We start from the raw sequence: 142,924 nt of genomic DNA, 5'->3' as shown, positions 1-142,924 counted from the left end.
ACCCCCCTGACGGGTTCGGCTCGGAGGAAGAGATACTTGGACCCCCCTGACGGGTTCTGCTCGGAAGAAGAGATACTTGGACCCCCCTGACGGGTTCTGCTCGGAGGAAGAGATACTTGGACCCCCCTGGCGGGTTCTGCTCGGAAGAAGAGATACTTGGACCCCCCTGGCGGGTTCTGCTCGGAGGAAGTTACATTGACCCCCCTGACGGGTTCTGCTCGGAGGAAGAGATACTTGGACCCTCCTGACGGGTTCTGCTCGGAAGAAGAGATACTTGGACCCTCCTGGCGGGTTCTGCTCGGAGGAAGTTACATTGACCCCCCTGACGGGTTCTGCTCGGAGGAAGAGATACTTGGACCCTCCTGACGGGTTCTGCTCGGAAGAAGAGATACTTGGACCCTCCTGACGGGTTCTGCTCGGAAGAAGAGATACTTGGACCCCCCTGACGGGTTCTGCTCGGAAGAAGAGATACTTGGACCCCCCTGACGGGTTCTGCTCGGAGGAAGAGATACTTGGACCCCCCTGACGGGTTCTGCTCGGAAGAAGAGATACTTGGACCCCCCTGACGGGTTCTGCTCGGAAGAAGAGATACTTGGACCCCCCTGACGGGTTCTGCTCGGAGGAAGAGATACTTGGACCCTCCTGACGGGTTCTGCTCGGAGGAAGAGATACTTGGACCCTCCTGACGGGTTCTGCTCGGAGGAAGAGATACTTGGACCCCCCTGAAGGGTTCTGCTCGGAAGAAGAGATACTTGGACCCCCCTGACGGGTTCTGCTCGGAGGAAGAGATACTTGGACCCCCCTGGCGGGTTCTGCTCGGAAGAAGAGATACTTGGACCCTCCTGGGTGGTTCTGCTCGGAGGAAGAGATACTTGGACCCCCCTGACGGGTTCTGCTCGGAGGAAGAGATACTTGGACCCTCCTGAGTGGTTGCAGAACTCTGACCTAGTGGACCTTCTATGAGGAGGAAGTCCCTCCATACTCTTCAGGTGAGGTTCCTGGTTCTCCTGTCCTGGAGACAATACTGCTCTGTCTTGTAGTATTCCCATCACTAATCCAATTATTTTTCCTTAGTCGGGTCTCCTCGTCCTCCATGGAAGATGCTCCTCCTGCTCCTGGCTCTTGTCCTCTATGTGAGGGGTGAGGGCTCCCCCCCAGGTGTGTACAAGTAAAGGGTTAAGTTGTTTTCTTGCTCTCTGTAGACACAAGTTGATCCCAAGTCTTGTCCCTCCATCACATTCCTGCCCGGGGCCCCCGGCGTGTTGGGGCGGCTCCCGGGTCCCCTTTGAAGTGGGATTGATAGAAGGATGTTGTGGGTCTCGGTGGGGGGAGGGGCGGGCCTTTGAAGTTAAAGCTTAGAAGAGTTATTAGAAGCCTGGCCCGGGGAGCTGACAATCTAATCTCTGATGTCACATTAGAACGTTCCGAATGTTTCACGGTGAACGGGAAGGATTATCGGGGTTCCGTGAACCGCGCCGGAGCAGAAGACATCCAGTGTCTCTACTGGAACCAAACCATCCAGCACCGCTTCAACGCCCATTCCGACCCGTCTGGGGAACTGGGACTCGGGGACCACAACTACTGCAGGTAAGTCCACCTGGGGGGGGGGGGGCTCCAAAACCTTCTAAACAAAGGGCCAGTTTACTTCAGGGGGGCTGGACTGTGACTGCCCCAGAATAGTGTCCCATCATTGGTGTCAGTGGCAGGAATAGTGTCCCATCATTGGTATCAGTGGCAGGAATAGTGTCCCATCATTGGTTTCAGTGGGAGGAATAGTGTCCCATCATTGGTTTCAGTGGGAGGAATAGTGTCCCATCATTGGTGTCAGTGGGAGGAATAGTGTCCCATCATTGGTGTCAGTGGGAGGAATAGTGTCCCATCATTGGTATCAGTGGGAGGAATAGTGTCCCATCATTGGTATCAGTGGGAGGAATAGTGTCCCATCATTGGTGTCAGTGGGAGGAATAGTGTCCCATCATTGGTGTCAGTGGGAGAAATAGTGTCCCATCATTGGTGTCAGTGGGAGGAATAGTGTCCCATCATTGGTGTCAGTGGGAGGAATAGTGTCCCATCATTGGTGTCAGTGGGGGGAATAGTGTCCCATCATTGGTGTCAGTGGGAGGAATAGTGTCCCATCATTGGTGTCAGTGGGAGAAATAGTGTCCCATCATTGGTGTCAGTGGGGGGAATAGTGTCCCATCATTGGTGTCAGTGGGGGGAATAGTGTCCCATCATTGGTGTCAGTGGGAGGAATAGTGTCCCATCATTGGTGTCAGTGGGAGGAATTGTGTCCCATCATTGGTGTCAGTGGGAGGAATAGTGTCCCATCATTGGTGTCAGTGGGAGGAATAGTGTCCCATCATTGGTGTCAGTGGGGGGAATAGTGTCCCATCATTGGTGTCAGTGGGGGGGATAGTGTCCCATCATTGGTGTCAGTGGGAGGAATAGTGTCCCATCATTGGTGTCAGTGGGAGGAATAGTGTCCCATCATTGGTGTCAGTGGGGGGAATAGTGTCCCATCATTGGTGTCAGTGGGAGGAATAGTGTCCCATCATTGGTGTCAGTGGGAGGAATAGTGTCCCATCATTGGTGTCAGTGGGGGGAATAGTGCCCCATCATTGGTGTCAGTGGGAGGAATAGTGTCCCATCATTGGTGTCAGTGGGAGGAATAGTGTCCCATCATTGGTGTCAGTGGGGGAATAGTGTCCCATCATTGGTGTCAGTGGGAGGAATAGTGTCCCATCATTGGTGTCAGTGGAAGGAATAGTGCCCCATCATTGGTGTCAGTGGGAGGAGTAGTGTCCCATATTAGTGGGAGGAGTCCGGCCCGTGGGTTGGGTGGGTTTCTCCTGTACCCACTTCCATATATAGAGATACTGAGATGGGTTTTCCTGCAGGAACCCGGACTCTGACGTCCAGCCGTGGTGTTACGTATCGGAGACGGAGGATGGGCAGTACTGGAAGTTCTGCGATATCCCGACATGCCACAGTGAGTAGCCCACGCCCGGCTCCATCGCCCTTCTCTGGTGGGGTGTAGAATGTTCCGGTCATTAGTCGCCCAGGCGGGATTGGTACCGGGCGCACGACCGCCATGAATGGTCACCCCGAGTTCATGTACTTATCAATCGTGTGACCACTTACCTGTACATACCTATTCATTACCAGACCAGCCTGTCATAGTTTGACTGACAATTACTCACTCATAAGACACTATGGGCCAGATTCCTCTTCCACCCTTCATATGAGGAAAGATAAACAAAGGGAAGGGTTCTAATAAGTGGAGGAGATCTTCAGAAATGTCCTGGTGAGGGTCCGCCTTCCACGTCCTCGTTCCGTGTGATCCGTGTGTTCCGTGTGTTCCGTGTGATCCGTGTGTTCCGTGTGTTCCGTGTGTTCCGTGTGTTCCGTGTGATCCGTGTGATCCGTGTGTTCCGTGTGATCCGTGTGTTCCGTGTGTTCCGTGTGTTCCGTGTGTTCCGTGTGATCCGTGTGTTCCGTGTGATCCGTGTGTTCCGTGTGTTCCGTGTGATCCGTGTGTTCCGTGTGATCCGTGTGTTCCGTGTGTTCCGTGTGATCCGTGTGTTCCGTGTGATCCGTGTGTTCCGTGTGATCCGTGTGTTCCGTGTGATCCGTGTGTTCCCTGTGTTCTGCGTGATCCGTGTGTTCCGTGTGATCCGTGTGTTCCGTGTGATCTGTATGTTCCGTGTGTTCTGTGTGATCCGCGTGTTCCGCATGGTCTGTGTGTTCCGTGTCTGTATAATATAAAATGTTCTTTGGATAAAGGGATGGTGACGGTGAATTGTGTCCCCGCAGTGCCCGGGTACATTGGATGCTTTGTAGACTACGGGACTCCTCCGGCTCTTTCCGGGAGCAGCGGAACCTCCGGAAAACTGACCATCCACACCTGCATCCAGTTCTGCCGAATACGGGGGTATCAGGTACTCACTACAGCCAGATCTTCCCGAAACACTACTCAGTCCCACCCCCCTACTATACAGTCCCACCCCCTCCGATACACTCCACAGTCCCACCCCCCTCCTATACACTCCACAGTCCCACCCCCCTCCCATACACTCCACAGTCCCACCCCCTCCCATACACTCCACAGTCCCACCCCCCTCCTATACACTCCACAGTCCCACCCCCCTCCCATACACTCCACAGTCCCACCCCCCCCCCTCCGATACACTCCTCAGTCCCACCCCCCCTCAGTCCCACCCCCCTCCTATACAGTCCCACCCCCCTCCTATACCCTCCTCAGTCCCACCCCCCTCCTATACACTCCACAGTCCCACCCCCCCCCCCCCTCCGATACACTCCACAGTCCCACCCCCCCTCCTATACACTCCACAGTCCCACCCCCCCTCCTATACACTCCACAGTCCCACCCCCCTCCCATACACTCCACAGTCCCACCCCCCTCCCATACACTCCACAGTCCCACCCCCCTCATATACACTCCACAGTCCCACCCCCCCTCCTATACACTCCACAGTCCCACCCCCCCTCCTATACACTCCACAGTCCCACCCCCCTCCCATACACTCCACAGTCCCACCCCCTTCGATTACACTCCACAGTCCCATGACCTTTGTGAATGGATCCCTATGCCCTTTGTGAATGGAGCCCTATGCCCTTTGTGAATGGAGCCCTATGCCCTTTGTGAATGGAGCCCTATGCCCTTTGTGAATGGAGCCCTATGCCCTTTGTGAATGGAGCCCTATGCCCTTTGTGAATGGGGCCCTATGCCCTTTGTGAATGGAGCCCTATGCCCTATGTGAATGGAGCCCTATGCCCTATGTGAATGGAGACCTATGCCCTTTGTAAATGGAGCCCTATGCTCTTTGTGAATGGAGCCCTATGCTTTTTGTGAATGGAGCCCTATGCCCTTTGTGAATGGAGCCCTATGCCCTTTGTGAATGGAGCCCTATGCTTTTTGTGAATGGAGCCCTATGCTCTTTGTGAACGGAGCCCTATGCTTTTTGTGAATGGAGCCCTATGCCCTTTGTGAATGGAGCCCTATGCTCTTTGTGAATGGAACCCTATGCCCTTTGTGAATTGAGCCCTATGCCCCTTGTGAACGGAGCCCTATGCCCTTTGTGAATGGAGCCCTATGCTCTTTGTGAACGGAGCCCTATGCTCTTTGTGAATGGAGCCCTATGCTCTTTGTGAATGGAGACCTATGCTTTTTGTGAATGGAGCCCTATGCCCTTTGTGAATGGAGCCCTATGCCCTTTGTGAATGGGGCCCTATGCCCTTTGTGAATGGAGCCCTATGCCCTTTTTGAATGGAACCCTATGCCCTTTGTGAATGGATCCCTATGCTCTTTGTGAATGGAGCCCTATGCCCTTTGTGAATGGAGCCCTATGCCCTTTTTGAATGGAACCCTATGCCCTTTGTGAATGGAGCCCAATGCTCTTTGTGAATGGAGCCCTATGCTCTTTGTGAATGGAGACCTATGCTCTTTGTGAATGGAGCCCTATGCTCTTTGTGAATGGAGCCCTATGTGAATTGAGCCCTATGCTCTTTGTGAATGGAGCCCTATGCTTTTTGTGAATGGAGCCCTATGCCCTTTGTGAATAAAGCCCTATGTCCTTTGTGAATGGAGCCCTATGCCCTTTGTGAATGGACCCCTACGCTCTTTGTGAATGGAGACCTATGCTCTTTGTGAATGGAGCCCTACGCCCTTTGTGAATGGAGCCCAATGCCCTTTGCGAATGGAGCCCTATGCCCTATGTGAATGGAGCTTTATGCTCTTTGTGAATGGAGGTGCCCGTCTGTGCACGGTTCCTGACTTTGGCGCTTGGTTCTTGTGTCCAGTATGCAGGTCTGGAGGCCGGCTACGCCTGTTTCTGCGGCAGTCCTTCCGATGTGGCCTTGTTGCAGAGGGTTAGCAGCTCCCAGTGTGACCATACGTGCTTCGGGAAGGCCAGCGAGGTGTGCGGTGGAGACGGGAATCTCAGCGTGTATAGCAGTAAGTATGGTGATGCTCGGGACAATCTCTTCATGTTCCCATTGAGGTGAAGATAATCCGCAGATTACAGAGAGATCTATAAATCTGTGTCCACAGATAATGTGGCCGATCGTTTCAGAGGTCCATCGACTTGTCATTATTTCCCTCACTCCTCGGAGGGGGTGAGAGTTGGCCCCCGATATGCAGGAGATCCTCTCTGTAGGCCTCCATGGTGTAATGTTGGTGTTGTGTTCTCTCTGCAGCGTGGATCGGGGCCTGCAGCGGGAACTTCTCTTCTCTATCCGGAGTCCTCTACTCTCCGGATTATCCCGATGAATACGGTCCGGGCAGCTCCTGTTCTTGGGATATTCACACCCCGGGAGCCGCCACCATGGAGATCACCTTTCATATCTTCCACGTTGAAGACCCAAACGACGTTCTGGAGGTGCGAGATAAAGAAACGGGAAGTCTTCTCACCCAAATAAAAGGAGGCCAGGATCCTCCCAACACTGTGACCTATCCAACCGGATCTCTCCGCCTCACCTTCACGTCTGATGGCGCACGCAGCGGCCAGGGATTCGCCCTGACCTACAGAGGTAAGACAAGGTGGGTGGGATCTCCATTACAGGGGGCTCAGGAGATTGGTGTGGGGGGTGGTGGGGTTTAGAGAGGTGCACCATGGAAAAAATTTGCCTAATTTCGGAAAGGTTACGTTAATAATTTTGTTTCGCCATATTTGTTATGTTAGAATGATTCGTTTTCGGAATTTGTTTCTTATATTCGTTTTTTTCAACGAACCCAGGACTATGTCCGCCATCAATGCTTCCTCTGTCCAGAACCAGCCCCGTCCAAGACTCTTTAGCCCCCCCAGTCACCAGACAACACCAGTCTTGGAGTACATCAGGAATCGCCTCATTATTTGAGATCTCACACAAATATATACACAAGAATGACAATACAAACTGTAACCAGAAACCTAATAAACATGAGCTAATTATCGAATCCTTCAGACAGCCTAGGTGACTCAGAGGCATGACCTTTAGGACAGACTTGCCGTCTTCTAGCTCAGAAGACACAATCAACATTATCATAAATAGAAACACAGAAAACCTTCTCACAATAGCAGACATAATTAACACAAACAACAATGGGTGAGAGACTCTTAGAGCCCACACTAGACTTATTTACAATAAACACATTCTAGCCGACAACAGGATAGAAGAATACGCTGGCCAACCCATTCTTCAGAACATATTTACTGAGCTGACTAACCTCCAATGAAGTGAACGATCTTCCAGGCAGAGTTTTTTTTTACCACCACCATAAATCGTTGTCATGGTGGGCCAGGACCTTCTTCCTGGTGGTGGACTTTCTGCAGATGACACTGAGTTTCTTGAATTTTTTTGTCTATGTAGCTGATTAGGGATGAGGAGCAGAGATGGACCTAACAAAGTTATGTGATCACCAGATTGGCACTGACATAATGATCACATGGTATTGTTATTAAATAAAGGTCAGGTGAGGATGCAGAGAAGGTGCAATACAAGGAGTAACTGGCTTCTCACCCTGTGTTTTAGGTAATTCTACCACTCCAGTTGAAGGAAAGACCAATAACAGTGAGTTTTATTGTCAATAACCCACAATGCCTGGTGCTGTCCAATGAGGGCCAACGGCTGCAGAAAGCTGGGTCTGGCATGCTTGTGGGTTGGGGGGGGTTTTGTTGGATCTGGGTCTGGCATGCTTGTGGGTTGGGTTGTGGTTTTACTTGGTCTGGCATGCTCGTGGGTTGGGGTTTGGTTGGATCTGGGTCTGGCAGGCTTGTGGGTTGAGGTTTTGTTGGATCTGGGTCTGGCATGCTTGTGGGTTGGGTTGGGGTTTTGTTGGAGCTAGAATTGGCATTCTTGTGGGTTAGGTTGGGGTTTTACTTGGTCTGGCATTCTCGTGGGTTGGGGTTTTGTTGGAGCTGGGTCTGGCAGGCTTGTGGTTTGAGGTTTTGTTGGATCTGGGTCTGGCAAGCTTGTGGGTTGGGTTTTTGTTGGATCTGGGTCTGGCATGCTTGTGGGTTGTTTTTTTTTTTTTGATCTGGGTCTGGCATGCTTGTGGGTTGGGTTGAGGTATTGTTGGATCTGGGTCTGGCATGCTTGTGGGTTGGGTTGGGGTTTTGTTGGATCTGGGTCTGGCATGCTTGTTGGTTGGGTTGGGGTTTTGTTGGAGCTGGAATTGGCATTCTTGTGGGTTGGGTTGTGGTTTTACTTGGTCTGGCATGCTCGTGGGTTGGGGTTTTGTTGGAGCTGGGTCTTGCATGCTTGTGGGTTAGGTTGTGGTTTTGTTGGATCTGGGTCTGGTATGCTTGTGGGTTGGGTTGGGGTTTTGTTGGAGCTGGGTCTGGCATGCTTGTAGGTTGGGTTGGGGTTTTGTTGAAGCTGGGTTTGGCATGCTTTTGGGTTGGGGTTTTGTTGGATCTGGGTCTGGCATGCTTGTGGGTTAGGTTGTGGTTTTGTTGGAGCTGGGTCTGGCATGCTTGTGGGTTGGATTGGGGTTTTATTGATGCTGGGTCTGGCATGCTTGTGGGTTAGGTTGTGGTTTTGTTGGAGCTGGGTCTGGCATGCTTGTGGGTTAGGTTGTGGTTTTGTTGGAGCTGGGTCTGGCATGCTTGTGGGTTGGGTTGAGGTTTTGTTGGAGTGGCTGTAGATCTGAAATGGTCTTAGAACTACGTGACCTCATACCCAGTCATAATCTCTCTGTTTTACAGCCTGGTTCCTCCTGGCGGCTGGATTGACCCTCCTGGCTCTCGGGATCGGCTACTTCATATGGCAGTAAGTACTTCTGCAAAACACATCTTTTGTGTGCAATGGGTGAAGCTGTTTGTTGGGGTTGTGTTGTCAAAGAATGCTAGGACCGTTCATCTCAGGACAAGGTTGGTGAAGCCAAACCATCCCACAGGAAATATACTCAACTTTGCAGAATGAAGAGGATTCTGAAGGTGGTGGTAGGTTGGCAGTAACATCCATCACACGCTTCACTTGGAAGTGTTTAATGAGGGTTCGTATCAGTGGGAGGAATAGTGTCCCATCACTGGTGTCAGTGGGAGGAATGGTTCCTCATCATTGGTGTCAGTGGGAGGAATGGTTCCTCATCGTTGGTGTCAGTGGGAGGAATAGTACCTTGTATCAGTGGAAGAAACATTGCCCCAAGGTCTGGATAAAGGCAAGCAAAGAGCAGCAGTTTGGAGACCACTGCTGTAGACACGGGTAGTAATTTAAGAGGATATCCCACCAAAGTGAGGTAGATGGCTGTCACCAGAATAAGTGTCCTCATTGGAAGATTTCCCTTCCTCCTGTTTGAATTTCCCATCACTTTCTGTCCAATTTAAATGCTCCCCAGGATTGAGGGCTACTATAAATAATATGGAGAGAAGGTAAGTGTCACTTTCCAGCCGGCACAGACCACATGACAGGTCACATGACCAGGAGTGGCATGGGACCCTATAGCAGGCAGGTACATTGATGCCATTTGCAGTACCTCAACCCTTACCCTTCTTAATTGCTAAACTTTGAATATTGCACTGGTACCCCGCAGGTGGATTGGTCATCCTCTGAGGAACAATGTGCGGTGCTGAATGTCCGTTCTAATCGCGCCGATAAGGTTCGGTATCAAACATGACTCTTATTCATAAGGTTTTTCTTTTTCTCAGGTATGCCCCCCGTGGACGGCGGGTTCTGGTCCAGGGAACAGACGATGAGCGTCCATGCAGCTTCATGCTATGCCGACAAACAAAGGGGCCGACTGGGGATCTGGCCAGCGTCAATCAGTCTTCAATGAAATCTCTGATCTGACGGTCCGAAATGGAGCAGTCTGAACTTTGTAATTACAGGCAATGGGTCATTGTGGCCCCCTGCAGACCAGCGGTGAATGAAGCGCACATGGTGGTCACTGAGCCAATGTGGTGGGACATTTATAGACACTCATACAGTGCTGGACACTGAGAGGATGGAACAGACTTCTCTGCTATCAGACCATGATGGGTCACCGCATGAGATCTGAAACAAGGCCAGAGCATCTGGGAAGAACAAGGACTGCAAAATCCTCCCGAAGATTGTCCAATAAGGTCCAGGACTTCAAAATCGACCCATGGATTGTCCAAGGCATTCCAGGACTTCAAAATCCTCCCATGGATTGTCCAAGGCGTCCAGGACTTCAAAATCCTCCCATGGATTGTCCAAGGCGTCCAGGACTTCAAAATCCTCCCATGGATTGTCCAAGGCGTCCAGGACTTCAAAATCCTCCCATGGATTGTCCAAGGCGTCCAGGACTTCAAAATCCACCCATGGATTGTCCAAGGCATTCCAGGACTTCAAAATCCTCCCATGGATTGTCCAAGGCGTCCAGGACTTCAAAATCCTCCCATGGATTGTCCAAGGCGTCCAGGACTTCAAAATCCTCCCATGGATTGTCCAAGGCGTCCAGGACTTCAAAATCCACCCATGGATTGTCCAAGAAGGTCCATGACTGCAAAATCCACCCATGGATTGTCCAAGAAGGTCCATGACTGCAAAATCCACCCATGGATTGTCCAAGAAGGTCCATGACTGCAAAATCCACCCATGGATTGTCCAAGAAGGTCCATGACTGCAAAATTCACCCATGGATTGTCCAAGGCGTCCAGGATTTCAAAATCCTCCCATGGATTGTCCAAGGCGTCCAGGACTTCAAAATCCTCCCATGGATTGTCCAATAAGGTGTCCAGGACTTCAAAATCCTCCCATGGATTGTCCAAGGCGTCCAGGACTTCAAAATCCACCCATGGATTGTCCAAGAAGGTCCATGACTGCAAAATCCACCCATGGATTGTCCAAGAAGGTCCATGACTGCAAAATCCACCCATGGATTGTCCAAGAAGGCCCAGGACTTCAAAATCCTCCCATGGATTGTCCAAGAAGGTCCAGAACTGCAAAATCCATCCATGGATTGTCCAATAAGGTCCAGGACTTCAAAATCCACCCATGGATTGTCCAAGGCATTCCAGGACTTCAAAATCCTCCCATGGATTGTCCATCCATGGACCATGACTGAGGAATCCACCCGAGGAGAGTCCAGTAAGGTCCATGACTGAGGAATCCACCCATGGAGAGTCCAGGAAGGTCCATGACTGAGGAATCCACCCAAGGAGAGTCCAGGAAGGTCCAGGACTGTTAATCCATCCCTTCCCTCCTTCTCTGGAATTGGCGCTGTTGGCAGCGGGTTTTGCTGGGAATTAACTCTTGGCAGCCCAGGACTCTTCTGGAATAAACCTCATCAATGGTTAATAAAAAGAAATCTGAACTCACACAAACCAATCAGATCTTGTCCGATTGAAGCTCAGGTGTAGCGTGGGCTTCCCTTCTGCTCCCCAGTTTTGACGTTGAACCCAAACAGAAAACTCTCCACCAATGTCCAGACTTTCCGCCATGTTTTGGATTCCTGGACTTTCCTCTGAGTTTCCACCTTGCTAAATTTGGCGTATTTCAGCCGCACTCAGCTTTTTTTTGCTGAACAACACCAAGCTTTATTGACACCAGAGTAGGTCAGACAGACCTTTTCTCCCTCGTTAGATGTGACTCTGAAACTGACGCACTTCACCTGTAATATGTGCTTAATCTGCTATGATCAAGCCTTTATTACGGGCGAAATGCGTTTTGGCAGGGTGACCTCTCACAGGGGAGAGAATGTCTGTTTGTCCTACTCTGGTCTCAATAAAGCTTGTTACAAAAAGCAGTGTTTACACTTCACAGAGAGAACACTCAAGAGGACCTGTCATGAAGGACCAATGGATGTGCAGCATGGTGTCCTTGTATCAATCAGAGACATAAGAGGACCTGTCATGAAGGACCAATGGATGTGCAGCATGGTGTCCTTGTATCAGTCAGAGACATAAGAGGACCTGTCATGAAGGACCAATGGATGTGAAGCATGGTGTCCTTGTATCAATCAGAGACATAAGAGGACCTGTCATGAAGGACCAATGGATGTGCAGCATGGTGTCCTTGTATCAGTCAGAGACATAAGAGGACCTGTCATGAAGGACCAATGGATGTGAAGCATGGTGTCCTTGTATCAGTCAGAGACATAAGAGGACCTGTCATGAAGGACCAATGGATGTGCAGCATGGTGTCCGTGTATCAATCAGAGACATAAGAGGACCTGTCATGAAGGACCAATGGATGTGCAGCATGGTGTCCTTGTATCAGTCAGAGACATAAGAGGACCTGTCATGAAGGACCAATGGATGTGAAGCATGGTGTCCTTGTATCAGTCAGAGACATAAGAGGACCTGTCATGAAGGACCAATGGATGTGAAGCATGGTGTCCTTGTATCAGTCAGAGACACAAGAGGACCTGTCATGAAGGACCAATGGATGTGCAGCATGGTGTCCTTGTATCAATCAGAGACATAAGAGGACCTGTCATGAAGGACCAATGGATGTGCAGCATGGTGTCCTTGTATCAGAGACATAAGAGGACCTCAGGGGACGGCACAGCTAACCTTGGGAGAGGAGGACCAGACTCCATGTGGGCCGTACAATGTGAATAATGTATATAAAGGATCTCCATACATAGAGCCCTTCTGGTGTCTTCTGTATTGCTCTGGATATACAAGTATCCGTCTGACTGTCCAATCATTGCCCAGCCCGGAACCATGTCATATAAGGGGAAACCAATCAATGTTAGATTAGGGAGGGCGGGGGAGGAGATGGCATGGGATAGGAGGGTACAGGGCCAGGGGTGACTTGGAGGTACATGGTCAAAGACGGCGGGAAGGGGGGTAGAGTGTACGTCACCACTGTCCCGGCTCCACCCACACCTTATCTCCCCACCACCCCTTCTCCCTCCTGACTCCCCCAGTACTGTGCCCTCCTGACTCCCCCAGTACTGTGCCCTCCTGATCCCAGTACTGTACCCTCCTGACTCCCAGTACTGTGCCCTCCTGACTCCCCCAGTACTGTGCCCTCCTGACTCCCCCAGTACTGTGCCCTCCTGACTCCCCCAGTACTGTGCCCTCCTGACTCCCCCTGTACTGTGCCCTCCTGACTCCCTGAGTACTGTGCCCTCCTGATCCAAGTACTGTGCCCTCCTGACTCCCCCAGTACTGTGCCCTCCTGACTCCCCCAGTACTGTGCCCTCCTGACTCCCCCAGTACTGTGCCCTCCTGACTCCCCCAGTGCTGTGCCCTCCTGACTCCCCCAGTACTGTGCCCTCCTGACTCCCCCAGTACTGTGCCCTCCTGACTCCCCCAGTACTGTGCCCTCCTGACTCCCCCTGTACTGTGCCCTCCTGACTCCCTGAGTACTGTGCCCTCCTGATCCAAGTACTGTGCCCTCCTGACTCCCCCAGTACTGTGCCCTCCTGACTCCCCCAGTACTGTGCCCTCCTGATCCAAGTACCGTGCCCTCCTGACTCCCAGTACTGTGCCCTCCTGATCCTAGTACTGTGCCCTCCTGACTCCCAGTACTGTGCCCTCCTGATCCCAGTACTGTGCCCTCCTGATCCCAGTACTGTGCCCTCCTGATCCTAGTACTGTGCCCTCCTGACTCCCAGTACTGTGCCCTCCTGACTCCCCTTGTACTGTGCCCTCCTGACTCCCCCTGTACTGTGCCCTCCTGACTCCCCCAGTACTGTGCCCTCCTGACTCCCCCAGTACTGTGCCCTCCTGACTCCCCCAGTACTGTGCCCTCCTGACTCCCCAGTACTGTGCCCTCCTGACTCCCCCAGTACTGTGCCCTCCTGACTCCCCTTGTACTGTGCCCTCCTGACTCCCCCAGTACTGTGCCCTCCTGATCCCAGTACTGTGCCCTCCTGACTCCCCCTGTACTGTGCCCTCCTGACTCCCCCTGTACTGTGCCCTCCTGACTCCCCCAGTACTGTGCCCTCCTGACTCCTCCAGTACTGTGCCCTCCTGACTCCCCTTGTACTGTGCCCTCTTGACTCCCCCAGTACTGTGCCCTCCTGACTCCCCCAGTACTGTGCCCTCCTGACTCCCCCAGTACTGTGCCCTCCTGACTCCCCCAGTAATGTGCCCTCCTGACTCCCCCAGTACTGTGCCCTCCTGACTCCCCCTGTACTGTGCCCTCCTGACTCCCCCAGTACTGTGCCCTCCTGACTCCCCCTGTACTGTGCCCTCCTGACTCCCCCAGTACTGTGCCCTCCTGACTCCCAGTACTGTGCCCTCCTGACTCCCCCTGTACTGTGCCCTCCTGACTCCCCCAGTACTGTGCCCTCCTGATCCCAGTACTGTGCCCTCCTGACTCCCCCAGTAATGTGCCCTCCTGACTCCCCCAGTACTGTGCCCTCCTGACTCCCCCTGTACTGTGCCCTCCTGACTCCCCCAGTACTGTGCCCTCCTGACTCCCCCAGTACTGTGCCCTCCTGACTCCCCCAGTACTGTGCCCTCCTGACTCCCCCTGTACTGTGCCCTCCTGACTCCCCTGTACTGTGCCCTCCTGACTCCCCCTGTACTGTGCCCTCCTGACTCCCCCAGTACTGTGCCCTCCTGACTCCCAGTACTGTGCCCTCCTGATCCTAGTACTGTGCCCTCCTGACTCCCCCAGTACTGTGCCCTCCTGACTCCCCCAGTACTGTGCCCTCCTGACTCCCCCAGTACTGTGCCCCCCCCCCTACACTTTGTGTTGATTAGTCTTTGATTTGTGTCTTTCTTATTGTTTGAAATAAATGTCATTGAAAGTACAAATAAATATACAATGTTTCATTCTATCGACTATTTATACTTTCATTCTTGAGAGTAGATGTGTGAACTGGGCAGGCTGGTACGGGGCCCCAGTGCATTACTTTGCCCAGGGGCCTAAGATGCCATGAAGACGGCCCTGGTGGCATTCCACCACCTAGCACGTGTTAGCAGAGGAGGAACGGAACGCTGGTTGTAATGTATTCTTATTGCATGTGGGTCCAGCGCCCCCTCATGGCCAGAGGCCAAACTACTTCAGCACCACACACACTATATCACCAAAAGTATTGGGACGCCGGCCTTTACACTCACATTATATATATATATATACACCCCCCCCCCCCCTCCTCTATAGACACTATATCACCAAAAGTATTGGGACGCCCGCCTTTACACTCACATTATATATATATATATACACCCCCCCCCCCCCCTCCTCTATAGACACTATATCACCAAAAGTATTGGGACGCCGGCCTTTATACACACATGAACTTTAATGACCCCCAGTCTTAGTCCGGAGGGTTCAATATTGAGTTGGCTCCGCCCTTTGCACCTTCACCTCTTCTGGGAAGGCTGTCCACAAGGTTTAGGGGTGTGTCTATGGGAAGGCCGTCCACAAGGTTTAGGGGTGTGTCTATGGGAAGGCTGTCCACAAGGTTTAGGGGTGTGTCTACGGGAAGGCCGTCCACAAGGTTTAGGGGTGTGTCTATGGGAAGGCCGCCCACAAGGTTTAGGGGCGTGTCTACGGGAAGGCCGTCCACAAGGTTTAGGGGTGTGTCTATGGGAAGGCCGTCCACAAGGTTTAGGAGTGTGTCTATGGGAAGGCTGTCCACAAGGTTTAGGGGTGTGTCTATGGGAAGGCTGTCCACAAGGTTTAGGGGTGTGTCTACGGGAAGGCCGTCCACAAGGTTTAGGGGTGTGTCTATGGGAAGGCCGTCCACAAGGTTTAGGGGTGTGTCTACGGGAAGGCTGTCCACAAGGTTTAGGGGTGTGTCTACGGGAAGGCCGTCCACAAGGTTTAGGGGTGTGTCTATGGGAAGGCCGTCCACAAGGTTTAGGGGTGTGTCTACGGGAAGGCTGTCCACAAGGTTTAGGGGTGTGTCTACGGGAAGGCCGTCCACAAGGTTTAGGGGTGTGTCTACGGGAAGGCCGTCCACAAGGTTTAGGGGTGTGTCTACGGGAAGGCCGTCCACAAGGTTTAGGGGTGTGTCTACGGGAAGGCCGTCCACAAGGTTTAGGGGTGTGTCTATGGGAAGGCGGTCCACAAGGTTTAGGGGTGTGTCTACGGGAAGGCCGTCCACAAGGTTTAGGGGTGTGTCTATGGGAAGGCCGTCCACAAGGTTTAGGGGTGTGTCTATGGGAAGGCCGTCCACAAGGTTTAGGGGTGTGTCTATGGGAAGGCCGTCCACAAGGTTTAGGAGGGTGTCTATGGGAAGGCCGTCCACAAGGTTTAGGGGTGTGTCTATGGGAAGGCCGTCCACAAGGTTTAGGGGTGTGTCTATGGGAAGGCTGTCCACAAGGTTTAGGGGTGTGTCTACGGGAAGGCCGTCCACAAGGTTTAGGGGTGTGTCTATGGGAAGGCCGTCCACAAGGTTTAGGAGTGTGTCTATGGGAAGGCTGTCCACAAGGTTTAGGGGTGTGTCTATGGGAAGGCTGTCCACAAGGTTTAGGGGTGTGTCTACGGGAAGGCCGTCCACAAGGTTTAGGGGTGTGTCTATGGGAAGGCCGTCCACAAGGTTTAGGGGTGTGTCTACGGGAAGGCTGTCCACAAGGTTTAGGGGTGTGTCTACGGGAAGGCCGTCCACAAGGTTTAGGGGTGTGTCTATGGGAAGGCCGTCCACAAGGTTTAGGGGTGTGTCTACGGGAAGGCTGTCCACAAGGTTTAGGGGTGTGTCTACGGGAAGGCCGTCCACAAGGTTTAGGGGTGTGTCTACGGGAAGGCCGTCCACAAGGTTTAGGGGTGTGTCTACGGGAAGGCCGTCCACAAGGTTTAGGGGTGTGTCTACGGGAAGGCCGTCCACAAGGTTTAGGGGTGTGTCTATGGGAAGGCGGTCCACAAGGTTTAGGGGTGTGTCTACGGGAAGGCCGTCCACAAGGTTTAGGGGTGTGTCTATGGGAAGGCCGTCCACAAGGTTTAGGGGTGTGTCTATGGGAAGGCCGTCCACAAGGTTTAGGGGTGTGTCTATGGGAAGGCCGTCCACAAGGTTTAGGAGGGTGTCTATGGGAAGGCCGTCCACAAGGTTTAGGGGTGTGTCTATGGGAAGGCCGTCCACAAGGTTTAGGGGTGTGTCTATGGGAAGGCCGTCCACAAGGTTTAGGGGAGTGTCTATGGGAAGGCTGTCCACAAGGTTTAGGGGTGTGTCTAGGGGAAGGCCGTCCACAAGGTTTAGGGGCGTGTCTACGGGAAGGCCGTCCACAAGGTTTAGGGGTGTGTCTATGGGAAGGCCATCCACAAGGTTTAGGGGTGTGTCTATGGGAAGGCCGTCCACAAGGTTTAGGGGTGTGTCTACGGGAAGGCCGTCCGCAAGGTTTAGGGGTGTGTCTATGGGAAGGCCGTCCACAAGGTTTAGGGGTGTGTCTATGGGAAGGCCGTCCACAAGGTTTAGGGGTGTGTCTACGGGAAGGCCGTCCACAAGGTTTAGGGGTGTGTCTATGGGAAGGCCGTCCACAAGGTTTAGGGGTGTGTCTATGGGAAGGCCGTCCACAAGGTTTAGAGGCGTGTCTATGGGAAGGCCGTCCACAAGGTTTAGGGGTGTGTCTATGGGAAGGCCGTCCACAAGGTTTAGGGGTGTGTCTATGGGAAGGCTGTCCACAAGGTTTAGGGGTGTGTCTATGGGAAGGCCGTCCACAAGGTTTAGGGGTGTGTCTATGGGAAGGCCGTCCACAAGGTTTAGGGGTGTGTCTATGGGAAGGCCGTCCACAAGGTTTAGGGGTGTGTCTATGGGAAGGCCGTACACAAGGTTTAGGGGTGTGTCTATGGGAAGGCCGTCCACAAGGTTTAGGGGTGTGTCTATGGGAAGGCCGTCCACAAGGTTTAGGGGTGTGTCTATGGGAAGGCCGTCCACAAGGTTTAGGAGGGTGTCTATGGGAAGGCCGTCCACAAGGTTTAGGGGTGTGTCTATGGGAAGGCCGTCCACAAGGTTTAGGGGTGTGTCTATGGGAAGGCCGTCCACAAGGTTTAGGGGTGTGTCTATGGGAAGGCTGTCCACAAGGTTTAGGGGTGTGTCTACGGGAAGGCCGTCCACAAGGTTTAGGGGTGTGTCTATGGGAAGGCCGTCCACAAGGTTTAGGGGTGTGTCTATGGGAAGGCCGTCCACAAGGTTTAGGGGTGTGTCTATGGGAAGGCCGTCCACAAGGTTTAGGGGTGTGTCTATGGGAAGGCCGTCCACAAGGTTTAGGGGTGTGTCTATGGGAAGGCCGTCCACAAGGTTTAGGGGTGTGTCTATGGGAAGGCCGTCCACAAGGTTTAGAGGTGTGTCTATGGGAAGGCCGCCCACAAGGTTTAGGGGTGTGTCTATGGGGATGTGTGACCGTTCTTCCAGAAGAGCATTTGTGAGGTCAGGCACTGATGTTGGATGAGAAGGCCTGGCTCGCAGTTTCCACTCTAATTCAACCCAAAGGTGTTCTGTCAGGTTGAGGTCAGGAGTCTGTCGCTCCCTCTGCATGAGCGAGTGACAGCGGCTCATGCAACAGCGGCTCATGCAGAGGGAGTGACAGTGGCTCATGCAGAGGGAGCGACAGTGGCTCATGCAGAGGGAGCGACAGTGGCTCATGCAGAGGGAGCGACAGCGGCTCATGCAGAGGGAGCGACAGCGGCTCATGCAGAGGGAGCGACAGCGGCTCATGCAGAGGGAGTGACAGCGGCTCATGCAGAGGGAGTGACAGCGGCTCATGCAGAGGGAGTGACAGTGGCTCATGCAGAGGGAGCGACAGCGGCTCATGCAGAGGGAGTGACAGTGGCTCATGCAGAGGGAGCGACAGCGGCTCATGCAGAGGGAGTGACAGTGGCTCATGCAGAGGGAGCGACAGCGGCTCATGCAGAGGGAGCGACAGCGGCTCATGCAGAGGGAGTGACAGCGGCTCATGCAGAGGGAGCGACAGCGGCTCATGCAGAGGGAGCGACAGCGGCTCATGCAGAGAGAGCGACAGCGGCTCATGCAGAGGGAGTGACAGTGGCTCATGCAGAGGGAGCGACAGCGGCTCATGCAGAGGGAGCGACAGCGGCTCATGCAGAGGGAGTGACAGCGGCTCATGCAGAGGGAGTGACAGCGGCTCATGCAGAGGGAGTGACAGTGGCTCATGCAGAGGGAGCGACAGCGGCTCATGCAGAGGGAGTGACAGCGGCTCATGCAGAGGGAGTGACAGCGGCTCATGCAGAGGGAGTGACAGTGGCTCATGCAGAGGGAGCGACAGCGGCTCATGCAGAGGGAGTGACAGCGGCTCATGCAGAGGGAGCGACAGACTCCTGACCTCAACCTACATCCCCCCCCCCTTATCTTATTATGGAGAAGGTAAAAAAGAGGGGGAGGGGGGATGTCCCTGAATGGCAGTTTGGAAATGTGGTCACCTTAATCCCCACCCAGGAGTAGTTGGGGGGTGCGGAGAGGCGGTGACGGGCAGAGAGTCGCTGATTGCCGCCATTACTAGTAAAAGAAAAAGATGTCCCCGGATTAAATCCGGTCACCTTTAGTATAGTTGGGCCTTTGATAAATCCCACAGGGAGCAATGGATTGTTGGAGGAGAGCGCCCTCTAGGTGGAAAGGTCGGGAAAGGGAAGATTTTTGGGACTCTGAGGCCCGGATTCACAAACGACGTATAACAAGTTACGCTGACGTAAGTGCAAATGTGTGCGCCGGACCCACAAACAGATATCCGCCTAAAGCCAGGCTACACCCCGCCGACGTAGCTTGCTTACGCCGGCGTAGGGTGGGCGCACATTTGGGCTGGGCGCATGGTGGCGCTCCCATTGATTAGCCATTCAAATATGCAAATGAGGGAAATACGGCGATTCACAAACCTGCGTGCGTCCGGCGCAGGCTACGCGAGGTACGTGTAAGTTGTACGTCCGGCGTAAAGTTATTCCCCATAAAGGAGGTGTAACCCGACAACAGACATGCTCAGGTCTGCACCAGGGAACTCAAGCCGGCGTATTGTGCGTTGGACGTGTGTCTGGCTGGGCGTAGGTTACGTTCATGGCGTACGCAGTGATCCGGCGTATCTTAGGCAGTTGTTCCGGCGTGATTGTGAGCATGCGCAGGGGGATGCGTCCACGTCACGGCGCATGAGCAGTTCGTTATAAGTACAAGTCTGGCGCTCGGCCCATCATTTGCATGCGTCACGCCCACTTCCACTTACGCCGGCCTGCCCCTTTGATACCCACGCCACGCTGGCACAGTGTTGGGAGCACTGGCTTTCTGAATGCATTGCTTGCCTCTCTGCGTTGGTGTACACGGGTTACTCTACGGCGGCGTAATGTGCGCCCGCTCTCTGTGAATCCCGACCGGTATCTGTACAATGCACAGTGATATCCTCGTGTTATATATTATATTCATAGGCGTGTGCACAGGGTGTGCCGGGTGTGTCTGGGCACCGCCCCCTAATCACAGATTTCCTCTGCTGCCGGGGATCTCCCCCCCTGATATCTCCCCCCCCCCCGGGGATCTCCCCCCCCCGATATCTCCCCCCCTGATATCTCCCCCCCCTGATATCTCCAAACCCCCCCCCCCCCCCCAATGGGGCTCCTAAAAAATAAATATTTTTTTTAAAAAAGTGATAAGAAATAAAGGCTGACACGTCACTGCTCTGTATATATATAATATACACGGGATCGGGGCGCGCACCTGTCCTCTGATCTGTCGGATGGCGGGACTCCTCCTCCCCTCACCCTCCCTCTGATTGGATCCCCCGTTGTCCTTTCTCTGGATTGGTCAGCCCCAGAGATAGGGCGTTTTCTGCGGTTGCTAGGAGACTGCATCATGCTCTGGGCGGGATGCTGCGATGTGGTGGGCGGGGATAGCGGCCTGGGGAGGGGCGGGGGCGGGGCCCGGCCGTGTCCGGTGATGATCCGCCTCCTCCGTCTGGAAAGGTCCGGAGATCCGTCCTTGTCACGTGACCCTCCCGGCCTCCATCCCCCCTCCTCCTCACCTACCGGGAGAGAGACCTACCTACCACCGGGGGAGAGAACACCGGGGAGCCAATACCATTCATACCTCCTCCTCCTCCATCATCTGAGGAAACACTACTACCATCATTATCTTAGGAGACCCAGATTACTACTACCACCATCATCATCTGAGGAGAGAGAGAGAGACTACTACTACCTCCATCATCTGTGGAGAGAGAGACTACTACCTCCATCATCTGTGGAGAGAGAGAGAGACTACTACTACCTCCATCATCTGTGGAGAGAGAGACTACTACTCCATCATCTGAGGAGAGAGACTACCACCTCCATCATCTGAGGAAACACTACTACCACCATTATCTTAGGAGACCCAGACTACTACTATCATCTCCATCATCTGAGGAGAGAGAGAGAGAGACTACTACTACCTCCATCATCTGTGGAGAGAGAGACTACTACTCCATCATCTGAGGAAACACTACTACCACCATCATCACCTGAGGAGAGAGAGAGAGAGACTACTACCATCACCCTAAAGACACAGACTACTACTATCCCCATCATCTGAGGAGAAACCACTACCACCATTATTATCATTACCTGAGAAGAGAGACTACTACCACCATCATCCGAGGAGAGAGAGAGAGAGAGACTACTACCTCCATCATCTGAGGAGAGTCTACCACCTCTATAATCTGAGGAGACACTACTACCACCATTATCTTAGGAGACGCAGACTACTACTACCACCATCATTATCTAAGGAGAGAGACTACCACCTCCTTCATCTTCTCCATCACCTGAGTAGAGAGACTACTACCATCATCTCCATCATCTGAGGAGAAACCACTACCACCACCATCATCTCCTCCATCATCTGAAAATACTGAGAGATCTCCGAGAAGAGACAACATCATACCAGACTCCTATCCATCCACAGATAGAGACCCCCCAGAGACATCTCCATCCAGAGGAGAGACCTGACCCAGACTCCCACCCAGAGACATCTCCATCCAAAGTAGAGACCTGACCCAGACTCCCGTCCTCCATCCAGAGACATCTCTATCCAGAGGAGAAACCTGACCCAGACTCCCGTCCTCAGCCCAGAGACATCTCCTCCATCCAAAGTAGAGACCAGACCCAGACTCCCGTCCTCAGCCCAGAGACATCTCCATCCAGAGAAGAGACCTGACCCAGACTCCCGTCCTCAGCCCAGAGACATCTCCATCCAGAGAAGAGACCTGACCCAGACTCCCATCCCCCACCCAGAGACATCTCCATCCAGAGGAGAGACCTGACCCAGACTCCCATCCTCCACCCAGAGACATCTCCATCCAGAGAAGAGACCTGACCCAGACTCCCGTCCTCCACCCAGAGACATCTCTATCCATAGGAGAGACCTGACCCAGACTCCCGTCCTCCACCCAGAGACATCTCCATCCAAAGTAGAGACCTGACCCAGACTCCCGTCCTCCATCCAGAGACATCTCCATCCAGAGAAGAGACCTGACCCAGACTCCCGTCCTCCACCCAGAGACATCTCTATCCATAGGAGAGACCTGACCCAGACTCCCGTCCTCCACCCAGAGACATCTCCATCCAAAGTAGAGACCTGACCCAGACTCCCGTCCTCCACCCAGAGACATCTCCATCCAGAGGAGAGACCTGACCCAGACTCCCATCCTCAGCCCAGAGACATCTCCATCCAGAGAAGAGACCTGACCCAGACTCCCGTCCCTCACCCAGAGACATCTCCATCCAAAGTAGAGACCTGACCCAGACTCCCGTCCTCCACCCAGAGACATCTCTATCCAGAGGAGAAACCAGACCCAGACTCCCGTCCCCCACCCAGAGACATCTCCATCCAGAGAAGAGACCTGACCCAGACTCCCATCCTCCATCCAGAGACATCTCCATCCAGAGGAGAGACCTGACCCAGACTCCCGTCCCCCACCCAGAGACATCTCCATCCAGAGGAGAGACCTGACCCAGACTCCCGTCCTCCATCCAGAGACATCTCTATCCATAGGAGAGACCTGACCCAGACTCCCGTCCTCCACCCAGAGACATCTCCATCCAAAGTAGAGACCTGACCCAGACTCCCGTCCTCCACCCAGAGACATCTCCATCCAGAGAAGAGACCTGACCCAGACTCCCGTCCTCCATCCAGAGACATCTCTATCCATAGGAGAGACCTGACCCAGACTCCCGTCCTCAGCTCAGAGACATCTCCATTCAAAGTAGAGACCTGACCCAGACTCCCGTCCTCAGCCCAGAGACATCTCCATCCAAAGTAGAGACCTGACCCAGACTCCCGTCCCCCACCCAGAGACATCTCCATCCAAAGTAGAGACCTGACCCAGACTCCCGTCCCCCACCCAGAGACATCTCCATCCAAAGTAGAGACCTGACCCAGACTCCCGTCCTCCACCCAGAGACATCTCTATCCAAAGTAGAGACCTGACCCAGACTCCCGTCCTCCACCCAGAGACATCTCTATCCAAAGTAGAGACCTGACCCAGACTCCCGTCCTCAGCCCAGAGACATCTCCATCCAAAGTAGAGACCTGACCCAGACTCCCGTCCTCCACCCAGAGACATCTCTATTCAGAGGAGAGACCTGACCCAGACTCCCGTCCCCCACACAGAGACATCTCCATCCAAAGTAGAGACCTGACCCAGACTCCCGTCCTCAGCCCAGAGACATCTCCATCCAAAGTAGAGACCTGACCCAGACTCCCGTCCTCAGCCCAGAGACATCTCCATCCAAAGTAGAGACCTGACCCAGACTCCCATCCTCAGCCCAGAGACATCTCCATCCAGAGAAGAGACCTGACCCAGACTCCCATCCTCCATCCAGAGACATCTCCATCCAGAGGAGAGACCTGACCCAGACTCCCGTCCCCCACCCAGAGACATCTCCATCCAGAGGAGAGACCTGACCCAGACTCCCGTCCTCCATCCAGAGACATCTCTATCCATAGGAGAGACCTGACCCAGACTCCCGTCCTCCACCCAGAGACATCTCCATCCAAAGTAGAGACCTGACCCAGACTCCCGTCCTCCACCCAGAGACATCTCCATCCAGAGAAGAGACCTGACCCAGACTCCCGTCCTCCATCCAGAGACATCTCTATCCATAGGAGAGACCTGACCCAGACTCCCGTCCTCAGCCCAGAGACATCTCCATCCAAAGTAGAGACCTGACCCAGACTCCCGTCCTCAGCCCAGAGACATCTCCATCCAAAGTAGAGACCTGACCCAGACTCCCGTCCCCCACCCAGAGACATCTCCATCCAAAGTAGAGACCTGACCCAGACTCCCGTCCCCCACCCAGAGACATCTCCATCCAAAGTAGAGACCTGACCCAGACTCCCGTCCTCCACCCAGAGACATCTCTATCCAAAGTAGAGACCTGACCCAGACTCCCGTCCTCCACCCAGAGACATCTCTATCCAAAGTAGAGACCTGACCCAGACTCCCGTCCTCAGCCCAGAGACATCTCCATCCAAAGTAGAGACCTGACCCAGACTCCCGTCCTCCACCCAGAGACATCTCTATTCAGAGGAGAGACCTGACCCAGACTCCCGTCCCCCACACAGAGACATCTCCATCCAAAGTAGAGACCTGACCCAGACTCCCGTCCTCAGCCCAGAGACATCTCCATCCAAAGTAGAGACCTGACCCAGACTCCCGTCCTCAGCCCAGAGACATCTCCATCCAAAGTAGAGACCTGACCCAGACTCCCGTCCTCAGCCCAGAGACATCTCCATCCAAAGTAGAGACCTGACCCAGACTCCCGTCCTCCACCCAGAGACATCTCTATCCAGAGGAGAGACCTGACCCAGACTCCCGTCCTCAGCCCAGAGACATCTCCATCCAAAGTAGAGACCTGACCCAGACTCCCGTCCTCAGCCCAGAGACATCTCCATCCAAAGTAGAGACCTGACCCAGACTCCCGTCCTCAGCCCAGAGACATCTCCATCCAAAGTAGAGACCTGACCCAGACTCCCATCCTCAGCCCAGAGACATCTCCATCCAAAGTAGAGACCTGACCCAGACTCCCGTCCTCCACCCAGAGACATCTCTATTCAGAGGAGAGACCTGACCCAGACTCCCGTCCCCCACCCAGAGACATCTCCATCCAAAGTAGAGACCTGACCCAGACTCCCGTCCTCAGCCCAGAGACATCTCCATCCAAAGTAGAGACCTGACCCAGACTCCCGTCCTCAGCCCAGAGACATCTCCATCCAAAGTAGAGACCTGACCCAGACTCCCGTCCTCCACCCAGAGACATCTCTATCCAGAGGAGAGACCTGACCCAGACTCCCGTCCTCAGCCCAGAGACATCTCCATCCAGAGGAGAGACCTGACCCAGACTCCCGTCCTCCACCCAGAGACATCTCTATCCAGAGGAGAGACCTGACCCAGACTCCCATCCTCAGCCCAGAGACATCTCCATTTAAAGGAGAAACCTGACCCAGAATTTCGTCCTCCACCCAGAGACATCCCCAGCCAGAGAAGAGACCTGACCCCAAATCCCATCCTCCTGCGACAGTCTTCGGCTCAGAGACATCTCCATCTAGAGGAGTGACTTGACCCTGAATCCTGTCGTGAGACTGTCCTGTGCCTAAAGACACCCAGAGTAGAGACCTGGATGAGAATTGTATCTTCTTGAGACAATCCTCTGCCTAGAGACATTGTGGTAGGATCCACATACCTCCTAGGGACATTCCTCTTTGTAAAATAACATTTGCAGAGAGCTCGAGATTAATCAGGAGTCCTTCCCTAGGAGACATCGGAGGCCACCTCACATAGAGTGTCCTGCATTCAGACCCTTCTTCCTTCTCTTCCACTAGACCGTCTTATCTTGAGATTATTTCCCACGTTAACCCCCCTAGAAATATACAGATTGTCCCATAATAAGAGACATACTCATATTGCCCAAGTAGACATAGCTACATTTTAGAGACTGTCATATTGTGAAGGTCATCCCCACAATCTCCAAGTGTACAGAGACTGTCCTATGGGAAGAGGCTTTCACATACTCTCCAGTTATATATATATATAGGTACCTACTGCAGACCATCCTATGATAAGAGACATCTCCACATTCTCCGACTGGACTTTACTTACCAGAGACAGTGAGAAACCTCTCGACATTCTTCAACTAGACCTTACTTGAGACAATCCTATGGTAAGAGACATCCCCACATTTTCCAATTAGAGATCGCTACATACCAAAGACCATCCTATGGTGATATACAGCCCAACATTCTCCAACAAGCTACATAACACGGACTATTCTTTGGTCAGAGACATCATCACATTCTAGAACTAGGAATAACTATGTAATAGAGACTGTCTCATGGTAAGACACATCCCATCATTCTCCAGTTGTCCATTGCTACTTACTAGAGACTGTCCCATTGTGAGAGGCATTCCCACATTACCCACCTAGATATACCGTAGCTACATACTAGAGGCCATCTGTTGGTGAGAGACATTCTCCATCTAGACATATCTACATACAAGAGACCGTCCCATGGTGAGAGACACCCCCAGATTCTCAATCTAGACATTCCCATGGTGATAGACTATTCCAACATTCTCCAACTAGACATAGCCATGTTCCAGAGACTGTCCTATGGTGTGAGACATCCCTACATTCTCCAACTAGACATCTTTACATCCTAGAGACCATCCCATGGGGAGAGACATCCTCACATTCTCCAAACAGCCATAGTTTTATGCCAGAGACCATATTCAATGTTTACCCAGAAGACCTTGACCTTCACATTGCCTAAAGATAGCTATATGTTGGGGCCTTTGCCTCCTATGGTGAGGGTCATTTCCATCCTCTCCTGACAAATAGCTTCAGATGACCTCAGGTGTCACATATAAGACTTTGGAAGATGTCTCACAGAGACTGCTGCTGATGAACTTGTTTTTTCATATAGGGACTGATCATGTCCTGTACTGGGAGACCTCTTCATGTACCAAGATGGGGCCTTGTCATAGAAAAGCATACCTATGTGGTGGATCTAAGGTGACTCCTTCCTCGGATATTATAATCAAGGGTATTCTTACAGTAAGTGAACTCTTACCTTTGAACACACAGCTGGTCATAGGGTGACCAAGAAGACACCTTCCTTCTCTTCAGATGTTATTATAAAGTGTGATCCTACAATCGGAGGACTCTCATAGCTCTTGATATAGGGTAACTGTGAAGACCAGAAGACATCTTCCCTTCTGTCTCCATACTATAAAGTGTATTCTTACAATTGGAGATTTTTTTTAACCCCTGAATACACAGCTGGTCATAGGGTGACCCTAAAGACCAGGAAACGCCTCTACTATAAATTGTATTCCTACAATCTGAGGACTCCTTCCACCCGTGGCCACACAGCTGGTCATAGGGTGACCATAAAGACCAGGAGACACCTTCCCCAAAGTCTGAGTATTGTTATAAAGTGTATTTTTACAATTTAAACCCCCTGAACACAGAGCTGGACATGGGGTGACCGTGAAGACCAGGAGACACCTTCCTCTTGTCTGGATGTTATAAATTGTATTCCTACAGTTGGAGAAGTCTTTCCACCCATGGCCGGTGGACATGGGGTGAACGCGAAGACCCGAAAACACCTTCCCCCATCTGGATAGTATTTTTTCAGTTGGAGGACTCTTTCCACCCCTGAACACACAGGTGGACATGGGGTGACTGTGAAGACCAGGAGACACCTTCTCCTTGTCTGGATATTATTATAACGTGTATTCTTACAATTGGAAAATTCTTTTGATCCCAGAGCATAGAAATTGATATAGGGTGACCATAAAGACCAGGAGGCACTTTGCCCTTTGTCTGGATTTTATAAAGTTTATTCTTTCAGTTGGAGGACTCTTTCTACCCCTGGAGATAGGGTGACCATGAAGATGAGAAGACACCTTCCTCCTGTCTGGATAGTATTATAAAGGTGTATTCTTTCAGAACTTTGACCTCACAGCAGGACATCGGGTGACCATGAAGACCAGAAGACACCTAACTCTTATCTGGATATTTTTATAAAGTGTATTCTTTCAGTTTGAGGACTCTTTTCAGCCCTGAACACACAGTCGGACCAGGAGACACCTTCCTACTCTCTGGATATTATAAATTGCATGCCTTCAGTTGGAGGACTCTTTCTACTCCCTGGACTTAGGGTGACCATGAAGATGAGAAGACACCTTCCTCATGTCTGGATAGTATTATAAAGGGAGTTTTTTCAACCAGAGAACTTTCTCCACCTCTGACTACATAGCAGGACCAGAAGATCCCTAACTCTTATCTGGATATTATTATAAAGTGTATTCTTTCAGTTGAAGGACTCTTTAGACCCCTGAACACACAGCCAGACCAGGAGACACCTTCCTACTCTCTGGATACTATATATATTGAATTCCTTCAGTTGGAGGACTTTTTTTAACCTTGAACACACAGCCGGACCAGGAGACACCTTCCTACTCTCTGGATACTATATATATTGAATTCCTTCAGTTGGAGGACTTTTTCGACCCCTGAACACCCAGCCGGTCCAGGAGACACCTTCCTACTCTCTGGATATTATAAATGGAATGCCTTCAGTTGGAGGAATTTTTTGACCCCCGAACACCCAGCCGGACCAGGAGACACTTTCCTACTCTCTGGATTTTATAAATTGAATGCCTTCATTTGGAGGACTTTTTCAACCCCCTGAACACCCAGCCGGACCAGGAGACACCTTCCTACTCTCTGGATTTTATAAATTGAATGCCTTCAGTTGGAGGACTTTTTCGACCCCTGAACACCCAGCCGGACCAGGAGACACCTTCCTACTCTCTGGATTTTATAAATTGAATGCCTTCAGTTGGAGGACTTTTTCGACCACTAAATACACAGCTGGACCAGGAGACACCTTCCTACTCTCTGGATTTTATAAATTGAATGCCTTCAGTTGGAGGACTTTTTCGACCACTAAATACACAGCTGGGCCAGGAGACACCTTCCTACTCTCTGGATACTATATATATTGAATTCCTTCAGTTGGAGGACTTTTTTGAACCTTGAACACACAGCCGGACCAGGAGACACCTTCCTACTCTCTGGATTTTATATATTGAATTCCTTCAGTTGAAGGACTTTTTCGACCCCTGAACACCCAGCCGGATTAGGAGACACTTTCCTACTCTCTGGATATTATAAATGGAATGCCTTCAGTTGGAGGACTCTTTGTACTCTATGGACTTAGGGTGATCATGAAGATATCAAGACCCCTTCCTCCTGTGCGGATATTATTATAAAGTGTCTTCTTGCTGGAAGTTTTGTGGAGCTGCCCTCCTGTAAGACGGATAGAGGGTGGGCTCCATTATTTAGGTCAGGACACCCTTCTGGTATTGTATCTGATGGAAGATGGTGTGTGTAGATATCAGGTGGAAGTATCTGTGGTGGAGAAGGACACGTTACACCTTACAATCACTCGGAGGAGGCAGCAGAAACTTGAATGACAAATTCTCTTAATCTCCAGGAAACGGATCGCCGTCTGTCATTGTGTGAAGTTGCTGAGCTGCTGGCCGGCCGGAGACTTCCTGGTCCTCCTTCGTTTTTCTACAGGTTATAAAGCGAGGAATTGTCCTTTATATGTGTGTGTGTGTGTGTTGAGCCCCGCTCATTGATTGGATGCTCGGTGACTAAGGCTTTTCAGGAATTAGTCCCCTCGTGTGACAAGTTTGTTAAGTTAAGAAGCCGGCTGGTGGCCAGCAGCAACGGGAACGATCTTCTCCGTTAAAGAAAAGTTAATCGTGATGTCACTGGATGGAATGTACTCGTGAATGAAGAGGCATGAGAAATATTTGTGTGTGCGGAAGAATAGACAAGATCGCGGCATTCCTGATGACCTCCTCACGGCTTAGTCTCAACTTGCAGCTTGCTAATACCAGCAAACAGACTGCATAGCCTTTTGGGAACGAGCCACCTGCCAGAAGTGTCCCCCGCACGATACGACCCCCGGTATGGACTACTTCACAATGAAACTCCATAGATTCTGCAATGTCACAGCTAGGACATGAATATCTTTACAGGTGGGGAAAGAACTGCTGACATATCTCAAATACTGTTGCATGTGGAGCAGCTGCTGCTCGGACGTTGCTCGATAAGCCTGCACTTGTCTGGAAATCCTTTCTGCACGGAGGACGGGCCTATCCCTGCGGAGACCCATGGCGTTCCTGAGTGGCCCCCGGCTCCTGGACTGGGCCAGCTCCCCCCCCCACCTCCAGTTCAATAAGTTTGTGCTGACAGGGTACCGTCCTGTGGCCAACGGAGGAGAATGTATGAGGAGCTTGTTCTACCTGCACAATGAGCTGGGCAACATCTACACACATGGTAAGAGCTGCCCGAGGGCCGTGTCCACTCTCCGTCTACATCATTTGTGTCCGTGTGCCGTCTACATCATTTATGTCCATTGTCCGTGTGCCGTGTACATCATTTATGTCCATTGTTTGCGTGTTGCTGGGTTGACGGGCTGTGTGCAGTCCGTCGTCAGCATGCTGTGTGTTATGTGGGTTGCCTGGCTGCCGCCGCCGCCTCCTCCCCCTCCTCCTCCTCTGCTGTGTGCCGCACTGACAGCTCTTCCCTTGAGGTTATCCTTTTCCTGTTTCTGGTAAAGCCGGGTAACGCCGTCATGTAGAAAGACGACTGGTGATGTAAATGTTGCAGCTCCTGTCACTCAGCTTCCCCTTTTCAGCGTCGGTGCAGATTGCACGTCCTTCCACCTTGTCAGAGCTCTCCATCATCTGGTGGGATCTCACAAAAGTCATTTCATTCTTTCTTATTGGTCAGAAGTCTCCGGCGTCCCGTTTGCTACTGTGAGCTCGTCATCCTCTCTAATCTCATCCTACCGTCCCAATCATTGCTGCCGAGTTCGTCATCCTCGTCCTCCCGACATTTGTCTCCTTTCAACTAGTTCTACCGTCCCGTCATTGCTGCAAGCTCGTCATCCTCATCCCCCGTTATCTTCCCCTCTAATCTCATTCCTCCATCCCGTCATTGCTGCAAGCTCGTCATCCTCATCCCCCGTTATCTTCCCCTCTAATCTCATTCCTCCATCCCGTCATTGCTGCAAGCTCGTCATCCTCATCCCCCGTTATCTTCCCCTCTAATCTCATTCCTCCATCCCGTCATTGCTGCAAGCTCGTCATCCTCATCCCCGTTATCTTCCCCTCTAATCTCATTCCTCCATCCCATCATTGCTGCAAGCTCGTCATCCTCATCCCCGTTATCTTCCCCTCTAATCTCATTCCTCCATCCCGTCATTGCTGCAAGCTCGTCATCCTCATCCCCCGTTATCTTCCCCTCTAATCTCATTCCTCCATCCCGTCATTGCTGCAAGCTCGTCATCCTCATCCCCGTTATCTTCCCCTCTAATCTCATTCCTCCATCCCATCATTGCTGCAAGCTCGTCATCCTCATCCCCCCTGTTATCTTCCCCTCTAATCTCATTCCTCCATCCCGTCATTGCTGCAATCTCGTCATCCTCATCCCCCCGTTATCTTCCCCTCTAATCTCATTCCTCCATCCCGTCATTGCTGCAATCTCGTCATCCTCATCCCCGTTATCTTCCCCTCTAATCTCATTCCTCCATCCCGTCATTGCTGCAATCTCGTCATCCTCATCCCCCCGTTATCTTCCCCTCTAATCTCATTCCTCCATCCCGTCATTGCTGCAATCTCGTCATCCTCATCCCCCCGTTATCTTCCCCTCTAATCTCATTCCTCCATCCTGTCATTGCTGCAAACACGTCATCCTCATCCCTCATTATCATCCCCTCTAATCTCATCCTACCATCCCGTAATTCCTGCAAGCTCGCCATCCTCATCCCCCTCTGATCCCATCATTGCTGCAAGCGTGTCATCCTCATCCTCCCCACATTATCATCCCTTCTAATCTCATCCTATTATCCCGTCATTGCTGCAAGCTCGTCATCCTCGTCCTCCCGAAATTGTCTCCTTTCAACTAGTTCTATTGTTCCTTCATTGCTGCAAGCGTGTCATCCTCATCCCCTCTAATCTCATTCCTCCATCCCATCATTGCTGCAAGCTCGTCATCCCCCATCCCCCCATTATCATCCCCTCTCATCTCATTCTACCATCCTGTCATTGCTGCAAGCTCGTCATCCTCATCCCTATTATAATCCCCTCTAATCTCATCCTATCATTCATGCAAACTCGTCATCCTCATCCCCTCATTATCATCCCCTATAATCTCATTCCTCCATCCCGTCATTGCTACAATCTCATCATCCTCATCCCCTCTAATATCATTCCTCCATCATATCATTGCTATAAACTCGTAATCCTGATAGTCCCATCGTTGTCCACCGTCCTATCGTTACTACAAGATCGTTCTCCTTGTCCTCCCATTATCTTTCCCGATAATCTCATTCTACCATCCCATCATTTCTGCAAGCGTGTCATCCTCATCCTCCCATTATCATCCCCTCTAATCCCATTCTGCCATCCCGTAATCCTCATTCACCCATTATCATCCCCTCTAATCTCATCCCGTCATCCTCATCCTCCCATTATCCTTCCCGATAATCTCATTCTACCGTCCCGTCATCCTCATCCTCCCATTATACCTCCCGATAATCTCATTCTACCGCCCCGTCATCCTCATCCCCCCATTATCCTTCCCGATAATCTCATTCTACCGTCCCGTCAACCTCGTCCTCCCATTATCCTTCCCGATAATCTCATTCTACTGTCCCGTCATCCTCATCCTCCCATTATCCTTCCCGATAATCTCATTCTACTGTCCCGTCATCCTCATCCTCCCATTATCCTTCCCGATAATCTCATTCTACTGTCCCGTCATCCTCATTCTCCCATTATCCGTCTACTGTCCCATCATTACTGTGAAATTGTCATCCTCGTCCTCCATTATACTCTCATTCCACCGTCCTATCGTTACTACAAGGTCGTTCTCCTTGTCCTTCCATTATTCTCCCCTATAATCTCATCCTATCATCCCGTCCTCCTCATCCTCCCATTATCCTTCCCGATAATCTCATTCTACCATCCCATCATCCTCTTCCTCCCATTATCCTTCCCGATAATCTCATTCTACCGTCCCGCCATCCTCATCCTCCCATTATCCTTCCCGATAATCTCATTCTACCATCCCATCATCCTCTTCCTCCCATTATCCTTCCCGATAATCTCATTCTACCGTCCCGCCATCCTCCCATTATCCTTCCCGATAATCTCATTCTACTTCCCCATCATTTCTGGGAGCTTGACATCCTTATAAACTCATTCTACTGTTCTATCGTTACCATTACCCGTCATGCTCGTCCTTCCCCATAATCTCATTCTACCGTCCCGTCAACCTCATCCTCCCATTATCCTTCCCGATAATCGCATTGTACCATCCCATCATCCTCATCCTCCCATTATCCTTCCCGATAATCTCATTGTACCATCCCATCATCCTCATCCTCCCATTATCCTTCCCGATAATCTCATTCTACCGTCCTGTCAACCTCATCCTCCCATTATCCTTCCCGATAATCTCATTCTACCGTCCCGTCATCCTCATCCTCCCATTATCCTTCCCGATAATCTCATTCTACCGTCCCGTCATCCTCATCCTCCCGTTATCCTTCCCCATAATCTCATTCTACCATCCCGTCATCCTCATCCTCTCATTATCCTTCCCGATAATCTCATTCTACTGTCCCGTCATCCTCATCCTCCCATTATCCTTCCCGATAATTTCATTCTACCGTCCCGCCATCCTCATCCTCCCATTATCCTTCCCCATAATCTCATTCTACTGTCCCGCCATCCTCATCCTCCCATTATCCTTCCCCATAATCTCATTCTACCGTCCCGTTATCCTCATCCTCCCATTATCCTTCCCGATAATCTCATTCTACTTCCCCATCATTTCTGGGAGCTTGACATCCTTATAAACTCATTCTACTGTTTTATCGTTACCATTACCCGTCATGCTCATCCTTCCCCATAATCGAACCCTACCATGAGCACGTGTTTTTTTTATTGAACACGTCGGTGACTTTGTATCAGTTGGCGGACATTCTGTACACTTCCCGAATTCTGAACACCAACCTGAAATATCCTTCTGGGAATATCAACTGAAAATGATTTACATGAACAGAATTTTGGTAGTCCATGGAGGAGATTTGATAGTCCTTGGAGTAGATTGTTATGACTGTCTGTTGTAGATCTTGTAGACGGCATATGGATGTTCAGGTACAACTAGATTGTCTTAAGGTTCAACTCATCAATACACATACCAGTCAACCCGGGATCTCTGGATATATATGATGGTGGACTTCTCTACCACCGTCCATAAAAATACCAGTCACCCCGGGATCTCTGGGTATGTGTGGAGGAGAACTTCTCTACCACCATCTATAAACCTACCGGTCACCCTGGGATCTTTGGTTATATATGATGGTGGACTTCTCTACCACCGTCTATAAGCATACCGGTAAACGCGGGACGACTAGTTATGTGTAGAGGGTGACTGTGGTAGAGAAGTCTATAAACATACTGGTCACCCCGGGATCTCTGGTTATGTATGATGGTGGACCTCTCTACCACCATCTATAAACATACTGGTCACCCCGGGATCTCTGGTTAAATGTGGAGGAGGTCTTCTCTACCACTGTCTATAAACATACTGGTCACCCCGGGATCTCTGGTTATGTATGATGGTGGACCTCTCTACCACCATCTATAAACATACTGGTCACCCCGGGATCTCTGGTTATGTATGATGGTGGACCTCTCTACCACCATCTATAAACATACTGGTCACCCCGGGATCTCTGGTTATGTGTGGAGGAGGACATCTCACACTGTCTATAAACATACCGGTCACCCTGGGATCGCTTGTTATATGTGGAGGAGGACTTCTCTACCACCGTCTATAAAGATACTGATCTTCCTGTGATCTCTGGTTATGTATGATGGTGGACCCCTCTACCACCGTCTATAAACATACCGGTCACCCCGGGATCTCTGGTTATGTGTGGAGGAGGACTTTTCTGCCACCGTCTATAAGCATACCGGTCACCCCGGGATTGCTGATTATATGTGGTAGGTGGACCTCTTATCTCTGGGAAGAACAATCTGATCTGGGTCTCTGTAATGTCCAGTTATTGTTTCCGCCATGGTTGTATGGAGGTATCCATAGGCTGGACCTGGTCTACCTAATGTACAGTATATGTGGATAGTGGTGTAGCCGGGAAGACTCCGATACACATCAGTGAATCCATACAAAAGTTATTTGTTAGAACAGCCTACAGCTCCAAACACCATGACCATTCCTGTGTGTCTCGGCCTTCATTGTAGCCATGAGTAAGGCCGTAGAAGCTGAAATGTGTGAGTGGGACCATCATGTTTGGAGTTGTATGCCGGTATCTTCCCATATCACTTTATGGTGAACAGGAGCTGTCACTGAGCACCATGGCGGCCTGAGCGGAAGGAGGTATCTTCTAATAGATAGGGCCATTATGGTGTCATTAGTTCACTTCTGAGGCGTTCCCAATTACTAAGACATGGGATTGGGTGTGTATGGTGACTTTTCTGTTGGCCAGGACGACCAGTTTTCTGAGCAGCCATGTGTAGGAGGTCTAGTTGGATAAATTCTACAGTTGTACATCTTAGGTGATTGTATGTTCTAAATATATGGGAAAGCTCTTCTAAGAGGATCCATCTCAGTCTGAACAACTCCCGGGAATTACGTAGGGTTATCCTCCCCGCGTAAGGTGCCTGCTAAGAATATATGTGTAACCCAGCTAATAGGCTTGCAATGCGGAGTGTAAGCTGACTGCTTCGGACAGGTTCGTTGGTGTGTCTGATTGATAACGGTCAGATGCTCCTAGTCCTGGATATAACTTCCATAAGGCCAACACGGAGGAAGCAGAACATGAAAGAAAGCTTCAGCCTGACGCGTTTCAGAACAATCTCCCTCCCTTCATCAGGAACACAATTACAGCGGCACCTCAGTCTTCCTGATGAAGTGTCCATAGGAAGTGATTTTTCATGTTTTTGCTTCATATTGAAGTCAGATCCAGGACCAGCTTCATCTGATTGCTATCAAGAAGCCACATTGGTGAAAGTGAAGTGAGCAAAAAGCGCCCCCCCCCCAGCTAAAAAATCACATTACATGCTGATTTCCCAACCTCTCCCAGTCCTCTGTAAACCGAACCATTTTGTTTTTACTCGCAATTTTCAGATGGTTACTTCCTGGTTTCCCTGAGGCACTGGTGACGCAAATCACCAGTCTTACAGATGTGAGGTCTCGCCACCAACGTCAGAGTGAGAGCAATAATTCACGATTGACTCCAAACTGATAGGCCCAGATTCACATACATCGGCGCATATTTATGCCGCCGTATCGTATCTCATATACGCTACGCCAACGTAGCGCAGAGAGGCAAGCACTGGATTTACAAAGCCAGCGCTGCCAAATCTGCGCTGGGTTTCCTAGGCGTAAGTCGTCGTAAGTGGAAGTGGGCGTGAGCCATGCTAATGAGGCGTGACCCCCATGTAAATGATAGGCCGAGCGCCATAAAGATACGAATAATGAACAGCGCATTCTCAGAATAACGTCGGAACTACTACCTAAGATACGTCGAATCACTGCCTACGACGTGAACGTAACCTACGCCTAGTCATATTCACGTACAAATAGCCAGATTCACAAAGAGTTACGACGGCGTATCAGTAGATACGCCGACGTACGTGCGCCTGTCGCAGTAAAGATATGCCGTTTACGTAAGGCGTTTTCCGGCGTAAAGTTATTCCAACAAATAGCTGGCCTAGCCAATGTAAAGTATGGCCGTCGTCCCCGCGTCGAAACTTGAAAATTTTACGTTGTTTGCGTAAGTCGTCCTTGAATGGGGCTGGACGTAATTTCCGTTCACGTCGAAACCAATACATCCTTGCGGCGTACTTTGGAGCAATGCACACTGGGATATGTACACGGACGGCGCATGCACCGTTCGTAAAAAACGTCAATCACGTCGGGTCACCAATCATTTCCATAAAACACGCCTCCCCATCCTCATTTGAATTAGGCGCGCTTACGCCGGCCCCATTTACGCTACACCGCCGTAAGTGCTTTGTGAATACAGTACTTGCCTCTCTGACTTAAGGCGGCATAGCGTAAATACGATACGCTACGCCGCCTTAAAGATGCGGTGCCCTACCTGAATCTGGCTATAAGTAAATGACAAAACATACGACAGCTTGTATTCCCTGGTCCATACCTTTGCATGGGTTGCGCCTCCTATATGGGGAATAACTTTACGCCGGATGTACGACTTGCGCAAACTGCGTATATTATACGCCGGGCGCAAGTACGTTCGTGAATCGGCGTATCTCCCTCATTTCCATATTTGAATAGGAAATCAATGGGAGCGCCACTTGCGTCCAGCGTAAATATGCGCCCACGCTACGCCGGCGTAGGCAAGTTACGTCGGTCGGATGAAGCCTATTTTTAGGCGTATCTCGGTTTGTGAGCACGGCACATAGATACGACGGCGCATATTTGCACTTACGCGGCGTATCTCGAGATACGTCGGCGTAAGTGCTTTGTTAATCCGGGCTGTAAACTGCTTCTAAAGCGTCACCTATGGACTTTTTTAGGTACGGTACTTTGTAATTGAATTACACTGTCGGATCTTAAGGATGCAATTCTAGGCTGGCCGCTAGGTGGCGAGGCCATTGCGGCCAGCCTAGAATATGCAAATGAACACTTACGGCGATCCACGAACGTTCCGACGGGCCCGTCGCGCTAATTCTACGTCGTTTACGTCGAGTTACGCCGTGTAAAAATAGGGCTGAGTCCTATTTGACTAAGCCCTATTAAGTATGGCCGTCGTTCCCGCATCGAAAATTCAAATTCTACGTCGTTTGCGTAAGACGTCCGTGAATGGCGCTGGACGCCATTTACGTTACCGTCTAAGCAAATGACGTCGGAGCGACGTCTGTTAGCGCAATGCACGTCGGGTAATTTACCCGACGGAGCATGCGCAGTACGTCCGGCGTGGGAGCGCGCCTAATTTAAATGGGAATCGCCCATTTGTATTAGGAACGCCTTGCGCCGGACGGAGTTAAGTTACACCGCCGCAAATTTCCCGGTAAGTGCTTTGTGGATCGGCACCTAACTTGGGAGATTTGCGGCAGTGTAACTTAACTCTGAAAAGTTAAGTTGCGCTCGGCGGCTGTGGATCTGGCCTCATATTCCTATTAGCCGTTTTACACATAACAGTCACCAGGTGAGGATCTCAATTTCTCGGGGTTCTTCACACTGAGGGGGTTGGCTCCCGTATACTCTCTCGTAGATATTTTTCGGTTTGGTTGGAGTAGAGTTAACTGCGCTAGGTAACCGCTTTCATGGCAATAAGGATATACTGTAAGGATCCAGGAAAATCTGGAGCCCCAACCCCCCACCGCTGACCCAATGACTTCCTGCTCCCTAACTGGAATATTGTAAGTGAGGATGACATCAACTGAAAGTAGGAAAGGTGAACGATCGGTATGCCTGGCTCAGCCAATCAGCTGCTGTACATACGAGAAGAAAGTGGAGCACGGCCTAGTTTTCTCTCTACGTGTTTCATGAACGAAATCTGTTTGATCATCTATCTCTCTCGGGTGATTGAATGAGGCTTACGGGGGCCCCTTTCTGTGTGCCGTCATCATCCGGGGCATCTTCGGGGTGGGTGACTACGAAGACCCCTTACAGACAGGATGCCATCAAACAAAACCGATATAAAATTTAGTAATTAAAGAGGTAGATTCACCAAAACGTGAATATTTTGGGAAAGGACGGTGAGTTCAGTTGAGCATTCCTGATGAATTATAATTGGATAGGTAGGCAGTGGTAAGTCTGTAGACTCCCTCCACCTCAAGGCCCAACATTCTTCATTGAGTTTCCTCTGGCAGATTGTTGTCTCCTATTCCCATCCCTCCCCCATAGGCCTGGCTTAATGCAAAGTAGGAACATGTTCATGTTTCAAGAGCCAGATCGAATGTTCATAGCTATCTGAAATGTATATTACTGGCTGTACCGTGACCGGGATGAGTGTCACCATTACTGGCTGTACCGTGACCGGGATGAGTGTCACCATTACTGGCTGTACCGTGACCGGGATGAATGTCACCATTACTGGCTGTACCGTGACCGGGATGAGCGTCACCATTACTGGCTGTACCGTGACCGGGATGAGCGTCACCATTACTGGCTGTACCATGACCAGGATGAGTGTCACCATTACTGGCTGTACCATGACCGGGATGAATGTCACCATTACTGGCTGTACCATGACCGGGATGAATGTCACCATTACTGGCTGTACCGTGACCGGGATGAGCGTCACCATTACTGGCTGTACCGTGACCGGGATGAGTGTCACCATTACTGGCTGTACCGTGACCGGGATGAATGTCACCATTACTGGCTGTACCGTGACCGGGATGAATGTCACCATTACTGGCTGTACCGTGACCGGGATGAGCGTCACCATTACTGGCTGTACCGTGACCGGGATGAGCGTCACCATTACTGGCTGTACCGTGACCGGGATGAGTGTCACCATTACTAGCTGTACCGTGACCAGGATGAGCGTCACCATTACTAGCTGTAACATGACCGGGATAAGTGTCACCACTACTGGCTGTACCGTGACCGGGAGGAGCGTCACCATTACTGGCTGTACCGTGACCGGGATGAGCGTCACCATTACTGGCTGTACCGTGACCGGGATGAGTGTCACCATTACTGGCTGTACCGTGACCAGGATGAGTGTCACCATTACTGGCTGTACCGTGACCGGGATGAGTGTCACCATTACTAGGTGTACCGTGACCGGAATGAGTGTCACCATTACTGGCTGTACCGTGACCGGGATGAGTGTCACCATTACTAGCTGTACTGTGACCAGGATGAGCGTCACCATTACTGGCTGTACCGTGACCAGGATGAGTGTCACCATTACTGGCTGTACCGTGACCGGGATGAATGTCACCATTACTGGCTGTACCGTGACCAGGATGAATGTCACCATTACTAGCTGTAACATGACCGGGATAAGTGTCACCACTACTGGCTGTACCGTGACCGGGATGAGCGTCACCATTACTGGCTGTACCGTGACCGGGATGAGCGTCACCATTACTGGCTGTACCGTGACCGGGATGAGTGTCACCATTACTGGCTGTACCGTGACCGGGATGAGCGTCACCATTACTGGCTGTACCGTGACCGGGATGAGCGTCACCATTACTGGCTGGACCGTGACCGGGATGAGTGTCACCACTACTGGCTGTACCGTGACCGGGATGAGCGTCACCATTACTGGCTGTACCGTGACCGGGATGAGCGTCACCATTACTGGCTGTACCGTGACCGGGATGAGTGTCACCATTACTGGCTGTACCGTGACCGGGATAAGGGTCACCATTACTGGCTGTACCGTGACCGGGATGAATGTCACCATTACTAGCTGTACCGTGACCATCCCGGGATGAGTGTCCCGTGACCAGGATGAGTGTCACCATTACTGGCTGTACCGTGACCAGGATGAGCGTCACCATTACTAGCTGTACCGTGACCAGGATGAGCGTCACCATTACTGGCTGTACCGTGACCAGGATGAGTGTCACCATTACTGGCTGTACCGTGACCGGGATGAGTGTCACCATTACTAGCTGTACCGTGACCGGGATGAGCGTCACCATTACTGGCTGTACCGTGACCGGGATGAGCGCCACCATTACTAGCTGTACCGTGACCAGGATGAGTGTCACCATTACTGGCTGTACCGTGACCAGGATGAGTGTCACCATTACTGGCTGTACCGTGACCGGGATGAATGTCACCATTACTAGCTGTACCGTGACCATCCCGGGATGAGTGTCCCGTGACCGGGATGAGTGTCACCATTACTGGCTGTACCGTGACCGGGATGAGTGTCACCATTACTGGCTGTACTGTGACCAGGATGAGCGTCACCATTACTAGCTGTACCGTGACCAGGATGAGCGTCACCATTACTGGCTGTACCGTGACCAGGATGAGTGTCACCATTACTGGCTGTACCGTGACCGGGATGAGTGTCACCATTACTAGCTGTACCGTGACCGGGATGAGCGTCACCATTACTGGCTGTACCGTGACCGGGATGAGCGCCACCATTACTAGCTGTACCGTGACCAGGATGAGTGTCACCATTACTGGCTGTACCGTGACCAGGATGAGTGTCACCATTACTGGCTGTACCGTGACCGGGATGAATGTCACCATTACTAGCTGTACCGTGACCATCCCGGGATGAGTGTCCCGTGACCGGGATGAGTGTCACCATTACTGGCTGTACCGTGACCGGGATGAGTGTCACCATTACTGGCTGTACCGTGACCGGGATGAGTGTCACCATTACTGGCTGTACCGTGACCGGGATGAGTGTCACCATTACTAGCTGTACCGTGACCGGGATGAGCGTCACCATTACTAGCTGTACCGTGACCAGGATGAGTGTCACCATTACTGGCTGTACTGTGACCGGGATGAGTGTCACCATTACTGGCTGTACAGTGACAGGGATGGGTGTCACCATTTTTAGGTGTACCATGACCGGGATGAGTGTCACCATTACTGGTTGTCCCGTGACCAGGATGAGCATCACCATTACTAGCTGTACCGTGACCGGGATGAGTGTCACCATTACTAGCTGTACCGTGACCGGGATGAGTGTCACCATTACTAGCTGTACCGTGACCGGGATGAGTGTCACCATTACTGGCTGTACCGTGACCGGGATGAGTGTCACCATTACTGGCTGTACCGTGACCGGGATGAGTGTCACCATTACTGGCTGTACCGTGACCGGGATGAGTGTCACCATTACTAGCTGTACCGTGACCGGGATGAGTGTCACCATTTTTAGGTGTACCATGACCGGGATAAACCTCACCATTACTAGCTGGAACGCTTCACAGACATATTCCCGGATGTATATCGGTGACGTTCACGTCTGTCCCATATCTGAGGTGTCAGGAATAGGTTAATAAAGGAGTTTTAAGTCCTTAGAAGCTTTGAGACCTGGGCCTATAAGGAGCTCGGAATGGTAATCTCTTTAGTAGTGACCTGAATAGAGGGAACCTGCCAGCTCTTGAGATGGTGTGTCCCAGGACAAGGGGATGGTGCGGCTCTGCCATTAAGATGGGGTGTCCCAGGACAATGGGATTGTGAGATGGGGTGTCTCAGGACAATGGGATGGTGCGGCTCTGCCATTGAGATGGGGTGTCCCAGGACAATGGGATTGTGAGATGGGGTGTCTCAGGACAATGGGATGGTGCGGCTCTGCCATTGAGATGGGGTGTCCCAGGACAATGGGATGGTGCGGCTCTGCCGTTAAGATGGGGTGTCCCAGGACAATGGGATTGTGAGATGGGGTGTCTCAGGACAATGGGATGGTGCGGCTCTGCCGTTAAGATGGGGTGTCCCAGGACAATGGAATGGTGCGGCTTTGCCGGTGAGATGGGGTGTCCCAGGGCAATGGGATGGTGTGGCTCTGCCGTTGATATGGGGTGTCCCAGGACAAGGGGATGGTGCGGCTCTGCCATTGAGATGGGGTGTCCAGGACAATGGGATGGTGCGGCTCTGCCGTTGAGATGGGGTGTCCCAGGACAAGGGGATGGTGCGGCTCTGCCGTTGAGATGGGGTGTCCCAGGACAATGGGATGGTGTGCCTCTGCCGTTAAGATGGGGTGTCCCCTTTTACTGTAAAAAAAAAAAGATGGGGTGTCCCAGGACAAGGGGATGGTGCGGCTCTGCCATTAAGATGGGGTGTCTCAGGACAATGGGATGGTGAGATGGGGTGTCTCAGGACAATGGGATGGTGAGATGGGGTGTCTCAGGACAATGGGATGGGGTGTCTCAGGACAATGGGATGGTGAGATGGGGTGTCCCAGGACAATGGGATGGTGAGATGGGGTGTCTCAGGACAATGGGATGGTGAGATGGGGTGTCTCAGGACAATGGGATGGTGAGATGGGGTGTCTCAGGACAATGAGATGGGGTGTCTCAGGACAATGAGATGGGGTGTCTCAGGACAATGGGATGGGGTGTCTCAGGACAATGAGATGGGGTGTCTCAGGACAATGGGATGGTGAGATGGGGTGTCTCAGGACAATGAGATGGGGTGTCTCAGGACAATGAGATGGGGTGTCTCAGGACAATGGGATGGGGTGTCTCAGGACAATGAGATGGAGTGTCTCAGGACAATGGGATGGTGAGATGGGGTGTCTCAGGACAATGGGATGGTGAGATGGGGTGTCTCAGGACAATGGGATGGGGTGTCTCAGGACAATGGGGTGGTGAAGATCTGAGAGAGGTGGACCCCGTAGTCTATGTTCAGTCGTCCCGTATTATGGGGCTCCACCATTGAGAAGGATACACATTTCCCAGCTGGGCCGTTTTTGTGGTACTCGGCTTGCAGCGTGAGCGATTCCTGAAAGCTGAGCCTGTTCCTCTGTCATTGGACTGAGTCTCTAGTTAGCTGCAGAGAGGTGGGGGTCTGCTTACTCAGCACCCGCACTACAGTCCCGGCTACTGGATGCTTACCTTGACCTTATACTGGTATTGTACTCTGAATGGAACGTGACCTTTCCACGTCTTCTGGGAAATGACCCCGAAAAACCATCCGTAGAAATAATGAGATATCGGGATCACACCATCTGTGAAATGTGAGGCTCATTAACACAGAGACAAGATTTGGGATCTCTCCGATCCCTTCATTGAGATCAATACGTCTGGAAATGTAAAGCCTGAAGAAGAGAACCAAGTCATCCCCAAAATCTTTTATCTGGTAGAGGGGATCACGTGTACCCCACACAGGGCTGTTGTTAGAAATCATGGGGCCCCACACAGTCTACCTGGCAGGGCCCCCCTTCCCGGGCCCCATACAGTCTACCTGGCAGGCCCCCCCTCCCCAGCCCCATACAGTCTACCTGGCAGGGCCCCCCTTCCCGGGCCCCATACAGTCTACCTGGCAGGGCCCCCCCTCCCTAGCCCCATACAGTCTTCCTGGCAGGCCCCCCCCTCCCCGGCCCCATAAAGTCTACCTGGCAGGGCTCCCCCTCCCCCACACAGTCTACCTGGCAGGGCTCCCCTCCCCCACACAGTCTTCCTGGCAGGGCCCCCCCCTCCCCAGCCCCATACAGTCTACCTGGCAGGGCCCCCCCCTCCCTGACCCCATACAGTCTACCTGGCAGGGCCCCCCTCCCTGGCCCCATACAGTCTTCCTGGCAGGGCCCCCCCCTCCCCAGCCCCATACAGTCTACCTGGCAGGCCCCCCCTCCCTGACCCCATACAGTCTTCCTGGCAGGGTCCCCCCTCCCTGATCCCAGCGTGTCGCAGTAAGCCGGCCCACCGCCTACGCCCAGTGCATATATACGCCCAGACATGCGCCCGTCAAGTGCAAAAGCACACAAACATTTTTGGGTGCTAGTACTTTTGCATTTGGAGCCATGTCTGCACCAGTGACTGGTAAGGATAGGAGGAAGAAAAATGTCAGCCCTGAGGAGAAGGCAATTCTTGTCGAGGACCTCTCCAAGTACGGCCCGTGCCTCCATGGGGCACTGAGTGGCACGACCAGTAAGGTCCAGAAAGATGAGATGCTGCTGGAGATTACGACGCAGGTGAATGCCCTTGGCGTGGCGGCTAGGACCCCCGGGGACATAGCAAAAAAAAAAATCAATGATCTGCGGCGTCTGGTGAAAGAGAAGCTGGCCACGATCAGGAAGCATGCCAGGGGCACATGAGGTGGACCAGCCGCTAAGATTACCCTCACTCCTGATGAGTTGGTCATTGCTCGATGCCTGGAGTGGGAGCAGGTTGAGGGCCTGAAGGGCTATGATTCAGTTGATCAGGCCTTGAGGTCAGGTAAGTGTGTTTTATCTCTTATCCGGTGTGTATCATGTGAGGGGGTGGAAGGGAACATGTGACAAGTGTGTGGGTCCACCAACATGGGAATGCTTTGTGTCATCCACAGATGTGCTGGAGGGTGCTGGGCCGTCGTCGGCTGCTGGGCGACCCATGCCATCCCTGGAGGAGAGTGCCCCCACCTCACCTCTAGAGGAAGTAGAGGAGAAGCAGGTCACTATGGAGGAAGGTTTCTACCTTGTGGACGAGACCCTCATCCCAGGACCCTCCCAAACCATCTCCCCCCTCAGGGATAGCCCCTCAAGGGCCTCCTCCCCCCTCAGGGATAGCCCCTCAAGGGCCTCCTCATCCAGCCGGCCCCAAGCCACTCCTGCCCCCAGGAAGGCTACCCGCAAAACCAGGGGTGATCCGGTTGGCTCGGAGGAGAATCTGGCGAGGGACCAGGCCAAGCAGACCCGCTATATGGGTGCTTTAGTGGGTGACCTGCACCGAGTGGCAGAGAGCCTGGCTTCCTCGGCCCAGACCCAGGCTGCCTGTACCTTGGCTGCCCAGCTGGCTGCTCAGACAACCTCCATCAGTGACAGCCTGCAGGATCTGAGTGGAAACAGCACAGCTATTGTGACCTGCCTGGGGGAGCTGCAGGCCACCACATCAGGCCTTGTTACAGAGGTCAGGAGCCTGGCGCAGGCAGTGCAGGCAAATACAGCTGCCATGCAGGTGGAGGGGAGGAGCCTGGCAGCAGCCGTGCAGGCGGAGGGGAGGCAGACACGGCGCCACCAGCGCAACACCACCAGCGGATGCAGGCGGAGACCAATAACTTTCTCCAGCGCATTGCCCTGGCATTAGAGGGCAGGCAGCCAGCCAGGGAGAGACCGGGGATGATCCTCCTGCAGATGCCCCTCCCCTCCACCTGAGGCGGCTCCCCCTAGGCAACTGAGGCCCAGGAGCCGTGGCACCATGCCTGGCCCACGACAGGGCAGATGAGTGCATTTTTTCTCTTTTTCTTTTATACTCACGTGATGAGTTTTATTTTTATTTGTATACTCAGGATATGAGTTTATTTATTTTTGAAAAGTATGCACACGGTCAGTAGTGCAGGCTACAGTGTGACTGGTGTGTGAATGTGGGGGTGACAGGTATCTGCCAGTAAGGTGTGTCACCCTGGGTCGTCGGGAGAAGTTATCCCCATGACCCGTGTGAATGTGGTATGAATGGACAGCGACATAATTGGGGCCTTGGCGCTGCGTTGCTGCTCCCAAGTCCTGCATGGTGGACTTGGGCTAATCCAATGTGATGTGGTGTGTGTGAGCTAGGGACCACAGTGGTGTGCATGCGTGCATTGTCCGTGTGACATGATGAATGTGTGTGTTTAACGTGCAAAGATGCGGTCCACGAGGCATCTCCTGATTGCTGTTCCCTCAGCAGATGGGGTAGCCTCGGGCAGGGGGGGAATGTCTGGTTCGGGGGTCAGGTCATCACGTATGTTACTCTCCAGGCCCTTTCTCATGGCGAAGTTGTGCAGCACGCAACATGCAGCGATGATCTGGCACACAAAGTTTGGGGAATACAACAGGGTCCCCCCGGAATTATCCAGGCATCGGAAACGGGACTTCAGGAGGCCAAATGTGCGTTCCACCACTGCACGGGTACGTATGTGTGCAGCATTGTATCTTCTCTCTCCTGGGGTTTGGGGGTTCCGGAATGGAGTCATGAGATGGGGCCCAAGTGCATATGCAGAGTCACCTGGAAGGGAAAAGAGAGGAGGATGTTAGTCATGCATGTGCCCCTCGTGATGTCTGCATCATGGGGGGGGGACAGTCATACCTGACACCCATGTCACTCACCAACCAGCCAGCTGTCCCCATACATGTTCTGTTCAAATTCTGTTGGGATGTCGCTTTGACGGTATATGTAGCTGTCATGGCTGGCCCCGGGGTGTTTGGCACGGACGTCCCATATGAGGCATTGGGCATCGGCTATCACCTGTACGTTGATGGAATGCCACTGCTTACGATTGCGGTATATGTGCTCTGTGGCACGGGGGGGGGGGGCATAGTGCCACATGTGTGCAATCAATGGCTCCCACAGTGCGTGGGAATCCGGCAATTCTGTAGAAATCCTGCATTGCCTTCTGCCGCAGGTCCTCCTGGGTGGGTCTGATCCGCAGGTCCTCCTGGGTGGGTCTGATGATGTGGTGGGACATGCGTCTGAGGATTGCGGGGACAACCTGGTGCACACATCTGCTCATGGTGGATTGTGATATCCCAGCCACAGCTCCACTTGTACGCTGAAAAGTTCCACTGGCGAGGAAATAGAGTGTTGCCAGGACCTTGACCAGTGGCTGCACTGCATGTGAGGGGTGTGTCTGGCTGGTGATGTCATCATGCAGGGGTGTGGCTAATTCCAGGATGGCATCAGAGCTGAATCTGAAGATGCGATACACCTCCGAATCACCCATGCCAAAGACGTTCATGCGCGTGCGGTATATCCTCTCCTGTGCCCGTAGACGCAGTAGTGCTATGACCACGGCTGCCCCTGGCATGTTGGCACACAGATGTGTTGTCCTGCAAGTGTGGGTGCTCAGCTCGTCCGTAACGCTGCTGTAGCTGCTCTCCAGCTGACCTGTGCAAGTCTGGTGCAAAGTTACCCCTGTTTTATGAGGGGTAACTTTAGGCCGGACGTACAGCTTACGCGCACCACGCGTAGCCTGCGCCGACCAAACGTAAGTTTCTGAATCGCCGTATCTCCCTCATTTGCATATTTGAATAGGAAATCAATGGGAGCGCCAGATGCGTCCAGCGTAAATATGCGCCCACGATACGCTGGCGTAGGAAATTTACGCCGGTCGGAAGAAGCCTATTTTCAGGCGTATCTAGTTTTCTGGGTACGGCGCACAGATACGACGGGGCAAATTTGAAGGAGGTCAGGTGTGGTGACAGCGGAGGAGTATGCAGGCTTGGTTTTTGGGGAGTCAGTGTGCAGACCGGGTGAGAGACGTAGTGCACAGGCATGAAGAGAATGGTGGTGAGAGCGAGGGGGGGGATAGGGTTCAGGTAAAGAGGTGGGAGACGTGGTGCGCAGGCATGGAGAGAATGGTGGTGAGAGAATGTGGAGAGCTGGTGGTGAGAGCGAGGAGGTGGTGGAAGGGGGGGACGACAGGGTTCAGGTGCAGAGGTGAGAGACGTGGTGCGCAGGCATGGAGAGAATGGTGGTGAGAGTGGGTGGTAGGGGGTGCAGGAGTGAAGGGGCCATGCAGATGGAATACAGATGTGGTAATAAGAATCAGGAGTAAATGGGGTCAGGAACCCTGGTGGGCTGGGCGGGCCTGCAGGTTAGTTGATGAGACTGGGGGGTGGCATCCATGCTGATATATGCAGTATACTGTGTATAATGTATTATCTGTAAATTTAAAATTCTTCAGTTATTCATAAAGATTATTTCCTGGAATAATCAGTAAACCAGAAGCTGAGCTGGAAGTGTCCTGGAAGATGAGGGTAGAAGGCGAGGGTGGAAGACGAGAGTGGAAGGGTTGAAGATGAGGGTGGAAGGCGAGGGTGGAAGGGTTGAAGACGAGGGTGGAAGTGTTCTGGAAGACGAGGGTGGAAGGGGTGTGAGGACTGCGTGTGGCTCAGGAAGCTCCGGACTCTGAGCCCCTTTTATCAGCCTCCTCGGTGGGAAGCTTAGAGGTCATGGCTGCTCTCTATCCCAGGTAAAGGCTCCTTAACTCCAATCTTATTATGTGCTTACACAGATAACCTTCCCGATGTACGTCAGCACACGCACTCACTTTCCCCCCCACCACCACCACTGAACACCGTCTGGCTGCTCGCAGAGAAGATTTAGGCCGGAGAACATCGCTTAGTCAGCTTCTTGTAGCCCAATACAGCTGACACACAAGAAGGGAATGTGGAGGAACATGGTAGCTTCAGCAATGGTGTGTGGGGGACAGGCAGCGATCGTAGTCTGGTCATCCGACGTTTACTCGAGCACTGGGAGGTGGAGGAACGTGGTAGCTTCGGTTGTGGTGTGTGGGGGACAGGCAGCGATCATAGTCTGGGCATCCGACGTTTACTCAAGCACTGGGAGGTGGAGGAACGTGGTAGCTTCGGTTGTGGTGTGCGGGGGACAGGCTGCGATCATAGTCCGGTCATCTGACGTTTACTCAAGCACTGGGAGGTGGAGGAACGTGGTAGCTTCGGTTGTGGTGTGTGGGGGACAGGCTGCGATCATAGTCTGGTCAGCCGACGTTTACTCGAGCACCGGGAGGTGGAGGAACGTGGTAGCTTCGGTTGTGGTGTGCGGGAGACAGGCTGCAGTTGTAGCTCTATCAATCGACCATTTGCTCAAGAACTTGGCAGCTTCCACCTTGGCGTGTAGTGGACAGGTAGTCATTTTAGCTCAGTTATTTGACCCTTTTACACGCAAACTGGGAGATGGGGGACACGGCGACCATCCTGCCATTGTACCTCAGTCAGCCAACCATTTACTCATGAACTGATTGGTGGAGGAACGTGGCAGGTTTGACCACGGTTTGCGGTGGACAGGCTGCCATTGTAGCTTGATCCACTGACCATTTACACAAGAACTGGAGAGTGGAGGAATATGGCCGCTTTGGCCGTGACATGTGGTGTGCAGGCTGTGATTGTAGCTCGATTAGCCAATCTTTTACTCAAGAATTGGAAGGTAGAGGAACATTTCATCTTTGGCCATGGTCTGCGATGGACAGGCTGCGAATGTATCTAAAGCCTCGTACACACGGTCAGACTTTCGGCCAACAAACTTCAAAATCAGCAAGTTTTCAAATTTGTCCGATCGTGTGTACGCTCCATCGGACCAACTTTTTCGGGTTTCATTGGACAAAAAGTTCGGTCTGCAAACTGACAAACTTTTCGGCAACAAAAGTCCGATGGTGCCTAGTCCGACCGTGTGTACAGCAAGCCATCGGACTTTTGTACAAAGTGCAAATACGCATGCTCAGAACCAACAATAGCAGAAGTTAACCAAAGGGTGGCGGTAAAGAGCAGAAAAAAACACGTAATGTTGGGAAAGTTTTAGAAAAGTCCAAGCGTGTGTATGCTATGGGTGTGACCGGACAACTCCCTTAGGACAAAAATCCAAGGGAAAGTTTGTTTGATGTCCGACCGTGTGTTCGAGGCTTTAAGTCCGTTTACTCCTGAATTAGGAGGGGCGGCTTGGCACACCACATACAGCTTTTGGTGAATAGCCGTCACCTTCACAGCCATGGCCAAACATTGGTATCTCCCCGACGTGCACGCCTTGTGTCAATAGCTCGCTCCCAGACAGTTCAGCTTTCTATGGTGTGGATACATGTAAATATGGCGTGTCTCCGGGAAGGTGTGCCGTGATGAAGGGATGACAACCTGCCAGCTCCGGACTTGGAGCTCAGCCTGAATTTGTTTAGTTTATCATCATTGATGACATTGTAAAGTTCTTGGTGTAAAAATATTACTTCATCCAGAACTATTTTAGCAACTGATAGATAAAAACGAGGGCTCCTTATATCAGATGGGGTGATGAGGTCTCCACCACCTTCCAGACTCCATCCCTCCGCCGCCTTCCAGACACCATCCCTCCACCGCCTTCCAGGCTCCATCCCTCCAACGCCTTCCAGACTCCATTCTTCCACCGCCCTCCAGACACCATCCCTCCACCGCCTTCCAGACTCCATCCCTCCACCGCCTTCCGGACTCCATCCCTCCACCGCCTTCCAGACTCCATCCCTCCACCGCCTTCCGGACTCCATCCCTCCGACGCCTTCTGGACTCCATCCTTCCACCGCCTTCCAGACTCCATCTCTCCGACGCCTTCCAGACTCCATCCCTCCACCGCCTTTTAGACTTCATCCTTCCACCGCCTTCCAGACTCCATCCCTCCACCGCCTTCCGGACTCCATCCCTCCACCGCCTTCCAGACTCCATCCCTCCACTGCCTTCTGGACTCCATCCCTCCGACGCCTTCCGGACTCCATCCCTCCACCGCCTTCTAGACTCCATCCCTCCACCGCCTTCCAGACTCCATCCCTCCACCGCCTTCCAGACTCCATCCCTCCACCGCCTTCCAGACTTCATCCTTCCACCGCCTTCCGGACTCCATCCCTCCAACACCTTCCGGACTCCATCCTTCCACCGCCTTCCAGACTCCAACTCTCCGACGCCTTTCAGACTCCATCCCTCCACCGCCTTTCAGACTCCGTCCTTCCACCGCCTTTCGGACTCCATCCCTCCACCGCCTTCCAGACTCCATCCCTCCGCCGCCTTCCAGACTCCATCCCTCTGTCTCTTCCAGACTCCATCCCTCCACCACCTTCCAGACTCCATCCCTCCGTCTCTTCCAGACCCCATCCCTCCACTGCCTTCCAGACTCCATCCCTCCACCACCTTCCAGACTCCATCCCTCCACCACCTTCCAGACTCCATCCCTCCGCTGCCTTTCAAACTCAATCTGGAACCGAGATATCACTCTGATGTCTCTCCTGTGTTGTATGTTCTTTGGCTGCCTCGTGTTACAATCTCGAATTTCATTCGCCCTCCAGGAACATCCAGAAGTCACTTTACAGGTTTGAGTCCCTGTGTGACGGTAGCGGCATTGTTGTGTAGTGAGTGCTGCTGTGTGTCAGACGGTAGATTTTATTACACATATAAACTGACGTATCACGGCATGGAATGTTATACTGCTGCACGGTGTGGAGTCACACGTGGATTTCCTGGGTGTAGTCTCGGTGCAGGTATGTCCAGCATGCAGGAATTACCATTTATGAGGAGAGCATCATACAGAACATAAGGCCACCATGTGACAGTCACCCTCCATGGAGCCACCCAAAAGTCTCCTCCCATATCATCACACTGTGTCCTATAAACCACCGAGAGTCACCCTCCATGGAGCCACCCAAAGGTCCCCTCCCATATCATCACACTGTGTCCTATAAACCACATCACCGAGAGTCACCCTCCATGGAGCCACCCAAAGGTCTCATCCCTCATCATCATCACACTGATTGTGTCATATAAACCACATCACCGAGAGTCACCCTCCATGGAGCCACCCAAAGGTCCCCTCCCATATCATCACACTGTGTCCTATAAACCACCGAGAGTCACCCTCCATGGAGCCACCCAAAGGTCCCCTCCCATATCATCACACTGTGTCCTATAAACCACCGAGTGTCACCCTCCATGGAGCCACCCAAAAGTCCCCTCCCATATCATCACACTGATTGTGTCCTATAAACCACATCACCGAGAGTCACCCCACCACCATGGACATACCAGGCCAGCTCCGGAGCCCGGGCTCTTCTCCCGGTGAAGGGACGGCCTGTAGATCCAGTTATCGATATTAGTAGAGTAGGATTTGGTTCTGATGGTGCCTCTGATCAGCAATAAAGAACCAACGTGAAGACGGAGACGTTGTCATTTATAGAAGAAATGCAAATCAACCCTCTTATAAATAGAAGTGTTTTCCTCCAGGTGTGACTTCACTGCGACTCAGCTCTGCCGATTCATCGTGTGCACAGTGAGGAAGTGACAGTTCACCGGGACTGCCAAAGATCCACCAGACCAACAATACTGTTCATACAATGTGATCCTCGTCTGTGTGCCCGATCCCAACCTGTGTGCCCGATCCCAACCTGTATACCCGATCCCAACCTGTGTGCCCGATCCCAACCTGTGTGCCCGATCCCAACCTGTGTGCCCGATCCCAACCTGCATACCCGATCCCAACCTGTGTGCCCTATTCCAACCTGTGTGCCCGATCCCAACCTGTGTGCCCTATCCCAACCTGTGTGCCCTATCCTAACCTGTGTTCCCGATCCCAACCTGTGTAATCGATCCCAACCTGTGTGCCCTATTCCAACCTGTGTGCCCGATCCCAACCTGTGTGCCCTATCCTAACCTGTGTTCCCGATCCCAACCTGTGTAATCGATCCCAACCTGTGTGCCCTATTCCAACCTGTGTGCCCGATCCCAACCTGTGTGCCCTATCCCAACCTGTGTGCCCTATCCCAACCTGTGTGCCCGATGCCAACCTGCATACCCGATCCCAACCTGTGTGCCCGATCCCAACCTGTATACCCGATCCCAACCTGTGTGCCCTATCCCAACCTGCATACCCGATCCCAACCAGTGTGCCTGATCCCAACCTGCATACCCGATCCCAACCTGTGTACCCGATCCCAACCTGTGTGCCCTATCCCAACCTGCATTCCCGATCCCAGCCTGCATACCCGATCCCAACCTGTGTGCCCTATCCCAACCTGCATACCCGATCCCAACCTGCATACCCGATCCCAACCTGTGTGCCTGATCCCAACCTTCATACCCGATGCCAACCTGTGTGCCCGATCCCAACCTGTGTGCCCGATCCCAACCTGCATACCCGATCCCAACCTGTGTGCCTGATCCCAACCTTCATACCCGATGCCAACCTGTGTGCCCGATCCCAACCTGTGTGCCTGATCCCAACCTTCATACCCGATGCCAACCTGTGTGCCCGATCCCAACCTGTGTGCCTGATCCCAACCTGCATACCCGATCCCAACCTGTGTACCCGATCCCAACCTGTGTGCCCTATCCCAACCTGCATTCCCGATCCCAGCCTGCATACCCGATCCCAACCTGTGTGCCCTATCCCAACCTGCATACCCGATCCCAACCTGCATACCCGATCCCAACCTATGTGCCGTATCCCAACCTGCATACCCTATCCCAACCTGTGTGCCCGATCCCAACCTGCATACCCGATGCCAACCTGTGTGCCCGATCCCAACCTGTGTGCCCGATCCCAACCTGCATACCCGATCCCAACCTGCATACCCAATCCCAACCTGCATACCCGATCCCAACCTGTGTGCCTGATTCCAACCTGCATACCTGATCCCAATCCCAACCTGTGTGCCTGATCCCAACCTGTGTACCCGATCCCAACCTGTGTGCCCGATCCCAACCTGTGTACCCGATCCCAACCTGTGTACCCGATCTCAACCTGTGTGCCTGATCCCAATCCCAACCTGTGTACCCATTCCCAATCTGTGTGCCCGATCCCAACCTGCATACCCGATCCCAACCTGTGTGCCCGATCCCAACCTGCATACCCGATCCCAACCTGTGTGCACGATCCCAACCTGTGTGCCTGATCCCAACCTGCATACCTGATCCCAACCTGCATACCTGATCCCGACCTGTGTACCCGATCCCAACCTGTGTGCCCGATCCCAACCTGTGTGCCTGATCCCAACCTGCATACCTGATCCCGACCTGTGTACCCGATCCCAACCTGTGTGCCCGATCCCAACCTGTGTACCCGATCCCAACCTGCATACCCAATCCCAACCTGTGTACCCGATCCCAACCTACATACCAGATCCCAACCTGCATACCCGATCCCAACCTGTGTGCCCGATCCCAACCTGTGTACCTAACCTGTAGAGTGTGATCCTAGTCTGTGTACCCGATCCCAATATGTGTACCTAACCTGTAGAGTGTGATCCTAGTCTGTGTACCCGATCCCAATATGTGTACCTGACCTGTACAGTGCGGGTTCCAACCTGTGTAGTGATGGTTCATAACCTTCTCACCTCAGATCACCCCCAGTTCCTGCACTTTCACACCTCAGATAATCCCATTTCCTGCACCCTCATGCATCAGATCAACCCCATTCCTAAAAATTCTCATCTTCATTGGTACAGGGCCGGCACCTGAACCCATTTAACGTCATGGCGGTGGATGGGCAATAGGCGCAGAGCGGAGGCCGGGCATTGTCTAGTAAGTTGTCAGTTATAGCCAATGGCAGTAGTGCTGTATTTTTAGGGAGAAGGAGCCCACAGTCCCCTAAAGGGCCACTCCGAGCCTGCATATGTGACAATCTTCTGGGTGCCACCAAAACTTAGAATGAGTGTCCATACTGGCACACGTGCCTTAGGTTGCCTATCCCCGCTCTAGGTGGTCGTATTGAGCAAAGCTTCCATCTATGGGTATGTTTGGGCTAATAGAAACCTACCTGCTGCCCACCATCCATGGAGAAGTGACCCGCTCTGAACCTGGGATTGGTTCTGGATAGAGCAGGTTGTCACCTCCTGTCCCAGAGACATTCATAATTCTTTCTAGCTTTATCCATAGAAATGGTGACACTTTACCTTCCATTATATCGGATGGTTTGGTTCCACCGCTCAATAATCAGTATAAAAATAGGGCGAGCCGGTCTTCTAATGCCGCGTACACACGCTCGGAATTTCTGACCACAAATGTTCGATGTGAGCTTTTGGTCGGAAATTCCAACCGTGTGTAGGACATTTGAGAGTTGGTTCTCAAATTTTCCGACAACAAAATCCGTTCTCGCAAATTCCGATCGTGTGTATGTTTGAGCCAACATTCCATCAGAAAAAAATCCACAGTTTTGTTGTCGGAATTTCCGATCGTCTGTACGCGGCATAAGGGTGGATGATATGGGAATTGATGGGATCAGGAAGGGTTCCCACCCTCCTCTCATTGGGCATAGTTGCCCCAGGTGGGGGGAGTTGTTTTGCCTCCTCTGGAGTACGATGATGAAGCTGGCCACAGCCCCGATGTCTTTTTATGCGCCTGTGTATTTCGGTGAATGGAATCCTCGCTGATCTCATGTAAATACAGCCGAGAACCTGGAATTAAACTTTCATGGAAGTGAATGAAGATTAGAGAGCGCGGGCCTCCCTGCTGGTGACTTCCCGCTGGTGACTTCCCGCTGGTGACCTCCCGCTGGTGACTTCCCGCTGGTGTATTTTGATCTATCAGGAGAGTAAATAAGATGTAGATGAGATTACAGAGGCGATACGAGTTCTTCACTTACAGGTATCGTGTTCAGCCAACGCGGCTCGCTTCCTGCGACTTATCATTCAGGCGCCAGCAATCTCCTCTGTTACCATACAAGTGTGCGCAGTGCCAGTTACCATAGAAGTGTGTGTGTGTTCCCCTGTGGGCAGTGCCAGTTACCATAGAAGTGTGTGTGTTGTGTGATCCCATGGGCAGTGCCAGTTACCATAGAAGTGTGTGTGTTGTGTGATCCCCTGTGGGCAGTGCCAGTTACCATAGAAATGTGTGTGTTGTGTGATCCCCTGTGGGCAGTGCCAGTTACCATAGAAGTGTGTGTTGTGTGATCCCCTGTGGGCAGTGGCAGTTACCATAGAAGTGTGTGATCCCCTGTGGGCAGTGCCAGTTACTATAGAAGTGTGTGTTGTGTGATCCGCTGTGGGCAGTGCCAGTTACCATAGGAGTGTGTGTTGTATGATCCCCTGTGGGCAGTGCCAGTTACCATAGAAATGTGTGTGTTGTGTGATCCCATGGGCAGTGCCAGTTACCATAGAAGTGTGTGTGTTGTGTGATCCCCTGTGGGCAGTGGCAGTTCACCCATGTGTATGTGGGGAGGTGTGTGCGTGGTCGGCTGACACCTGGAAAGGGTTAATCACACAGAACCATCTTGTCTCTTTCAGGTATCCCTCTGCTCGGTTTCTTCTTCCTCCTCCCTCTTCAGATTCCTTGGCGTCAGTTGGCGGTACCATGGCTCGGTCTGGTCCATTATCTGGCCTGCGTCAGCCCCCAGTTGGGCAGCGTTCTCTACCACCTCTTCATGAACCACCATGGTGGGGCATCCGTCTACCGCAAGCTGCTCACCCTGGACATGTGCGGGATTTGCCTCGTTAACACGTTAGGTAAGTTCCGACGACTGTTACTTCACTTTATAAAGGAGCGGCTCTCTTCCCAATGCGACTATAGTCACTTCCACAGTGTACACCCAACAGCCAAGCACAGGAAGCAATGAGCACAGGAACCAATGGGCACAGGAACCAATGAGCACAGGAACCACTGAGCACAGGAAGCAATGGGCACAGGAACCAATGGGCACAGGAACCAATGAGCACAGGAACCAATGAGCACAAAGCATTTCATTAGAGGATAAAAGATATACTCAAAAACAGTGCAAATCATAGCATTTTATATAACTGAGGAACTAGAAGCAAGCCCATCATAGAACTTAAGTTCAGAAGGACAATAATACCAGGCCGACGCGTTTCGGGGGGGATATGCCACCCTTATCATAGCAAACCCTAACCTCTGATGAAGCGAGCATGTCCCTGAAACCCGTCAGCCTGGGATTATCATCCTTTTGAACCTGGAGGAGTTCAGTGATGGACTTGCTTCTTGTTTATGGGTCGTATACTCGACATCGCTATGATTCACACTGGTTTTGTTGAGTATACCTTGCAGTGGCGGGGCCCGTCCATTAGGGAAGAGACAGGACGGGGGGGGGGGGGGGGGTCTTACCACTAGTACCTTGTATTTTTTATCCTCTAATAAAGTGCTTGGGATAATGCACCAGGCTTGTGTGCCCTTTGTTCTTTTTGTTGTTTGAGCAGTACAAGGTTCCCCGCTCTTGAGGGCTGCAATGCCAGGATCACCCAGTCCATGTTGTACAGTGCTCATTATCATCATCAGGAGTACTGTGTCCAGCTTCTGCAAGAACTTTTATGCCGCGTACGCACCATTGGAAATTCTGATGATCTGCCGATATGGTTCCGGTTAACGAGAAAGTTCCTTTAAGGACTGCGCAGGCGCAATCCTTGCCGACGGAAATCTCCGAACCTCGGCCGGCATCCAGGGCGACGTGGAATTTGAGGAAAGTGGCCAGTCGGCCTCACGTGCTCGCTCCGCCTCCTGGCTCTTTTTTTAACATCCTCCAATCCACGGGGATGATAAAGCGGGAGTTCACCCGAAAACTAGATTTTTAACCTTAGATTGAGGCTCATTTTGTGAAGGGGAATCGGGTGTTCTTTTTAAATGGAAGCCGTACTTACTGTTGTAGAGAGCGATCTTCTCTGCCGCTTCCGGGTAGGGTCTTCGGGACTGGGCGTTCCTATTTGATTGACAGGCTTCCAACGGTCGCATACATCGCGTCACGATTTTCCGAACGTCGGTGCGCAGGCGCCGTATAGAGCCGCACCGATGTTCGGCTACTCGTGACGTGATGTATGCGACCGTCGGAAGACTGTCAATCAAATAGGAACGCCCAGTCCCGAAGACCCTACCCGGAAGCGGCGGAGAAGATCGCTCTCTAAAACGGTAAGTACGGCTTCGATTATAAAACACCCGATTCCCCTTCACAGAATGAGCCTCAATCTAATGTTAAAAAAAAAAATTTCGGGTGAACTCCCGCTTTAAGGAATGAGCCTGGATGCCGGCCGAGGTTCGCAGATTTCGGTCAGCAAGGATTGCGCCTGAGCAATCCTTAAAGGAACTTTCTCGTTAGGGGAACCTTAACAACAAGTCAACGGCAAGAAAAGTTCGATGTGAGCTTTTGGTTGGGAATTCCGACCGTGTGTAGGCTCCATCGCGCTCCATTCCGACAGCAAAAATTTGAGAGCTGGTTCTCAAACTTTCAGACGGGAAAAGTTCTTGTTGGAAATTCCGATCGTCTGTATGCAATTCCAACGCACAAAAATCCTGCGCATGATCGGAATCATTGAACTTCATTTTTCTCGGCTCATCGTAGTCATACATACGTCACAGCGTTCTTGACGGTCGGAATTTCAGACAAGATTTGTGTGACCGTGTGTGCGCAACACAAGTTTGAGCCAAAACTCCGTTGGAAAAAAATCCACAGTTTTCTTGTGGGAATTTCCGATCGTGTGTACGCGGCATTAGCGCTGACCATAGTGAGAGCCAAGGAAATGAAAGCTGTACAGAATAGTTCAAAGCGCCAGATCCTCGTTCCTGACAACTTCATGTCAGCAGACGGATGGGTGACCTCCTCGCCTATATCCCCCCGTAGAACCATACATAAGACGGGCGCGGTCTACGTCTAGAAAGACATCACCACTCCTAGTTCAGAGAGATTCCTAAACTGGGCTTTTAGGGCTAGTTTCAGCATACTCTTACGGCGGCGCAGCATATCGTATTTATGCTGCGCCGCCGTAAGTTTGAGAGGCAAGTGCTGTATTCACAAAGCACTTAACTCCTAAGTTACGGTGGCGTAGCATAAATGGGGCCGGCGTAAGCGTGCGTCATTCAAATGATGTTGAGGGGGGCGTGTTTTATTTAAATTAGGTTGACCCCGCGTATTTTACGTTTTTTACAAACAGAGCATGCGCCGTTCGTGAAAAAATCCCAGTGCGCATGCTCGAAATTCCGACGCAAATCGTGCTTGAACGTAAATTAAGTCCAGCCCTATTCGCGAACGACTTACGCAAACGACGTAATAAATTAAAATTTCGAAGCGGGAACGACGTCCATACTTAACATTGGCTGCGCCACCTAATAGCAGGAGCAACGTTACGTCGAAAAAGCCTTACGCAAACGGCGTAAAAAACTACCGCCGGGCGCACGTACGTTCGTGAATCGACGTAACTAGGTAATTTGCATATTCTACGCCGAAAACAACGGAAGCGCCCCCTAGCGGCCAACGGAATATTGCACACAATTATACGGCGCCGCATTCAAGTTACATCGGCGGAGGAAGCCTATTTTTTAGACGTATCTGCCTTGGAGAATCGGCGTAACGATACGCCGACGCAGATTTGAAATTACGGTGGCGTATTTGAAGATAGCGTATGCTGAATCTAGCCCATTGAGTAGATAATACAGCTAAACTGGCAATCTCATCGTCCAATAAGAGTGCCCTTCCTGGTCACAGAGGAATTCTCATTGGACAGCAGTAGGCCATAGGTAGCCCTTCTGGGAAAGTTGGGCCCCTGAAGAAGTATCCTGTAGTTGGCTCTTAGGCCGCTCACATTGAAAAGTTTAAAGCGGAGGTCCACACAAAAATGAATCTTACGCTGTCTGGATTCCTCCCCTCCTCCGGTGTCATATTTGGCACCTTTCAGGGGGGAGGGGGGAAGCAGATACCTGTCTAAGACAGGTATTTGCACCCACTTCCGGGCATAGATCCCTGCATTATCTGCAAGAGTCTACGCCACGTCCGCCCCCCCTACCTTCTGGGAGACACACAGGTCTTAGAAGACAGCAGGGATCAGTGGCATTGCGCAGCACGAGTCACGGCAAGTCGCGCATGCATAGTAGGGAACCACGAAGCGTAGTCGCAGGGCTTCACTTCCTGATTCCCTTACCGAAGATGGCGGTGGCAGCACCCGAGAGCTGAGGAATAGATCGACTTCGGGGGCGGACATCGCGGGCGCGCTGGACAGGTAAGTGTCCTTATTTTAACAGTCAGCAGCTACATATTTGGCGCGACCTCGGCTTTAAGTGCAGAGATTTTAATTGTTACTCACGCTGGTGTTTGTCTTCCCCCAGGTGCTCTCCCCATCATCTATTGTACCCTGCTGTGCTACCCTTCCTCGCGGAGCTTGTGCCTCTTGGTGTACTCCGCCTTGTCAAGTTACGTCATCTTCTGCGCCGTCACCGCGCAGAGCAACGTGAGGCGATTCTGTTCGTTCACCTGGCAGGCCGCCTTCCGTTTCTTCTTCTTCTACCTGCGCTGGGCCGGACTGGGCTCTGGCCATCCATCCTCTCTACGCTGCTACCTCCTGATGGATAGCTTTGCCCTGCTCGGAGGGATCATCAATATCTCCCGCCTCCCCGAGCGCTTGCGCCCCGGAAAGTTTGACTACTGGTGCAACAGCCACCAGATCATGCACGTCCTGGTGGTAATCAGCATCTTATACTTGCACTGGGGAGTAACCTCTGACCTCACGTGGATAAGCAGCTATTCCTGTTCTCCGGAGTGAAGCCGGCAACAAAATAAAACTCTAGGCATAGGTAGCTTAGAACCGGCATCAGCCGCGGACACGCGACAGGGAGTAGAGGACGATATAAGTAGCTGCACACGTAACCAGCAAAAAAAACTACTGAAGTAGAACTGGCGTTGCAAAACTTGACACAGTGGCACTCCGACTTCTGTGGATAAGAGGGGGGAGGGGTAATTTAATACTAAGAATGTCTACTTCAAATTTGTGTCTTTATTACGGTCACAAATGTGGGTGAATGTAGTTTTCACATATCAGTATTAGCCAGAGATGAGCCTTTGCACAGACACAACTGTGATCTATTGAATGACCTCCCTACTCCAGCCCGTGTCATGGAGACCTGTGGGGTCAATAGAATGACCTCTCTCATTCCAGCCTCCTGTTGGGGGGGGAACCTGTGGTGTTTTTGAATCGTGATTAACGAAATTACCTCTCCATTCTGGCCCCAGCTTAGGGAGACCTATGGACTTTCGAAATTGTGATCAAAAGAATGACTTCTCCACTCCGGCCCCAGGTTAGGGAGACCTATGGCCTTTCAAAATTGTGATCAATAAAATGACTTTTCCACTCCAGTCTTCGGTAAAGGAGACCTATGGCCTTTCAAAATTGTGATCAATAGACTGATTTCTCCACTCCGGCCCCAGGTTAGGGAGACCTATGGGCTTTCCAAATTGTGATCAATGGAATGACTTCTCCGCTATGGCCCCAGGTTAGAGAGACCTATGGGCTTTCCAAATTTTGACTAATGGAATGACTTCTCCGCTATGGCCCCAGGTTAGAGAGACCTATGGGCTTTCCAAATTTTGACCAATGGAATGACTTCTCCACTCTGGCCCCAGCTCAGGGAGACACATGGCCTTTCCAAATTGTGATCAATAGACTGATTTCTCCACTCCAGCCCCCAGTAAAGGAGACCTATGGGCTTTTAAAATTGTGATCAATAGAATGACTTCTCCACTCCGGCCCCCAGGTTGGGGAGACCTATGGCCTTTCAAAATTGTGACCAATGGAATGACTTCTCCGCTCTGGCTCCAGGTTAGGGAGACCTATGGCCTTTCCAAATTGTGATCAACGAAATGACCTCTCCTCACTAGTCCGATGTATGGGAGACCAATGGGATTTATATATTGAGAGCAACAGACCGACCTCTCCAGCCCCATGTTAGGGAGACCAATGGAATTTATTTATTGTGAGCAATGGCATGACCTCTCCCCACCAGTCCCATGTTAGGGAGACCAATGGGATTTATTTATTGTGAGCAATGGCATGACCTCTTCTCACTGGCCCCCGTTAGGAAGACCTACAAATTGTGATCAATGGAACGATCACTCCGCTCTGGGATAGGGAGACATATTTGGTATCTGAATGGAAATCATTATGCTGACCGAGCCCTTTGGCCCCACTGGGGAGACTTGTGGGATTTCTGAATTGTGAACAATAACTTCTCCACTCCCACCCAGGGTTAGGGAAACCTTCAAGATTGATATAGTGTTAGCAGTGGAATGACCTCTACACTGGCCACGGGTTAGGGAGACCTGCAGGATTTCTGTATTCTGATCAATGGAATGACCTCTCTTCACCGACCCCAATAGGGAGACTTGTGGGGTTTCTGAACTGTGATCTACTGAACGACCTCTCCACTTCGGCCCCCATGTGAGACTTGCAGGGTTTCCAAATATTTTCTATATTAACATACAGCAGATGGCCAGTTGGCTGTAACATGGTGCAGAACTTAGCCAAATGGCCGCAGAGCCCAGAAGACACAATGACGTCTATGTGTGGACGGACGGATATATACGTCTTTTGTATGGAGTCTTTAACGTTCATGTACAGGTCAATCTCCGGTGCGTCCCACCATGGCGTTGTTTTCTGACCTTGTGTCGTTGGGTTGTGCTAATTCCGTTACACTTTAGTCTTATGATGATATGCTCCAGCCGCAGGATCCGCGCTCCTCACGTCCACCAATGATAAGGGGGTGTCATGGCTGCTTTCTAAAGGGAAACTAAACTCTACCATTAAAGTCCACCTTACATAAAGGTCCATAGATGACCAGCCAATCAGGAGAACATCACATTTTGTTTTTTGCCAACATGGAGCAGTTGCTGCTAAAGTCTTAGTTGGGGTGCTGGGATTTGCTCTACGCTGTGCCAGGCTGAGGTCTCCACTAACCCGTCTCAACCATAAAAGCTCTTGCAAGCTCCTAGCCCTCTACCTTTTAGACAATAGCCATGGAGAAGGGTCAAGACATGACGTTTTTGCCTCATGGCAACTAGTCTTCTGGAACGAGGCTTTGGATTCACTCTGCCGGGATTCAGTAATAATGGTTGGCGACTCCTACCAATAAGGGAGTGGAATGCTGGAATGGAGCCAAAATAGCACCAGCTTCAGTGGGTAGCATAGCCGGCTGGTGAGCAAACTCATTCCAGGAGCTTGGACTCTAGACTCCTCCATTGGACATGTTGACAATTTTTGGGGTGTAGAACAGACCGCTTTAATCCCTCCAGCCTTTATAGTTACACATGGAATGGCCAGTCAGTGCCGTGTAGACAGTAGCAGGTTTCCTGTCAGAAGGGCCCTTAAATGAAGGCTAGGGGCATCATGGCTGCTTCCAAAAAGGTAATAGTTCCATTCATCCCTCACACTGAGGGGCCAGTCGGTGCCAGGCAGATGGTAGCAGGGTTTTAAGGGTGTCATGGCTGCTTCCATAGTTCCTATCAGCCTTCACTCGGACGGGCCAGTCAGTGCCGGGTAGATGGTAGCAGGGTGTCATGGCCACTTCCATAGTTCCCTTCAGCCTTTACTCAGAGGGGCCAGTCAGTGCCGGATAGGTGGTAGCAGGGTGTCATGGCCGCTTCCATAGTTCCCTTCAGCCTTTACTCAGAGGGGCCAGTCAGTGCCGGATAGGTGGTAGCAGGGTGTCATGGCCGCTTCCATAGTTCCCTTCAGCCTTCACTCAGAGGGGCCAGTCAGTGCCAGGTAGGTGGTAGCAGGGTGTCATGGCCGCTTCCATAGTTCCCTTCAGCCTTCACTCAGGGGGCCAGTCAGTGCCGGGTAGATGGTAGCAGGGTGTCATGGCCGCTTCCATAGTTCCCTTCAGCCTTCACTCAGAGGGGCCAGTCAGTGCCGGGTAGATGGTAGCAGGGTGTCATGGCCGCTTCCATAGTTCCCTTCAGCCTTCACTTAGAGGGGCCAGTCAGGTGGTAGCAGGGTGTCATGGCCGCTTCCATAGTTCCCTTCAGCCTTCACTCAGAGGGCCAGTCAGTGCTGGGTAGATAGCAGGGTGTCATGGCCGCTTCCATAGTTCCCTTCAGCCTTCACTCAGAGGGGCCAATCAGTGCCGGGTAGGTGGTAGCCTGTTTCCTTGGCTATTCACGTTGAGGAAAGGGCAGTAAATGAAGGCTGGGAAAGACATGTTCATCATTATGCTGCTAAACCTGATTCGGCCTTTTGCTCCAGATCTTAAAATTCGGACATTGAAATTTGGAAAAGGCAAATACATTTTTACAAGCTGCCCTCAGAGGCCGAACATCAGCTATTGTCTCTACCCACAGACACAACCCTGCTCTGTACTACACACCTATCCACGTCAGAACCACACGGGGGAGGTGGGTTAAATCTGGGAACCTCCCTCACACCTTCTGTTGTTGGTGGAGTCGCCTTACACCCCATGCTGCAGCCTCTTCTCTAGAATAAAAAAAAGAGACTTTTTCTGGGAGCGGAGGGTGGCTGGAGCATATCCTGCAGGGCTTTGCACAAGGCCAGTATTACTGATGCAATAATAAAAATTATTTTATGACACCTGAGTCCTTCTTGTCTTTTTTTTTGTATGTGTGCGTGTTATGGATCTGTGATGGCACTCACACACGAGCTCCGCAGAGACAGACCACCTCTGCTACAAGAGGTTCTCACACACACGAGCTCCGCAGTGACAGACCACCTCTGCTACAAGAGGTTCTCACACACGAGCTCCGCAGAGACAGACCACCTCTGCTACAAGAGGTTCTCACACACGAGCTCCGCAGAGACAGACCACCTCTGCTACAAGAGGTTCTCACACACACGAGCTCCGCAGGGACAGACCACCTCTGCTACAAGAGGTTCCTCAGGCACAATACACTATTCTCACACACGAGCTCCGCAGGGACAGACCACCTCTGCTACAAGAGGTTCTCACACACACGAGCTCCGCAGGGACAGACCACCTCTGCTACAAGAGGTTCTCACACACACGAGCTCCGCAGGGACAGACCACCTCTGCTACAAGAGGTTCCTCAGGCACAATACACTATTCTCACACACGAGCTCCGCAGGGACAGACCACCTCTGCTACAAGAGGTTCCTCAGGCACAATACACACGGTTCTCACACACGAGCTCCGCAGAGACAGACCACCTCTGCCACAAGAGGTTCTCTCACACACACACACAATACACTCTATTCTCACACACGAGCTAAGCAGGGACAGACCACCTCTGCCACAATACACACACTATTCTCACACACGTGTTCCGCAGAGACAGACCACCTCTGCTACAAGAGGTTCTCACACACACGAGCTCCGCAGGGACAGACCACCTCTGCTACAAGAGGTTCCTCAGGCACAATACACTATTCTCACACACGAGCTCCGCAGGGACAGACCACCTCTGCTACAAGAGGTTCCTCAGGCACAATACACACGGTTCTCACACACGAGCTCCGCAGAGACAGACCACCTCTGCCACAAGAGGTTCTCTCACACACACACAATACACTCTATTCTCACACACGAGCTCCGCAGGGACAGACCACCTCTGCTACAAGAGGTTCCTCAGGCACAACACACACGGTTCTCACACACGAGCTCCGCAGAGACAGACCACCTCTGCTACAAGAGGTTCTCTCACACACACACAATACACTCTATTCTCACACACGAGCTAAGCAGGGACAGACCACCTCTGCCACAATACACACACTATTCTCACACACGTGTTCCGCAGAGACAGACCACCTCTGCTACAAGAGGTTCTCACACACACACGAGATCCGCAGGGACTACAGCAAGAGCCTGTATTCCTGTGATGTGGAAGCAGACCCAGCCCCCGTCAGTAGGGATGTGGAAGATTTGAATAGGATGGAGGATTTAGTATGGACCTTGCGGCAGAAACGGGGGGGGGGGGGGGCTATTTGGAGACATGGGAGGAATGGAATCGTTTTAAATACTCAGGAGGGGAAAACCTTCATAGATTTAAACTGACTGGTGCAGGTGGAGCTCGGGGAGGGTGGGTTCCCCCTCTTTTTTTGGGGGGGGGGGGGGGTAAAAAAAAAAAAAGCAGACGGAGATAGGGATAGAAAGCATCCCCATCGTCTTGAGGACAAGAGTCTACCTTGAGGTGAGGGGGTAGATATGCCTAATTGCGGGTATTAGGGAAATTTAAAGATCAAGAGGAGGAGCATCATGATTAGGGCTGGGTTATTGTTGGTTAATAATATGAAGAGACAATAGAGGGAAGGAGGAGGAGAGGTTACAGGTCAGGAGAAATACATAAACTGAGATATAGGAGTTGAGATTGGTACATATCTGTAATGTTTGTGTCCCTTCCCTTTCTTCTGTGCCTGGTTTAAAGCAATGGTGTACTCCTCCTGTTCCCGTTTGCTTTAAAATTAAATAAAAGTAAATTGAAAAAGAAAAATAGCACAGACAGTATACACACCACGTAGCTTTAGGTGCACACTGCAGAGGACACGGGCAGTACACACACACCACGTAGCTTTAGGTGCACACTGCAGAGGACACGGGCAGTACACCACGTGGGAATACTGCAGCTAGCACAATCCCCTGCCTGCCTGTCAGTAAATTAGGAAGAGCGGAACTAAACTATACAGTGTATAAATATATGTACAACACCTGGGATGTATATATATCCTCTACACACTGTAACATTAACTGGCTAGCCTGCCTGCTCTATCTACCTACAAAAAATTACACTCTCTCTCAACCACTGCAACACACTGCACAAGGCTGACCTGCAGGCGGCCTTCTATAGTGTGGGGGCGTGTACTAAACCCCCTGAGCCATAATTGGCCAAAGCCACCCTGGCTTTGGACAATTATGGCTCTCCGATTGGCCAAGCATGCGGTCATAGTGCATGCTTGGCCAATAATCAGCCAGCAATGCACTGCGATGCCGCAGTAAATTATGGGCCGTGACACGCCACTCGAATTTTGCGCGAACGGCCCAAAACGTTCGTTATTCGATGAACGAACGTGAGTTCGACACGAATACACACGAGCTTCGCAGGGACAGACCACCTCTGATACAAGAGGTTCCTCGGGCACAACACACTATTCTCACACACGAGCTCCGCAGGGACAGACCACCTCTGCTACAAGAGGTTCCTCAGGCACAACACACACGGTTCTCACACACGAGCTCCGCAGGGACAGACCACCTCTGCTACAAGAGGTTCCTCAGGCACAACACACATGGTTCTCACACACAAGCTCCGAAGGGGCAGACCACCTCCGATACAAGAGGTTCCTCGGGCACAACACACTATTCTCACACACGAGCTTCGCAGGGACAGACCACCTCTGATACAAGAGGTTCCTCAGGCACAACACACACGGTTCTCACACACGAGCTCCGCAGGGACAGACCACCTCTGCTACAAGAGGTTCCTCAGGCACAACACAGACGGTTCTCACACACGAGCCAAGCAGGGACAGACCACCTCCGATACAAGAGGTTCCTCAGGCACAACACAGACGGTTCTCACACACAAGCTCCGAAGGGGCAGACCACCTCTGCTACAAGAGGTTCCTCAGGCACAACACACACGGTTCTCACACACGAGCTCCGCAGGGACAGACCACCTCTGATACAAGAGGTTCCTCAGGCACAACACACACGGTTCTCACACACGAGCTCCGCAGGGACAGACCACCAATGATACAAGAGGTTCCTCAGGCACAACACACACAAGCTCCGCAGGGGGCGGTCTCACCTCAGAGAAGACGACACAAAACAGGATGTTGTTCAACGAACCTTTGATAAAACCTGAAAGTAATTCTTATTTAATGAACGTAAACAGTCTGTACCTCCCACTAACACTTCCCCGTCCCGCCTCTTCCTGCATAAACCTGGAAGTGATTGGCTGTGCCGGTCCTGGCAGAGTCCTCCATATCTACAAATCACACCTTGTGGTGGCACAAGCTTTAAAAAAGAAAAAGAAGACAGTTGAGGTGTTGGCAGTTCCTGGAGAGACGGAGAGCCAGGTGTGTGGGTAGGTGGCAGATGAACTGGCTTTATTGCCGCAATAGTCTGCTGACTTCACAAAACGGGATTTATTGATCCAACGCATCATCAAACATGGTGAGAAGATTGCGGGGGAGAAATCCAGAGCGCGGCCCTTCCGTGTCTATAAATCCCGAGGAGCTGCCGCTGGTGTCCGGGGTGATGGCCTTCGCGCTGCGCAGAGAATCCTGGCTGATACGACTGATGTTCGGGGTCAGGGTCAGTGCCGACCTACGAGAGACGGAGCAATTCAATATCTGGTCAGAAGATTCTAAAATACCAAACCAATACCACCCCTCAAGAGCTCACCATGACAAGGACACACCTCCCAAACCAATACCACCCCTCAAGAGCACACCATGACAAGGACACACCTCCCAAACCAATACCGCCCCTCAGGAGCTCACCGTGACAAGGACACGCCTCCCAAACCAATACCACCCCTCAGGAGCTCAACATGACAAGGACACAAACCTCCCAAACCAATACCACCCCTCAAGAGCTCACCATGACAAGGACACGCCTCCCAAACCAATACCACCCCTCAAGAGCTCACCATGACAAGGACACACCTCCCAAACCAATACCACCCCTCAAGAGCTCACCATGACAAGGACACACCTCCCAAACCAATACCGCCCCTCAGGAGCTCACCGTGACAAGGACACGCCTCCCAAACCAATACCACCCCTCAGGAGCTCACCATGACAAGGACACACCTCCCAAACCAATACCGCCCCTCAGGAGCTCACCGTGACAAGGACACGCCTCCCAAACCAATACCACCCCTCAGGAGCTCACCATGACAAGGACACGCCTCCCAAACCAATACCACCCCTCAGGAGCTCACCATGACAAGGACACACCTCCCAAACCAATACCGCCCCTCAGGAGCTCACCATGACAAGGACACGCCTCCCAAACCAATACCACCCCTCAGGAGCTCACCATGACAAGGACACACCTCCCAAACCAATACCACCCCTCAGGAGCTCACCATGACAAGGACAAACCTCACAAACCAATACCGCCCTCAGGAGCTCACCATGACAAGGACACACCTCCCAAACCAATACCGCCCCCTCAGTATCGGGAACTCACCATGACGAGCATATATCTTCTACACCAATACAGTCCCTTGGTATTATGAACTCACCATGACAAGAACATAACTTCTACACCTCCCAACCCAATAATGCCCCCCAATATCAGAAACTCACCATGACGAGCACTTGCCTCCCAACCTAATAATGTCCCTCAGTATCGGGAACTCACCATGAAGAGCACATACCTTCCACACCTCCCAATCCAATACCTTCCCTCAGTATCGGGAACTCACTATGACAAGCACATACCTTCTACACCTTCCAATCCAATACACCCCTCAGTATCAGAAACTCACCATGACAAGGACATACCTCCCCACACCAATACCTTCCCTCAGTATCGGGAACTCACCATGAGAAGCACATACCTTCCACACCTCCTAAATCAATACTGTCCCCCAATATCCGAAACAGACGAGCACATACCTTCTGCAACTCACAAACCAATAATGGGGAAGGATGACGTGGGAAGAAGTATAGATAAAATAAATCACTTACAGAGAAAAGACCAAGCACTTACCTCTTCCTTGTGCTGTAATCGGGAGACTTGTTGCAAGGCGTTGATGTGCTGCCCAGGGATGGCCGTGACATCAGCTCTGGAGAATGTCTAAAGAGTAAAACGGAAAGGTAACACAATATGCAAAGATGGGGCCCAATAACAGCCGAGGAGGGGGGGGGGGGGGCCCAATGACAGCCGAGGAGGGAGGGGGAACGGGGGCCCAATGACAGCCGAGGAGGGAGGGGGAACGGGGGCCCAATGACAGCCGAGGAGGGAGGGGAACGGGGGCCCAATGACAGCCGAGGAGGGAGGGGAACGGGGGCCCAATGAAAGCTGCTGCAGGTATATGGCAGCTTCCCCAAGAGTCGCTACCCTTAGCTGGATCCAGCCTTAGGTGGACCGACCTGTAAAGATCTAGTCTGGGTTCTGTCCTCCACAGAAAATGGTTCATGTAATTCTGGAAGAGGACACCAGGCAGGTCTTACTAGCTGGCAGCAGCTGTACCACAGGCAGATATAGCAAGTCACCATAATGTTCTGTATTCACCTGAGGGAGAACTCCGGTCCGTCGTAGGTGAGTCTCTGGATGATGCCTAGCGGGCTGGGTGGAACCTCAAACACATCTTCCCCAAAGCTGTCCTCCTCCCAGTCACTGGATAGGCTGCTCTCCGCAAGTAGGTTGGGCGAGGGAGAGGAAGGCGGAGATTGCAACGGAGGGATACCCCTCCCCCATCGCCACAGCCACATCACTGGGCGCTTCAGGCCGTGGACCACCACTGACATGAGCCACATGAGAAGCTGCGAGGGAGATAGAGAAGACAGACATGAAAGTTACACATGTGAAGGACAGCCTCCCAAATAAGAAGCCTTCTACTAGGCCCACTTTTGTAGATCAGGGGGATCAACTTAACACTATTTGGACCTGAAATATGGGGGTGGCCACGGCCGACCCCTCATGAAAATGTTGTTGTTCAGACTGAGAAAACTTTCCATCCCTCCAAAGCAAAAAATATTCACCTGACCAAACCGACCAACTCCGATGTGCTGGGGATCTTTCAGCAACGATCTCCTTTCAACATTTGGCAACACTTCTGGGTGTGTCCTAGTCTCCCGCTGGGCCTTGTGGTTCCTTCCCCTATGGTGTGTCCTGGCACCGCCCCCCCCCCCAGGTCCTGTGGTCCCTTTCATTGTCCCCTTAGTGTGTCCTGGGCCCTATGGTATGTTCTGGACCCCTTGCTGAGTCCTGTGGTTCCTTCCATTGTCCCCTTTGGTGTGTCGTTATCCCCCGCTGGGCTCTATGGTTCCTTACATTGTCCCCATGGTGCATCTTAGTCCCTCTGGCTCCTCACATTGTCCCCTATGGTGTGTCCTGGTCACCCGCTTGTCCCTATGGTGTGTTCTGGACCCCCTGCTGGTTCCTTACATTGTCCACATGGTGCATCTTAGTCCCTCTGGCTCCTCACATTGTCCCCTATGGTGTGTCCTGGACCCCCTGCTGGGTCCTGTGGTTCCTTCCATTGTCCCCTTTGGTGTGTCCTTATCCCCTGCTGGGCTCTATGGTTCTTTACATTGTCCCCATGGTGCATCTTAGTCCCTCTGGCTCCTCACATTGTCCCCTATGGTGTGTCCTGGACCCCCTGCTGCGTCCTGTGGTTTCTTCCATTGTCCCCTTTGGTGTGCTCTTGTTCCCCGCGGTTCCTATCATCCCCTGCTGGGCCCCTGTGGTTCCCATCATCATCCCCTGTGGCATGTCCTGGTCTCCCCCTTTGGGGCCCTGTGGTTCTATAACCCTCTATAGTTCCTTTTATCGTCTCCTAAGCCATTACCATGTCTTGTACCAATGTAGTGGCCGGCAGCAGGAAATCCCAGCACGGGGGGGGGGGGGGGGGGAATTAGTGAAGTGGGATTTTCCTGTGTTTCTCCCAGGAAAGATTTCCCTATAACTAAAAGCATGTAGGAGGTGAAGGTAGAAGATCGAAGGAGAGGTGAGGCACAGCATGAAAACCTGGTAGGCACAGAGTGATCGTACCTGAAGGACGACAAATATTTTGGAAAGCATCTTTTTGGTTGTCAGGGTGACTTTTCTCCATCGTTCAGCCCTGCTAATTGCAGATAGGGAGAGGAGCCAGTCCACAGTAGCACGGCAGCGATAGTCCGGCTCCAGCATGCCGCCCAGAACCTTCAGGAAATCCGGCGGCAATTCTAGAAAACACGGAAGAATTATTCAATGAATGTTCCAGGATGATGATTGTTTTGGTATCTGGGCTGAAAGATTCCTTCTCACTTCCTGGGACAGAATGTGAGGGGGGGGGGGGCTCCCCAGCAACAGGCAGAGGGTCCATGTATCCTAATCTGAACACGTGGACCCATCTTTCCCTCTGGTCCAGCTTAGGAACTCACCTGAGGTGAACTCTGTGGGAAGATGACCCCGCCGTAGCTGCTGCCAGCTCTCCCCTCCCTTCGGGAGCTCCATATTACAAGCGACCTCCAGCAGCGTCATGCCAAGACTAGAAGAATGGGGGACACAGATCATCAGTTAGGTGAAAGAACATGAACACCATCAACCTCAACCCAATCAATGTCTTCAGACTGGAAGAACATGTACACCATCAACCTCAACCCCACCCCCACCAATGTCTTCAGACTGGAAGAACATGTACACCATCAACCTCAACCCCACCAATGTCTTCAGACTGGAAGAACATGTACACCATCAACCTCCTCAACCCCACCAATGTCTTCAGACTGGAAGAACATGTACACCATCAACCTCCTCAACCCCACCAATGTCTTCAGACTGGAAGAACATGGACACCATCAACCTCCTCAACCCCACCAATGTCTTCAGACTGGAAGAACATGGACACCATCAACCTCCTCAACCCCACCAATGTCTTCAGACTGGAAGAACATGTACACCATCAACCTCCTCAACCCCACTAATGTCTTCAGACTGGAAGAACATGTACACCATCAACCTCAACCCAATTAATGTCTTCAGACTGGAAGAACATGTACACCATCAACCTCCTCAACCCCATCCATGTCTTCAGACTGGAAGAACATGTACATCATAAACCTCCTTAACCCCATCAATGTCTTCAGACTGGAAGAACATGTACACCATCAACCTCAACCCCACCAATGTCTTCAGACTGGAAGAACATGTACACCATCAACCTCCTCAACCCCACCAATGTCTTCAGACTGGAAGAACATGAACACCATCAACCTCCTCAACCCCACCAATGTCTTCAGACTGGAAGAACATGGACACCATCAACCTCCTCAACCCCACCAATGTCTTCAGACTGGAAGAACATGTACACCATCAACCTCCTCAACCCCACTAATGTCTTCAGACTGGAAGAACATGTACACCATCAACCTCAACCCAATCAATGTCTTCAGACTGGAAGAACATGTACACCATCAACCTCCTCAACCCCACCAATGTCTTCAGACTGGAAGAACATGTACACCATCAACTTCAACCCAATCAATGTCTTCAGACTGGAAGAACACGTACACCATCAACCTCATCAATGTCTTCAGACTGGAAGAACATGTACACCATCAACCTCCTCAACCCAATCAATGTCTTCAGACTGGAAGAACATGTACACCATCAACCCCCTCAACCCAATCAATGTCTTCAGACTGGAAGAACATGTACACCATCAACCTCCTCAACCCCACCAATGTCTTCAGACTGGAAGAACATGTACACCATCAACCTCCTCAACCCCACCAATGTCTTCAGACTGGAAGAACATGTACACCATCAACCTCCTCAACCCCACCAATGTCTTCAGACTGGAAGAACATGTACACCATCAACCTCAACCCAATCAATGTTTTTAGGCTGGAAGAACCATCAACCTCAACCCAATCAATGCCTTCAGGCTAGAGGTCAACTGATATGGGGTTTTCTCTGGCCGATATTTAGAAATCGAGACGGCCGATGTATGATGCAGATTTTTGCAGCCTATATTTTAGGCCAATTGTTTTTTCTATTTTGGCAGGTGGCACAGATTGGTTGCACTGGCAGGTTTCACACAGTTACACTATATCGGCTATGTAAATGAATGCAGAGAGACCAGCTGTCAAAATTTAGTGATGTCGGGGCCTGGGGTGGGAGGGACCCAGCAGCTATCAAACACCAGTCAATGATTGGGCAGCTTCAGAAAGGGGGCAGGCCACATATACGTAGCAGCCCGCCCAGATTTCATCCCATTGGCTAGTGTTTGATAGCTGCTGGGTCCCACCCACCACCGACATCAACACTGAATTCTGACAGCTCCTCTCTCTCTCTCTGCATGTCAGTTTCACACACACAGCGGCTCTGGAAAGCGTGGCTCTGCCAAAATGGAGTGTGTCGACGGGGCACGTTGTGACTAAATTGGCTGAATGTGCATAATAAATGCCCGATTTCTTAAAAAAGGCCAAATATCGGTCGACCTCTACCTCAGGCTGGAGGAACCTTAACCTCAACCCAATCAATGTTTTTAGGCTGAAAGAACATATAAACCATCAACCTCAACCCAATCAATGTCTTTAGACTGTCAGATTTAGGAAATTGGGAAACATAAAACTGTAAATTGTATAAACCAACTCCAGCCTAACAGAACTTCCATCCCATCACAAATCAATGAATACATTTCATCTCTCGTCCATTGAGGGACACAGGAATTCAGATACAGAAGGGATACCCAAAAGCAGAGGAGTGGTCAACAGACAAGGACAGATTAAACTATTGACTACCTGCAACCAAGAACTACATGAAGGACCAACTCCCGAATCTCAACCAAGGAGGAGCCACCTGCAAGACAGAGGAATCTGCCAACAACTAAGAGGAAGCCACAGAAGATCAACCTGATGCTTAAAAGGGGTTGTAAGACCCCTTTCACACTGAGGCGGGAGGTGCGCTGACAGTATAGCGGCGCTATACCGTTGAAATTGCAGCGGTATTCGGCCACTAGTGGTGCTCTCCTTCACTGCTCCAAAGATGCGGCTGGCAGGACTTTTGGAGCGGTCCTGCTAGTGCACCGCTCCAGTGTGAAAGCCCTTAGGCTTTCACACAGACTGCAGGGCAGGAGTTTTTCAGGTGGTATTTAGGCGCTATTTTTTAGTGCTAAAACTCCTCAGTGTGAAAGGGGCTTAAAGGTTTATATTTTTTCAATCTTCATGCGTCCTGTAGTCGGGAGTGCGCCCGCAAGGTAACCCCCTTGGGAGAGCGCTTCCCAGAGGGGGTCATTAGAAGAGGGGAGGAGCCGCCGAGGGAACCCAGAAGACCAGGTTCGGGGGCCACCCTGTGTAAAACAAACTGCACAGTGAAGGTAAGTATGACATGTTTGTTATTTAAAAATTATATATATATTTGAACCTTTAGTGTCACCTAGTCTGGGTAAATGATTAGTTAATTAGCTCATGGTAATTTATGTTCAGCAGACAGACAAGTCTCATCTCGTTGTGTGCTGAGAGCAGCTGGAATATCCGATATCTATATCCAGACTGATAGGAAGCGGTATATGACGGAAGCACTTAAGCGGAGTGTGGGACGTTCCGTTACATTGGTGGCAGCAGGGGGATTCAATAGACTTTTCTGCTGAGGAAGAACAACCCGAGGAGCCTCCAGCAGAAGGGCCAAACTTCACTGTGCTCTGCCCAGTAGCAAGGGCAGTATCTGTGGAGTTGCAAGGAACTTCACCAGCTGAAGCGCTGGTCACCGGACAGAGGGTTCAAGACCTCTGCCCCACCCCTGTGGCAGTTCTGGAGGCTCAGGGTGAGAAGGTGGTGATCACTTCCCAGCAGCAGGGGGAGAGGGGAGAGGAGGTGGTGTTCATCATCCCTCCCCAACTGTTGGCCATGGTGGAGAACGTGGTCTTTCCTCCCCAGAAAAGATCCGTGCCTCTGGAAGACAGTACCACAGACATGTTGTCCCAGCAGCCAGATGAGGGAACGGAAAAGGAAGCATCCAGCTCACCTCCCCAATGGCAGCTACACAGTTTGGGTGTGGAGGAATCCAGCCTCCTTCCCCAACGGTTAGCCGGAGCGGATGATGTGGAGTCCCCAGCAGAAGTGAAGTAAAAGGGCAGAGCGCCTCTGGCCTATGCCTAGCACCTACAGTGTCTCTACAGCTTGAGGAAGCTGGGGTGGTCGGCCCCTCTGCCCAGCAGCAGACCAAGCCCCGGAATGTTAAAAACCACCCAGCTGACCTCTGCCCCACCCCTACTGGTGTCAACTACTCCTTGCAGCCAAGATTGGAGGTCATGCGGACAGACTATGTGAGGTCACTTTGTCCGACTAATGCATGTCCAGACCAGGTGGAGGTCTGGGACCTTGTTAGTCGACTTTTCTAAGTTAGAACACATCCCTAGGTCACACTTATCACCATCAGCGCCCCCTAGTGGTTAACCCCTTCACTACCAGTCACGTTTATACAGTAATCAGTGCATTTTTATAGCAGTGATCGCTGTATAAATGAAAATGGTCCCAAAAATGTGTCAAAAGAGTCCGATGTGTCCGCCATAATATCGTAGTCACAATAAAAAAAAAATAAAAAAAAAAAATCGCTGATCGCCGCCTAATAATAATAAAACATTATTATAAAAATGCAATAAAACTATCCCCTATTTTGTAGACGCTATAACTTTAGCGCAAACTGATCGATAAACGCTTATTGTGTTTTTTTTTTACCAAAAATAGGTAGAAGAATACGTATCGCCCTAAACTGAGGAATACATTTTTTTTATATATTTTTGGGGATATTTATTATAGCAAAAAGTAAAAAAAAAGGATTTTTGTACTCACCGTAAAATCCATTTCTCTGAGTTCATAGACGGACACAGCATCCTTTGACCTTAGGGTTATGCTTCTTCCTACCAGGAGATTTAGGCAGAATTCTACAGCACTTAAGGTGTTAAAAACTTTCCTTCATGCCGCTCCTCCCAGGGGGCGTGGCTCCCCCAGGCATAACCCCCACTCTGCTTTAGCAGCCTCAGTTCGTAACAAGCAGTACAAACAAAGGAGGGGTGGGTGCTGTGTCCGTCTATGAACTCAGAGAAATGGATTTTACGGTGAGTACAAAAATCCTTTTTTCTCTTTCGTTCATAGACGGACACAGCATCCTTTGACCTTAGGGACGTCCCCAAGCAGTGTCAAAAAAATTCGAGGGGTGGGAAAATAACACAGCAAAAACAGGTTACACCCCAAACAAAACCGGAGTTACTCAACGGAGGAACTCCAACCTTAAACTGCCGCCTGTAACACCCTGCGGCCGAAGGAGGCATCAGAAGATGCACTCACATCCACCTTATAAAACTTTGAAAAAGTGTGGAACGACGACCAGGTCGCTGCCTTACACACCTGTAACACAGAGGCTTGGTGTCGGAAGCCCAGGAGGCCCCGATCGCCCTGGTCGAATGCGCCATGACCCGAAAGGGAGGCGCCCGCCCCTTCAGGGCGTAGGCCTGAAGCACAACCTGTCGGATCCACCTGGAAATGGTGGCCGACGAGACTGCCAGGCCCTTACTGGGACCGGACACAGACACGAACAGCGAGTCCGACTTCCGGAACGGAGCTGTCGCCGACAAGTAAACTCGAAGGGCCCGAACCACATCCAGAGAATGTAAAGAGGCCTCCTTCGGGTTCTTCGGCTGAGGACATAATGATGGAACAACAATGTCCTCGTTAATGTGAAAGGCCGAAACGACCTTCGGAAGAAAAGAGGGCTGCGGGCGCAGCACCGCCTTATCCTGATGGATGACCAAGTAGGGGGCCTTGCAATACAAGGCCGCCAGTTCAGACACTCGTCTGATAGAGGTAATAGCTACCAGAAAGACCACCTTCTGCGACAAAGTCAGCAAGGGGATCTCCCGAATGTCCTCAAAGGGGGCACGCTGAAGCGCCGAGAGGACCAAGTTCAAGTCCCAAGAAGGTAGCGGAGGGCGCACCGGGGGGGCCACATGCCGGACCCCCTGCACAAACGTGCGAACCAAAGAATTCGCTGCCAAGGGACGCTGAAAATAAACAGCCTGAGCAGAAATCTGACTCTTGATCGTGCTCAAGGCAAGAGCCTGGTCCACTCCCCGCTGTAGGAACAGCAGGATCCGGGACACCACGTAAGTACGGGGGTGCCACTTCATCTCCTCACACATAGAGATGTATGCTTTCCATGTACGATGGTAAATTTTTCGAGAAGTGGACTTCCGTGCACGCAGCATGGTAGAGATTACCGGGCCCGACAGGCCCCGGTCCTTCAGTACCTGGTTTTCAACAGCCACGTCGTTAAAGCCAGTGACCGTAAAGCAGGATGGAAGATCGGGCCCTGAGACAGGAGATCTTCCCTCAGAGGCAGACGCCAGGGGGCGTCTGTCACCAGACGTACCAGGTCCGCGTACCAAGAGCGACGCGGCCAATCCGGGGCGATCAGGATCGTTGGAATACCTTCGGCTTCCACCCTGCGCAGCAGGCGGGGTAGGAGCCTTAGAGGAGGGAAGGCGTAAATCAGGTGATATTGACCCAGGGAGCCACTAACGCGTCTGACGTGTCTGCCCACGGGTCCCTTGACCTAGCCACAAACCATGGTACCTTCCGATTGAGACGGGACGCCAGAAGGTCCACGTCTGGAGTGCCCCATTTTTGGCACAGGATCTGAAACACCTCCGGGTGGAGAGACCACTCCCCTTGATCCAGAGTCATGCGACTTAGGGAGTCGGCTTGCCAATTCAGAACTCCCGGAATGTATACCGCCGACAGGGCCGGAACGGACCTTTCGGCCCACCGAAGTATGTGAGCGACCTCCGTCGCCGCGGCCGAGCTCCTTGTGCCGCCCTGATGATTGATGTACGCCACGGCCGTGGCGTTGTCGGACTGGATCCTGACAGGACGGCCCTTTAGCTCCAGCGACCACCTGACAAGGCACAGCTTGATTGCTCGGAGCTCCAGGATATTGATCGGCAGGCGGGACTCCTCCCGAGTCCAGCGCCCCTGGGCTGACTGGGTGCCCCAGACGCCCCCCCAGCCGAAGAGGCTGGCATCCGTCGTGACCACTGTCCAGCGGCACGGAAGAAAAGACTTCCCGGACCGAAGCACCGGAGACGTCAGCCACCATGCCAGGGAAGACTTGGCCAGATGGCTCAACCGAATCTGGTGATCCAGAGAAGATGGGACCCTGTCCCATCGTGACAGAATCTCCTTCTGTAGTACCCTGGTGTGGATTGGGCATACAGAACTGCCTCGAAGGAGGCCACCATCAGACCCAGAACCCGCATGCAGAAGCGAAGAGATGACCACTTCTGGGTCAACAACTGTCTCACTGCAGATTGCAGGGTCAGCAGGTTTTGCGATGGGAGGAACACTTTTGTCTCCCCCGAATCCAAAACCAGCCCCAGGGGTTCCAGCCTCTGGGACGGAACCAACACTGATTTTCTGAGATTCAGAAACCAGCCGAACTCCTGCAGAGTCCGACACGTGATGGACACGTCCTCCTCTAACTCTGAGCCTGAAGAAGCTCTCAGGAGAAGGTCGTCCAGGTATCCCACGATAGCGATCCCTCGCTGCCGTAGCAAGGCCAGGATCGGGGCGAGCACCTTGGTGAACACCCGTGGTGCCGACGCCAGCCCGAACGGGAGGGCCACGAATTGATAGTGGTCCTCCCCGATCGCAAAGCGCAGATACCTTTGGTGGCTTGTGCAAACGGGAACATGCAGGTATGCGTCCATGATGCCTCAGGACGCCATGAAGTCCCCCTGGTGGAGGGACGCCATGATAGAACGGACCGACTCCATCCTGAATCGCTGCACCTTGACAAAGGAGTTGAGGGCCTTTAGGTCCAGGATAGGGCGAACCCCTCCCTTCTTGGGGACCACGAACAGATTGGAGTAGAACCCCCGAAACCGTTCCAGCGAGGGGACCGGCACAACCACCCCCCTGTCCAGAAGATCCTGGACAGCCCCGGACAGGGCTAGCCGACGATCCGGAGGAAGCTGGAGGTTGGATGGAAAAAAATCTGTTTGGGGGACAAGAAAGGAACTCTATCTTGTACCCCGAGGCGACCACCTCGCAAACCCAACGGTCGGATAGAAGAGAATTCCACCGATCCACGAAGTCGTGAAGCCGTCCCCCCACCCGAGACCCGGGCGGGGGCAGACCTTCATGCGGAAGCAGGCTTGTCCGCAGGCTTGTTCGGTTTTTTGAACCAGGGGCGCTTACGCCCGGCAGCAAGGGCTTTTGCACCTTGCGGACCTTTTCCAGCCGCGCTGGCGCACGAAAAAAACCGTTTAGGGGGTAGTAAAAGTAGGACCTTGCTTGCGGCGAGGTTCCCTACCCTTCCCCGACTGAGGGAGCAAGGTGCTCTTACCTCCAGTGGCATCCTTAATGATGTCATCCAGGGATGCCCCCAAAAGCCGTCCGCCCTTAAAGGGCAAATCTACCAAGGCCTTTTTTGAGTACTGGTCAGCCGACCAGCACTTCAGCCATATAAGGCGGCGCAGAACCACTGCGTAGACAGAAGCCCTGGAAAGCAAAGGAATCTAATCCATATCCGCCTCGCAGAGAAACTTCTGACCCTGAATCAACTGTTCAGCCAGGTCCCTAGAGGACTCGGAAGCCCCCTGGACCTCCAGGTCCTGCAGCAGGAGCTTCGCCCTTTCAGTCAGCGTCTGAGCTACCAGGGCTCCGGCCAGAGCCGGCCTGAGCCGGCCTTACCACCGAACCCACCACCGAGAACAGGGAGCGGGCCACGGCCTCCACTCTCCTATTAGCGGGGTCCTTGAAAGCAGGAGCCCCCTCCACAGGCAACGTAGTAGCCTTACTCAGTCTGGACACAGGAGGGTCCACCGACGGAGGAGTGACCCACTTTTTTAAAAAAGTCCTCCTCCAGGGGGTAACGGTAGCAAAGCTTTTAGGAACCGTAAAAGCCTTTTGCGGTGTATCCCATTCCTTATACAACATATTGTCTAAATAAGGAACACAGGGGAATACCTTAGCGGTACGCGGTGGTTTGCGGAATCCAAAAGGACTGACACCGCTGGTGTCTCCGCCAAATCCTCTAAATGAAGAGCCTCACGCACCGCAGTAATAAGAGCTCCAACAAATTCCTTATCAGCAGACTCCGCAGCAGAGTCATCCTCGCTGTCCATGTGGGTTAAGCCCGCATCCTCTGACATGACAGAACCAGAAGCATCAGATTCTGCGTCAGAGATATCCCCAGAAACAGCCTCCGGGGGGGGCGCTTTTTTACCCCCCAACCGAGCACTGGCTGCTTCAAACCTGGTGAGAAAAGACTCCAGGACAGCCGACACCGATTGAACAGATGTGGCAGGGGGAGGGGCGCTTAAGGGTTAATTCCGGCATTGTAAGAAATGAGGGGCCTGATTCAGGCTCCATATTGCCGTTGCCATTTCACCCCTACTGCCAAGGGCAGGAAAAAAGTCCCCCACAGGTCACCTCCCGGCCGCTAGAGCACAGTATGGGGCCCCCTGAGACTCACCACCCCCTGGTACAGCGCGGTCTGTGAAGGCAAGTGTGTGCTGAGGAGAAGCTGCAGCGCTGCGTCTGTCCCCTCAGATGATTCGCGGTCTTTTTTCCCCGCCGAAACGGCCACTAGAGGCCGAACTAGTGCTGAAAATGGCGCCGGCCACAAGAAAATGGCCGCCGAATAATACAAGCGCGGCTCCGGCAAAATGGCCGCCGTTGCGCAGTTTTAAAAAGACAGTGTACCCAAAAATGACAGTACACCAAAACAGCACACAGCACACACAAAAATGCCCAGAATGTCCACCACAGTCCCCTGCAGTGACACAGAACAGCCCCAGCCATACCCGAGTGAAAAAAAAAAAAAAAAAAATATGAGCCCCAGGGAAAAAACCCCCTGCACAGCCGTCACCCAAAGGGGAAAGGAGGGAGAGGAATAAGGGAGAGAGGAAAGCAGGGGAAAACCCTCAGTCGACCTCCCAAGGGAAAACATTCCAGCCAGACCACTTACCTGAGTAAGGGGCCACTACTTACCTGTCCTGCGACTACCTGGCTGGAGGTATCCCAGACAGAACCAACGTCCGCGAACGGCATGGCTGTCAGCCAGACACACTGTGACAAGGCCATAGAGACCGGTCATATGTGTGCCCTAGAACCGAAGTTCCCCGGCCGCCCCTGGAGCAATGGGGCCTGTCGTGGACGTCCCAAAGCCGAGCTGAGGGCCGGCACACGCTCGAAGGCCGAACCTGGGGGGACTACAAGGGTCGAGGACCCAGCCTGTCACCCAGTCGGCTGTTGATAGAAGAATCGCAGGATTCAAAAATAAAAATAAAATAAAAAAGCGAGGAAAAAACTCGCAAAATGCAAAAAAATTTGCAAGAAAAAACTCCAGAGTCCAGGACTCCAGAGAGAGCCTGACTCTCCTGACGGTTAGGCAGAAACAAACTGAGGCTGCTAAAGCAGAGTGGGGGTTATGCCTGGGGGAGCCACGCCCCCTGGGAGGAGCGGCATGAAGGAAAGTTTTTAACACCTTAAGTGCTGTAGAATTCTGCCTAAATCTCCTGGTAGGAAGAAGCATAACCCTAAGGTCAAAGGATGCTGTGTCCGTCTATGAACGAAAGAGAAATATAGATTTTTTTCCAAAAGTGTCGCTCTATTTTTGTTTATAGCGCAAAAAATAAAAACCGCAGAGGTGATCAAATACCACCAAAATAAATCTCTATTTGTGGGAAAAAAAGGAACTTTTTGTTTGGGAGCCACGTCGCACAATTGTCAGTTAAAGCGAAGCAGTGCCGAATCACAAAAAGTGGCCCGGTCATTGGGCAGCCAAATGGTCCGGGGCTGAAGTGGTTAATAAATGGTGTTGATGGAACTTTCTGAAGAGGCTACGATCAGTTATGGAAGATAAACCTGTTTGCCAGGTGATCAGGTCGGACGAAGACCCTCAGAAGTACCTGGGGAGAGGGAAACACACCCCTCGTCTCCCACCATGGCGGAGGAAACGCTATAACTGAGGCAGCCATGGTGGAAGTGTTCTGCCTTTTAAAGACTGAGGGGCAGATCCACATACATACGCTGCGCCCGGCGCAGATGTCAAATACGCTACGCCGCTGTAACTTACTTGGCTTTGGTTTAAATCCTCAACGAATTTGCGCCGTAAGTTACGGCGGCGTAGTGCATCTCTCGCGGCGTAAGGGCGCGGAATTCAAATTGGGCGGGTAGGGGGCGTGTTTCATTTAAATGAAGCGCGTCCCCGCGCCGATCGAACTGCGCATGCGCCGTCCGTAAAAACTCCCAGGGTGCATTGCTCCAAATGACGTCGCAAGGACGTCATTGTTTTCAACGTGAACGTAAATGGCGTCCAGCCCCATTCACGGACGACTTACGCAAACAACGTAAAATTTTCAAAATTAGACGCGGGAACGACGGCCATACTTAACATTGAGTACGCAACCATATAGCAGCTTTAATTATACGCCGGAAAAAGCCGAACGGAAACAACGTAAAAAAATGCGACGGCCGCTCGTACGTTCATGGATCGTCGGAAATAGCCAATTTGCATACTCGACGCGGATTACGACGGGAACGCCACCCAGCGGAAGCCGAAAAATTGCATCTAACACAGATGCCGTCGTATTTTGTTTGGTGGATACCAAAACAAAGATACGACGCGCCAAAAAAATGGGTGGAGCTACGCTCTCCCCGGGCGCTGTCCCGTGAGAGGAGTTGGGAAACAATTCTACGTACATGGGGCCCCTGGTGGGAGGGATATACAGCCTGGCAAAGAGGAGAAGAAAAGGCCTCCAACCTTCTAGAACACCAACAACAAATCTAGGCATGCTGGGTAGAGGAGGGGCTATAGAGGGCTGGCATACAAGTTTTCGGCTCGCCAGTGTGTCCCACCCGCCTGTAGGCGGCAGTATAACCCGACTATCTGAATTCCCGTGTCACATTAGCTGGCCAGCATGCTGGGAAATGTTTTCTAGTATAAAATCCACAGACAGAAAAGAGGTGGCGCTCTTCCCCCCCCCCTCACCTAAACACGTCCGCTGCCTTGGTGAACACCCCATCCAGCAATTCCGGAGCCATATACCGGGGGTCCCCCTCCTGAGCGTCCTCCTTCCCTTCTGCACAATCCAATTCCACCATCAGCCCAAAGTCCCCCAACTTGTAGACCCCGGAGAAGGAGATGAACACGTTGGCCGGTTTGATGTCCAGGTGCAGCAGGTTGCGGTCGTGGAGATGTTTCAGCCCCCGCAGGAGGTCGCAGGAGATGTCCCACACTTGTCGGGGGGGTAGAGGAGCGTCGAAATCCTCAGAGTGCTGCTGCAGGCTCCCCATACACAGCTCCGTCTGTAGGTACAACATGCGCTTCTCCTCCCAGGCTCGCACAAAGCGCAGGCAGTTGGGGTGCTCTCCGACGCGCTCGTGTTTTCTCACTTCTTCCAGTTTACGTTGGCGGTCAGACTCGCCCCGGAACGGAGACACCGAGCGCTTCACCGCGTAAAGACAGCCGTCCTCGCGACTTCGCACCTGAGAGAGAGAGTTACAAAGTGAGAACACATCTACAGTATATATATATATATTTATACCCCCCCATGTCATCATATATATATATAGAGATAGACCCCCCCATGTCATCATATATAGAGAGACCCCGGGCACCCCATGTCATCATATATAGAGAGACCCCGGGCACCCCATGTCATCATATATAGAGAGACCCCGGGCACCCCATGTCATCATATATATATATATATATAGAGATAGACCCCCCCATGTCATCATATATATAGAGCCCCCGGGCACCCCATGTCATCATATATATAGAGCCCCCGGGCACTCCATGTCATCATATATATAGAGCCCCCGAGACAGGTATGGGCCAGGCCCCGATGCGGGGGCCTCCAGTCAGGTATGGGCCAGGCCCCAGATGCGGGGCCTCGAGTCAGGTATGGGCCAGGCCCCGATGCGGGGCCTCGAGTCAGGTATGGGCCAGGCCCCAGATGCGGGGCCTCGAGTCAGGTATGGGCCAGGCCCCAGATGCGGGGCCTCGAGTCAGGTATGGGCCAGGCCCCAGATGCAGGGCCTCGAGTCAGGTATGGGCCAGGCCCCGATGCGGGGGCCTCGAGTCAGGTATGGGCCAGGCCCCGATGCGGGGCCTCGAGTCAGGTATGGGCCAGGCCCCAGATGCGGGGCCTAGAGTCAGGTATGGGCCAGGCCCTGATGCGGGGAGTCAGTTATGGGCCAGGCCCGATGCCTGGCCTCCAGTTGGGTATGGGCCAGGCCCCCGATGCGGGGCCTCGAGTCAGGTATGGGCCAGGCCCCTGATGCGGGGCCTCGAGTCGGGTATGGGCCAGGCCCCCGATGCGGGGCCTCCAGTCGGGTATGGGCCAGGCCCCGATGCAGGGAGTCGGGTATGGGCCAGGCCCCGATGCGGGACCTCGAGTCGGGTATGGGCCAGGCCCCGATGCGGGGCCTCGAGTCGGGTATGGGCCAGGCCCCGATGCGGGGCCTCGAGTCGGGTATGGGCCAGGCCCCGATGCAGGGAGTCAGGTATGGGCCAGGCCCCGATGCGGGGCCTCGAGTCAGGTATGGGCCAGGCCCCGATGCGGGGCCTCGAGTCGGGTATGGGCCAGGCCCCGATGCAGGGAGTCAGGTATGGGCCAGGCCCCGATGCGGGGCCTCGAGTCAGGTATGGGCCAGGCCCCGATGCGGGGCCTCGAGTCAGGTATGGGCCAGGCCCCGATGCGGGGCCTCGAGTCAGGTATGGGCCAGGCCCCGATGCGGGGAGTCGGGTATGGGCCAGGCCCCGATGCCTGGCCTTCAGTTTGGTATGGGCCAGGCCCCCGATCCTCGGTTATCCTGAGGCCCACTTTAGAACAAGCCTGCCCGGTTCCTACCACCACCTCCTCAGCCTCCACCATTGCTCACCTTATAGACTTCTCCGAAGGAGCCCCGGCCCAGTTTGCAGATGCTCTGGAAGCACTGCTTGAAGAAGGTCCCCCCCTTGCTGTGGTCGTACATTTGGCTGTCGGGGGCCTTGGGTTGGGGGCTGCGGAAGCACACGCTCTGGGGACGAGGCTGGCTCCATGATCGCGGCTTGTTGGGGAAGAGTCGGGTGATGGAGGCCACTCTCTTCACCGGAGGACATGGTGGGAGAGTGTAGTAGAGCGAGCGGCCCCTCTTCTTCAGTGAGAAGCTCTCTTCTGCCTGGTGGAAGTAGGCCGGGGCCGGGATGGGAGTGCGGCTGAGAGGAGGATCACCCATCTCATCTCTGGGTAAAGGCATGATTCACCGCCGCTGCCAGGGAGAGGAAGGACTCGTGGTGGGAGAAGGGAATCTGTCAGAAAAGACGACACAAAGAAAACGGCATGAAATGCGGCCCCTTCCCCCACCTATACCCCCCTGCCTGGCGCTACCTCAGGCTGGTAAGATGGACTATAGACCCGGGTCACTTTACTACAAAACATGGCCGACAGGAACCCCCAACTCCAGTGTCAGGGATATCAGTAACACCGGTCCACCACCGGCCGGGATCCCAGAAAGGCCCAACGTGCCACCGGAGGAGAGAAAAACACGTTCCTACAAGACCTCGGGGGCAGGGCTCCTCTACGGTACACCCCAACCTCGGGGCAGGGCCCCTCTACGGTACTCCCCCAACCTCGGGGGGCAGGGCCCCTCTACGGTACTCCCCCAACCTCGGGGGGCAGGGCTGCTCTACGGTACTCCCCCAACCTCGGGGGGCAGGGCTGCTCTACGGTACTCCCCAACCTCGGGGGCGGGGCTCCTCTACGGTACTCCCCCAACCTCGGGGGCAGGGCTCCTCTACGGTACACCCCAACCTCGGGGCAGGGCCCCTCTACGGTACTCCCCCAACCTCGGGGGCAGGGCCCCTCTACGGTACTCCCCCAACCTCGGGGGGCAGGGCTGCTCTACGGTACTCCCCAACCTCGGGGGCGGGGCTCCTCTACGGTACTCCCCCAACCTCGGGGGCAGGGCTCCTCTACGGTACTCCCCCAACCTCGGGGGCGGGGCTCCTCTACGGTACTCCCCCAACCTCGGGGCCGGGGCTCCTCTACGGTACTCCCCCAACCTCGGGGCCGGGGCTCCTCTACGGTACTCCCCCCAACCTCGGGGGCAGGGCTCCTCTACGGTACTCCCCCAACCTCGGGGCAGGGCTCCTCTACGGTCCTCCCCCAACCCCGGGGGCAGGGCTCCTCTACGGTACTCCCCCCAACCTCGGGGGGGCAGGGCTCCTCTACGATAATCCCCCAACCTCGGGGGCAGGGCTCCTCTACGGTACTCCCCCAACCTCGGGGGCAGGGCTCCTCTACGGTACTCCCCCAACCTCGGGGGCAGGGCTCCTCTACGATAATCCCCCAACCTCGGGGGCAGGGCTCCTCTACGGTACCCCCTCTCTCCTCCCTCCCTATAGAGGGGGAGGAGAGATTAATGATGTATAGAGGGGGGGGGGATTATTGATTATGTATAGAGGGGGGAGGAGAGATTATTGATTATGTATAGAGGGGGAGGAGATTATTGATTATGTATAGAGGGGGAGGGGAGAGATTATTGATTATGTATAGAGGGGGAGGGGAGATTATTGATTATGTATAGAGGGGGAGGAGAGATTATTGATTATGTATAGAGGGGGAGGGGAGAGATTATTGATTATGTATAGAGGGGGAGGGGAGATTATTGATTATGTATAGAGGGGGAGGGGAGATTATTGATTATGTATAGAGGGGGGAGGAGAGATTATTGATTATGTATAGAGGAGGGGAGGAGAGATTATTGATTATGTATAGAGGAGGGGGGATTATTGATTATGTATAGAGGGGGAGGAGAGATTATTGATTATGTATAGAGGGGGAGGAGAGATTATTGATTATGTATAGAGGGGGAGGAGAGATTATTGATTATGTATAGAGGGGGGAGGAGAGATTATTGATTATGTATAGAGGGGGAGGAGAGAGAGATTATTGATTATGTATAGAGGGGGGAGGGGAGATTATTGATTATGTATAGAGGGGGAGGGGAGATTATTGATTATGTATAGAGGGGGAGGGGAGATTATTGATTATGTATAGAGGGGGAGGGGAGATTATTGATTATGTATAGAGGGGGAGGGGAGATTATTGATTATGTATAGAGGGGGGAGGAGATTATTGATTATGTATAGAGGGGGAGGGGAGAGATTATTGATTATGTATAGAGGGGGAGGGGAGAGATTATTGATTATGTATAGAGGGGGAGGGGAGAGATTATTGATTATGTATAGAGGGGGAGGAGAGATTATTGATTATGTATAGAGGGGGAGGGGAGATTATTGATTATGTATAGAGGGGGAGGGGAGATTATTGATTATGTATAGAGGGGGAGGGGAGATTATTGATTATGTATAGAGGGGGAGGAGAGATTATTGATTATGTATAGAGGGGGAGGAGAGATTATTGATTATGTATAGAGGGGGAGGAGAGATTATTGATTATGTATAGAGGGGGAGGGGAGAGATTATTGGTTATGTATAGAGGGGGAGGAGAGATTATTGATTATGTATAGAGGGCGGAGGAGAGATTATTGATTATGTATAGAGGGGGGAGGGGAGATTATTGATTATGTATAGAGGGGGAGGAGAGATTATTGATTATGTATAGATGGGGAGGGGAGAGATTATTGATTATGTATAGAGGGGGAGGGGAGAGATTATTGATTATGTATAGAGGGGGGGAGGAGAGATTATTGATTATGTATAGAGGGGGGGAGGAGAGATTATTGATTATGTATAGAGGGGGGGAGGAGAGATTATTGATTATGTATAGAGGGGGGGGAGATTATTGATTATGTATAGAGGGGGAGGAGAGATTATTGATTATGTATAGAGGGGGAGGGGAGATTATTGATTATGTATAGAGGGGGAGGGGAGATTATTGATTATGTATAGAGGGGGATGAGAGATTATTGATTATGTATAGAGGGGGAGGGAGATTATTGATTATGTATAGAGGGGGGGGGGGAGATTATTGATTATGTATAGAGGGGGAGGAGAGATTATTGATTATGTATAGAGGGGGAGGGGAGATTATTGATTATGTATAGAGGGGGAGGGGAGATTATTGATTATGTATAGAGGGGGATGAGAGATTATTGATTATGTATAGAGGGGGAGGAGAGATTATTGATTATGTATAGAGGGGGAGGAGAGATTATTGGTTATGTATAGAGGGGGAGGAGAGATTATTGATTATGTATAGAGGGGGAGGGGAGAGATTATTGATTATGTATAGAGGGGGGAGGGGAGAGATTATTGATTATGTATAGAGGGGGGAGGAGAGATTATTGGTTATGTATAGAGGGGGGAGGAGAGATTATTGGTTATGTATAGAGGGGGAGGAGAGATTATTGATTATGTATACAGGTGGTAAGGGGATTATGTATTGGGGAGGGAGATTATTGATAATCTATAATAATATATAGTGTTGGGGGAGGGGAGATTATTATGTATGGGGGTGTTTATGAGTGTATATAGGGGGGGAGGAAGAGATTGATTATGTATTGGGGGAGGAGATTGATAATATACATGGGGCAGAGGGTGATAATCTATAGTGTTGGGGGAGGGGGTGTTAATGAGTATATGTAGGGGGAGGAGGAGAGATTATTGATAATATACATGGGGCAGAGGGTGATATATAGTGTAGGGGGAGGGGGTGATATATAGTGTTGGGGGAGGAGGAGGAGATTATGTATAGAGGGGAGGAGAGATTATTGATAATATACATGGGGGAGAGGGTGATAATAACATATAGTGTTGGGGGAGGGGTGTTTATGAGTATATATAGGGGGGAGATTGATTATGTATTGGGGGAGGAGAGATTATTGATAATATACATGGGGGAGGGGGTGATAATCTATAGTGTTGGGGGAGGGGGTGTTTATGAGTATATATAGGGGGGGGGGAGGAGGAGATTATGTATTGGGGGAGGAGAGATTATTGATAATATACATGGGCGGAGGGTGATAATATATAGTGTTGGGGGAGGGGCGTTTATGAGTATATATAGGGGGAGGAGATTATGTATTGGGGGAGGAGAGATTATTGATAATATACATGGGGCAGAGGGTGATAATATATAGTGTTGGGGGAGGGGGTGATATATAGTGTTGAGGGAGGGGGTGTTAATGAGTATATATAGGAAGAGGAGGCGTATCACTCACCATGGAGGCCCGGGCTCGGTGTCGTTCGGTATCTCCGGTGTTTCTCCGTTCCGAATCTCTCACTTCCGGTCTCTCTGAGGTGAATTTGGCGCCAAACTTTCCCAGCTGCAGCGATAAGGCGGCTCAGGTCCCCGCCCACCCCTCCTCGTCACCATAGGGAGGTCCCGCCCCGGAAGTGGGAGGTTTCTGGCGGAAGACGCCACACACAAGATGGCGGTGAGTGGGCGGGGCTGTGCGCGGTGCATGCCGGGAGGGAGGTCGCAGTACGGACACAGCACAGGAGGGTGACGGGTGGTGAGGCCTCTGTACCGCCGCCGGGATGGTGAGAGATTGGAGCGGGTGTACGGAGGGGATCCCCGGGGAGGGTAGACGGGGCCCCTCGGGGGGAGGGGTCACCACACACACCGACAATACCGAGGAATCCCCCCCCTGCCAACCACAACATGGCGGACCGGCCCGGGGGATGAGGGGAAGCGGACCGGAGCTGTGTGTATGGGGGAGGGGACTATCCCGGGATTACCGGAGGAGGGGGGATGGGAGGGGGGCGCCTTATACCGAACACCTCGGACCCCCCAAATACCCGCCAATCACAAGATGGCGTCTCTGGAGGAGGAGGGGAATGGTTACCAGGGGAGACCGGCCTCCACTTCCGGGGAGGAGACTTTCTCTGGAGGCGGAATCTGATTGGCTTATATGTGTACTGGGGAGGAGCAGGGGGTGGAGTAATTGAGGGAGGTGTGGCTAAATTGTGTCAGGAGTGGGGGGTATGTAAAGTATGAAGTATGTGGGGTGACATTGGTATGTAATGTATAGGTGACGTATATCTAATGTATGTAGTGTGGGGGGGTATGTAATGTATGGAGTGTGGGGGGGGGGGGTCGGGGGTATGTAATGTACAGAGTGTGGGGGGGGGGGGGTCGGGGTATGTAATGTGTGGGGGGGCGAGGGGGGTATGTAATGTGTGGGGGGGTCGGGGGTATGTAATGTGTGGGGGGGTCGGGGGTATGTAATGTGGGGGGGGGTCGGGGGAATGTAATGTACGGGGGGGCGAGGGGGGTATGTAATGTACGGAGTGTGGGGGGGTCGGGGGTATGTAATGTGTGGGGGGGTCGGGGGTATGTAATGTGTGGGGGGGTCGGGGGTATGTAATGTGTGTGGGGGGGGGTCGGGGGAATGTAATGTACGGGGGGGTGAGGGGGGTATGTAATGTGTGTGTGTGTGTGTGTGTGTGTGTGGGGTCGGGGGTATGTAATGTACGGAGTGTGGGGGGGTCGGGGGTATGTAATGTCGGGGGAATGTAATGTACGGGGGGGCGAGGGGGGTATGTAATGTACGGAGTGTGGGGGGGGTCGGGGGTATGTAATGTGGGGGGGGGTCGGGGGTATGTAATGTACGGGGGGCGAGGGGGGTATGTAATGTACGGAGTGTGGGGGGGGGGTGGGGGTATGTAATGTGGGGGGGGGGCGGGGGTATGTAATGTACGGGGGGGCGAGGGGGGTATGTAATGTACAGTGTGGGGGGGGGGGTCGGGGTTATGTAATGTGTGTGTGTGTGTGTGGAGGGGGTCGGGGGTATGTAATGTGGGGGGGGGGGCGGGGGTATGTAATGTACGGGGGGGCGAGGGGGGTATGTAATGTACGGAGTGTGGGGGGGTCGGGGGTATGTAATGTGGGGGGGGGGTCGGGGGTATGTAATGTACAGTGTGGGGGGGGGGTCGGGGGTATGTAATGTGTGTGTGTGTGTGTGTGTGTGTGTGTGTGTGTGTGGGGGGGGTCGGGGGTATGTAATGTGGGGGGGGGTCGGGGGTATGTAATGTACGGGGGGGCGAGGGGGGTATGTAATGTACGGAGTGTGGGGGGGTCGGGGGTATGTAATGTACAGTGTGGGGGGGGGGCGAGGGGGTATGTAATGTGTGTGTGTGTGTGTGTGTGTGGGGGGGGTCGGGGGTATGTAATGTGTGGGGGGGTCGGGGGTATGTAATGTACGGAGTGTGGGGGGGGGTCGAGGGGGTATGTAGTGTTAGGGGGTCGGGGGTATGTAACGTTTAATGTCGGGAGGTGACGGGTTTCGTGTCGGGTGAGTAACGTTTCGCGTCGGGAGGTGACGGGTTTCGCGTCGGGAGGTGACGGGTTTCGCGTCGGGAGGTGACGGGTTTCGCGTCGGGAGGTGACGGGTTTCGCGTCGGGAGGTGACGGGTTTCGCGTCGGGAGGTGACGGGTTTCGCGTCGGGAGGTGACGGGTTTCGCGTCGGGGGGAGGTGACGGGTTTCGCGTCGGGAGGTGACGGGTTTCGCGTCGGGAGGTGACGGGTCGGAATGGGTTCTTGGCCTCCAGCGTCTTCTCCTCGCCATGGACGGACTCGCACTTTTGGGTGAAGGAAATGTTTGGAGCGTCTCTTGCGCTCACTTATGAGAAGTCCATTCGGCTCGGGAATCTCGCACTCGGTTGCCTTTGCGTCTCCACTGGACAGCGAGATCTGCCGCGTGTCTGGAGGCCCCATACATAGGAGGAGATCTAGTTGGAGGTTGTCTACTTCTGCAGGAGGTGCCCTCAGGCCGCTCTGGGCATGTCCAACTCGGAGGTCTACCAGTCCCTTTGCATAAAGCTGTGACCCCCAATCTATCCCTTAGGGGGCCGTCTCTGTATCCTGAAGGCTCCCTAGGTGGCAGCTCCCTTCTCATCTCTTAGGCTGGTACCTTCCCTCTGATGCCCCTCAGTTTTTTAGCTGCCCTCCGGGGGAAGGGCTCAGTTTGTCTACGTTGTTCCCAGTTCAGGTCCCTGCGTCCGGCCTTCACTGTATTCTGGGACACCCCCCCCCCCTTCCGAGAAAACCTCTCATCTCAAACATGCACAGCCCCTTTTCATGGTTCTCAGGTCCTCCACGTCTCCGGTGGGATTCCATTCCCTAAACCGGCCAACCAGTGTCCGGTCTGTCTACTTCACCGGGATCGTTCTTGGCTTCAGCTTGGCTCTCTCTCCTTCCATCCCCTCTGTGGTGTGATGGGGGGAGGGGATCCGTGCAGTCAGCACCCTTCCGATAGGCCAGAGTCCTCTAAGAACGGGGTGAATCTGGTCTCCTTGGATTCCACAGCTGGTGACCTCCTGGCTCCAGGGAGTATGTGCGAGTTCAGCTTAAGGGCTCTTTCACACGGAGCGGACCGTTTCCGGGTCCGCTCCGTGTGTCCGCCAAAGCTCAGCGGGGATCCCCGCTCAGCTGTCGGCGGATAGGGCGGTCCCCGCACACAGTGCAGGGACCGCCCTGTCTCTGCTCCGCCCTATGGGGAACCTGATGCAGACGGACCGTCTGCATCAGTTCCGCTCCGCCGAACGGAAGAAAAATAGGGTTTCTTCCGTTCGGAAAAGCGGATCCCGACGGTTGCGGATGCTCCATCCGCTAACGGACGCGTCCCCATCCGTTAACGGACTTGTAATGAACGGACAGACGGAGCGGACGTCTGAAAGGGGCCTAAAGTGGTTTGAAACGTATTTCAAATTGCCGATCCTTAGACTTGGTGGCTGCATTTGTTTTTTCTTTTGTTTTTCAACTTCACTTAACAGACTAAGCTGCCTAGGAAACGTGGCAGATTTGAGACAAACCAATTGCCACTGACGGGTGACCACAGTGCACTGAAAGCCGCAATATACCCTTTTATTTGTGGGCCTCAATGCCACTTTGTCATCCCTGAGAGAAGCCTAAAGGTGGTGTACATATTGCTCCCTTGTTGTCAGGCAGAGTCGTCTATCAAGATGCCCGCCTCCCCACTGGATCCCTCCTGGCCTCTCTCTGCCACCTCCCCACTGGTTCTTTCCTGTCCTCTTCCCACCACCTCCCCACTGGTTCTTTCCTGTCCTCCCTCCCATCACCTCCCCACTGGTTCCTTCCCGGCCGCCCTGCCACCGCCTCCCCACTGGTTCTTTCCTGTCCTCCTTCCCACCGCCTCCCCACTGGTTCTTTCCTGGCCTCCCTCCCACTGCCTCCCCACTGGTTCTTTCCTGGCCTCCCTCCCACCACCGCCTCCCCACTGGTTCTTTCCTGTCCTCCCTCCCACCACCTCCCCACTGGTTCTTTGCTGTCCTCTTCCCACCGCCTCCCCACTGGTTCTTTCCCGTCCTCCCTCCCACCACCACCTCCCCACTGGTTCTTTCCTGTCCTCCCTCCCACTGCCTCCCCACTGGTTCTTTCCTGGCCTCCCTCCCACCACCGCCTCCCCACTGGTTCTTTCCTGTCCTCCCTCCCACCACCTCCCCACTGGTTCTTTCCCGTCCTCCCTCCCACCACCACCTCCCCACTGGTTCTTTCCTGTCCTCCCTCCCACCACCTCCCCACTGGTTCTTTCCTGTCCTCTTCCCACCACCTCCCCACTGGTTCTTTCCTGTCCTCTTCCCACCACCTCCCCACTGGTTCTTTCCCGTCCTCCCTCCCACCACCACCTCCCCACTGGTTCTTTCCTGGCCTCCCTCCCACTGCCTCCCCACTGGTTCTTTCCTGGCCTCCCTCCCACCACCGCCTCCCCACTGGTTCTTTCCTGTCCTCCCTCCCACCACCTCCCCACTGGTTCTTTCCCGTCCTCCCTCCCACCACCTCCCCACTGGTTCTTTCCCGTCCTCCCTCCCACCACCACCTCCCCACTGGTTCTTTCCTGTCCTCCCTCCCACCGCCTCCCCACTGGTTCTTTCCTGTCCTCCCTCCCACCGCCTCCCCACTGGTTCTTTCCTGTCCGCCTCCCCACTGGTTCTTTCCTGTCCTCCCTCCCATCACCTCCCCACTGGTTCCTTCCCGGCCGCCCTGCCACCGCCTCCCCACTGGTTCTTTCCTGTCCTCCCTCCCACCGCCTCCCCACTGGTTCTTTCCTGTCCTCCCTCCCACCGCCTCCCCACTGGTTCTTTCCTGTCCTCCCTCCCACCGCGTCCCCACTGGTTCTTTCCTGTCCTCCCTCCCACCGCCTCCCCACTGGTTCTTTGCTGTCCTCCCTCCCACCGCGTCCCCACTGGTTCTTTCCTGTCCTCCCTCCCACCGCGTCCCCACTGGTTCTTTCCTGTCCTCCCTCCCACCGCGTCCCCACTGGTTCTTTCCTGTCCTCCCTCCCACCGCCTCCCCACTGGTTCTTTGCTGTCCTCCCTCCCACCGCGTCCCCACTGGTTCTTTGCTGTCCTCCCTCCCACCGCGTCCCCACTGGTTCTTTGCTGTCCTCCCTCCCACCGCGTCCCCACTGGTTCTTTGCTGTCCTCCCTCCCACCGCGTCCCCACTGGTTCTTTCCTGCCCTCCCTCCCACCGCGTCACCACTGGTTCTTTCCTGTCCTCCCTCCCACCGCCTCCCCACTGGTTCTTTCCTGTCCTCCCTCCCACCGCCTCCCCACTGGTTCCTTCCCGGCTTCTCTCGGCCACCTCCCCTGTGGTTGCGGGTCTGGGATATGAGCAGGCCTGTGATCCTGTCTCAGCAGATCAGATAGTCCTTGTAACCTCATAGACCACCGTGGGGTATCTTCTTTACCATCCCTGGGGCATTCCACCTGCTGGTGAAATCCTATCCTTGGGAATGCCGTCTGATCCTTTAAAACCATTTAGTTCCTTCATGTGGGAAGATCCCACATTATTCAGCTTTTGAGCCCCCTTGTGGGTGTTTGTAGGTACCTTCATCCCTTGGAGGGACGAGGAATCCTTCCTGTTTTGGGGGAGGAAGCTCCACAACCCCTTTGCTGAGTGATGCCAGGAATGTTGTCACCACTTGGGTGCTCCTTTTAGAAGGCTATTGCCTTGGAACCAGGCTTTCCTTAACCAGTGGCGTTCTCACCGCCAGGAGACACGCGTGCGCCTCAAATCTTTTGAACGGGTAGGGATCGTCCCCTCTGTCTCTTTGGATTGCCATTGAGTGGAGCGCCCTCCGGGGAGTCTCTGCAATGGAGATTTGTTCAAAGGACTTTGTGGAACCTCTTCACTGGAGGCTTAGGCCACCATTCGTGTTCTGATCAGCAGCCCCCTGGGTTGGGTACACAAGTTGCCTTCCATGACCCTTTTTGGGGATGCTCTTAGCATCTTGGTTCGGATCTCATCTCCTCCCCGCTGGTGATTCTTTGTTGGATCTGGTGGTGTCGGGATCCTCCAAAAACCACGGCTGTAGTTAAAGGGAGTAGGCAAGTCTCTCGGCATCTATTTCCCAGGGCCTCTGAGGAGTATCAGAGAGGACGTTTAGTGTTCTTTAGTGGTCCTCATCTCGCTTGTCTAGTTATGGCCTGGCTCCATTTTTATTTTTTTTGGGTGTCTTTTGCCACCTTGATTTACCTTTTTGGATGTCTGGCTAGGTAACTTTTATCACATTGGGTTCCATTCACAAATGGATATCGCGTTCAATGTTTGGGTCAAGTGACACATTTTACCCAAATATCTCATGTGATGCGAAAAATCTCAGTTTGTCATAAAGCAGAAACTAAAACGCTTGACATGTACACCCGTCTAATGCCGCGTATAGACAATCGGACATTCCGACAACACCGTGGATACATTTTCAACGAAATGTTGGCTCAAACTTGTCTTGCATACACACGGTCACACAAATGTTGTTGGAAGTTCCAAACACGGTGACGTACAAGACATACAATGGCACTATTAAAGGGAAGTTCAATACCAGTCGTGTTAGTAGAAGTTTGAGAGACGATTCGCGCTTTTCAGTCCGTCAGCATGACGAATGTGCTCCAACGCTAGTTTTACCAGACCGAGCGCTTCCGTCTCGTACTTGATTCAGAGCATGCGTGGAATTTTGTGTGTCGGAATTGTCCACACACGATCAGAATTTACAAGAACGGATTTTGTTGTGGGAACATTTGAGAACCAGCTCAAATTTTTGTCAAAATTTCGACAGCAAATGACCGTATGAGCCTATACACGGTCGGAAATTTCTAACAAGCTTCCATCAAACATTTGTTTGTTGGAAATTCCGACCGCATTAATGTCAATTCCCCAAATAAAGTGAAGAAAGGCAGTCATTAAATATGGGGTTAGTATAGCCACTTGGTAATCAAAAAATGCTAGCTGGTTGCTAAGGAGCTGGTACACGCTGCGTCCTTAGCAACCATTGACTCATCTGCTGTCAGTGAGGATTCCCAGCAATAGCTAAACTAGAAAAAATTATGTGCCATGAACTGACTTCAAAGGCTTTAAGGGGCAAAGATGAAGGACCTTCCCATGTGGACAGGTTGCTCTTATACCTGGACCCGTCCTTTGTGTTTTGGTTTTTCTTTAAACTGTCTCTCCCTGTGGATTGTCCCCGGTGTTTGACAACCCAGTCAGAGACGGTCCTGCCCATGTGGACTTGTTCCTCTGTCTAGGACCCCTTTTCTATTCTGAAGCATCAAGTTGATGTATTGACTTCAGTTCTCCAGTAGATTCCTGGGGTTTCCCATCTCCTCAGAGGCTACCCGATGTGTTTTTGTTTTTTTTGGCGAGTTTGATTGTCGTGCTTTAAGTGGCAGAGATGCTGAACCTTCCTATGTGGACAGGCTGGTCTGTTACATGGACCTGTCCTTTGTGTTCCACCCTGTGGATTGTGCCCGGTGTTTGACAACCTGTTCAGAAGAACCAGCGCTGTCCGTGTGTCCGGCTGTGACCTTTTTCCATTCGGGTTTGGAGCATCGGGTTGATCCTTTATGCTCTCCCCATGGTTTTGTCGGTCGGTTCCCCTAAGCTATGGGTGGCTTGGTTCTTCTCAACCCTTTCCGGTGTATCCTGGGCTTCAGCTAGTAGTGCTCTGTGTGTGTTGGACTGCTACTCGAACGAGAAGGACAATGTAAGATTTGTGTTCTTGCCATAAAATCCATTTCTTGAAGTCCATTGAGGAAGACCTTGGTGTAGAGCTGCATGATTAATCGGCCAGAATCGTTATGGCTTTCTGTTCTCGGCCATCAAAGGAATGGACTTCTGTATGTAAATTAGGAAAGTTTTAACCAGTTAAACGCTAAGGTCCCTTTCACACTACTGCGACTTCACCGCGATTTTGCCACGAAACCAACCGGTAAAGTTGGCTCAAATTTTTTTTTTTTTTTTTGTATAATGTGTGAGATTTTGCGCCGTGAGAATCGTGATCTTTATTCTAAGCAAAAAAATTGTGCTTCTCGTTTTGGCCAGAATCGTGCAGCTCTACCTTGGAGCTGCTCTTTCCACATGCTGGGTAGAGGGAGGGGTTATACTGGGGGATGGCTTGGGTTTTTTTTTTCTGTTTGCCGGGGGTCCGGCCCTCCTGTAGGCATTAATATAACCCGACTGTATCTGAATTTCTGACCCCCCCCCTAGAGATAGATTTATGGCATGTACAGATATCATTATAGTTGCCCTCAAAGGACTGATGGTATCTGTAAGACTAATGCCCAGAACCCCCCCACAATCAGAAGTTCAATCCCCCCCCCCTCCCTTATATCACATTGCTCCTCCCTTTACCTTGTGCTGCTGTTGGGAAGCAGAAAGTACAGGGTCTGGAGGAGGGTTGGAGTCTGCTGCTGCTGAGACAAGGTGGTCGGGGGGGGGGGGGGGGGTGCCGCAGGACAGGTGTGAGGGCCACATGAATTGGCCTGGTGGCCCTTGTGTTTGCCACATTTGATGTAGTCTTTGAGCTCCTCTGTATCCCCCCCCATAATCTCTGTATGTTGTATCTCCTCTCCCTGCAGGATGTTTTTTTGATGATCCGTCATGGCAAGACCACAATCTTCACCGACGCCAAGGAGAACACCACAGTGTATGAGCTGAAGAGGATTGTGGAAGGAATCTTAAAGCGAGCTCCTGAAGACCAGAGATTGTACAAGGTGGGAGATGGTCCTCCTCCGGCCTCTTTCCTTTCTCTGACCGCATCTCCTCCATTTCTCACCTTGCTTTCCTCTCTTGCAGGACGACCAGCTCCTAGATGATAATAAAAGCCTGGGCGACTGTGGCTTCACCAGTCAGACCGCGCGCCCCCAGGCTCCAGCCACAGTGGGATTAGCTTTCCGCTGCTCGGGTGAGTAGAGCGCCTCGGATGTGAAATGTTCTCCGCAAGTGACTTCACCCTAACGTTTCCGTCTTTCCTCCTTCCAGGTGACTCCTTCGAGCCTCTCCGAATAGAGCCCTTCTCCAGCCCGCCCGAGCTCCCCGATGTCATGAAACCACAGGAGACGAGTGGCAGCGCTAATGAACAGGCCGTGCAGTGAATTATGGGAGCTCTGTGCTAGCCCCTCCCATCTTCCATGTATCCCCCGCCCTGTCGGATGAGACCACACTTTCTGCTTAGCAATGTTTGGGGTTCCCTCCGACCAGCCAAGGGGTTCAAACATCTTCCCCTTCCCCCTTCCTATCCACCCCCATGCTTCTCCTCTAGTCCCCCCTCCCCCTCATTCACCGTGACCCCACCCTCCCGAAAGGCTTCTCTCCCTTCCATGTCACGTTCCTGGCTGCGCACACTCTCTATTGTGTTTTTGGGGTTCGGGTTGGTCTTGTATTGGTTTTGTTTTATTTTATTTTTTAAACACAATAAATTTTGTTTGCCTGTCTCTTTTGTGATTGGAGGATTCTTGCTCTGCATTATGTACTAATGACTGGTCCAAAAAAGGGGGAGTTAGGGGGCCTTGCCATCTGGGTACAGCTGAATGGAGTGATGGGGGGGGGGGTTACCTGGTAAATAACTGAATAGGGTGGGGGCTAGTCCATCTGTCACCCCAGGGACAACTTAATGAGTTGGCGGGGGAGCTAGGGTTCAAGTCCATCTGCCACCTGAAGGCCCGGGGGGGGGGTGTCTCTGATGGTTGTAAAGCTTGACAAACATTCAGGTAATGGTGCGGTGCAGATGGGTAATTCTGTGGTGGGGATTGGCTCTGTGAAGATTGGGGTAATGATGCAGCAGGGATAGCCATTGGGGTAATGGTGCAGGTGGGATAGCCATTGGGGTAATGGTGCGGTTGGAATTGGCTCTGCAGAGATTGGGGTAATGGTGCGGTGGGGATTGGCTCTGCAGAGATTGGGGTAATGGTGGGATGGGGATTGATGTTGCTTAGATTGGGGTAATGGTGCGGTGGGGATTGGCTCTGCAGAGATTGGGGTAGTGGTGGGACGGGGATTGGCTCTGCAGAGATTGGGGTAATGGTGTGGTTGGGATCGGCTCTGCGGAAGTTAGATTAATGGTGTGGTGGGGATTGGTTCTGTGGAGATTGGGGTAATGGTGCAGCAGGGATTGGCTCTGCAGAGATCGGGGGTTAATGGTGTGGTTGGGATTGGCTCTGCAGAGATTGGGGTAATGGTGGGACGGGGATTGATGTTGCGTAGATTGTGGTAATGGGGATTGGCTCTGCGGAAGTTGGTGTCGTGGGGATTGGCTCTGTGGAGATTGGGGGTAATGGTGCCGCAGGGATGGCCCTTGCAGAGATTGGGTGTAATGGTGTGGTTGGGATTGGCTCCACAGAGATCGGGGGTAATGGTGCAGTTGGGATTGACTCTGCAGAGATCAGGGTAATGGTGCTGTGGGCATTGCCGTTGCATAGATTGCGGTAATGGCGGGATGGGGGCTGGCTCTGCGGAGATTGGGGTAATGGTGCGATGGGGATTGGCTCAGTGACGATTGGGGTAATGGTTTCAGGAGTACCTAGGACAGTCCTGGGGTTGTTGCAGCATGTCTACTGATGCCTGCAGTGTGGAGCCCACTGCTCCTAGAGGCTATCCCGTCTTGGGAGTCTTCCTTGGGCCGTCAAATGTGGCTGGTTCCTCTGCTTCTCTTCTGTTTACCGTTCCCAAACACAAAGGCGACATCCACCCCATCATGTGAAGTATTGAATGTCCTCATTTGCGCTCAGAAAACCCATATGGAATCCACCAGGTCTGTCATTGGCTTGCTTTACTGGGGAGACTTTCTAGCTTTGGTGGACATTAAGGACGTGTACCTACATGCCTCGATCTTTCCCGTACATCCGCATTTCTTATGTTTTGCTGTAGGACCCTTCACTACCAGCTTTGTTGGCGCTGCCCTTGTATTTTGTTCACCGAGGTGCTGGCTCTAGTAGAGTGCGCTTTTCTGGCAGTGGGGATTGGCACTGCGGAGACCTCTGTTGAACATTCAGTGTGTGCTCTGCCCAGACATTAGTGGTTTGGAATGGATGGATCCTGAACCTTCAGAAATTGTTGCTGGAACCCACTCACTATTTGGAGTATCGGGGTCTAGTCCTGGACAAAGTTCAGACAACCAGAGTTTTTTTTCCCCCATAGGAGAATGTTTAAACTTTCCAATCTCCGATTTAGAGTCAACTTTTGCTTGGGTCTTGGTGGCCTTCGGGCCTCTTTGGGGCGCGGAGTAGTCCCGGGCACCTTGCCGGTGTAGGAGATCCCAGCTCTTTGGGGGGTGTAGGAGATCCCTGCTCTTTGGGGCGTGGAGCAGTCCCGGGCACCTTGCCCGTGTAGGAGATCCCAGCTCTTTGGGGCGTGGAGTAGTCCCAGGCACCTTGCCCGTGTAGGAGATCCCAGCTCTTTGGGGGCGTGGAGTAGTCCCGGGGACCTTGCCGGTGTAGGAGATCCCAGCTCTTTGGGGCGTGGAGCAGTCCCGGGCACCTTGCCCGTGTAGGAGATCCCAGCTCTTTGGGGCGTGGAGTAGTCCCGGGCACCTTGCCCGTGTAGGAGATCCCAGCTCTTTGGGGCGTGGAGTAGTCCCGGGCACCTTGCCGGTGTAGGAGATCCCAGCTCTTTGGGGCGTGGAGTAGTCCCGGGCACCTTGCCCGTGTAGGAGATCCCAGCTCTTTGGGGCGTGGAGTAGTCCCGGGGACATTGCGGGTGTAGGAGATCCCTGCTCTTTGGGGCGTGGAGCAGTCCCGGGCACCTTGCCCGTGTAGGAGATCCCAGCTCTTTGGGGCGTGGAGTAGTCCCGGGCACCTTGCCGATGTAGGAGACATGCTTGTTGGAGGAATATTGACTCCGGAGCCTTGGAGGATTCGGCTGTTGCGGCAGCATTGGACGATCCCGCTTCCAGAGTCATCAGATTTCTGCTCTTTCGATCTTGTTGGAGACGGTTGGCTTCTCGCTGGTCTGAGACCTTTTTGTACCGAGTGTTTCACCCCGTAGCTCCACCATTCTCCTCCCTGTGACCTTTGTAGGATCTCAATAGATCGAGTTCTTGACAAAAGTGTAACATTTGCCTTGTAGAAAGATAAAAAGTTTATATATATATATATATATATATAATGTGTATATAGTAGGGGATTTTGGTGACTTTGGACGTGGCGTGGTTGTTGGCAGACCCTTTATGATTACAGTGTCCCCCCCCCCCCCCCCCCTATCTTCTGATGGCTCCTTCCAGCAGGATCATGCACCATGTCACAAAGCTTCAATCATCTCACCACTATGGGGTTCCTGTACTCCAATGGCCTCCTCCACACTCACCACATCTCATCCAATAGAGACCCTCTGGGATGTGGTGGAACGGGAGATTTGCATCATGGATGTGCAGCCGACAAATCTACAGCAACTGTGGGATGTTATCAGGTCACTATGGAGGGAAATCTGAGAGGAACGTTTCCAACACCTTGTTGTATCTATTCCACCAAGAATGCAGGCCAAAGGGGTCCAACCCAGGACTTGCAAGAGGGTCCTAATAAATGGGGTCCAACCCTCTACTAGCAAGGGGAACCTAATAAAGGGGGTCCAACCCTCTACTAGAAGGGGGGACCTAATAAAGTGTCCGGAGAGTGTGTGTATATATATATATATATATATACTAATCCTGACCAGCAGGGGGAACCCTGTACACAAGGTTGAGCAGGTCCCCGGCTTTATGTATTGGACTGCCTGGAATAAGTCTCGAGTACAGAGTGCTGATTGGCTACTGGGGGGTCACAGACAGTTCTGATTTCACACATCTCCATGGCCTGGTATAGAGGAATGCAGCAGAGCCGGGTCCCTGGAAGAGGACGCTGTGATCGGAGCACATTGCTTACTCATAGATTTGGTTGTGGGTGGGGGCCGTAGGTGTGAGACCCCCCAGCCAGGTGTTTGTGTCCTCCTGATCCCTCATTTCATACTATCAGAGCTTTTTCACCCCCCTCCCCTCTCCTTTCAAAACCAAAAAATGAAACACCTGGAAGAGCCAGATTCCCGGAATGTCAGGTGATCGGCACCTCTGTCATTATTACTATAAGTACCTTCAGGATTACATCAGTGTGAACTGCATTGTGTGTGATGGCTATATATTGGGCAGAAGCACATATGGGTCAGGTTGTACAGGTGTACATACACAGGTCCGGGTGTACATACACAGGTCGGGGTGTACATACACAGGTCCGGGTGTAGAGGTGTACATACACACAGGTAGGGGCATGCAGCAGGGAGTGGTTGTGATTGTTGGGTTGGGTGTGGAGTGTGTCACGGTGTGCCAGGCGGCTGTGCTGGGTGTGCACAGTAATGCGGTCACACAGGATTTATGAGAAGTGCGCACAGAGTGACGGGGAAAGTGGAGGAATGAGAAAGAAGTTGTGCAGGAAATCCCAGTCTGAGCAAATCTGCTACAGGTGTGTCCCCGTCTCACTGCAGCCTCCGTCTCTTCTGATCCTGGGACTAACATCCCTCTTCAGGGACTGACAACCAGGAGCACCATCCGTCTTCAGGGACTGACAACCAGGAGCACCATCCGTCTTCAGGGATCGACAACCAGGAGCACCATCCGTCTTCAGGGATCGACAACCAGGAGCACCATCCGTCTTCAGGGATCGACAACCAGGAGCACCATCCGTCTTCAGGGATCAACAACCAGGAGCACCATCCGTCTTCAGGGATCGACAACCAGGAGCACCATCCGTCTTCAGGGATCGACAACCAGGAGCACCATCCGTCTTCAGGGATCAACAACCAGGAGCACCATCCGTCTTCAGGGATCAACAACCAGGAGCACCATCCGTCTTCAGGGATCAACAACCAGGAGCACCATCCGTCTTCAGGGATCGACAACCAGGAGCACCATCCGTCTTCAGGGATCGACAACCAGGAGCACCATCCGTCTTCAGGGATCGACAACCAGGAGCACCATCCGTCTTCAGGGATCAACAACCAGGAGCACCATCCGTCTTCAGGGATCAACAACCAGGAGCACCATCCGTCTTCAGGGATCGACAACCAGGAGCACCATCTGTCTTCAGGGACTGACCACTGCCAACTAGGAGCACCATCCTTCTTCAAGTACTGACCTCTGCCAACTAGGAGCACCATCCTTCAAGTACTGACCACTGCCAACTAGGAGCGCCATCCTTCTTCAAGTACTGACCTCTGCCAACTAGGAGCACCATCCTTCTTCAGGGACTGACCACTGCCAACTAGGAGCACCATCCTTCTTCAGGTACTGACCTCTGCCAACTAGGAGCACCATCCTTCTTCAGGGACTGACCACTGCCAACTAGGAGCACCATCCTTCTTCAGGGACTGACCACTGCCAACTAGGAGCACCATCCTTCTTCAGGGACTGACCACTGCCAACTAGGAGCACCATCCTTCTTCATGTACTGACCTCTGCCAACTAGGAGCACCATCCTTCTTCAGGGACTGACCACTGCCAACTAGGAGCACCATCCTTCTTCATGTACTGACCTCTGCCAACTAGGAGCACCATCCTTCTTCATGTACTGACCTCTGCCAACTAGGAGCACCATCCTTCTTCAAGTACTGACCTCTGCCAACTAGGAGCACCATCCTTCTTCAGGGACTGACCACTGCCAACTAAGGGCACCATCCATGTTCAGGAACTGACTATTTGTGGATAGGGACCTGTTTCCAGCAGCCGTCTTCTGGGGTAATTTCTTGCATTTATGACGGCAATCTATCCTCGGTACCTCTGTCTGCCAGGACTGCTATCCTTCATTCAAAGGGCAACATTCTTCTCTGACATTTAGTTCCACCTTCTATCCTCTGGACCATCATCCATCTCCCAGGATTGGCATGTTTTTTGGCCCTGGGTCCCGCCCCTGAGGGGCTACCCATCTGTCCAGCAAAGCATTTCTCAGGGCATTCCTCAGGACTTGCCTACATTTCCCGGCCTCCCCTCCAGGTCTTCACTCATCTCCCAGTATATTGGTGAACTAGGAAGAAACTCGGGAATATTGTCTCCTTCAAGGGGTTTCTGTTACCAGAAGGTCCTCTGTCTCTTTCCGGAGCTCCATCCTTCACCAGAAGCTTCCATGTCCTCCTGAGAACCTTCAACTTCTTATTATGGTGTCCATTTGACCCCCATCCATCTTCCAGGACTGGCATTTTCTTTGGACTCCTAACTGGTCTGGAGCCCAGCCCCCAAGGACTACCATCTCTCTAGTAACTAACTGGTCTGGAGCCCAGCCCCCGAGGACTACCTTTTTCTCTAGCACATTATTTTGCAGGCCTTGCATACATTTCTCAGACTCTCCTCTCAGACCAACGCCCACCTCCCAGGTTAATTGTGGATTAGGACCAATCTCCAGGAATACCGTCTCCTTCCAGGACCTTCTGGGGTTTCTGTCTTTCTCTTTCTGGACCTCCATCCTTCACCAGAAGCTTCCATGTCCCCCTGAGAACCTTCAACTTCTTATTATGATGTCCTTTTGACCCCCATCCATCTTCCAGGACTGGCATTTTCCTTGGACACCTAACGGGTCTTGAGCCCAGCCCCTGAAGATTACCATCTCTCTAGTACACCATCTTCCATATATTTTCTGGGCTGTCCTCCAGGACCAACAACGCCCATCTCCCAGGACAATTGTGGATTAGGAATTTTCAGAAATACCGTCTCCTTCTGTCACTTTCTGTGGTTTATCCTCATTTTGGACTTCCACCTTTTACCAGCAACCTCCATCTTCCTCGGAGAGCCTTCGGTCTCCTCCTGGGTTGTCCATTTGTGATGGGTGGGAACAGTGTGAAGAATGCTCCCGACACAGGTAAGTGACCTCTCTTTCTTCCTTTGCAGTGTTCTGTCTGTCTCCAGTTTTGTCCTCTCTCTCCATGTCATGTCATGTGATGTCTCGTCTTCTTCTTCCCTTCATGCTTCTCCTCTGGGCTCTTCATGGACAATATGGTGAATGTTTTGTCTTTTATCAGATGCCTCCGCAGCCCCAACATCGCCTTCTTTGTACAAACCTCACCAAAGCCCTCCACAATCCCCCAGCCAGGAACTTTTCTACACGCCTGTGGCTAGTCCTGAGCGCCGCCCCATCGACACAGGCCCCACCCCTGAGGAGCTGAAGGTGTCCAGTAATGAGCAGAAATACTTAGAGGGCTGGGGCGTCCCCTTTCATCAGGCTATGGAACAGATTCAGCAGTCTTCCCGATCATTGGATGAAATGCATAGCCAGTTCAGGAGTCTCCTTGCCTCTGGAAATGGCAGCGATGGGCCCCGGATAGCGGCCTCTGCCATTGGCTGGGAGGCTCGGCTCACAGAAGTCAGGAAAGAGCTGAAGAGTGGACTGAGGGAACTCGGGAACCTAAAGAGCCAGTATGAGGCCCTGAGTGCAGGTACTGCTGGAGGAAAATGCTGTCCGCCATCTTTCCTGTGTCCCTCTTGTCTCTGACCTATCCGCTGTCTCTTCCAGGAAAAATACTGACTGTGGGAGCAGGGAGATCAGATTCCAAGGATGCTCAGGTGAGAGAGCCACCAAGACAGACGTACTTCACACCACATAGACTTCTCCACCATGCATGGTACTCCTCCACACCACATAAACCGCTCCACCATGCATGGTACTCCTCCACACCACATAGACCGCTCCACCATGCATGGTACTCCTCCACACCACATAGACCCCTCCACCATGCATGGTACTCCTCCACACCACATAGACCCCTCCACCATGCATGGTACTCCTCCACACCACATAGACTGCTCTACCATGCATGGTACTCCTCCACACCACATAGACTACTCCACCATGCATGGTACTCCTCCACACCACATAGACCGTTCCACCATGCATGGTACTCCTCCACACCACATAGACCCCTCCACCATGCATGGTACTCCTCCACACCACATAGACCCCTCCACCATGCATGGTACTCCTCCACACCACATAGACTGCTCTACCATGCATGGTACTCCTCCACACCACATAGACTACTCCACCATGCATGGTACTCCTCCACATCACATAGACTGCTCCACCATGCATGGTACTCCTCCACACCACATAGACCACTCCACCATGCATGGTACTTCTCCACATCACATAGACCGCTCCACCATGCATGGTACTCCTCCACACCACATAGACCGTTCCACCATGCATGGTACTTCTCCACACCACATAGACCGCTCCACCATGCATGGTACTCCTCCACACCACATAGACCCCTCCACCATGCATGGTACTCCTCCACACCACATAGACCCCTCCACCATGCATGGTACTCCTCCACACCACATAGACCGCTCCACCATGCATGGTACTCCTCCACACCACATAGACCATTCCACCATGCATGGTACTCCTCCACATCACATAGACCGCTCCACCATGCATGGTACTCCTCCACACCACATAGACCGCTCCACCATGCATGGTACTCCTCCACACCACATAGACCCCTCCACCATGCATGGTACTCCTCCACACCACATAGACCACTCCACCATGCATGGTACTCCTCCACACCACATAGACTGCTCTACACCATGCATGGTACTTCTCCACACCACATAGACCGCTCCACCATGCATGGTACTCCTCCACACCACATAGACCCCTCCACCATGCATGGTACTCCTCCACACCACATAGACCACTCCACCATGCATGGTACTCCTCCACACCACATAGACCGCTCCACCATGCATGGTCCTCCGCCACACCACATAGACCCCTCCACCATGCATGGTACTCCTCCACACCACATAGACCACTCCACCATGCATGGTACTCCTCCACATCACATAGACCGCTCTACAATGCATGGTACTCCTCCACATCACATAGACCGCTCTACAATGCATGGTACTCCTCCACATTACCTTGCATATTGTACATGACTTGTTCCTATTTTTCCAGAATTCTCCACCCTGCATGGTACTTCACATTACCCAGAATGCTCCACACTAAAAGTATTTCATGATAAGTTTCCTCCCACCCCCTGTGTACGCTATCTGTTGCACACAATGACCTCACAGACCACTCTGATCAATCTCTACAGGAGGAGCTCACAGAACACCGGAAACCCTCACAGGAGGACAACAAAGAGAAGGAGAGACTGAGAGGTGAGAGGCCTGGTGCTGTACTGCAGGGAGAGATGCTCCGCAGGGGAGGAGCTCCTCAAGGAAGGTACACTGCAGCAGAGGTGCTCTGTAAGGGTGAGGGGTGGCACATGGCATAGGGGTAAAGTTCCATGGGGGAGGGATGCTCGGGTGGGGCTCTTCAGGGGCGGTACACTACGGTCTATCTGAAGCGCCCAGAGGCGATTCAGTTCGCATGTGTTGCGCTATATAAGTTTCTCACTCACTCACTTAAGGGTAAAGATCCATGGGGGAGGGATGCTTTGCGAGAAAGATACACACCAAGGTGGAGAGTCAGTGATTGGCTTAGATTTGTGTCTTGGCAGGAAAAGTTCTGTAGGGTAAAGCTCAGTTCCAGGCAGCTGTATATAGAGGATAGTCCATATGTACTCAGCACTCTGCTCTCTCCTCCTAGATCGGGTGAAACAGCTGGAGAGGGAGAACATAACACTGACCCAGAGAATCATCGAGCTGCAGGTGAGACGTCTCCAATGGTATTTCCACCCTCCATACTAAAATACACCACCCTCCATACTACAATACACCACCCTCCTTATTACAATACACTTAAACTACGTAGAGGGTTCTTTACTGTAAGAGCAGCAAGGATGTGGAATTCCCTTCCACAGGCGGTGGTCTCAGCGGGGGAGGAGCATCGATGGTTTCAAGAAACTATTAGATAATCACCTGAAGGACCCCAACATACAGAGATATACAATGTAATACTGACATCCAATCACACACAGAGGGGGGACTTGGTGTCTTTTTTCAACCTATGTAACTATGTAACCAAATTATACCTCAGATGGTGCTCAGTGTTGTATCCGATGTTCTTCTCTCCTTGGGTGGTGCTCAGTGTTGTATCCGATGATCTGCTCTCCTTGGGTGGTGCTCAGTGTTGTATCCGATGTTCTGCTCTCCTTGGGTGGTGATCAGTGTTGTATCCGATGTTCTGCTCTCCTTGGGTGGTGCTCAGTGTTGTATCCGATGTTCTGCTCTCCTTGGGTGGTGCTCAGTGTTGTATCCGATGTTCTGCTCTCCTTGGGTGGTGCTCAGTGGTGTATCCGATGTTCTGCTCTCCTTGGGTGGTGCTCAGTGTTGTATCCGATGTTCTGCTCTCCTTGGGTGGTGCTCAGTGTTGTATCCGATGTTCTGCTCTCCTTGGGTGGTGCTCAGTGTTGTATCCGATGTTCTGCTCTCCTTGGGTGGTGCTCAGTGTTGTATTCGATGTTCTGCTCTCCTTGGGTGGTGCTCAGTGTTGTATCCGATGTTCTGCTCTCCTTGGGTGGTGCTCAGTGTTGTATCCGATGTTCTGCTCTCCTTGGGTGGTGCTCAGTGTTGTATCCGATGTTCTGCTCTCCTTGGGTGGTGCTCAGTGTTGTATACGATGTTCTGCTCTCCTTGGGTGGTGCTCAGTGTTGTATCCGATGTTCTGCTCTGCTTGGGTGGTGCTCAGTGTTGTATCCGATGTTCTGCTCTCCTTGGGTGGTGCTCAGTGTTGTATCCGATGTTCTTCTCTCCTTGGGTGGTGCTCAGTGTTGTATCCGATGTTCTGCTCTCCTTGGGTGGTGCTCAGTGTTGTATCCGATGTTCTGCTCTCCTTGGGTGGTGCTCAGTGTTGTATCCGATGTTCTGCTCTCCTTGGGTGGTGCTCAGTGTTGTATTCGATGTTCTGCTCTCCTTGGGTGGTGCTCAGTGTTGTATCCGATGTTCTGCTCTCCTTGGGTGGTGCTCAGTGTTGTATCCGATGTTCTGCTCTCCTTGGGTGGTGCTCAGTGTTGTATCCGATGTTCTGCTCTCCTTGGGTGGTGCTCAGTGTTGTATCCGATGTTCTGCTCTCCTTGGGTGGTGCTCAGTGTTGTATCCGATGTTCTGCTCTCCTTGGGTGGTGCTCAGTGTTGTATCCGATGTTCTGCTCTCCTTGGGTGGTGCTCAGTGTTGTATTCGATGTTCTGCTCTCCTTGGGTGGTGCTCAGTGTTGTATCCGATGTTCTGCTCTCCTTGGGTGGTGCTCAGTGTTGTATCCGATGTTCTGCTCTCCTTGGGTGGTGCTCAGTGTTGTATCCGATGTTCTGCTCTCCTTGGGTGGTGCTCAGTGTTGTATCCGATGTTCTGCTCTCCTTGGGTGGTGCTCATTGTTGTATCCGATGTTCTGCTCTCCTTGGGTGGTGCTCAGTGTTGTATCCGATGTTCTGCTCTCCTTGGGTGGTGCTCAGTGTTGTATCCGATGTTCTGCTCTCCTTGGGTGGTGCTCAGTGTTGTATCCGATGTTCTGCTCTCCTTGGGTGGTGCTCAGTGTTGTATCCGATGTTCTGCTCTCCTTGGGTGGTGCTCAGTGTTGTATCCGATGTTCTGCTCTCCTTGGGTGGTGCTCAGTGTTGTATCCGATGTTCTGCTCTCCTTGGGTGGTGCTCAGTGTTGTATCCGATGTTCTGCTCTCCTTGGGTGGTGCTCAGTGTTGTATCCGATGTTCTGCTCTCCTTGGGTGGTGCTCAGTGTTGTATCCGATGTTCTGCTCTGCTTGGATGGTGCTCAGTGTTGTATCCGATGTTCTGCTCTCCTTGGGTGGTGCTCAGTGTTGTATCCGATGTTCTGCTCTCCTTGGGTGGTGCTCAGTGTTGTATCCGATGTTCTGCTCTCCTTGGGTGGTGCTCAGTGTTGTATCCGATGTTCTGCTCTCCTTGGGTGGTGCTCAGTGTTGTATCCGATGTTCTGCTCTCCTTGGGTGGTGCTCAGTGTTGTATTCGATGTTCTGCTCTCCTTGGGTGGTGCTCAGTGTTGTATCCGATGTTCTGCTCTCCTTGGGTGGTGCTCAGTGTTGTATCCGATGTTCTGCTCTCCTTGGGTGGTGCTCAGTGTTGTATCCGATGTTCTGCTCTCCTTGGATGGTGCTCAGTGTTGTATCCGATGTTCTGCTCTCCTTGGGTGGTGCTCAGTGTTGTATCCGATGTTCTGCTCTCCTTGGGTGGTGCTCAGTGTTGTGCCCGATGTTCTGCTCTCCTTGGGTGGTGCTCAGTGTTGTATCCGATGTTCTGCTCTCCTTGGGTGGTGCTTAGTGTTGTATCCGATGTTCTGCTCTCCTTGGGTGGTGCTCAGTGTTGTATCCGATGTTCTGCTCTCCTTGGGTGGTGCTCAGTGTTGTATCCGATGTACTGCTCTCCTTGGGTGGTGCTCAGTGTTGTATCCGATCTTCTGCTCTCCTTGGGTGGTGCTCAGTGTTGTATCCGATGTTCTGCTCTCCTTGGATGGTGCTCAGTGTTGTATCCGATGTTCTGCTCTCCTTGGGTGGTGCTCAGTGTTGTATCCGATGTTCTGCTCTCCTTGGGTGGTGCTCAGTGTTGTGCCCGATGTTCTGCTCTCCTTGGGTGGTGCTCAGTGTTGTATCCGATGTTCTGCTCTCCTTGGGTGGTGCTTAGTGTTGTATCCGATGTTCTGCTCTCCTTGGGTGGTGCTCAGTGTTGTATCCGATGTTCTGCTCTCCTTGGGTGGTGCTCAGTGTTGTATCCGATGTTCTGCTCTCCTTGGGTGGTGCTCAGTGTTGTATCCGATGTACTGCTCTCCTTGGGTGGTGCTCAGTGTTGTATCCGATCTTCTGCTCTCCTTGGGTGGTGCTCAGTGTTGTATCCGATGTTCTGCTCTCCTTGGGTGGTGCTCAGTGTTGTATCTGATGTTCTGCTCTCTTTGGGTGGTGCTCAGTGTTGTATCCGATGTTCTGCTCTCCTTGGGTGGTGCTCAGTGTTGTATCCGATGTTCTGCTCTCCTTGGGTGGTGCTGAGTGTTGTATCCGATGTTCTGCTCTCCTTGGGTGGTGCTCAGTGTTGTATCCGATGTTCTGCTCTTCTTGGGTGGTGCTCAGTGTTGTATCCGATGTTCTGCTCTCCTTGGGTGGTGCTCAGTGTTGTATCCGATGTTCTGCTCTCCTTGGGTGGTGCTCAGTGTTGTATCCGATGTTCTGCTCTCCTTGGGTGGTGCTCAGTGTTGTATCCGATCTTCTGCTCTCCTTGGGTGGTGCTCAGTGTTGTATCCGATGTTCTGCTCTCCTTGGGTGGTGCTCAGTGTTGTATCCGATGTTCTGCTCTCCTTGGGTGGTGCTCAGTGTTGTATCCGATGTTCTGCTCTCCTTGGGTGGTGCTCAGTGTTGTATCCGATCTTCTGCTCTCCTTGGGTGGTGCTCAGTGTTGTATCCGATGTTCTGCTCACCTTGGGTGGTGCTCAGAGTTGTATCCGATCTTCTGCTCTCCTTGGGTGGTGCTCGGAAATTTAACCTGAAGCATCCTGAATCCCTGACTTCTATTTCTTCTTCCTCCACAGGGTGAAGTGCAGGAACTGAACCTGCTCCAGTCTGACCTCCGCACCGCCGTAGCCGTAGCAGAGAGATTTCGGGAGGAAGCCCAGGAGAAGCTGGAGAGGAGCGAGAAAGAGAATAAGAGGTTACGAATGAAGGGGTGAGTGGGGAGAAATATGATCGATGGGGTTCTGGGATTAGAGGTTCAGGCTGCAGAGGAATGGCATTGAGTCACATGGCCTGATGAGGGATTGGACAGTGTGGAGAGTTCTGTGATCTCCTCAGAGGATGGACACCGAGGATGATGTCCATTGTGTAAGAGACAAAGTACTGAGGGCTCAATTCGTTATATTACAGGTCAGACAGTGTGGACTGGACAGAGACCTCCCCTGTGAACGGCACCGTCCAAGGATACCGCAGCCTTCCTCGGGGTGTTATCCTCTCCTCGCTGAGGTCTAATGTAAGTCACTCCTTCCTCACTTCATCATCCCCCACCCCCACCTTCTCCATTACCCTTAATCTGTCCCCCTACTTCCCTACTGCCATCCCCCACTTTACTTCCTTCTCTACTGCCATCCCCCACTTTACTTCCTTCCCTACTGCCATCCCCCACTTTACTTCCTTCTCTACTGCCATCCCCCACTTTACTTCCTTCCCTACTGCCATCCCCTACTTTACTTCCTTCCCTACTGCCACCCCCCACATTACTTCCTTCGCTACTGCCATCCCCCACACTACTTCCTTCCCTACTGCCATCCCCCGCATTACTTCCTTCCCTACTGCTATCCCCCACATTACTTCCTTCCCTACTGCCATCCCCCACATTACTTCCTTCGCTACTGCCATCCCCCACATTACTTCCTTCCCTACTGCCATCCCCCACACTACTTCCTTCCCTACTGCTATCCCCCACATTACTTCCTTCCCTACTGCCATCCCCCACTTTACTTCCTTCCCTACTGCCATCCCCCACATTACTTCCTTCCCTACTGCCATCCCCCACTTTACTTCCTTCCCTAATGCCATCCCCCACTTTACTTCCTTCCCTACTGCCATCCCCCACTTTACTTCCTTCCCTACTGCCATCCCCCACATTACTTCCTTCCCTACTGCCATCCCCCACATTACTTCCTTCCCTACTGCCATCCCCCACATTACTTCCTTCGCTACTGCCATCCCCCACATTACTTCCTTCCCTACTGCTATCCCCCACATTACTTCCTTCCCTACTGCCATCCCCCACTTTACTTCCTTCCCTACTGCCATCCCCCACATTACTTCCTTCCCTACTGCCACCCCCCACATTGCTTCCTTCCCTACTGCCATCCCCCACATTACTTCCTTCCCTACTGCCACCCCCCACATTACTTCCTTCCCTACTGCCATCCCCCACTTTACTTCCTTCCCTACTGCCATTCCCCACATTACTTCCTTCCCTACTGCCACCCCCACATTACTTCCTTCCCTACTGCCACCCCCACATTACTTCCTTCCCTACTGCCATCCCCCACATTACTTCCTTCGCTACTGCCATCCCCCACACTACTTCCTTCCCTACTGCCATCCCCCACATTACTTCCTTCCCTACTGCCATCCCCCACATTACTTCCTTCCCTACTGCCATCCCCCACTTTACTTCCTTCCCTACAGCCATCCCCCACATTACTTCCTTCGCTACTGCCATCCCCCACATTACTTCCTTCGCTACTGCCATCCCCCACATTACTTCCTTCCCTACTGCCATCCCCCACATTACTTCCTTCGCTACTGCCATCCCCCACATTACTTCCTTCCCTACTGCCATCCCCCATATTACTTCCTTCGCTACTGCTATCCCCCATATTACTTCCTTCGCTACTGCCATCCCCCACATTACTTCCTTCGCTACTGCCATCCCCCACATTACTTCCTTCCCTACTGCCATCCCCCACATTACTTCCTTCGCTACTGCTATCCCCCATATTACTTCCTTCGCTACTGCCATCCCCAACATTACTTCCTTCCCTACTGCCATCCCCCACATTACTTCCTTCACTACCCCCATAACCTACCTTCCTTCCCTCCCTACCCCCATGACCTACCTTCCTTCCCTCCCTACCCCCATAACCTACCTTCCTTCCCTCGCTACCCCCATAACCTACCTTCCTTCCCTCTTTACCCCTATAACCTATCTTGCTTCCCTCTCTACCCATATAACCTATCTTCCTTCCCTCTCTACCCCCATAGCCTACCTTCCTTCCCTCCCTACCCCCATGACCTACTTTCTTCCCTCCCTACCCCCATAACCTACCTTCCTTCCCTCGCTACCCCCATAACCTACCTTCCTTCCCTCTTTACCCCTATAACCTATCTTGCTTCCCTCTCTACCCATATAACCTATCTTGCTTCCCTCTCTACCCCCATAGCCTACCTTCCTTCTCTCCCTACCCCCTATAACCTACCTTCCTAACCCTTAATCTGTCCCCTGCCTTGTTCCTTCCCTACAACCCCCCCACCCCCCTTTCCTTCCCTCCTGTGATGGACTGTCCAGCACCCAGCTTGGGTGCTTCCGTCAACATATATTGCTTACTCCAGGTATTATAGCTGAGCACCCAAGGACTAGACGACACTAACTTAGGTGCAAACTGGAACTGACTTTATTGTAAACTCACACAGAATTTATATATCACACAAAATCAGATAAAAGCTTGATCACATTATCCTTAAAGCGGAGGTTCACCCAAAATCACAACTATAGTCTAACACAACCACTGCAATATGTACATGATTTTTGCCATATGTAAATACCTTAATATTGCCGTTTATAAAGCGACTTCCGGGATTCCCCTCCCGCGGGAGTAGGCGTTTCTAAGCCTTTCCCCATTGCCACAATGCAATGTGGGACACTGTGTCGTGCTTCCAAAGATACAGTGTGGGTCTCCGTGCAGCGAAATCTCGAGAGATTATACATATCACGTGACGCCGGTCACGTGACAAGGGCGTCTCTAATTGCGCCATTTTAAGAAAGGGCATGCAGTTAAATAATGCCATTATCGAGAGAATGAGCGGTGAATGCTGGGAGATCAGCATTCACCGCTTCCAGGAAGTGATTGCTTGTGGGCTTCACAATGCCCACAAGCAAAATGGAAACTTCATCACACGGATTTTATAACTCCTTCATTGCCGAGAAAACGGACAGCGATTATATACAGCTACAAGAGAAGTGAAGTGTACCTTAATATTGTTATACCACAGTGAATGCTTGAAAAAAAAAATCCTTGGCCGCGGAACCCCCGCTTTAAGAATAATCACATCTAAGGAACAGCCAACGTACACAACGTACACATACACAGTACGCTAATTAACAACAAGCCTTGACTAGTCGGGATATCCAAACAATCCGGCAACAAGCCCAAAAACCCTGAATACAAAGTACATTACACATTATCATAAACATAACCACTTAACATCCCACAATGGTTCCATAAGAAGGTAAAGTGCACCCAATATTAATCACATCTCCAAGAGATGAGCAGACAGACAGAAACAATAGGTGACTCAATTGACAATTCACACCCAGGAGGCACACAATGAGGCAAAAACACACATAACGCCTTAAACAGATTATAGCAGGAGACCCCAGAATCAGGTTGGTTTGAGCTGATTATATTAATATCTACTCCGAGTCTCGCAGTCTAAAGGAGTCATTTGCTGGTTTAGGCACAAAGACCCCGAAATCTGTATCCCGGTCCAAGATTGCCAGAGTCTGTGTGTTTCAGGGAGACATGGACCCCAATCCAAATCAAGACTACTCCAAGGGTCCCCCAGGCACACACCTCCCAAGAATAGAGCCCCCTCAAATGCCAGGACACAAAGTCAGTAGGCAAGAGACTACCCTGCAGTCCCCCTCGTCCTGGTTGGGACTGTCACACCTCCCTACCCTCATAACCTACCTTTCTTCCCTCCCTAACTCCATCACTTACCTTCCCACCCACCACCTTCCTTCTTATGTCTCCCTCCTTTGCAGGACGCAATTGTGAAGTCCAGCAGCCTCATGAGTGTCCCTCCCAGAGGGTCCTCCTCCACAGACTCAGGTATGGGTGAGCGTGGCTCAGGTGTAGGCTTGGTGTAGTAGTATTTTTTTCCTTGTACCCATCCCTCACCTGTTTGTGTTGTTTCTGGGCCCAGTCCTGCTGTTCCTTTCCCACTGTAGAGACACCATTGTACATTTATGTCTGTCTTTCCTCTGTCAGACGCAGCCTCGGCCCGCAAGGAGCGCAGAGGAAGTCTAGAGACCTTACTGAACCAGTCTAAAGCCACGTAGGTCCTTCATGTCCCTTACCACCAACCAGTAATTACCCCATGTGATTTCTGATCTTTTATCCATATTCTTCCTGCAGAGAGAATCTAACTGAGGACTCTGGCTCCTTCCTGCGCCGATATGGCGGCTCCAAGAGAGGGGTCTTCCTGCGTTGGGCACAGGATCGTACCTGCGGCTATAAGGTGAGCGAGGAGCTATGATATCTTCTTTGCAAGGGGTGAGATACTTAGCATGGGGAAGGGTGGGATACTCTGCAGATGTGGTGTGTTTTTTTATGGGGTCTTCAAAGTCTTCACATCATACAAACCTGACCACATCTATTTTTGCAGCATGTGGTCATTACAAACTTCAGCTCCTCCTGGGTGGACGGCATGGCGCTATGTGCACTCCTGCACTCCTACCTCCCGCAGGCGATCCCCTATAACCAACTACGCCCTCTGGAGAAGGTAAGAACCTCCCCATTGCCCTCATAAATAAATGTCACTGTGACAAACCCTCGTCCTCAACAGAACTTTGTCCGCTGGGACAGACTTGCCGTCTTGTAGCTCAGAAGACACAATCAACATTATCATAAATAGAAACACAGAAAACCTTCTCACAATAGCAGAGTTAATTAACACAAACAACAATGGGTGAAAGACTCTTAGAGCCGGTTCACACTGGGGCGACTCGTCAGGCGACTCAGTCGCCTGACAAGTCGCATCCCATTCTATTCAATAGAACCGTTCTAATAGAAGCGACGCAAGTCGCTCCGACTTAGAAAAAGGTTCTTGTACGACTTCGGGGGCGATTTGGGGCGACTTGCATTGACTTCTATACAGAAGTAATTTTGCAAGTCGCCTCTGAAGTCGTCTTCAGAACGCCTTGCCGAGTCGCCCCCGAAGTTTTGCCGCCCCTGTGTGAACCGGCTCTTAGAGCCCACACTAGACTTATTTACAATAAACACATTATAGCCGACAACAGACAGACAGGTGGCTGGAGTTGAAGACATCAGCATCTTCTATGAGCCCCAACATTATGAAGCCATCAGAGTGAACATATCTCCTCAGATGATCGTCTGTGCAATGCACAGGGGCCCTTCCCCCGGCGGACATATCCCCACTCTGCAAACACTTCTCTCCAACCTCAAGAAGTTTTCCACTACAAGATGGGACGCAACCAGCATCAGTCTGCCCCAATCAGCTCTTTAGAGCGGGCTGCGGGAGTACTAACACCATGACAATACATATTACATACATCTTCATAAAATTTCCACAGCTGGTTCCCATACCAGGAGCTGTAGTATAATCCGGGTATGTGTTGTTCTCTGGAACAGCGCAGAATAAGGATTCCTAGGGAGCTGCGGTGGCTCAACGCGATTGGCACTGCGCTGACAAGCCATTCACCTCTGCAGCTAGGGGTTCGGATCCCGGTCTCGGCTACATGTGAATTGAGTTTGGTGGTCTCAGCCTGGCTCCCAGTGGGTGTGCTATGCGAGGTAAGCCTGCGCTTAGTACGCCCACCCCCCCCCCCCTACAAAAACCACCACGCTTACACACGCACTCGAAATTGGGTTAACATGCACGCACTTTGACCACGCGGTCTCTAAAAAGAGAGGCGAAGGACTAACGGGGCTGGTTGAGCGGGCTAGATCCTCTGCCCCGTTGGGCTTCAAAGCGGAGCAGGTAGGGCGGGCTGTGTGGGAGGACCCCCTCACACACCCGCCATTGCCACCCGGGGCATGGAGAAAGGTGGCAGATTGCCTCTGGGGGAGGCCTGCCTACTCCCAACTCCTGCAGTCCGGCTCCTCTCTCGAGTACACGCACAAAATACACTTTAAAAAAAAAAAAAAGAATAAGGATTCCTATCAGCGGTAATACGAGATTCTTTAGGTTGTTATGGTCAGAGACGGAGTCCATGTTTGTTTAGCTTCCATGCATCCTGTCTCTGCCCAGACACGCCCATAAGCCTTTAGCCATTATTCCTTAGTTAATACAACCAATGAATAATGGCTAAAGGCTTATGGGCGTGTCTGGGCAGAGACAGGATGCATTCATGTTCTTGTTTGTATTAACTAATCCTGTTGGAAGGATTTCCTGTGTTGTCACATCCTTATTTGGTCACATCCTGTGAGGTCACATCCTGTGTAGGAGGCGATTGGCTGTTGGAGCCAGGACTTCCTGTTTGTAATTTCTTTTGTCTTTTTTACGAATAAAAGAGCCAGTCAGACTGGTCTCTGGCCATCATGCTGACGGAGCTGAGGTACGTAGCTGTGGTGATGTCTGTTTACTGGGGATATACGGGAAATAGAGTGATAGGTAAGATGCATCATATCATTAGACGAAATGCGTGCTTATTAGCGCAATGGATCCATGGTGTGCGCATAGCCTACAGCCAAATTTCCATGACAGGGGGACATGAACTTGAATCCAAAGTCACATTACTTCAAGGTCCCCAGACATACACCTCACAAAGAGTATTGTTCCCCCCAAATGTCAGGGCCCATAATCAGAAGGCAAGACGCCGGCATTGAGTCCTCTCCCAAAGCCTCTGTCCCGGCTGGTCTGTCACAGTCACATATCTGATTTCTGTTGGAGAACAGGTGAGGCCGTTGGCCATAACCAGGGCCGGCCTTAGGTGTTCAGGTGCCCTGTGCAAGCTAATCCCGTGCCCCCCCCCCATCTTCACTAATCCTGTGGCGCCCCCAAGACATTGTGCAATTTGCCACCCCCCTGAAAGTGCCGCCTGGTACATTGGTACCATCGGTTCCCATGTGATCATGTGAGCAACTGACTGCGACTTACATTCTGCAAAATGTGATGGCCGCACGGCGCCCCTGTTGCCCATGGCGCCCTGTGCGGCCACACAGCTCGCACACCCCAAAGGCCAGCCCTGGCCATAACAACCAATCCGGTTGCTTCTAGAAGGATGAAACGGGATTGGTTGTGGGGGTAGCCAGCAGCTCCACCTCTTCTCTGGCCTCTCACAATCCACCCAACTGTTGGCCTCCAATTTTATAATCTTCTTTTCCTTAGAGGAAAAATCTACAGTTGGCGTTCCAGGCAGCGGAGAGTGTTGGGATCACCCCTCTCTTGGTAAGTCTTCCTATTATTACCCCCCACCCCACCCCCCCACCACACCTTTTCTTCTAATCCGCCCCCTTCTCTTCCTTCCCGCCAGACCGTAGATCACATGCTCCAGATGCAGGGCCCCGATTGGCAGAAAGTTCTTCTCTATGTTGAATCCATTTACCAGAAATTTGAAGCATGAAGATGGAAACGGATTCCGGATTGTCCACCATGGCCTGCTGGATCCAGAAGACGGACTGAGGTGATTTCCTGCTGGATCCTGCTCTGTGATTGGATGGAATTATCTGCTGTGATTGGGTCACAAAGTTCCTTTATTTAAGGATGGTGCCAATCTATATCCAGTACATAATCATTGTACGTCTGATAAACGCCGCGTCCGGCCGGGTGAACGTCGGATTATGTGATTGGCTGCATTGTTACATTGTGATTGGCTCTGGATTCTTGGACGTTGTCTGATCAGTATTTCATATTATAGACTGACTTCTTCAATACCAGAAATGGTTCAAGTCTCATGTACCCTCCCCCCATGTAATGTCCCCTTTTATCGTCTCCTCGTCAGATATTTTATATTAAAGATATTATATTATCCCAGGAAACACTCAGAATGAAAGATGGTCGGTGTCTCAGAAACTTATGTGAGGTGACATCTATTGAGGTATCGGGGGAATGTCTGTGTACTGGGGGAGAAGGATCGTAGGGGGGATGTCTGTGTACTGGGGGAGGAGTATCGGGGGGTGTCTGTGTACTGGGGGAGAAGGATCGGGGGTGTCTGTGTACTGGGGGAGAAGGATCGGGGATGTCTGTGTACTGGGGGAGGAGTATCGGGGGGTGTCTGTGTACTGGGGGAGAAGGATTGTAGGGGAGTGTCTGTGTACTGGGGGAGAAGGATTGGGGGATGTCTGTGTACTGGGGGAGAAGGATTGGGGGATGTCTGTGTACTGGGGGAGGAGTATCGGGGGGTGTCTATGTACTGGGGGAGAAGGATCAGGGGTGTCTGTGTACTGGGGGAGAAGGATCGGGGGTGTCTGTGTACTGGGGGAGAAGGATTGGGGGTGTCTGTGTACTGGGGGAGAAGGATTGGGGGATGTCTGTGTACTGGGGGAGGAGTATCGGGGGGTGTCTGTGTACTGGGGGAGAAGGATTGGGGGATGTCTGTGTACTGGGGGAGGAGTATCGGGGGGTGTCTGTGTACTGGGGGAGAAGGATTGTAGGGGAGTGTCTGTGTACTGGGGGAGAAGGATTGGGGGATGTCTGTGTACTGGGGGAGGAGTATCGGGGGGTGTCTATGTACTGGGGGAGAAGGATCAGGGGTGTCTGTGTACTGGGGGAGAAGGATCGGGGGTGTCTGTGTACTGGGGGAGAAGGATTGGGGGTGTCTGTGTACTGGGGGAGAAGGATTGGGGGATGTCTGTGTACTGGGGGAGGAGTATCGGGGGGTGTCTGTGTACTGGGGGAGAAGGATTGTAGGGGAGTGTCTGTGTACTGGGGGAGAAGGATTGGGGGATGTCTGTGTACTGGGGGAGGAGTATCGGGGGGTGTCTATGTACTGGGGGAGAAGGATCAGGGGTGTCTGTGTACTGGGGGAGAAGGATCGGGGGTGTCTGTGTACTGGGGGAGAAGGATCGGGGGTGTCTGTGTACTGGGGGAGAAGGATTGGGGGTGTCTGTGTACTGGGGGAGAAGGATTGGGGGATGTCTGTGTACTGGGGGAGGAGTATCGGGGGGTGTCTGTGTACTGGGGGAGAAGGATTGTAGGGGGGTGTCTGTGTACTGGGGGAGAAGGATCGGGGGTGTCTGTGTACTGGGGGAGAAGGATTGGGGGATGTCTGTGTACTGGGGGAGGAGTATCGGGGGATGTCTGTGTACTGGGGGAGAAGGATCAGGGGTGTCTGTGTACTGGGGGAGAAGGATCGGGGGTGTCTGTGTACTGGGGGAGAAGGATTGGGGGATGTCTGTGTACTGGGGGAGGAGTATCGGGGGGTGTCTATGTACTGGGGGAGAAGGATCAGGGGTGTCTGTGTACGGGGGGAGGAGGATCGGGGGGTGTCTGTGTACGGGGGGAGGAGGATTGGGGGATGTCTGTGTACTGGGGGAGGAGTATCGGGGGGTGTCTATGTACTGGGGGAGAAGGATCAGGGGTGTCTGTGTACTGGGGGAGAAGGATCGGGGGTGTCTGTGTACTGGGGGAGAAGGATTGGGGGATGTCTGTGTACTGGGGGAGGAGTATCGGGGGGTGTCTATGTACTGGGGGAGAAGGATCAGGGGTGTCTGTGTACGGGGGGAGGAGGATCGGGGGGTGTCTGTGTACGGGGGGAGGAGGATCGGGGGGGATGTCTATGTACTGGGGGAGGAGGATCGGAATAAAATCTATGTGGATTAGTTACATTGTGACACATTTTTGAAGCATTTCTCTAAAATTGCCGATCTCCTTCGATCCCCCAGGAGTGACCATCCAATAGGATGAGATTATTTCCAGACACAAAGATTTCGCTGTTGTCATATAAAATGTCTACAAAGTTTCAAAAACCAACAAAAATATTTATTTTTACAAACAGAAGTGCATCACACAAATATCACCAACAATAAATAAGAAACACCTTTTTCTTCATTTTATTTTTCTAAGCAGTTTAGTCGGCGCCCCCCACTGGTTCCTCTGTGGAAGTGCAGGACATGTATGTTCTATTATTATAGGCTGGGGATGGAATTGTGTTGCTGATTCAGAAAAGCTCAGCAGGGGGCGCCAGAGAGACAGAGAGACAGCGTGAATGAGTGTAATGTGTGGAACTGCATAGGAAAGGGAAAGGATTGGTGGGAGTCCGCGTCTCTCAGCCAATAGAGTCAGGGGAGGCGGAGTTCTGGGGAAAGCGGAAGGTCAGGTGGGTAAATGACCCTCCCTCACATTTTTTTCCAGTTTTGTTCATTGATGAAAATTGGAATTGAGATTCTTCAGAGTTTTTCCCAATTTATTTACAAATTTTATTTTCATCACTGAAAACACTCAGCTGATGGTCCAGATTACCCAGTGACCCCAAATCACCCAGTGACCCCAGAGAGTCCAGTGACCCCAAAGCATCCAGTGACCCCCAGTGACCCCAAAGCATCCAGTGACCCCCAGTGACCCCAAATCACCCAGTGACCCCCAGTGACCCCAAATCACCCAGTGACCCCAAAGCATCCAGTGACCCCAAATCACCCAGTGACCCCAAATCACCCAGTGACCCCAAATCACCCAGTGACCCCAGAGTGTCTAGTGACCCCAAAGCGTCCAGTGACCCCAGAGTGTCCAGTGACCCCAGAGTGTCCAGTGACCCCAAATCACCCAGTGACCCCAAATCACCCAGTGACACCCAGTGACCCCAAATCACCCAGTGACCCCAAATCACCCAGTGACCCCAGAGTGTCTAGTGACCCCAAAGCGTCCAGTGACCCCAGAGTGTCCAGTGACCCCAGAGTGTCCAGTGACCCCAAAGCATCCAGTGACCCCCAGTGACCCCAAAGCATCCAGTGACCCCCAGTGACCCCAAATCACCCAGTGACCCCCAGTGACCCCAAATCACCCAGTGACCCCAAAGCATCCAGTGACCCCAAATCACCCAGTGACCCCAAATCACCCAGTGACCCCAAATCACCCAGTGACCCCAGAGTGTCTAGTGACCCCAAAGCGTCCAGTGACCCCAGAGTGTCCAGTGACCCCAGAGTGTCCAGTGACCCCAAATCACCCAGTGACCCCAAATCACCCAGTGACACCCAGTGACCCCAAATCACCCAGTGACCCCAAATCACCCAGTGACCCCAGAGTGTCTAGTGACCCCAAAGCGTCCAGTGACCCCAGAGTGTCCAGTGACCCCAGAGTGTCCAGTGACCCCAAATCACCCAGTGACCCCAAAGCGTCCAGTGACCCCAAAGCGTCCAGTGACCCCAGAGTGTCCAGTGACCCCAAATCACCCAGTGACCCCAAAGCGTCCAGTGACCCCAGAGTGTCCAGTGACCCCAAAGCATCCAGTGACACCCAGTGACCCCAGAGTGTCCAGTGACCCCAAAGCATCCAGTGACTCCAGAGTGTCCAGTGACCCCAAAGCTTCCAGTGACCCCAAAGCGTCCAGTGACCCCAAAGCATCCAGTGACCCCAGAGTTTCCAGTGACCCCAAAGCGTCCAGTGACCCCAAAGCATCCAGTGACACCCAGTGACCCTGTGACACCCAGTGACCCCCAGTGACCCCAAATCACCCAGTGACACCCAGTGACCCCAAAGCGTCCAGTGACACCCAGTGACCCCAAATCACCCAGTGACCCCCAGTGACCCCAAAGCATCCAGTGACCCCAAAGCATCCAGTGACCCCCAGTGACCCCAAATCACCCAGTGACCCCCAGTGATCCCAAATCACCCAGTGACCCCCAGTGATCCCAAATCACCCAGTGACCCCCAGTGACCCCAAATCACCCAGTGACCCCAAATCACCCAGTGACCCCAAATCATCCAGTGACACCAAGTGGCCCCAAATCACCCAGTGACACCCAGTGACCCCAAAGCGTCCAGTGACCCCAAATCACCCAGTGACCCCAGAGTGTCCAGTGACCCCAAATCACCCAGTGACCCCAGAGTGTCCAGTGACCCCAAAGCATCCAGTGACACCCAGTGACCCTGTGACCCCCAGTTACCCCAAAGCATCCAGTGACACCCAGTGACCCTGTGACCCCCAGTTACCCCAAAGCATCCAGTGACACCCAGTGACCCTGTGACACCCAGTTACCCCAAAGTATCCAGTGACCCCAGAGTGTCCAGTGGCCCCAAAGCATCCAGTGACACCCAGTGACCCCAAAGCATCCAGTGACCCCAGAGTGTCCAGTGACCCCAAAGCATCCAGTGACCCCAGAGTGTCCAGTGACCCCAAAGCATCCAGTAATACCCAATGACCCCAAAGCATCCTGTGATACCCAGTGACCCCAAAGCATTCAGTGACCCCCCTGAGCACCCTGTGATACCCAGTTACCCCGAAAACACCCTGTGACACTGAGTGATCTCAAATCTTGTGACACCGACTGACCCCAGAGTTTCCAGTGACGACCATAGTACCCTGTGACCCCAGAGTGTCCAGTGACCCCAGTGTACCTCCATGACCCCTCTGATCTCTTGGGTTGTCTGTGAGGCCGGCCCTGAGAGCCGTCACTGGAGTGTATGTAGGCCGGAAGTAGCTGCAAAGAGGCGGCAGGAGATCAGCAGCGAGATGTAACAAAGGAGGAAAAGAGGATTTTATTTAAATGAATGGGAATGTTTTATGAGGAATGTCATCCAAGGTTATATATAAGAAGGCTTTGTCCCCTCCTGGCCGTGCTGTCGGGTAGAGGTGTGTGAGTAGCAGATCCTGGGACAGAGGAGATTGGTCCAATGTAACGTGCAGCAAGGCCTACAGGTGACCAGAGGGTGGCGCTGTGGAGTCACAATGATCATGTGAGCCCATTCATTCTGATCTGTTTGTGAACGTTATACAGTTACATATAGGTGGATTCAGATAGGTTTACGCCGGCGTATCAGTAGATAGAAGCTTAGTAGATACGCCGTCGTAACTTTGAATCTGCGCCGTCGTAATTTTAAGAGTATTCCGGAAACCAGATACGCTTAAATTAGGCTAAGATACGGGCGGCGTAAGTCTCCTACGCCGTCGTATCTTAGGGTGCAATTTTCCCGCTGGGCCGCCAGGTGGCGCTTCCGTTGAGTTCGGCGTAGAATATGCAAATGACTAGATACGCCGATTCACGAACGTACGTGCGCCCGTCGCAATTAGTTATGCCGTTTACGTTAGAGATACGCCGGCGTAAAGATAAAGCTGCTCCCTAGGTGGCGCAGCCCATGCAAAGTATGGACGTCGGAACAAGCCTATCTTTTTACGTCGTTTGCGTAAGTCGTACGCGAATCGGGCTGTGCGTAATTTACGTTCACGTCATGACGGCGTACTTTGGAGCAATGCACACTGGGATATGTCCACGGACGGCGCATGCGCCATTCGTAAAAAAACGTCAATCACGTCGGGTCACCAATCATTTACATAAAACACGCCCCCCTCATCATCATTTAAATTAGGCGCGCTTACGCCGGCCCCATTCACGCTACGCCGCCGTAACTTAGGAGGCAAGTGCTTTGTGAATACAGAACTTGCCTCTCTGACTTACGGCGGCGTAGCGTATATGCGATACGCTACGCCGCCTCAAAAGTGAGCCAGTCTATCTGAATCTGGCTAATAGTTACACAGCTGCATAGTTACATAGTTATATAGTTATATAGTTACATAGTTATATAGTTCTATAGTTACATAGTTATATAGTTATATAGTTACATAGTTATATAGTTACATAGTTATATAGTTATACATTTATATAGTTACATAGTTATATAGTTACATAGTTATACAGTTACATAGTTATATAGTTATACAGTTACATAGTTATATAGTTACATTGTTACATAATTAGTCTGGTTGAAAAAAGTCCACCCAGTTGAACCAATAATATGGATGTATGATAGGGGGGTGTTCCAAGATGGCGGCTCCGGAGGAATGTGGGCTGTGAGGACGCGGTTGGCCTCCATGGACGTCCGTCTGGAATATCGGGATATCGGCACACCCCCCATCACAGAACAGCGCGGTGGTCGCCATTTTGTCGGAGAAATTCTTGGTGCTGCCCGAGGACTTTCCATAAACCTCCCCCAATAATTTATTACCTCTCAGTGATTGGCACCTGGCTCCCCCCCTAGCAGCCAATCACAGGACACCTGAGGCTTTGTTGGGTGACGGAGTGTCAGGAATAGCTCAGGACATGGCGGGGGTCAGAGGTCAGGCCGTCGCTCTCAGCTGTCGCTGGCAGTCAGCTGTCGGTCCTCCGGCCGTGTAAGGGAGTCCGGAGTGTGTGGAGGATATTTATAAAAGACAGAAATATCTTCACTGCCCCAAAAATGTCCCCATGGATGTCTCTTGTATAATGTCTCCATGGGTGTCTCTCTTATCATGTCTCCATGGGTGTCTCTTGTATAATGTCTCCATGGATGTCTCTCTTATAATGTCTCCATGGATGTCTCTCTTATAATGTCTCCATGGATGTCTCTCTTATAATGTCTCCATGGATGTCTCTCTTATAATGTCTCCATGGGTGTCTCTCGTATAATGTCTCCATGGATGTCTCTCTTATAATGTCTCCATGGATGTCTCTCATATAATGTCTCCATGGATGTCTCTCATATAATGTCTCCATGGGTGTCTCTCGTATAATGTCTCCATGGGTGTCTCTCGTATAATGTCTCCATGGATGTCTCTCTTATAATGTCTCCATGGATGTCTCTCTTATAATGTCTCCATGGATGTCTCTCTTATAATGTCTCCATGGATGTCTCTCTTATAATGTCTCCATGGATGTCTCTCGTATAATGTCTCCATGGATGTCTCTCTTATAATGTCTCCATGGATGTCTCTCTTATAATGTCTCCATGGATGTCTCTCTTATAATGTCTCCATGGGTGTCTCTCATATAATGTCTCCATGGATGTCTCTCTTATAATGTCTCCATTGGTGTCTCTCGTATAATGTCTCCATTGGTGTCTCTCGTATAATGTCTCCATGGATGTCTCTCTTATAATGTCTCCATGGGTGTCTCTCTTATAATGTCTCCATGGATGTCTCTCGTATAATGTCTCCATGGGTGTCTCTCTTATAATGTCTCCATTGGTGTCTCTCGTATAATGTCTCCATTGGTGTCTCTCGTATAATGTCTCCATGGGTGTCTCTCTTATAATGTCTCCATGGGTGTCTCTCGTATAATGTCTCCATTGGTGTCTCTCTTATAATGTCTCCATTGGTGTCTCTCTTATAATGTCTCCATGGATGTCTCTCTTATAATGTCTCCATTGGTGTCTCTCTTATAATGTCTCCATTGGTGTCTCTCTTATAATGTCTCCATGGATGTCTCTCTTATAATGTCTCCATGGATGTCTCTCTTATAATGTCTCCATGGGTGTCTCTCATATAATGTCTCCATGGATGTCTCTCTTATAATGTCTCCATGGATGTCTCTTGTATAATGTCTCCATGGGTGTCTCTCTTATAATGTCTTCATGGGTGTCTCTCTTATAATGTCTCCATGGATGTCTCTCTTATAATGTCTCCATGGATGTCTCTTGTATAATGTCTCCATGGGTGTCTCTCTTATAATGTCTCCATGGGTGTCTCTCATATAATGTCTCCATGGATGTCTCTCTTATAATGTCTCCATGGATGTCTCTTGTATAATGTCTCCATGGGTGTCTCTCTTATAATGTCTTCATGGGTGTCTCTCTTATAATGTCTCCATGGATGTCTCTCTTATAATGTCTCCATGGATGTCTCTCTTATAATGTCTCCATTGGTGTCTCTCGTATAATGTCTCCATGGATGTCTCTCTTATAATGTCTCCATGGGTGTCTCTCTTATAATGTCTCCATGGATGTCTCTCGTATAATGTCTCCATGGGTGTCTCTCTTATAATGTCTCCATTGGTGTCTCTCGTATAATGTCTCCATTGGTGTCTCTCGTATAATGTCTCCATGGGTGTCTCTCGTATAATGTCTCCATGGATGTCTCTCTTATAATGTCTCCATGGATGTCTCTCTTATAATGTCTCCATGGATGTCTCTCTTATAATGTCTCCATGGATGTCTCTCTTATAATGTCTCCATGGGTGTCTCTCGTATAATGTCTCCATGGATGTCTCTCTTATAATGTCTCCATGGATGTCTCTCTTATAATGTCTCCATGGATGTCTCTCTTATAATGTCTCCATGGATGTCTCTCATATAATGTCTCCATGGGTGTCTCTCTTATAATGTCTCCATGGAGGTCTCTCTTATAATGTCTCCATGGGTGTCTCTCGTATAATGTCTCCATGGGTGTCTCTCGTATAATGTCTCCATGGATGTCTCTCTTATAATGTCTCCATGGATGTCTCTCTTATAATGTCTCCATGGATGTCTCTCTTATAATGTCTCCATGGATGTCTCTCTTATAATGTCTCCATGGATGTCTCTCGTATAATGTCTCCATGGATGTCTCTCGTATAATGTCTCCATGGATGTCTCTCTTATAATGTCTCCATGGATGTCTCTCTTATAATGTCTCCATGGATGTCTCTCTTATAATGTCTCCATGGGTGTCTCTCATATAATGTCTCCATGGATGTCTCTCTTATAATGTCTCCATTGGTGTCTCTCGTATAATGTCTCCATGGATGTCTCTCTTATAATGTCTCCATGGGTGTCTCTCTTATAATGTCTCCATGGATGTCTCTCGTATAATGTCTCCATGGGTGTCTCTCTTATAATGTCTCCATTGGTGTCTCTCGTATAATGTCTCCATTGGTGTCTCTCGTATAATGTCTCCATGGGTGTCTCTCTTATAATGTCTCCATGGGTGTCTCTCGTATAATGTCTCCATTGGTGTCTCTCTTATAATGTCTCCATTGGTGTCTCTCTTATAATGTCTCCATGGATGTCTCTCTTATAATGTCTCCATTGGTGTCTCTCTTATAATGTCTCCATTGGTGTCTCTCTTATAATGTCTCCATGGATGTCTCTCTTATAATGTCTCCATGGATGTCTCTCTTATAATGTCTCCATGGGTGTCTCTCTTATAATGTCTCCATGGGTGTCTCTCATATAATGTCTCCATGGATGTCTCTCTTATAATGTCTCCATGGATGTCTCTTGTATAATGTCTCCATGGGTGTCTCTCTTATAATGTCTTCATGGGTGTCTCTCTTATAATGTCTCCATGGATGTCTCTCTTATAATGTCTCCATGGATGTCTCTTGTATAATGTCTCCATGGGTGTCTCTCTTATAATGTCTCCATGGGTGTCTCTCATATAATGTCTCCATGGATGTCTCTCTTATAATGTCTCCATGGATGTCTCTTGTATAATGTCTCCATGGGTGTCTCTCTTATAATGTCTTCATGGGTGTCTCTCTTATAATGTCTCCATGGATGTCTCTCTTATAATGTCTCCATGGATGTCTCTCTTATAATGTCTCCATTGGTGTCTCTCGTATAATGTCTCCATTGGTGTCTCTCTTATAATGTCTCCATGGATGTCTCTCGTATAATGTCTCCATGGGTGTCTCTCTTATAATGTCTCCATTGGTGTCTCTCGTATAATGTCTCCATTGGTGTCTCTCGTATAATGTCTCCATGGGTGTCTCTCTTATAATGTCTCCATGGGTGTCTCTCGTATAATGTCTCCATTGGTGTCTCTCGTATAATGTCTCCATTGGTGTCTCTCGTATAATGTCTCCATGGGTGTCTCTCTTATAATGTCTCCATGGGTGTCTCTCGTATAATGTCTCCATTGGTGTCTCTCTTATAATGTCTCCATGGATGTCTCTCTTATAATGTCTCCATTGGTGTCTCTCTTATAATGTCTCCATGGATGTCTCTCTTATAATGTCCCCATGGATGTCTCTCTTATAATGTCTCCATGGATGTCTCTTGTATAATGTCTCCATGGGTGTCTCTCGTATAATGTCTCCATGGGTGTCTCTCTTATAATGTCTCCATGGGTGTCTCTCTTATAATGTCTCCATGGATGTCTCTCATATAATGTCTCCATGGATGTCTCTCATATAATGTCTCCATGGATGTCTCTCTTATAATGTCTCCATGGGTGTCTCTCGTATAATGTCTCCATGGATGTCTCTCTTATAATGTCTCCATGGATGTCTCTCATATAATGTCTCCATGGGTGTCTCTCGTATAATGTCTCCATGGGTGTCTCTCTTATAATGTCTCCATGGATGTCTCTCTTATAATGTCTCCATGGATGTCTCTCGTATAATGTCTCCATGGGTGTCTCTCGTATAATGTCTCCATGGGTGTCTCTCTTATAATGTCCCCATGGATGTCTCTTGTATAATGTCTCCATGGATGTCTCTCTTATAATGTCCCCATGGATGTCTCTCTTATAATGTCTCCATGGATGTCTCTCTTATAATGTCTCCATGGGTGTCTCTCTTATAATGTCTCCATGGATGTCTCTCGTATAATGTCTCCATGGATGTCTCTCGTATAATGTCTCCATGGATGTCTCTCTTATAATGTCTCCATGGGTGTCTCTCTTATAATGTCTCCATGGGTGTCTCTCTTATAATGTCTCCATGGGTGTCTCTCTTATAATGTCTCCATGGGTGTCTCTCTTATAATGTCTCCATGGATGTCTCTCTTATAATGTCTCCATGGGTGTCTCTCTTATAATGTCTCCATGGATGTCTCTCATATAATGTCTCCATGGGTGTCTCTCTTATAATGTCTCCATGGATGTCTCTTATAATGTCTCCATGGATGTCTCTCTTATAATGTCTCCATGGGTGTCTCTCTTATAATGTCTCCATGGATGTCTCTCTTATAATGTCTCCATGGATGTCTCTCATATAATGTCCCCATGGATGTCTCTCTTATAATGTCTCCATGGATGTCTCTCATATAATGTCCCCATGGATGTCTCTCTTATAATGTCTCCATGGATGTCTCTCTTATAATGTCTCCATGGATGTCTCTTATAATGTCTCCATGGGTGTCTCTCGTATAATGTCTCCATGGAGGTCTCTCGTATAATGTCTCCATGGATGTCTCTCTTATAATGTCTCCATGGATGTCTCTCGTATAATGTCTCCATGGGTGTCTCTCTTATAATGTCTCCATGGGTGTCTCTCGTATAATGTCTCCATGGATGTCTCTCTTATAATGTCTCCATGGATGTCTCTCTTATAATGTCTCCATGGGTGTCTCTCGTATAATGTCTCCATGGATGTCTCTCTTATAATGTCTCCATGGATGTCTCTCTTATAATGTCTCCATGGGTGTCTCTCGTATAATGTCTCCATGGGTGTCTCTCTTATAATGTCTCCATGGGTGTCTCTCGTATAATGTCTCCATGGATGTCTCTCTTATAATGTCTCCATGGGTGTCTCTCTTATAATGTCTCCATGGATGTCTCTCTTATAATGTCTCCATGGATGTCTCTTATAATGTCTCCATGGATGTCTCTCTTATAATGTCTCCATGGGTGTCTCTCTTATAATGTCTCCATGGATGTCTCTCTTATAATGTCTCCATTGGTGTCTCTCGTATAATGTCTCCATGGATGTCTCTCTTATAATGTCTCCATGGGTGTCTCTCTTATAATGTCTCCATGGATGTCTCTCGTATAATGTCTCCATGGATGTCTCTCGTATAATGTCTCCATGGATGTCTCTCTTATAATGTCTCCATGGGTGTCTCTCTTATAATGTCTCCATGGATGTCTCTCTTATAATGTCTCCATGGGTGTCTCTCGTATAATGTCTCCATGGATGTCTCTCTTATAATGTCTCCATGGATGTCTCTCTTATAATGTCTCCATGGGTGTCTCTCGTATAATGTCTCCATGGGTGTCTCTCTTATAATGTCTCCATGGGTGTCTCTCGTATAATGTCTCCATGGATGTCTCTCTTATAATGTCTCCATGGGTGTCTCTCTTATAATGTCTCCATGGATGTCTCTCTTATAATGTCTCCATGGATGTCTCTTATAATGTCTCCATGGATGTCTCTCTTATAATGTCTCCATGGGTGTCTCTCTTATAATGTCTCCATGGATGTCTCTCTTATAATGTCTCCATTGGTGTCTCTCGTATAATGTCTCCATGGATGTCTCTCTTATAATGTCTCCATGGGTGTCTCTCTTATAATGTCTCCATGGATGTCTCTCGTATAATGTCTCCATGGATGTCTCTCGTATAATGTCTCCATGGATGTCTCTCTTATAATGTCTCCATGGGTGTCTCTCTTATAATGTCTCCATGGATGTCTCTCTTATAATGTCTCCATGGATGTCTCTCTTATAATGTCTCCATGGATGTCTCTCTTATAATGTCTCCATGGGTGTCTCTCTTATAATGTCTCCATGGATGTCTCTCTTATAATGTCTCCATGGATGTCTCTCTTATAATGTCTCCATGGATGTCTCTCTTATAATGTCTCCATGGATGTCTCTCGTATAATGTCTCCATGGATGTCTCTCTTATAATGTCTCCATGGATGTCTCTCATATAATGTCCCCATGGATGTCTCTCTTATAATGTCTCCATGGATGTCTCTCTTATAATGTCTCCATGGATGTCTCTCTTATAATGTCTCCATGGATGTCTCTCTTATAATGTCTCCATGGATGTCTCTCTTATAATGTCTCCATGGATGTCTCTCTTATAATGTCTCCATGGGTATTAGTGTACAATCCGCCCCCTGTGGGGGTATTAGTATACAATCTCTCCTCTGTGGGGGTATTAGTGTACAATCTCTCCTCTGTGGGGGTATTAGTGTAGAATCTGCCCCCTGTGGGGGGTATTAGTGTACAATCCGCCCCCTGTGGGGGGTATTAGTGTAGAATCCGCCCCCTGTGGGAGTATTAGTGTAGAATCCGCCCCCTGTGGGGGGTATTAGTGTACAATCCGCCCCCTGTGGGGGGTATTAGTGTAGAATCCGCCCCCTGTGGGGGGTATTAGTGTAGAATCCGCCCCCTGTGGGGGTATTAGTGTAGAATCCGCCCCCTGTGGGGGTATTAGTGTACAATCCGCCCCCTGTGGGGGTATTAGTGTAGAATCCGCCCCCTGTGGGGGGTATTAGTGTAGAATCCGCCCCCTGTGGGGGTATTAGTGTAGAATCCGCCCCCTGTGGGGGTATTAGTGTAGAATCTGACCCCTGTGGGGGGTATTAGTGTAGAATCCGCCCCCTGTGGGGGGTATTAGTGTAGAATCTGACCCCTGTGGGGGGTATTAGTGTAGAATCCGCCCCCTGTGGGGGGTATTAGTGTAGAATCTGACCCCTGTGGGGGGTATTAGTGTAGAATCCGCCCCCTGTGGGGGGTATTAGTGTAGAATCTGACCCCTGTGGGGGGTATTAGTGTAGAATCCGCCCCCTGTGGGGGGTATTAGTGTAGAATCTGACCCCTGTGGGGGTATTAGTGTAGAGTCTGCCCCCTGTGGGGGTATTAGTGTAGAGTCTGCCCCCTGTGGGGGTATTAGTGTACAATCTGCCCCCTGTGGGGGGTATTAGTGTAGAATCCGCCCCCTGTGGGGGGTATTAGTGTAGAATCTGCCCCCTGTGGGGGTATTAGTGTAGAATCCGCCCCCTGTGGGGGTATTAGTGTAGAATCCGCCCCCTGTGGGGGGTATTAGTGTAGAATCCGCCCCCTGTGGGGGTATTAGTGTAGAATCCGCCCCCTGTGGGGGTATTAGTGTACAATCCGCCCCCTGTGGGGGTATTAGTGTAGAATCCGCCCCCTGTGGGGGGTATTAGTGTAGAATCCGCCCCCTGTGGGGGTATTAGTGTAGAATCCGCCCCCTGTGGGGGTATTAGTGTAGAATCTGACCCCTGTGGGGGGTATTAGTGTAGAATCCGCCCCCTGTGGGGGGTATTAGTGTAGAATCTGACCCCTGTGGGGGGTATTAGTGTAGAATCCGCCCCCTGTGGGGGGTATTAGTGTAGAATCTGACCCCTGTGGGGGGTATTAGTGTAGAATCCGCCCCCTGTGGGGGGTATTAGTGTAGAATCTGACCCCTGTGGGGGGTATTAGTGTAGAATCCGCCCCCTGTGGGGGGTATTAGTGTAGAATCTGACCCCTGTGGGGGTATTAGTGTAGAGTCTGCCCCCTGTGGGGGTATTAGTGTAGAGTCTGCCCCCTGTGGGGGTATTAGTGTACAATCTGCCCCCTGTGGGGGGTATTAGTGTAGAATCCGCCCCCTGTGGGGGGTATTAGTGTAGAATCCGCCCCCTGTGGGGGTATTAGTGTAGAATCCGCCCCCTGTGGGGGTATTAGTGTAGAATCCGCCCCCTGTGGGGGTATTAGTGTAGAATCCGCCCCCTGTGGGGGTATTAGTGTACTATGGCGGGGGCCCCCAGAGATGAACAGACAGTACGCAGCTTTCTGGGAAGATAACGGACAACAAACAGTCGGGGTCAGAGGGCAGGCGATGTCCTCGGTGACTGATCTCCCTGGGTAAATATTATTGTGATCAAAGTCTGTGCTCAGCGCCGATCTCCCGGTCAGCATTTCCCCAACTCCTCCGATACAGAGAGGGGGAGGGGTATACGATCGGCTGCTGACTTTGTGACGAAGAAACGATCGGTCTCTATCATTTTATTGGTCGGATTATCATAACAGATCGTCGTTCTGTCACAGAGGAAGAGAGAGATCTGTGATTCCCACCAATCAGGAACATGGATCTTTCTTTTTTTTTATTCTTTATTTTTCCATTTTACTTTCCCTCACACAGGGATAATAACACATCACAATTAAAGTGCTTGTAAACCCACTTTTTGTACTTTTACCTACCGGTGAGTCTATAATAAGACTCACCTGTAGGTAAGGAGAATATCTCCTAAACCTGCACGGTTTAGGAGATATTCCCCTCGCAATGCGCCGCAGCGCATGAGCAGGGGGGATCTACGGCGAAAGGACCGGCATCCGCCGGACCTTGCCGAGTTTTAAGGTATGCCCTTAGCGGTCTCCTCCTGTATGGATCCGGATCTTCTGATAATTCACTTTCTATTTCCTCATTCTATGGTTATCCCTCATGAAATCTGGTTTTCCCCCGTCTTTTCACATTTAGAAAGCCTGGGTCCTTTAAACCGGGTACAAAAGCCGGGTTGCCCAAGACTGGTATCATCTGACTCACTTCCGTTGGTCTATTTTTTTAAATCTTTTTAACCACACTGATAGTCGTCCCGATCGTTGGATGTCGTTTAACTGTCTGTGGTATCGCGGAGTCACTTAAAGGGGAGTTCCACCCACAATTTCACTGTTTAAATATAAATACCCCTGTAATACACAAGCTTAATGTATTCTAGTAAAGTTAGTCTGCAAACTAAGGTCTGTTTTGTTAGGTTGTTACAGCATTTAGATAGTTTATAATCTAGAAATAGGGCCAGATTCACAAAGAGACACTCCGGTGTATTATCTCCTGATATCTCCTGATCCCCCATCGTATCTCTGACTTACACTGGTCCTATCTATGCGCCTGATTCATAGAATCACATACGCATAGATAGGGCTAAGATCCCACAGTGTTACAATGTGTTACACTGTCGGATCTTTTTTTCCATTTAAAAATGGCGCCGGGGGCGTTCCCGCTGATTTACACTGAATAATATGTAAATCAGCGAGATACGCGAAATTCACGAACGTACGCGGACCCGACGCTGTGTTCTTACGTCGTTTCCGTAGCGCGGTACCCGTCGTATACTTACCCCTGCTAAAAGCAGGGGTAAGTATTGTTAAGTATGGCCGTCGTTCCCGCGTCGAATTTGAAATTTCCTACGTCGTTTGCGTACGCCGATTCACGAACACGCGCGTCGCAAGTCCCGCTCACGTCGCAACCACTGACGTCCTATTGACGTCAGTGGGAGCAATGCACGCCGGGAAATTCCCCGGACGGCGCATGCGTATTTAAATCGGCGCGGGAGCGCGCCTGATTTAAATAGTACACTCCCCCAGCCGCGGAATTAGAATTCCGCCGGGGGAGTTAGGATCCGCCGTCGCAAGTTTGGAGGTAAGTGTGTTGTGAATTTGACACTTTCCTCACAAACTTGCGAGGGTGGATCTTAAAACACATAGGTTACACGGATCTAAAGATCCGCTAACCTTTGTGAATCTGGCCCATTGAGTGTAGAAATAGACCGTGGCCATCTTAAGTGTGGGCATCATGAAGCCAGACTGTATGACTTCCTGGATTTCAGCTTTGCATATCTCGCACATGCTCAGTGCACAAGCAGTGTAATAGGTTTCAGTCAGGTTTGCAAGGACTACTGGGAAACACGATGCCTATCCCAGAAACCCTTGCAAATAGCCTAGGCTAATAAGGAGGAGGAAGTAATGAAGGACTACAAAATAAAGGTATTTACAAGCAACAAATTAAATAAAAATTGTCCATTCTGAACACTATGAGATTAGAGCATGCAGCACAGACAAACATAAAAAAAAGGGTGGAACTCCACTTTAACCAAATCAGGCCTTGTAATGGTGACATTGCCTGTTCCAGAATGATCCATGGTTTGTCTTTTGGTGTGACGCACCAATCCGATACTCTTCACAGATGTAGTGCCTCATAATACGAGAGTGGTCCTGGGAATCCCACCCCCCCCTTTTTCCTTTGGTAGCGCTAAATGTCTCTCTGCACTCTGGCTGGTTTCCCTGCCCATATAAATCGCGCAAACTTTGCTCTGACGTCTCTGAGAAGCCCCTGGGGTATCCTCGCTGGAAGCGTCTGTAATAGGTACAACAACCTCGGCATTACATTCATCTTTATGATTCCGCCAAGTAAAGACTTCTGTATCCCATTTCTGCCGGTCCAACTTCATTTGTCTTACCAACGGTGCCAGATTTTATTCCAGAACTCTATTCATTTCTTTGGTATTTTAGTCCCAAGGTACCCGATGTGTGAGTTTGTCCATTTAAACGAGAAAAAAGCAACACGGATCTTTCTCTTTGTCAAGTGTCACCATCCCCCACATAGGTATTCAGAAAATGTCCGGTCAGGGCGGGGGTGTGGCGGTGCCACCGGACAATGATGGGGTCACTCCTGGCAGTTTCAGAACCGTTCTCGGCCCCAGTCAGTGGCGGTGACCCCAGGTCCGTAGTCTCTTCTACCCTGGACACCTGACTTGTTCGAGTGTCCCGGGGGGGGGGGGGGTCTCCAAATGTAGCCGTATCCCTGTGAGGGCCGCTAATTGGCTCCGTACCCCCATTGATGACCTCAACTCTGCAAATCCTCCATCACCTCCGACACCCGGGGGGTCCCGCCATCCATGGCCCCCCATTGTTACTCCTCCTCCATCCCACTCACCCCCATCCATGGCCCACCATTGTTACTCCTCCTCCATCCCACTCACCCCCATCCATGGCCCACCATTGTTACTCCTCCTCCATCCCACTCACCCCCATCCATGGCCCACCATTGTTACTCCTCCTCCATCCCACTCACCCCCATCCATGGCCCACCATTGTTACTCCTCCTCCATCCCACTCACCCCCATCCATGGCCCACCATTGTTACTCCTCCTCCATCCCACTCACCCCCATCCATGGCCCACCATTGTTACTCCTCCTCCATCCCACTCACCCCCATCCATGGCCCACCATTGTTACTCCTCCTCCATCCCACTCACCCCCATCCATGGCCCCCCATTGTTACTCCTCCTCCTTCATCCCACTCACCCCCATCCATGGCCCCCCATTGTTACACCTCCTCCTCCATCCCACTCACCCCCATCCATGGCCCCCCATTGTTACTCCTCCTCCATCCCACTCACCCCCATCCATGACCCACCATTGTTACTCCTCCTCCTCCATCCCACTCACCCCCATCCATGACCCACCATTGTTACACCTCCTCCTCCTCCATCCCGCTCACCCCCATCCATGACCCACCATTGTTACTCCTCCTCCTCCATCCCACTCACCCCCATCCATGACCCACCATTGTTACACCTCCTCCTCCATCCCACTCACCCCCATCCATGGCCCCCCATTGTTACACCTCCTCCATCCCACTCACCCCCATCCATGGCCCCCCATTGTTACACCTCCTCCTCCATCCCACTCACCCCCATCCATGGCCCACCATTGTTACACCTCCTCCTCCATCCCACTCACCCCCATCCATGGCCCACCATTGTTACACCTCCTCCATCCCACTCACCCCCATCCATGGCCCACCATTGTCACACCTCCTCCTCCATCCCACTCACCCCCATCCATGGCCCCCCATTGTTACACCTCCTCCTCCATCCCACTCACCCCCATCCATGGCCCACCATTGTTACACCTCCTCCTCCATCCCACTCACCCCCATCCATGGCCCACCATTGTTACTCCTCCTCCATCCCACTCACCCCCATCCATGGCCCACCATTGTTACTCCTCCTCCATCCCACTCACCCCCACCCATGGCCCCCCATTGTCACACCTCCTCCTCCATCCCACTCACCCCATCCATGGCCCCCCATTGTTACTCCTCCTCCTCCATCCCACTCACCCCCATCCATGGCCCCCCATTGTTACTCCTCCTCCATCTCACTCACCCCCATCCATGGCCCACCATTGTTACACCTCCTCCTCCATCCCACTCACCCCCATCCATGGCCCACCATTGTTACACCTCCTCCATCCCACTCACCCCCATCCATGGCCCACCATTGTTACTCCTCCTCCTCCATCCCACTCACCCCCATCCATGGCCCACCATTGTTACACCTCCTCCTCCATCCCACTCACCCCCATCCATGGCCCACCATTGTTACACCTCCTCCTCCATCCCACTCACCCCCATCCATGGCCCACCATTGTTACACCTCCTCCTCCATCCCACTCACCCCCATCCATGGTACAGAGAATGAGTAAGTCTGAGTATGGTACACCCATTGGGTGAGGAATGGAGATGTCATACAATGAACCCAACTATAAACCTTCATGTAATTCTAACACTGGATGAACCCCAATAATCAGGGACATGTGACCCCCCCATGGCGGTGGTTTGGTCACTGGATGAACCCCAATAATCAGGGACATGTGACCCCCCCATGGTGGTGGTTTGGTCACTGGATGAACCCCAATAATTAGGGACATGTGACCCCCCATGGTGGTGGTTTGGTCACTGGATGAACCCCAATAATTAGGGACATGTGACCCCCCCATGGTGGTGGTTTGGTCACTGGATGAACCCCAATAATTAGGGACATGTGACCCCCCATGGTGGTGGTTTGGTTGAGGGATCGGAGGATGGGCAGAGAATTGGTGGCTTTGTCCTCCTATGTTGTGAAATGTCCTGAAATATCACGGACTTTGTGTCTCCAACTCATTGTTTACTGAAGGACAAAATCCAGAGGCAGTCAGTCCTCTGGGTGGAGAATTAGGAGTAAGCAGATTATAACGGGGGGGGGGGGGGCATCAGATTATATATAAGAGCCACCAGACCTTGTCCTGCAAAAACAACATGAAGGCGATTGTACTGAGCGCACTGCTGGCCGTCATCCTGATTCAGGGTAAGAGACGCCAACATTGGGGGGGGGGGGGCAATGGATGGTAATAGGGGGGGACAGAGGAGGGGGGTGATGGACAATGGATGGTAATAGGGGGGGACAGAGGAGGGGGGTGATGGACAATGGATGGTAATAGGGGGGGACAGAGGAGGGGGGTGATGGACAATGGATGGTAATAGGGGGGGACAGAGGAGGGGGGTGATGGACAATGGATGGTAATAGGGGGGGACAGAGGAGGGGGGTGATGGACAATGGATGGTAACATTCCGATGGACACACCCCTAAACCTTGTGGACGGCCTTCCCAGAAGAGGTGAAGCTGTTATAGCTGCAAAGGGCGGAGCCAACTCAATATTGAACCCTCCGGACTAAGACTGGGGGGCCATTAAAGTTCATGTGAGTGTAAAGGCCGGCGTCCCAATACTTTTGGTGATATAGTGTGTATAGAGGAGGGAGGGGGTGTATATATACAGTATATATAAAGACAGGCGTCCCAATACTTTTGGTGATATAATGTATAGCCTCTTCTGTATTATTAATAAGGGCGGAGTTCTATATAGACTCTTCCATAATAAGGGCGGAGCTGGGAACGTCTGGATATGAGAACAATGCGGTGTGCCTGGCTGGGAGCGGCCGCCATGTGTCAATAGAACACGGCGGCACTCAATGTACTTGTGGCCTCACACCCTCCAATTACTGTCAGGATGTACCCGCGCCCGCCCGCCCGCCCGGCAGCTCCGCACGTCACGTCTCCATTCATTCTTTCCCTGTATTAGGATTGATGTGAATGGTACAGAGGACTTTGCTGTCCCATATTTTGATCCTTGTGTGTCCTGTGGAGATCTGTATGTCGGGGGATGGGATTAGAGCGTTATAAAATGTATTCCCAACCCATAGACTTGTACTGAGAGGGGGGAGCAGAAAACTGCAGTCACTGGGGCAGATTCAGGTACAGCTGTGCGCTCCTTACGGAGGCGCAGTGTACCCTTTTTACCCTGCGCCTACGCAAATTATTTGCGCTACGCTTCATTCATGAAGCAGTAGCTCCGTAAATTGCGTGGGCGCTCCTCAAAAATGCCCTGCGTAAGGGCGCCTAATGTAAATGATCCCGTAGGGGGCGGGAATCATTTAAATTAGGCGCGTTCCCGTGTTCCTGCGTAGAGCGCATGCTCCGTCGGGAAACTTTCCCGACGTGCATTGCGGTAAATGACGTCGCAAGGACGTCATTTGCTTCAAAGTGAACGTGAATGGCGTCCAGCGCCATTCACGATTCACTCACGCAAACGACGTAAAATTTAAACCTCACGACGCGGGAACGACGGGTATACTTAGCATTGGCTGCCCCTGCTATTAGAAGGGGCAGCCTTACGCGAAACCCGACGTACGCAAACGATGTAAACTGCGTACTCAGGGCTCGCGTAACGTTGTGAATCGGCGTGAGTATGCAATTTGCATACTCTACGCTGACCACTACGGGAACGCCACCTAGCGGCCAGCGTAAGAATGCAGCCTAAGATATGCGGGCATAAGAGCCTTATGCCGCGCATATCTTAGGCTGCAGTCGGCGTATCGAGCTTTCTGAATCAGGAGAAGTCGTTACGCCGGCGCAACTAAGCAATTGCGCTGCGTAACTAAGGTTATGCAGACGCAATTGCTTCTTGAACCCTGCTGCCCTCTCCCCAGACATAGACTAAGATGGAGTCCACTCCACGTTCCAGGATCTGTCTGGATATACTGGGTGCCTGGCTGTCATACCCCCCCCCGGATATACTGGGTGCCTGGCTGTCATACCCCCCCGGATATACTGGGTGCCTGGCTGTCATGCTGCTCCTCTGGCTTCAGCCCATTCTGAAGACCCGGGGTAGGGAGCCCTGACCGCCATCATACAAGGTGAGGCTGCACTTCCTCTGCCAGCTCAGTGACAGAGACAGCCAGGAACCTGGCATTTTCAGAAGGCGATCAGTCCCGGTTTTTCCATTTCCTCCATTTTGGCCTCCCTGTGACATGTCAGACCGACGATCAGATTCTAACACAGTCTTCTTTTTTTCTCTTAGTGGTGGAGCCAGCACCGAAAAAGCAGAGTGAGTAAAATTCCTCCCCTGAGGTCTGTACCCTTCCTATGGCCTCCCCTGAGGTCTGTACCCTTCCTATGGCCTCCCCTGAGGTCTGTACCCTTCCTATGGCTTCCCCTGAGGCCTGTACCCTTCCTATGGCCTCCCCTGAGGTTTGTACCCTTCCTATGGCCTCCCCTGAGGTCTGTACCCTTCCTATGGCCTCCCCTGAGGTCTGTACCCTTCCTATGGCCTCCCCTGAGGTCTGTACCCTTCCTATGGCCTCCCCTGAGGTCTGTACCCTTCCTATGGCTTCCCCTGAGGCCTGTACCCTTCCTATGGCCTCCCCTGAGGTCTGTACCCTTCCTATGGCCTCCCCTGAGGTCTGTACCCTTCCTATGGCCTCCCCTGAGGTCTGTACCCTTCCTATGGCTTCCCCTGAGGCCTGTACCCTTCCTATGGCCTCCCTGAGGTTTGTACCCTTCCTATGGCCTCCCTGAGGTCTGTACCCTTCCTATGGCCTCCCCTGAGGTCTGTACCCTTCCTATGGCCTCCCCTGAGGTCTGTACCCTTCCTATGGCCTCCCCTGAGGTCTGTACCCTTCCTATGGCTTCCCCTGAGGCCTGTACCCTTCCTATGGCCTCCCCTGAGGTCTGTACCCTTCCTATGGCCTCCCCTGAGGTCTGTACCCTTCCTATGGCCTCCCCTGAGGTCTGTACCCTTCCTATGGCCTCCCCTGAGGCCTGTACCCTTCCTATGGCCTCCCCTGAGGTCTGTACCCTTCCTATGGCCTCCCCTGAGGTCTGTACCCTTCCTATGGCCTCCCCTGAGGTCTGTACCCTTCCTATGGCCTCCCCTGAGGTCTGTACCCTTCCTATGGCCTCCCCTGAGGTCTATACCCTTCCTATGGCCTCCCCTGAGGCCTGTACCCTTCCTATGGCCTCCCCTGAGGTCTGTACCCTTCGTATGGCCTCCCCTGAGGTCTGTATCCTTCCTATGGCTTCCCCTGAGGTCTGTACCCTTCCTATGGCCTCCCCTGAGGTCTGTACCCTTCCTTTGGCCCCACCCTTCTTTCCTCAATGCCAACCTTGACTACCTTCCCCACCCTTCTTTCCTCCATCCCAACCTCAACTACCTTCCCCTCCCTTCTTTCCTCCATCCCAACCTCAACTACCTTCCCCTCCCTTCTTTCCTCCATCCCAACCTCAACTACCTTCCCCTCCCTTCTTTCCTCCATCCCAACCTCAACTACCTTCCCCTCCCTTCTTTCCTCCATCCCAACCTCAACTACCTTCCCCTCCCTTCTTTCCTCCATCCT

At 51.8% G+C, this 142,924-nt stretch overlaps 5 protein-coding genes across 7 annotated transcripts; 4 read left to right on the top strand and 1 right to left on the bottom strand.

Moving 5' to 3' along the window:
- The first annotated feature begins 897 nt into the window (after positions 1 to 897).
- On the top strand, positions 898 to 9,795 carry KREMEN2 (kringle containing transmembrane protein 2). Its single transcript, XM_040355832.1, has 10 exons — positions 898 to 989; positions 1,075 to 1,158; positions 1,419 to 1,587; positions 2,898 to 2,989; positions 3,814 to 3,938; positions 5,821 to 5,974; positions 6,217 to 6,549; positions 7,531 to 7,569; positions 8,706 to 8,769; positions 9,648 to 9,795. The coding sequence occupies exons 2-10, from the start codon at positions 1,101 to 1,103 to the stop codon at positions 9,787 to 9,789; spliced, it is 1,176 nt and encodes a 391-aa protein (XP_040211766.1). The 5' UTR covers positions 898 to 989; positions 1,075 to 1,100; the 3' UTR covers positions 9,790 to 9,795.
- A 15,863-nt stretch (positions 9,796 to 25,658) lies between these two features.
- On the top strand, positions 25,659 to 64,332 carry PAQR4 (progestin and adipoQ receptor family member 4). 2 transcript variants are annotated; one of them, XR_005750258.1, is made up of 4 exons: positions 25,659 to 30,192; positions 56,269 to 56,487; positions 60,083 to 63,731; positions 63,870 to 64,332. XR_005750258.1 is itself a non-coding variant. In XM_040355831.1 (3 exons), exons 1-3 carry the CDS (start codon positions 30,027 to 30,029, stop codon positions 60,514 to 60,516), a joined length of 819 nt encoding a protein of 272 aa, XP_040211765.1. In that variant the 5' UTR covers positions 25,659 to 30,026; the 3' UTR covers positions 60,517 to 63,863. The 2 variants fall into 2 exon arrangements, 1 of the variants encoding a protein (XP_040211765.1); XM_040355831.1 differs by lacking the exon at positions 63,870 to 64,332 and having other exon boundaries at positions 60,083 to 63,863.
- A 3,233-nt stretch (positions 64,333 to 67,565) lies between these two features.
- PKMYT1 (protein kinase, membrane associated tyrosine/threonine 1) lies at positions 67,566 to 89,743 on the bottom strand. The gene is made up of 8 exons (XM_040355828.1): positions 89,614 to 89,743; positions 85,330 to 85,738; positions 83,432 to 83,928; positions 71,818 to 71,924; positions 71,447 to 71,619; positions 69,965 to 70,215; positions 69,440 to 69,526; positions 67,566 to 68,044 (listed from the first exon to the last, which is right to left on the bottom strand). The coding sequence occupies exons 2-8, from the start codon at positions 85,684 to 85,686 to the stop codon at positions 67,864 to 67,866; spliced, it is 1,653 nt and encodes a 550-aa protein (XP_040211762.1). The 5' UTR covers positions 85,687 to 85,738; positions 89,614 to 89,743; the 3' UTR covers positions 67,566 to 67,863.
- Positions 89,744 to 89,748: 5 nt separating this feature from the next.
- ELOB (elongin B) lies at positions 89,749 to 99,123 on the top strand. 2 transcript variants are annotated; one of them, XM_040355829.1, is made up of 4 exons: positions 89,749 to 89,829; positions 98,269 to 98,403; positions 98,486 to 98,594; positions 98,672 to 99,123. In XM_040355829.1, the coding sequence occupies exons 1-4, from the start codon at positions 89,824 to 89,826 to the stop codon at positions 98,782 to 98,784; spliced, it is 363 nt and encodes a 120-aa protein (XP_040211763.1). In that variant the 5' UTR covers positions 89,749 to 89,823; the 3' UTR covers positions 98,785 to 99,123. The 2 variants fall into 2 exon arrangements, with proteins under 2 accessions (XP_040211763.1, XP_040211764.1); XM_040355830.1 differs by lacking the exon at positions 89,749 to 89,829 and adding an exon at positions 89,837 to 89,935.
- A 6,288-nt stretch (positions 99,124 to 105,411) lies between these two features.
- Positions 105,412 to 120,071, top strand: LOC120942886 (cytospin-B-like). Its single transcript, XM_040355827.1, has 13 exons — positions 105,412 to 105,498; positions 105,659 to 106,072; positions 106,150 to 106,199; positions 107,744 to 107,807; positions 108,238 to 108,299; positions 112,134 to 112,267; positions 112,465 to 112,567; positions 116,114 to 116,180; positions 116,340 to 116,406; positions 116,487 to 116,589; positions 116,737 to 116,853; positions 119,422 to 119,481; positions 119,567 to 120,071. The coding sequence occupies exons 1-13, from the start codon at positions 105,462 to 105,464 to the stop codon at positions 119,654 to 119,656; spliced, it is 1,368 nt and encodes a 455-aa protein (XP_040211761.1). The 5' UTR covers positions 105,412 to 105,461; the 3' UTR covers positions 119,657 to 120,071.
- The last annotated feature ends 22,853 nt before the right edge of the window (positions 120,072 to 142,924 follow it).

This window comes from Rana temporaria, chromosome 6 (genome assembly GCF_905171775.1).
Source record: "Rana temporaria chromosome 6, aRanTem1.1, whole genome shotgun sequence".
Lineage (NCBI taxonomy): Eukaryota > Metazoa > Chordata > Amphibia > Anura > Ranidae > Rana > Rana temporaria.
This window is presented reverse-complemented; position numbering and strand designations above follow the sequence as displayed.

Excerpts from the sequence above, each read along its gene's own strand:
- PKMYT1 (XM_040355828.1), bottom strand. The coding sequence starts at position 85,686 with ATGCCTTTACCCAGAGATGAGATGGGTGATCCTCCTCTCAGCCGCACT. Across the intron at positions 83,929-85,329 it reads CCTTCGGAGAAGTCTATAAG|GTGCGAAGTCGCGAGGACGG; the intron begins GTGAGCAATGGT and ends TCTCTCTCTCAG. Across the intron at positions 71,620-71,817 it reads TCCCACAGAGTTCACCTCAG|AATTGCCGCCGGATTTCCTG; the intron begins GTGAGTTCCTAA and ends CGTGTTTTCTAG.
- KREMEN2 (XM_040355832.1), top strand. The coding sequence starts at position 1,101 with ATGCTCCTCCTGCTCCTGGCTCTTGTCCTCTATGTGAGGGGTGAGGGC. Across the intron at positions 6,550-7,530 it reads ATTCGCCCTGACCTACAGAG|GTAATTCTACCACTCCAGTT; the intron begins GTAAGACAAGGT and ends CCTGTGTTTTAG. Across the intron at positions 8,770-9,647 it reads ATCGGCTACTTCATATGGCA|GTATGCCCCCCGTGGACGGC; the intron begins GTAAGTACTTCT and ends TCTTTTTCTCAG.
- LOC120942886 (XM_040355827.1), top strand. The coding sequence starts at position 105,462 with ATGGGTGGGAACAGTGTGAAGAATGCTCCCGACACAG. Across the intron at positions 105,499-105,658 it reads GAAGAATGCTCCCGACACAG|ATGCCTCCGCAGCCCCAACA; the intron begins GTAAGTGACCTC and ends GTCTTTTATCAG. Across the intron at positions 116,854-119,421 it reads AACTACGCCCTCTGGAGAAG|AGGAAAAATCTACAGTTGGC; the intron begins GTAAGAACCTCC and ends TCTTTTCCTTAG.
- PAQR4 (XM_040355831.1), top strand. The coding sequence starts at position 30,027 with ATGGCGTTCCTGAGTGGCCCCCGGCTCCTGGACTGGGCCAGCTCCCCC. Across the intron at positions 30,193-56,268 it reads GGGCAACATCTACACACATG|GTATCCCTCTGCTCGGTTTC; the intron begins GTAAGAGCTGCC and ends TGTCTCTTTCAG. Across the intron at positions 56,488-60,082 it reads TTGCCTCGTTAACACGTTAG|GTGCTCTCCCCATCATCTAT; the intron begins GTAAGTTCCGAC and ends GTCTTCCCCCAG.
- ELOB (XM_040355829.1), top strand. Across the intron at positions 98,404-98,485 it reads AAGACCAGAGATTGTACAAG|GACGACCAGCTCCTAGATGA; the intron begins GTGGGAGATGGT and ends CCTCTCTTGCAG. Across the intron at positions 98,595-98,671 it reads ATTAGCTTTCCGCTGCTCGG|GTGACTCCTTCGAGCCTCTC; the intron begins GTGAGTAGAGCG and ends TCCTCCTTCCAG.